Source organism: Amphiura filiformis, chromosome 9 (genome assembly GCF_039555335.1).
Source record: "Amphiura filiformis chromosome 9, Afil_fr2py, whole genome shotgun sequence".
NCBI classification, from domain to species: domain Eukaryota; kingdom Metazoa; phylum Echinodermata; class Ophiuroidea; order Amphilepidida; family Amphiuridae; genus Amphiura; species Amphiura filiformis.
This window is the reverse complement of record NC_092636.1, coordinates 55,768,644-55,875,362: the sequence shown is the minus strand read 5'-3', so window position 1 is coordinate 55,875,362 and position 106,719 is coordinate 55,768,644. Positions and strand designations below refer to the sequence as shown.

At 35.9% G+C, this 106,719-nt stretch overlaps 1 protein-coding gene across 1 annotated transcript; it reads right to left on the bottom strand.

Annotated features, from left to right (window-relative positions):
* Positions 1–640: 640 nt before the first annotated feature.
* On the bottom strand, positions 641–87,220 carry LOC140161195 (prokineticin receptor 2-like). The gene is given in 3 exon segments (XM_072184644.1): positions 641–1,537; positions 86,239–86,290; positions 86,293–87,220. Coding segments are annotated over 3 exon segments (1,161 nt in total). The 5' UTR covers positions 86,645–87,220; the 3' UTR covers positions 641–780.
* Between the last annotated feature and the right edge of the window lie 19,499 nt (positions 87,221–106,719).

Sequence of the window (106,719 nt, the reverse complement as noted above, 5' to 3'; positions counted from 1 at the left end):
TTTTTCTTCTAAAATGATAATATGCAATCATTATGAAAGTTCCCAATACATTTGGACGCGAAAAACATTGGGAATTTGCAAAGAAACAACATCATAAACTTCACCTCTATCACTCGAAACATATCGCACTATTTGGATCAGGACAGTGAGTGCGGCCTCAGAGTTAGTCTCCTACGCGGCCAGTTTGGTTACGCTCCCTCCACCTGTGGAGGGCGCGTAACCAAGCTAGTTTTGTACGAGACTACGGTTTGCGATCGTGGCCGACATAAAGTCATAATCTAAAAAATTATGACTTTATGTCGGACCAACAGAATCGTCCTGTTTTACTACAAATAGGACGAATTTGACAGTTTGCTCATAGATTTAAGTTATAACATGTGTAAGTATTACAAATATGCCAAAAAATCGGTTTTGAAAAAAATAAAGGTAAATTCTGAAAAAAGATCGTACATTATGACTTTAATATTGAATCACAGTAAAGAGCGCCGTCAAATGTGCAAACTGATGATACGTCATCAGAGTTATGATGGAATAAATAAAGGCTTTCGGGATTTTCTAAAAAAGTGAACTCTCGATAATGAAAGACAGAGATAAAAAGACTAAAGATTGACAGACAACGTCAGACGCGATTTAGTCTTTTTATCTCTGTCTTTCGTTATACAACTCCACAGTTCACATAGCCGGATAGGTTTATCATAACTATGATAAGGCCTTCTTGATCGTAATTTCATGCATGCACGTAGCAAATCATAAAGTCACTGCTGGCTATCAATAATTTGCTCAAAGTCTTGCCTCCGCGGTCACGTTACTTTTTGGCATCACGTGCATAGCGCCATTTCTCGTATGCGTATGGGACATATTACTTCCGGTACGAGTTGTCTGACTCCGACCTTTCTTGAACCCTGACCTTTGTGTTTGACATGGAAGTAATAATTTATGGTACAAACTCGTAAGTTCTTCTCTAAATACTGGACTCATGAAGAAGTAGATAACTGTGCTAATTACAGAATTCAGCATTGCAATACTTTCTACAATGTAATATAATTGAAGCTGGTTCATTTCCCATTCCCATTCCTCTGGTATCAGATGCATAGCTAGATAGTAGCCATAATATGGTGACCAGCATACAACGAAGGATATTACTAAAACAACTAACATAGGAATGATCTTTTGCTTTCGGACCAGAGTTATTTCACGGTGTCGGGCTGTTTCATTTCCTGGCGGTCGACGGTGAAACCAAAGCTGCTGTGCAATTCTCACGTAAATAAACGCCATCACAATGGAAGGCAGAAGAAACTCAAAAATGGTTATAAACGAGATGTATGCCTTACTTGCGGTGAGATTGTGCCAGTGTTCATAGCACATTATGACTAAACGATATCTAGAATTGCCCACGCATTCAAGAGCGGCAGTTGCTCTGGTAAATAGTGGTGTCGGTAAGGCTACAAGAATGGACACAACCCATATCGTGGACACGATGAGGCATAGGGTGCCTTTCCGCATTCGTGGTCGTAATGGATCGAATATACCGACAAATCTGTAGAAAAGGAGAAAAAAAGAAGAAAAAATATATTGGTGAAAGTTCTCGTGATCATTTTATTATTTTTTATAACAATACATATCATTTTCAATACTATACCTGCACATTACGAGCAGGTTGCACACTGAATTAAAATCTTTCTTTTGTGATCATTTTTATTCTGTAAATTTGTTTGCAAATTGAAGGAGTCATTTGTATATATTTAGATAAACAATATGAGTTATTCCTTTCATTTCATGACAAAAAAAGTTGCTTGAAAACTTCCATGATATTTGCTATTCATTTTCCTGAAGTTTTAATGCCAATAGCCAAGTGTAGTTAGGTTTCTATCCCTTGTAAGTATACAAATAAGATTTAAGATAAATAGCGCCACCAGTGTTCACATTAAGTTACTAATAACTATAGTTATACATGCATCAAACAACCGTGAGAAGAAAGCCTAGCTTGGAAACGTCATCGGTGATTTGTTTGTTATTCCGCCATCAACGGTTTACATATCTACTTCCTTGCAAGTAACTTCCAACGTGCAAACACTGACTGCACCAGCACCACTTGATTTTATGTTGCTAATATTATACCCGCATGCGAAGCATGAACGGGTTATATTTATACCCGCATGCGAAGCATGGACGGGTATATTGCCATCCTTGGGTTTCATCTCCATCTCCTTCTCCTCCTTCTCCTTCTTCTATCAAACACATCATTCTGTCAAGGCTAGCGCCAAAACTACAAGGGCCCCAGGGCACATATGTAGTACACTTATGGGCCCTACCCCGCAGATGTGCCTTTTGCCCATCTCGGCCCCAGAGGTCAAAGGTCACGGGCCCCAGGGGCCCAAATGTAAAAACACAAACCATGCCGTTTCTCATCAGATGAAGCAGCCTCAGGGCCCTGAGTTGGTACACTGATAGCCCCAGGGTACTCTATATATACAAGTTTACATGAACCGCATATGTCATATATTATGGGCCCCAGGGCCCCAAATGTTAAAATAAGGGCAACAGATTGACAAGGCTAGCTCTAAAACTATAAGGGCACTAGGGCTCATATGTGGTACATGTATGAGCCCTAAGTTTTCAATGTGCCTTTTGCCCATTTTGGGCCCAGATGTTAAAGGTTAGGGGCCCCAGAGGCCCAAATGTTAAAACAAAGGGCCGGCCATTTCTCAGCAAATAAAATAGTTACAGGGTTCAGATTTGGTACACTAATAGGTCTTAAGCATTATACTACTATATGTATATATGAGCCCCATGTGTCACATAATATGGGCCTCAGGGCCCCAAACGCTAAAACATAGGGCCGGCCGTTACTCTGTAAATAAAGCAGCTACAATACCCAGCTTGAGTCTACTGATAGAACTAGAGAATCATACTTCAACATATGTACATGAGTTTCATAAGTCAAATATTATGGGCCCCAGGGCCCCAAATGTTAAAACAAAGGGCCGACCGTTTCTCATCAAATATAGCAGCTTTAGGGCTCAGTGTTTGTACACAGATTGCACCTGAAAATTATATTGTTATATGTACATGTGAGCCCCATATATCACATTATATGGGCCCCAGGGCCCCAAACGCTAAATCATAGGGCCGGCCGTTACTCAGTAAATAAAGCAGCTACAGGGTTCATATTTGATACACTAAACGGTCTTCAGCATTATATTGTTGTTATATGTGTATATGAGCCCCATGTGTAACACAATATGGGCCTCAGGGCCCCAAACCCTAAAACATAGGGCCGGCCGTTACTCAGTAAATAAAGAAGCTACAATGCCCAGCTTTAGCCTACTGATAGAACTATAGAATTATACTTCCACATATGTACATGAGCCTCATAAGTCAAATACAATGGGAATGGGCCCCAGGGCCCCAAATGTTAAAACAAAGGGCCAGCCGTTTCTCATCATATAAAGCAGCTTTAGGGCTCAGAGTTTGTACACAGATTCCACCTGAAAATTACATTGATATATGTACATCTGAGCCCCATATATCACATAATATGGGCCCCAAGGCCCCAAGCGCTAAAACACAGGGCCGGCCATTACTCGGTAAATAAAGCAGCTACAGTGCCCAGCTTGAGTCGCTTGATAGCACTAGAGAATTATACTTCAACATATGTACATGGACCTCATAACTCAAATATAATGAGCCCTAGGGCCTCAAATGTTAAAACAAAGGGCCAGCCGTTTCTCATCATATAAAGCAGCTTCCGGGCTCAGAATTTGTACACAGATAGCACCTGAGAATTATATATATTGTTACTAACACCCACACCCCACCCCACACACATAGGACTAAACAGACATATCCGTATTATAATATAATAATTGGAAATACCAGCGTGAAGCGTTAAGGCTGTTCCAGTTACATTACATATCCATTGGCTGTTCCATTCAATTTACATACTCCCTCTGAAATGGCCCCAAAATAGGCTGTTCCGTTTAATTTACATACTCCCTCTGGAATGGCTGTTCCATTTAATTTACATACTCCCTCTGGAATAGTTTTCCCTAATCATATTGCATAGCCTCACTGTGAATAAGAGAGACTGACAACAGCAACATATGGAGAGTAAGAGAGACGCCTCCCCTGGGAGGGGACTTTTTACAATTTCTTTATTTTAAGTGCTACGACAGTGCAAACTACATTCAATTAAAGCTTGTGACTTGGACTTTCACTGTTTACACATTTTCTACCCAATTGGGCGACTTTTTTACAATTTCTTTATTTTAAGTCCTCAGCAAATAAGGACTGTAAGTTTGGGTACACCGATAACATGCGGGTATAGCCGTATTTGTGTACAGATATATAGCCTTCTAGTGCCATTCTGTGGTTTCATCTCCTCCTCCTCCTCCTCCTCCTCCTCCTCCTCCTTCTCCTATCAAACACATCATTCTGTCAAGGCTAGCGCTAAAACTACAAGGGCCTCAGGGCCCATATGTGGTACACTTATGGACCCTACCCTGTGGAAGTACCTTTTGCCCATCTTGGCCCCAGAGGTCAAAGGTCACGGGCCCCAGGGGCCCAAATGTGAAAATACAAAGCGCGCCGTTTCTCATCAAATGAAGCAGCCTCAGGGCCCTGAGTTGGTCCAGTGATAGCCCTAGGGGTACTCTATATTTATAAATATCCAAGAGCCCCATATGTTATATATTATGGGCCCCAGGGGCCCAAATGTGAAAATATGGTGCAACAGATTGACAAGCCTAGCTCTACAAGTTCAAGATCACTGGGGCTCATATATGGCATATGTATGGGCCCTAAGTTGTAGATGTGCCTTTTGCTCATTTTGGCCCCAGATTTACAAGGCTAGGGGCCACAGGGGCCCAAATGTTAAAACAAAGGGCCGGCCGTTTCTCAGCAAATATAGTAGCTACAGGGTTCAGATTTGGTACACAGATAGGTCTTAATTATTATATTGTCATATGTATATATAACCTCCATATGTCACATAATATGGGCCCCAGGGCCCCAAACGCTAAAACATAGGGCCGGCCGTTACTCAGTGAATAAAGCAGCTACGATGCCCAGCTTGAGTTTACTGATAGCACTTGAAAATTATACTTCAACATATGTACATGAGCCCCATAAGTCAAATATTATGGGCCTCAGGGCCCCAAATGTTAAAACAAAGGGCCGGCCGTTTCTCATCAAATAAAGCAGCTTCAGGGCTCAGAGTTTGTACACAGATTGCACCTGAGAATTATATTGTTATATGTACATATGAGCCCCATGTGTCACATAATATGGGCCCCAGGGCCCCAAACGCTAAAATATAGGGCCGGCCATTACTCAGTAAATAAACCAGCTACAGTGCCCAGCTTGAGTCTACTGAGAGCACCTGAGAATTATACTTCAATATATGTTCATGAGCCTCATAAATCAAATATTATGGGCCCCACCAGGGCCCCAAATGTTAAAACAAAGGGCCGGTTGTTTCTCATCAAATAAAGCAGGGCTCAGAGTTTGTAGACAGATTGCACCTGAGAATTATATTGTTACCACCCACCCCATACACGTAGGACTATAAACAGATCCACAGAGAATAGTGTAATTATAATATAGATGACATCAACGTTAAGGCTGTTCCAGTTAAATTACATACCCATTGGCTGTTCCATTTAATTTACATACTCCCTCTGAAATGGCCACAAAATAGGCTGTTCCATTTAATTTACATACTCCCTCTGAAATGGTTGTTCCATTTAATTTACATACTCCCTCTGGAATAGTTTCCCCTAATCATATTGCATAGCCTCACTGTGAGTAAGAGATACTGACAACAGCAACCTATGGAGAGTAAGAGAGACGACTCTGAGAGGGGACTTTTGCAATTTCTTTATTTTAAGTGCTACGACAGTGCAACCTACTTTCAATTAAAGCTTGTGACTTGGACTTTCACTTTTTACACATTTTCTGCCCAATTGGGCGACTTTTTACAATTTCTTTATTTTAAGTCCTCAGCAAATAAGGACTGTAAGTTTGGGTACACCGATAACATGCGGGTATAGCCGTATTTGTGTACAAATATATAGCCTTCTAGTTGTGTATTATACTCAGCGCCTTATTCAAATATAAGGAAAGAGTAGTCCTTCTACTGTAATTTTGACTAAGAAGTTTGGTAACAATAGCAATCATGCTACGAGTATATAGAAATAAAGATGATGGTACTCGATAAAGCTCTTTGGTTTTATAAGTACACGTTAATTTGTAGGTGTACATGGTGTCCCTGATTGTCAGAACTTGATTTTTTGGATATTGTAAATGCACGAACCAAACTAAATTAAATAACTGAATATGGTTGAGGGCAAAACAGCTATTACATACTGACCGCTCCGTTCTTGAAATAATAAGAATTGACTATAATGCCTCATTTTAACATTGGGTGTAGAAGACGTTATAGCTTTAGTTAAAATAATTGGTTTACCATTAGCATACCGTCCACTAGCACATTAAAAAAAAATTACACTCGTAACACTACATAAGCAAGTACACCAACACACAAGCAAATATGTTTGATATAAGAAGTCGGTTGTAATTATTGTGCTGGAGATTCTTCCCACATAATATGTAGTGTATAATGTTAAAGCTTAAAGTAATCTTTGAAATAAAGTTAGTAATTATGTGCTTTATAACAAGTGATGAAATATTGTTATATCCAATTGTAACACTGATGGGCGCCAATAATTTTGGGCCAGTCCGTATTACGCCATGTGCGTTTCTTTCTGTAATTAACCTGCTGCGGACAGATAGCTGCTGTGTTTATTATGTAATGGATACGACAAGACAACAATGAATTATAATTATGTGCTCTTCCTACAGAGTGGAAAGTTTATTGCCAATGAAAGAGTCAGCCCATTACAAATTGGTTAGAATATTGACTGGCTCTGTTAAAAGCGAACATTGTATGTCCTCGTCTACGGAATTCTCTTCCAATCATCAGGCAGGCCAAAACATTGGACATCTTCAAAACCAATTTAAAAACTCACTTGTTTGTTTGTTTGTTGAATTCTTTGCTTTTCTGGAAATTGTTTTGTTTATTGTGTAGAATGCCAATGTATATTATATTATTATTATTATGTTCTTTTTGGAAAGCGCTGTGGTTCTTGGAGGGCGCTATATAAATGATTGGTTGTATTGTATTGTATTGTATTGTATTGTATTGTATTGTATTGTATTGTATTGTATTGTATTGTATGTGCTGATTTAAACCACCTTGGCTATTTTTGCAAAAGCATTTAATAATATATAGACTGTACAGTATACAATATTGTAAAGCTTTATTGATTTATCCGGTTGTATGTGAATGTATATTTTTTTCATTATGTTTATAGTTACATTTCAACTTTGTAAATTTACAACATATTTTGAAGATCATGTGATTAGTCATGAAAGGTCAGAGATTCACGTTTGTTCCCTAATTACTACTACGTGGTTTCTTAAAGGTTACGGGTTACATTGTGCCTGTTAGTCCAACTAATCACTTATGAATTGCATTTTGGAACAAAGTTGAAAATCTGTTGACTAATTTGCGTACTAAATTCGTTGTCACTTTCTCAGTGACTGTAAAATCTATGAGTAGGAATCTCGTGGATTTGTATAAAACATTCAAGCGTTGTCAGCGTTATTAAAGTATGAAGTTAGTAGCCTATACTTGTAGATACTGAAAATGTATTACGGCTAATTCAACACTGTTGTGTGTGTATCAATAGGTCGTGTTTAGTTTGATACTTAAAAAAATTAAAACCTAAAAAAGTAAATTTCTAAGTACGCTATACTGGAGTACAGTAAACATGAACATTATAAATCTTGAAATTGAATATACCCTAGCACAACACAGATGGAATACAATGACTCCGTATATTGTTTAACTTGGTCTGAAATCCATCAGCGAAAAGGCAATCGATATGGAACATGCCTTCGAGCTCACCTCAGACTAGAAGCCTGGGGATCGAAAGCAGTCCCACTGGCAGCTCAAACCAATGTAATTTAGTTGGACAAGTTTTTTAATGATATTTCGATTACAGTATTATCAGTACTTATTTTATATTTCGGTTCGTTAACGAATTATCCCACATCTCAGAAGTATTGTCATGGAAAGTGACTGTTACACTCATAGAAATGACTTGTTCGCCTTGTTGGCGCAATTCAAAAGGAGTAAGTTTGGACAACTCAAAAATAGTGTAAAAGTTGCCAAAACAAATTCATTTTAGTTATCCGAAAAATGCTGAAAAAGCTCAAACAGTCAGCCACCTGGACAACCGATTCTTTAGAAATGCTTAGTCGCGCTAAAAGTCGATCGATACATGTTAAAATCAGCACAATTCAGAGATACACCTTTTTGCTATGAAATTAATTTTCTCGGTCAAATATAAAGCAATATTTTTTTTCTTTTTTCAATAATGTCAGTTATTTTTATTGAGCGCCCCCAGACATGAACTTACTCCAAACGAAGAACCATACAAAAAGATGACCCATCATACTTAAAAGTGCTTTTGAGTTTGTTTACCTGTCTACCGTGCAGGTGATATAACAGTCCAGAAAGAATTTAGCGCAATGATCGAAGATCCTTTAATATTGTTCTTGGTGGGTTTTTTAGGTTAAATCTGTTCGAAATATTCTACATGTTCCATATGTTCATAGTTTCTTTCATTATATTATTATTATTATTATTATCATTATTGACATTTGTGTTAATTTGTGTTAAAGAATCTTTGTAGCATTTACTCACAAATTGCTCGGTCAAAATCTTTCGTACATGTAAATTTGTAACTCCTAGTGTTGAGTCACAAATTAATCATTGACATCCCTACTGCAAAAAATGTAATATTTGTAACTTCTTCAGGTATCCTGTAGAATCTAGATATCCTCTTGTACCATCCTTTGATTCTTGGTGTGTATTGTACCTCGTCTATTGAAGACACCCCTACCTACATTGTAACTCCTAAATGAGCCAGAATTTGATTGGCATGCCCCATTGCGGAAACTGGAATTAATAATCAACAATCTTTATTAGTTTATTCGCTGATAAAACATCTTAATCAGTGTATTTTGATTCACAGACCTCTCACTGACTTTCACATAGACTCATACACAGACACTTAACTGACTGATTTTGTAAGTTGCCACATTCACGCTGCGGTAAATTTCCGTCAGTAACTAACAAATTTTTGATCACAGTTCATCGACACATTGACGCGTCGTTTCACACTTTAAATGAACTCATTACAGCGTTTCACGCAAGCGTTATATTTTCATATCCTCGCATTGGTGTAAGATGAGCGTACGTGATGATTTAAGCCGACTGTGGCACTTTATTCCCAACGGACCAAGTGTCTAGATATCAATTTGTCAATACTTTATCAATCCACAATTTTAAATGAAGAATATGATTGATTGCGATCGCGTTCATCAAATACTTTTAAGGCTTTATGTGTATTTTACAGGAAGTAAACAATATTTCTGGAGTGATTTCTATCGGCCCTCGAAATAAGGCAGCAAGGGCAAATACGGTAGCCTGCAAAATATTTACAATTTACCCGGCATATAAGTTGATAAGCAAATGTTTTAGTCATCTGCCCCTTGGCTCATTCGCCTGGTAAATCCTCTTTTGTTCCATTTTTTCACAATGAGTGCCAACAATGCTATCAGCTGAAACAGTTCACAAATATTGCTATAGCCGATACAAACTTCGTATTCGGTAAGACTATATAACCTTAAATTTGACATTCGAACCAAAAACAAGCAATTGTGAGTGTCCCAAAAACATCAAGGCAAAGTACTTAAATTACCCAGAAATATCCGTGCTTATTTTCGAGGCCTACGATATCTCATCCAGGTTATTTAGTTGAATTGCTCTTGCCTTTCTAGTAACTACTTTGTTGTCTTTACAAGAGGCAAGTTCTGAGTAATTAAAATACATGCATCTTGAAATATTTATACCCATACAGAAGCAGGACGGAAACTGACCCTGTATCCATCAGAGTGGGGAAAAGCAATCAATACCATCACTTTCCTTGAGGAACACATGATATCTGCTTTATTAATGTCAGAAAGTATCATTAACTTTCCTCGTTGTGTTAATCAACTAAAGCCACGCTGACGAAAGCCGTAATGGTTCGTAGAAAAATCACCAGGGACGTAAGTTATTGAATTCAAGGGTAGAATTCAATTTTATTTTTGAAAAACTTAACTGTCGGTATCGATCATTTCTGACTAAAAGATCATTTTCAAGCATAAACCTAGTTTAGAGTAAATATCCCAACGAGAAAAATAAAACATTCCCTCCTTCAGGATTACCATACAGCAGCAGTAGCCTATGCCAAATCTCTCACATAAATCACCAAATAACTACAGCTGATTGTAGGACCATAACATTGGCTTATCATTAGAATTGATACTGCATAAATAGAGTGCGTTGTCGAATATTTAGCTATCTGCAGCAGGCTATCGACATGTAGGTATACGGGAAATATACTTAGTAATATTTGGAAAAAGCATGTGCTGCTGCTTTTGCGATCTTTATATAGTATGGGGCGCTATGGGGGTGTTTTTTGAGTTACCATCTAACTTTCCTTCATTAGTGGAACCAATTTTTTGGCCATCCTTTATACACATCAAAGAATAAAACTAGTTTCCATTTTTCTATGCCCTTTATGCTTTCCACGAGGGGTCGAAAGTCATAAAGGGCCAAAATTTAATATGTTTTATGTTGTAATATACCGCACAATCGTTCCTCTCACTCCAAGTCAATTGTCATAGTGCACTAGGGTGCTTAGTTCAGGAGTAATAAGGTCACGTGTCAAATACCTCATGCATAGAAGCCAAATTTTCAAAATGCACCGATTCAATCAAAATTTGTCGTAAATTACTCCTCATGGTAAACCAAATAATTTAAATAAGAAATGTATAACCTCAGAATCGGATGAAATCATGGGTCAAATGTTATTGTTGTACAAATTTCTATTTGACTTTGGCTGTATGAGCTTTGAAAGGGGACATGAAAATACAAACATACACTAAATTTGTGAATTACGTATATATTGGCGATTTCCTATGTCAAGGGGAGTATAAGATGAGACCAGTTTCGACGAAATCGTGCCATTTTTTGATAATTGACTTTTTATTCCCTGTCATTAGAGACGTAGACGAGTGCGTGTAGAACAAACATATGTTACGCGGTTGTTGTAGTTAACAAACATTTGCAATACCTTTTGAACCAGCTACTCTGATTATTAATTCTGTTTAATCTTCTCTTCTTTTGGATTTAAATATGCATTATTAAAGCGATATCGTTAACGGAAAATCCAGATAACTAAGTCACTCTCTTCTGTAGCATTTCGTTTGTTTCTTTCAACTTGCCAATAACAATGTTCAGTGGTGATGGAAGCAAAAGCAGCAATTGAGATTTGACCAATGGGCTTGTGCGCTATGTGGTACTTTGGAAAGAACAATCCAGTTTATTCGGACAACAATAAGTAGATAGTTGGCAAAGATCTACATTCATCTGCACTTAGCTATATTGCTTGTCGCCTTAAGATTTGTAGTGATGTCTCTGCGCTATTTAGGTTTTGTAGTGTTAAAACGCGGGCGCCGTTCTCGGAATCATGACATAATAATTATGCTCGCATATAAATAGGCTATTCAAATTAAGAAAAATAAGGGGTTAAGCCACCACTAATTGCAACAGAATCCATTTAATCACCATTCATTTCAGAAAAGCTTAATAAATAACACATCAAAAGTCCCCGAAAATCCAAGTTGTTGAACAGTGCCTAATTCGCATAAATCTAAAATGGCCCCTTATACAGGGGTGGAATTTCAAAATTGGTCCTGTTAAAATGTTAGAAATCATATCATTGTATTGCTCTCATCATAAGGATTCAGAAAAAAGTATAGTTTGACTGTCTCCGACATACAGTTCTTGGTCAAAGGTCAAATTTTGGGTTCCACATGTGTCCACTTGGACAAAATAAATTCAAATGAGAACAGTTACATTGTTTTTGAGTTAACATCACAAAATAGGTCAAGGTTAGCAGGGCTCAATGGATTTTGATCTTTTGACCATGTTACCAAGGTAATAAACCACCTGAGATATGGTAAACTATTCTTTTTTTAATGTTTCTGCAAGCGGAGCAATCTGAGACCATTTCATGAAACTCAGACATTTTTTCAGTTTTTGTCCCCTGTGGAATCCAAATTTGGACATTTGACATTTTCCATTTAGTGGTGGGTGATTTCATAATTTGACTGGCTAGAAGGTGGCACAATATGAACGCTCTCTCTCTCTCTCTCTCACATACAGACACGCAGTTTGACGTCACTACCAATCTCGAGGTGACACGCAGTATAGTATGAGACGCATGGCGGGCATGGGAGTTTTTTCAAATGATTTAGCGATCCATTTTATGGTATTGCAGTAATCGTGTCACGCTTAGGTGAAAAGATAACAGGAGCATTGTGTGCAATATTTCAATTGTTTAATGGACCAAAGTGGTTTTCAAAAATGAAGCGAAACTTTAGGTAATTCAAGAACAATATAAGTGAACAAGAACAGCATAAGTGCGAATACCTAGCCTTGATCAAGGCTTCCTCCTTACTTTTTCTCTATTCATGCTCCTCATAGGACCCATGTATAATCAGTGGTAGAAGTAGGCCTATCATATACTGGACTGGATTTTTAGTCAGGTCATATTTTTTGTGTAGGATGCTGGCTACATGAGCTAGGGAGGAAGTGTGCCTTGTGGGGTGGGTGTGGTGTCATTTTGCTCAAACACTACCCCTGCAGTGCACAGTGTGTCTGGAGTAAAAAGTAAGATAAGAAAGTCCACTATCTGGCCTCAACAATTCAAATATATATTAAATGTCAAATCAATGTTTACAAAGTTATGATGCCAAATAATTATTTCAAAAGAATAACTTTTGAAACAGAAATTTTTGGAAAATGTGGCAAAGCTTCCATGAATTTTACATTCATTAACTATGGACGCCAAAGGACTTGAAACAAGTCTAGCGAATACCTTGCATGTAACACAAATGTCATTATTGCTTTCAAAACCAGAGAGAAAAGCTTCACTAATTATCCAGAATATATGATGAGCAAAAAACCAAATTAATGCTTCTATTGATATTACGTCTTTAGATTTCTTATGTTTTTTTCAACATTTAGCCATCTACCTTAGCATTTCAAAGACGAATCTTCATGTTTAGGATACTCAAAAAGAAAGCAACTACAGTGATTGCAGCCTATTCTCATATAAGCTCAGTTTAAAGAAAATTAACATCATCATTTACCAAAATATAAATAAAAACATGCGAATATTTCTGTGCGCTTTCCGCGCCGTCATTTGACAAATATAGGGAACGTCTTGGCCTGACATGTATATCCTGCTCCCATTGAATCCTTATGGTTTTTAACAAGATTTTACCCATTTCCACTACCTGCGGATTTATGCAAATTAGGCACTATTCCACAACATAGATTTTCCAGAACTTTTGACAGGTTTTTGTGTGAGTTTTTGGGAGATGGCCGCATGTAAAATGGAATCTGTGGCAATTAGTGATTTTATAATTTCATTGGGCTAATTAGCGTGATTGTGTATCACATCTGCGTTCACGCTCGACGAATGGCTCATAACGCCGATGAATTAGGAAATTTAGTATTATATAGTCAGCTTGAATGCCCTACATACGCACATCGGGAGAAAACACTTTAAATATGGAGAAGTAGTTGTTCATTTTAAATTTCCATTCCCTGTCATGATAATGGCTTAATATGGAATGAAGGATACGTACTCGTATTTGAGAATATTTTAATGAATATTTAGCAAAGATCACGAAAACGTAAATGATGTTAATTCAAGACACAAATAAGGATTGCATTGATCAGTAATTCGTGTATAACAAATGATTTCTTCCTTAAAACTGCGCTGATTGTCACTTTGCATAAATGCTATATTGAAGGAGAAATCATTCTCTCAATATCAGAGTTGTTATGTATGTATTTTTTCAAATGTTCATGTCACGCTCTGTTTGTATGAAAGATTCTCCAATCGGCTAGGGATGGATTGCGAATATATCAGACCACAGATATGGGTCAGTTACGACAATTGATCAAATTGAAATTCACAAACTTAATGTTAGCAACTATTTTTAACTCTTGCGATTTGGTAGTTCACAGCATCTTGCGAATGGTAGTGAGCTTTGGCAAAAATTGCATAGATCATTCCCCCGTGATCATTTCATAGCGAGTGTGTAGAAGAATTCAAATATCACAGATATATTTTTGTAGGTCATGTGGTTCTTGAGTAATGTTGTAAAGAGGGCTGAAACAACAACACTTTTGTAAAACAAACATAATCATTAACAACAATAAATCAAGCAAGTTTTCAAAGTATATGATTTGTAGAATGAACTTTTGCAAAACATCAAAGTGTTATTTTTAAATAATCATGATAATATATTGATTTAGGTAATGAAAATCAATTTTTCGGCTGCTTCGACCAACAATACCGCGTCTACCCTTAAACGTAACATTTTGTTTAACAATGTGGAAAGTAGGTGACTAAAACCAGTTGACACCTTGTCAGAAATCCTTGTCGCGATGTACTCTTACTCTGTAAAGATTATCATATTCATCCACTAAACACCTCATTTGGGTGTCTGCCTTACAAAACCCAAATCTGAAGCTCAAATTTAGTTGAACTTTTTGTACCCCATTTCTTGTTGATTATATGAACAGAATTTCACGCGTAACTTATACTGTAAAAGATTGCCAAATATCTCCGGGATGTACATGATGTAAGTGAACAAAGCTGGGCATAATACGCATTTAGTGATCCTGTAAAATGAATACCTCAAATCAATCAATTTTAACAGAACTTTCCTTGACAAGAGTATCATCACACACATGTGTTGGTGAAAATCAAGGATTTCCACGCATTAAGGCTAGACGAGGTATTGTTGGTCGAAGCAACCTAACCATCGATTTTCATTATCTAGATCAATATATTATTCAAAAATAACACCTTGATGTTTTGCAAAAGTTCATTCTACAAATCGTATACTTTGCAAACTTGCATAATTTATTGTTGTTAAATGAGTTATGTACGTTTTACAAAAGTGTTGTTGTTTCAGCCCTCTTTACAACGTAACTCAAGAACCGCATTACCTATAAAAGTATATATTTTGATTGTTCTACACGCTCGCTATGAATTGAGCAATGCAGGTTTTTCCATAGCTCACTACCATTCGCACGATGCTGTGAACTACCAAATCACAACATTTTAAAATAGTTAATAACCTTAAACAGAGAAGAATAAAAGCTCCGAAGATTTTGAAAATACAGCACGCAAAATCAGTCTTTTTGAATAAAATAAACACACTATCTGTGGTCATCTTGTGACTCCCCACATTTTGGTCATCAAATATTTTATGACCCCCCTATTTTTCCCCATATATTTATGACCCCCCCAGTATATTCAGGACCCCCTCCTTCCGAAGAAAATGCCCCCCCCCCCTTAGATCCACTTGAATTCTTTGTAAGGAACTTGCGACTTGTTTAGCCTTAGCTGTCTGAATTACACAGCCCCGGCACAGCCTCTGTTAATTCTATGCTTGTTCCATCGGTTGCCTGTATGAGAACTTGGAGAGCTGATCATAGCTGCGATGGTTTATTGGGGAAGGTGTAGGCCTACGCTTCTTTAAACTACTAGTCTCTCATTGGTTTGTCTTGAGCCACAGTGGTCAACGCATTCCTGTAAATTGCGCTGAGGCTTGTATAGGTTTATATAATAGCGCACTATCACTGCGTGTTTTAAGACCAAACTTTATATGGGACCAGTACACCACACGCATCTTTTGGCAGTTTACAATGCTCATTTATGCAATAGTCTCAACTTTACAACCTGCCTCGCAAACCTTAGTCTTCTGAAATGATCTCACTGTACCTTTGTCATCAGCTTATCGCGTTATGTGTGTAAACGACGATAGTCAGTAAAATGGGTCATAATTGTACGGGACAAACTCCAATTTTTCCTATTTATGCCCATCAATACCATAATGGGCTTGTAATATGGATAAAGGTTGTGGCTAATTCAATAGACATGATCTGATGGGCAGTCCGTGAGCAGGTAAAGTTAAATCCATGATTAATTGTTACGAGAAAAAAAGAAAATGGGAAATTATAATTAAGAAATAAAGGGTAATGCATTATCCTTTACACCCAAAAATGTGTCCGAGGCAGTAAAAACGTAAATAATGGGTGAGGCGCAACCGAACCCGTTATTTAAACGTTTTTACTGCCGAGGACACATTATTTGTGTGTAAAGGATAATGCTGCGCCCTTTATTTCTATTCTATTACCAGAAAATATTGCGATTTAAAGAGAAAATATCATTTTTTTTGGCACAAATATTTTAAGTTGTTTACTTCAAGGTGGAGCGCGTACACGTAAGTGACAGCGAGTATCGCGGAAATATTGCACGCGTAAGCAAGCGTAATGCTGTGCGTAGATGTGTTACGGCACTTGACTCATTATTGCAGAATAATGGGCTCTCACGTGACGCGTTTTAACAAATCATAGTGCGCGATTTTGAATAATGGGTCGTAAGAGTAATAGAATGCCAAATGAAGGATTGACATGGTGTTTAAGCTACACGTAAAATAATACAATAGGCAATATATAACCTATTCATCATTGTTTTGTCTTATATTTAAATAATTAAACATGAAATTGTATTCGGTCATCATCGGTCAAAATGCTGCAGCTCAATTGTTAATCCATATTAAAGACATTTATATACATACAAAGCTACATACTACCGTATAAGTTTGCAAAGTTTCTATTTCACTTCATGAAATAATTACATGTTGAGCACTAATTGTATACAACAAGAGCCGAATTTAAATTGTTGATATTGTATACAACCATTGCGCATGACATTGGTCTGGCTTAATCAAGAATAGCTTTTAGAAATGAACGTCACTTGCTGGATATTTTAAACTTTTGAATTATATATAAAAACTGACCCCCATTTTCATTGCTGATAACAAACTCCGTTACAATTTCCACATGTTCCAGGTGTCTTTCTTCTCTTGAACCATCTGTCTTCTGGTATCGTTTAAAAACAACCACATCACATAGATAGCGAATGACGTCCGGTAGTGTTTTGCGAAACGTACCGAATTTAATGAGCAATCTAATGTATAATGTTGAATTTAAGTGTCATCTTTGACAGAGATATCCTTTTACTACAGACTTGTCAATAAGTATGTATTACTTCTTCACGAAGTGTCAAGACTAGTCTGAAAGGGGGTTGCATAAACCGCACGGGCTAAATATTAATTGGGATGTGTCGGTAGACGGTGTAAAACTATCGTTTGATAGAAAATATGCCTACCATGAGTTTACATTATGGTGTTCATAATGTAGTGAATTTGCCTAAAATGGCGGATTTAAGGAGACTAAAGTTTTAAAGGTTGGAGGAGCTTTTTTAAAAAATGGCTCATAAAAGTGGTACGAAATCAGAAAGCTTGAATGACCCTCTTGGGCCAAAATAATGTTATAAACTGACTCTACACAAAGAAACGGCGTCAGTTCATTGGACAACCAGGAATCCGCGAAGTTGTTTTTGTACTGTAAGTCTATAACCTTTGACCACATGGGGTGACTCAAACTTTCTGAGTACGTACCACTTTGAAGAGCTATATTTTAAGATCCTCCCATTTCCAAACAAATGGTACATTGCAAGTGCATTTCAGCTCTAAAGAATGCCAAGTTTAGGAAATATCACCTAAAACCCCAATAAAGTTGATAATAACAGAACAATGTTGCATAAAGTCCGAAATTGTGTCCCCCCACAAAGCTCAAACTCAACCTTCTTTTATCTCTACATTATGAGCGCCATAATGTAAATTCATGGAAAGCACATTTCAATCAAACAATTATTTTACACCACCTCCCGACGCACCTCAATCAATATTTAGCTCGTGCGGTTTATGCAAACCCCTTCCAGACTAGTCTTGATAATTCGTGAAGAAATATTCCATACTTAATGTCTAGTCTGTATTATTATTGACCAAACTTTGCAATATTTCAACTTGGAACAAATAGATTGGTACAATCATTTTGGAACAATTTTGACAAAATAATGTGATTTTTGTGCCTGCTAGTGCAACTAATCACTTACGAATTACACTTTGGCATAAAACTGTAATCGAATAGTCCTATAAACTCATGCAAGCATACTTCCATACCATAATATTTTGCTCTAGAGCGATGAATTATTCTGAATTTAGAAATGATTTGAAACAAATAGGAGCTGTTTTCATTTGACATCCTTCATTTTAATCGCCAACATTGAACTACGTAAATCTATGCGTGTGTGTGGGTGGTTTTTTTTTTGGGGGGTTTGTGGGGTTTTTTGGTTACATTTTTTGTCTGTATGATCTATCTTTTGTAGGAAAATCGCGTATTCCCTGAAATCCGAAGGTGTCTTTAAATATAGTACAGTTAGCCTTTCTCAACGTTGTTAACGTTTTAGGCGGGTAGGAGGGGAGCATGACCTAGCGGTGTTTGCACTCAATTATTGAGACAAATAAAGCTGACTCATTAAAATGGCTGAAACTGAAAGCTCCTGTTATCCCACTACTGGAAATTGAATGCTGCTTTTCAACGCTGCTGTGGGTATACCAAGATAAAGGTCGTGTTAAGTATAATACTTAAGAAATGAAACCTAATATTGAGAAAAGTAAATTTTTTTTTCACGCTACTGAATTACTGAAAACACGAACATTACAAATGCAGACATTGAAGAAACACTTATGGTACAGTGACTCGGTATACTGTCTAACTTCATTTGAGAACCATCAGTGAAAAGGCGATCGATATTGTACACGCCTTCAAGCTCACCTCAGACTAGAACCCTGGGAATCGAAAACAGTCCAAATGGCTTAAACAAATGCCAGTATACATTTGAATTCAATTGGATAATATTGGAATGGATAATTTTGTTACACTATTATCCGTACTGTACTGTAAGTATTATTATGGAAAGTGATTGTTATCATTTTACCAAGGAAATCACTATCCCAAGGATATTTAACATTGCGATTGCATTTTCATTTCAAACGATTATGTATGTATGTTCCCGAATTTATTTATTAGTCTTTCTTTATTTCACCGAAACTCCGAAACCAATTATAGATATCTAATCCTAGCAATGGCAATTACATTAAGCTCTTTCATCATTTAACAAAGCCATTATTCCTTCAAACTCCAGCTGCACTCTGCTGATATATTTGTTCACATGTGTTGTAAATCCTCTTAAGTAATTAAAGTTTAGATTATTGTAAAAGTTTACCAGTTTCAGTGACGCCGTTATGTATTGTTGATTTAAATTTTGTTTGGATTAAATACATTTTTGTGCTATCCTCTTTCAAGATTTATCAGTAGCCTATTGATACGTATATCTAACTTAAACCGAGTATTATAAATACGTTGTTTCAGAAATGGTAAGCGTGAAATAGCACAGACGACGGAGGTGACGTTATGGATGTAGACAAGACACGAAATCAAAGTAGGTTTTTCACTTCCAGCGACATCGTTTAGATATATATCTTGGATATGTGTTGGACTCAGCGTCTATATGCTGCTCAGGAGTTTCACCCTAAAATGATTAGCCCCAGATGTTTTCTGCACCCAATAGTATCATGTAACAAAATATCCCATGATAAAAGGATTATTCTGTCTTCTGGAGTATCTATATCATCTCGTGTTAACAATGGTATTTATTCCGTCCGCCGAGAATAAAGGAATATACTGTCTCATGATTCTAAACTTATCACATGATACCGTAACACAGAAATCACATAATGATTGGCGTATTCTATTACCTAGACTGACTTTTCCTTATAGCCGCGTGTAACAGATTATAGCAAACTAAATTGTACTCAATGTACCCTAATTCAAGCGCTGCGCTCTATAGTACTCTTTTCAAGTCCATGGCAATTACTCTTTTGACATGTATGTTATTAATGTTAGGCTATTATAGTGATAGTTGATCAAACTTGGGAGCCAAGAGATGTTCCGGCAACGCTGTTTAGTTGCGAATCGTCATTAAGCAACAACATTTGTCATATGTTAATGTAGCCAGTGTTTGCTTTTAACTAGAAATCCGGATGCATACTACCTCTAGGCAACCAGCACTTAAGTAGTTACCAATATTTGGGTTTCACGTGAACCATGTAATGTGACGGCCATTTCAAATATCAAGCAAGTACTATAGAAAGGGCAAAGTGTATATGTCTGAAATTGTTTACATTTGTCGCATTATATAACATACACCTTTTCAGTTCAAGTTAACCGGATTCCTCTTATGTATATGGCAAAATATATATTATAGTTGAATTCCTGTCATCTTATCATCAGAATCATCTTAGTTCCTCAAGAAAGGAAGTAAAGGCAATAATTCAAACCGAAGTCAAGGAAGTAGCGACAAAATGTATAAATTGCGTACAAAATAGAATAATGTTGGCCCATGTTTGCTTTATTTTTGTCCTTATTTTCCATATTGCTGCATGTATGTGATTCTGACATACGCTCTATACTCATTGGAATTAACCATACAGTTTTCAGCAAATAAACACTCATGTTATGTGCAACATGATGCATATCAAACAAATTTCAATTTTTATTCCCAGTTTTCTTTTGAAATAATACACGGATAAGCTTAACTGTGAGTAGTTTGATATTGGCTAACAACCTGAAGTAACATTCATAATTTTCATTTTAATATATAATTGTCATGATAGTAGCAGCGATCGCATGCAATTCCTTATTTTGCATGCACGAATCCGGGATGTTGGTGATCAAATAAAGACCCATACGAAAAGATGTCCCATCCTTTAAAAGTGCTATCGATTTTGACCAGACATTAGTTTATCTGTCTACCATGCAGGTGATGTAATGGTCTAGTTTGAATTTAGCACAAAGGTTGCAAAGAGTAAAAATGGATGTTCGACTTCTAAAATATTGTTCTTTTTAAAGGTTGCTTAATATGTTCTGTGCAAGGTATTTAATTAGCTCATCAATTAGCTCTTCACGCTGAACCTGAGTTTGACAATAAAGACAATAACGGGAAAATAATAATAGACCCTTTAAATACATGTTGATTTAACTAGTTAATACCCTCGATTCAACATAATAAACCTGATTTTATTATTTCAGGTTGAATGTGATTGTTGGACCTATTGTGGAGTACATTACATACATGATTATTTAATGAGATGACTTACAAACATCTCAGCCTGGCCAATGTATTTTGATTCAAAGTCCTTTCAGAAAGACTCATACAGACTCTAAATGGTTTTCTAAAAGGGCATCGGAGAAATTTTAACTGATATGTTTGCAAGTTGCCAGTTTCGCGCCACGGTACATTTCCTACTTACGGAGCAGCTCTACGGTAACTGCCAAAGGGTATCATCACAGTTCATCAACACTTCGACGCGTACTTTCGCACTTTGAATGAACTAAGAGTAGGCTACCTAGACACGCCATGCACGCAAGCGTTGTATTTTCATGGCGTTGGTATAATGAGCGATGTGAGCAGACTATGATACCTCAATCCCTACCCACCAACTGCCTGTTATCACTTTCATGTGTTGTGAATACTCTCGTGTGTTATTCAATTTGTCAACATATTGTCAATCTGTCATTTGAAATCAAGAATATGATTGCAATCACGTTTAAATTATTTTTGCTATAGTAGGTTGTGTCTCATAGTGCAGTTATACCGCACAGAAAACATGATTCGACCTTTGCAGAACTTAAACCTGGTTAACAGGAAACTATTCCAGCAAAATCAACCGATAAAGTCTAGTCTATCTTCCACATTGAATGGTGCACTGCACTTATGCCCAAATATGGCACTTGCTAAGCAATAATCACCCACTTGAAATCCCCTGGCTCGCTGCACTGACCAAAGTTATAGACAGATATGGGAGCTGTTTTTGCTGTTAACTATCATTTACATATCAGGGAGGTACGAACATTTGCAGATGCCCCACATACTCAGTTTGTAGCCTACTTGTAATGTATACATTATTCTTGATTAACATCAAGTGCAAAAATTATCCGTCAAGTGGTTTAGCTTTAATGCCCTTCGGAAGAGAGCGATCTATAAGTGAGTGATAGTCACTGAAAGTTACATTCGATTTACACAGGGAATTTTGCAGGCCATGCCATGCCCTACTTGCTAAAACACCAAAGTGCGAATATTTCCAAATATCTAAATTAGCTAAAAATTTAGGACATGTTACAAAACTATATTTCCTAGAATTTCAGAGAGTACATTAAATATTGGCCGGTTATTTTTCGCACAGTGACGTTAACTAAGAAATGCCCTATACCTCTAACATACACTGTTTGTAGAGGTCACACCTCAATGGTGAGAGCACTGTGAATTGTGTGAAAACGAACAGTAACTGCAGTATGTTTTACAGGAAACAAACAACATTGCTGCTCTCGAAATATCATAGCATACCCTCGGGTAATTAAATAGCATGCCAAAACAATAAATACAATTTACAGGTAAAATGTCCGGTTCCTACAAACAAATGTTTTTAGTTATCTGCCCATCGGATAATTTGCCGTTTACAAATACTACAGTATTTCGGTGTTAGATATCGCATAAATCGGCACTAATCTGATACAAGCATTGGTAAGACTGTATGGTAAGTATGGACCGCCAAAAATGTCTACGTTACTTATTACTTTTCTCTACGTTTCTTCCTTATGAACCCGTGGATCTTCTCTCGAAGAACTAGAAAATACCGATAAGTGTGTGATGATGTAAGTAGTGGTGCATCATTGCTGACGGAAAATTATAATGGCTATCACTTTCATGTCATTCAATTAGTCATAATTTGTCAATCTAGCCTTTGAAGTAAAAAAAAATTATCACAATCCAGTTCCAAACATTCAATAAGGGTCTAGTCAATAAACTAATCAAATTTTGGTAGAGTAAATTCTATCGGCACTGAAAATAAGGCAGCATGCACTTAGGGTTAATTAAATAACCCGCAAATATAATTTACAATTTACAGGTGAAATTTCCGGGGCTGTAAACAAATTTTTAGTTATCGGCTCATTGGCTCATTCGCCTGAAATTCATTTTGTGTTCCACTTTAAACTCGCAAATGAGTGCCTGATCTCCTTTCAGCTGAAACCGTTCACAAATACTGCTATGTGCAATAAATCAGTGTTCGGTATCACATAAATCAGCACCAATGAGCTCCAATGTAATACTTGTAAGTGAGAAACTTATTACTTATGGTACCCACAACTTTCAGGTCAGGTGCTTGCTTAAATTGGTCGGGGAAGTTCTCATTTTGAAGCCTCAGTATTATTTGAATGACTCAAGACTTTTCTATTAACTACCTTGATCATCAAAGACCGAATATTACATTACTTCCAATGTTAACTTTTTCTCTAATACAAGTACCAAGGTATTTTGAGTAACTAAGCACATTGTAATAATTACACAGGCTTACACAGAAGCAGGACGGCAACTGACCCGGTATCCATCAGAGTTTTGGAAATCAATCAATACAATCATTTCTTTTGAGGAACGCATAATATGATCTGCTTTATTAATGTTAGAAAAATATCATTAACATTCCTTGTTGCACTAATCAACTAAACCCACGCTGACGAATGCCGTAACGGTTCGTAGAAAGATCAACAGGGACGTAAGTTTTTACACGTGTTGAATTCAATTCATACTTAAATGCATCACGAACACGCGTTTACCGATTGTTTTCGCAGAACAGGATGGATCGCATTGACTATTTTAATCGCTCGTCACTGGCGACTTAATTACAGGAGAAGATTTCGTGTAGTATGAAATAAGTCATCGAAAGGTGAAATCAGAGAAGAACGACTAATTTCACATTATCACGCAAAGGTAAATGCTGAAAGGAACAGAACAACAAAACGCTCTTGTGTGTAAAGCAATTGCAATCGTTTTTCCTTCAGTGTTTTTTTGTAAACTACATGTCTAGATTTGGATGTATCAGTTACCATTTCATTTGGCTCCATCATTTTATTTTAAATTAAATGTTGGGTTTCGATCATTTCTGATTTTAAAGATTATAATTTCCATGCATAAATTATTTTAGAATAAACGCCGCAGTTAGAAAAAAGTAACGTTCCCCTCCTTCGGGATTACCATGCAGCTTTGATTTGATTTGTTCGGGTTTTGACAACCCTGGATAACCCAAGAAAGCCTCTATTGAAGCTTATTTCCATTGGGGTCCATTTGAACACCGGGACGGGTTGGGAACAGTCAGGGGTTAACACCCTACTCTTTTCGAAACTGGCTGCGAGATACATGTACAGGTATGGCTCTCTGTACACGGGACCGACGGCTTAACGTCCCCTCCGAAGGATGGAGTACTTTCATGATTCATTTACCCAATTCTAAATGAACCATGGGGAGAGCGGAAGTCTGAATTTAATCTACAGAAGTTGCCAATTAATTTCAGACTTTTTTTTTCCAAGTCAATATCCCAGCTGCAGTATGCCAAAGTCCTCACATAAATCACCAAATAACTACAGCTAATTGTAGGACCATAACATTGGCTTTATCTTTTAATAGAATTGATACAATGGGTCCGCATAGAGCGCGTTATCAAATCTCTTGCTTTCTGCAGGCTGCAGCAGTTAGTCGACATAATTGTTGTGCACGGAGCCCCCAATACGAGAAATGTCCGAAGAAATTCTGGCTATGTCTCTTACTTAATGTTTTTTGTACTTGTGAGTTTATTCAAATACTAATAATTCATTTACTGAGACTAAAACTTGGATAGGACATTGTTTTCTGATCTTTGTATAAAATCTTTGTAACTGGGTCATATTAAAGATATTTACTTGCTCCCTTGGAGGAAAAGACGCCCACATTTTAATTTCCTCAAAATTACCTTATGACATTTCTTTTTCCGTTGATACTACCCCTAATTTTCTCAGTCATAAATGAGTGCGTGCAGAACAAAAAATACATTACGCGGTTGCTGTGGATTACACACCCTTGTTAAAAGTAAAGTGCTGCTCTAATTATTAGTTTATTTTTAAATGGCACAGTTGAACGCCAATATTTCTCCCCTCCAATCCAGCAATATCCAACAGTACGAAGCGACTGCCAGCCACCCGAGAAGTACCCGCTAATAGAGGTTATCCATGTTCTATAAGCTGCATATCCTATCAACGACTGCTATACCTTGTTTAGGACATTCTAAAGAAGTACCTGCATGTGCAACCATGACTGTTTCAAAATAGCCCGCCAAAGTCATGCAGGTAATTCCGAGGTCGTGAATTGAATTAGTTTGAATAAGGAATACTACGGGAACCAGTGCCTTTTGTTAGAAGTCACACATGAGTGAAGTGGATAACCTCTATTACTGACGTGACCAAAACAGATCTCACATGAGTAATTACAAAAAGTGGTCTATTCACTTTTCTCACTGGTTTCCCCAAGATATAACAGGTCACCCTACATTATTAATGGTTTAATGCTCCATACCGTATCACTTTAGTAGATTTCAGAAATATTTAGGAAACTTCCTGCCAAAGCTATTATTGCTTAGATGTTTTCAAGCGTATATGGCTGAAATTGCGTGAAAAGCTGAAATTAAACCAAAGCAGCAATTCAGATTTGACAAATGTGCTCGTTAGGGACCGATCGTTATTTACGGCAGGGGGGAATGGGTCTTTTGGCAAAAATATCGACAAAAAATTCGCGTTCCCCCTCGCGTCCGCTCAAAATTTTCGCGTTCCCCCTTGTTTTCCCAGTTTTCTCCATTTAAAATTTAACGATCCCCCCTCTTGGTACAACTAAAAATTTCAGGTTCCCCCCACAAGACCAAAAAAAAATTTCGTGTTCCCCCCTAAATTTACCCATTCCCCCTGCCATAAATAACGATCGCTCCTTTAGCTCTAATCTATTTCCGAAAGAACGATGCAGTTTATTGGTCAATAATCAGTCGCTACTCGTCAACGATCTGAGTATGAATTTAGAGCTTGATTTACCTCTATAATAATGCTGTTACCTAGCATGAAACATGTGGCGGGCAGACGAGCTTTTTGCAATTGATTTAGCGATCCATTATATGGTATTGCAGTAATCGTGTCACGCTTGGGGCAAAACATAAAGGTGAAAGGATAACGGGGATACAGATTGTGCAATATTTCTACGATCGTTCAAAAGTGTTTAATGAACCAAAGTGGTTTACAAAAAGGAAGGATAATGACAAATGTAGATAGTTCAAAAGCAATTATGGTTTAAAGACACGTGTGAATACCTTGCACATGTTGCAATACACACAAATAGCATTAATTGCTCTCAAAGCCAGTGAGAAAAAACAGCTCCACTGATTATTCAGTATTGGAAGCTTGGTCCGATCCGATGACCTAAAAACTAAATTAATACTTCCAATGATAATACGTCTTTAGTTTTCTCATGTTAAGCCTTTAAGAAACGAAGTAGGTACTTCAGGTAGGGTACTTCAGGTTTAGAATATTGACACTAAACATGCTAAATCAACCTCAATGTTTTTGTGAACTCGTTTATACGTGGTAAGCCCAGTGTATAAAGTAAATTCATCATTGATCAAATTAGAAGATAACATGTCTATATTTTGGCCGATATCCACATCGACATTTTTACAAATATTTAGGGAAAGTCTTGGCTGACGTCTGTACAATTCTGCTCCCATTGGAAGGAGAGTCGAGTACACCTCTGGGTATCATTCAGTTTACCAAATTAAAATCTTACAGTTTTTTCTAAATACACCCTCACACATTACACTCCAGGCATATGTATGTATCTGATAGCATTTTATGTCCATTTAAAACTCTGGCTGTGAACATTTAACATTCTGAACTTAATGAAATTGTGATTTCATTCAAAATTTACCTGGAGTGGGTTACTTTTTTTGCTTTTACACTTAACCTATGGGGATTGACGTTGCTTTTACTGCAAAGTTGATTACTATGTATATAACGTATATCAAAAGCAATTCAAAAAGTGTTCACAGGTACTGTTTTGTCTCTTGATGATCTTTTACAAGCGATTCATTTCTCTGTAGATTTGTTCAACCTCTTTTGAGGTTTGTTCTCAATTCGTTGCCATGCTTTCCTATCACCTTAGGGTAGAAGGTATCACATATATACTCCAATTCCAGTGATGGCATTGCAAACACATATTAAAACGCAATTTTGTCTAGAACAGCTATACATCAAGACTATGTCAAAGCTAGGTATATCACAAAGGAAGGACTATCAATAGAACCTTGTCAGCTATAGGATTTCTATTTCCCAGCACTTGTTTTAATAACCGATTTTCAATTATTAGGTTATCATGTGTCTTCTCATTGCAGAATTCAAATATCTAATATTTCGATTTAAAGGCCCATTCAGTGATTTGCTCATCCGGACCATCGTAAAAATCATCAAAATTCAGATTTTGGTACCTTTGTCATTGTCATAAATATGTAAACATAGCCTGCTAGTGGTTTAGCCGAAAGCCGTGTATTTGAGACAAAAATAAGGAGTTTACATATATTCGAACATGTCGAATGGAGCTTCAACTTCGTTAATACTGATGTTTTCTTTGTTTTTTGCCAAATTTTTTTATTTCAAAAATACAAAATGACAATTTGAATGACTTATCCTTCACTTTTAAGCAATTTATAAACAATTTTAATTTTTTGAATGGGTCTTTGTATGATACCATCGTCTCTTTTTAAATCATGCCTTGAACCACTAGGATAATGATAATGACGAATGGAGATAAATATGGTTAGCGCAAAACGCGCTAAACACTCACATCGGGGGAGAGAGAACTTCAAATATTGACAAGAAGTTATTTATTTTCCATTTATTTTGCCTGTCATATTAAATGGCTTGATAGGGAAATGGACGATGACATATTCGTATTCAAGACTCATGCAGAACATAAAGATTAAGGGTAGACGAGGTATTGTTGGTCGAATCAACCTAAAATCGATTTTCATTATCTAGATCAATATATTATTGAAAAATAACACCTTGATGTTTTGCAAAAGTTCATTCTACAAATCGTATACTTTGCAAACTTGCTTAATTTATTGTTGTTAATGAGTTATGTACGTTTTACAAAAGTTGTTTCAGCCCTCTTTACAACGTAACTCAAGAACCGCAGCACCTATAAAAGTATATCTGTGATATTTTAATTCTTCTACACACTCGCTATGAATTGAGCAATGCAGTTTTTGCCAAAGCTCACTACCATTCGTAAGATGCTGTGAACTACCAAATCACAACAGTTTAAAATAATTAATAACCTTAAGTATTAAATGATGTTTAATTCAAGACACCAAATGCAAGAGTAATTATTGATTGTATATCTGTTGGAGTTCTTGCTTAACATGCTTAAAGTACAATGATCTTCTTCGCATTTTGCATAATGATGATAACTTTGTAGGAAAATCTTTGAAGTTCTTTCAACTTTAAAGGTTGTTGCTATGTCGGTGATTTATCATTTTATGTACTCGTACTTGAACGCTGTTTATATGAAAGATTGTTTAATCATCATCGTATTTATATCAGAGTATATAAATGTTGGAGAAACGGATTTGATAACAATATTGCAGTACAGACCAGTTTATACGCTTTTTGTGCATCTTGAAAAAGAAACTGGGAAATCGCAGCAGCAAAATATGAATCCCAATGGGATGGACTTTGTACTCATTAGGCATGAGTGAGTTATACCACAATACAAGCCCAATCTATGGGACAGGTAATATTTTTTTCAAAAGTTAATGTTTTATCCAAAAACCTGGCGAAAGAATTTAGATATTAAGCTTATTTACCATCTCTGAAAGTTTGGTGACAGTTAGCGTCTTGTGGGCTGCTAAAATCAAAAACTGACAAAATTGAGGGAATTGTCAAAAAATAAAGATAAGACTAAGACTATAAGACTCTTAAAATAGGTGGGGGAAAACACTTTTCTTTGTTATATCTATCTATTGATTTGACACAGGAGTTATTTTCCTGCAAGGGTGTTGTATCCGAGGCAGCTACCTTAAATCTGTTATTGTTCTAAACGACCACTGCTCGTGACAATAGTCTGGCTTAATCGAGAATAGTTTTTTAAATTAAAATGTCACATGCGAATAAGTTCCAATAAATCAGGTGCGTCGATGTGGAACACCTTCCGGACTTTAAAGGCCGCTACATACTCCAAGTATTCGACGTAGAATATTTGAAGTAAAATATCTACGTTATTAATCTATTCTTAATCTATTCTTATTTCATCCAAAATGCCACATTCACAAGCTCCTTCAAACATCATTTTAAGAGCAATTTGCTTTCTAAACCGGTTTACCAGAAATTATTCTTTGACTCTTGTTCACATCTTATTTTATTGTAATGTCTTGTATTTTCCTGCTTGTATTTGAATTTTCGTTTTGTACTGTTTGCCGGCAACCCGCACCCACGAGCTTGCTCCCCGCGTGTTGCCCCACAACTTTTTTTCAGGTTTTTCATTGATGCCCCCCTTAATCTTGTCTCAGGCCCACTGCTGTTCAGTCTCTTGCCTTTCAATAGGTTGCTTGTGTTAATGTGATCGCATTTGTCTGTCATCAGTGGGCTTTTGATCGGATACACTACTTTGTTTTGTATTTTATTGGTTTGCAAATTATGGCATTTGTCATTATATCATGTATTTTGAAGTTGTGAAATAAATTTTGCACGTTTATGAAGAACTGTTTATGTTTATCTGTAAGTCTTATCAATCCTTTCTTTTGTATTTGTTTGAGAAATATAAAGCCCACATTCACAGGAAAATGGTATGGGTTCAAATATGTGCATGATTTTTATGGGAGAGGGGAAATAGAAAAAACACATTTGGCATATTACATAAGAAACAAGAAACTTATTCTATGGGCCACATTGCACAGTTTTAAAGTTCAGTGGTTTAGAGAAAGTATCAAATGATCAATCATAGCCAGCGTCACTCAGCACAGTGTTGCTCACTACGCACCCTTTCCGCCCAGTGTCAGAACTACCCCAGCGTGATCTGCTATATTTAAAGAGGATGGTCTAACTCCCAACCCTGTCTTATAGATGCAATGGAGATGAGTTGAAATCAATAAGCCTTTTTGAAATATAGTGGGCACAAAAGGAGAGGGCGTACTTTGACGTGAGTAATCTTTTGTATGCTTCTCAGCTGACAACAAATTACTCGCTTCAAAGTACGCTCTCTCCTTTTGTGCCCTCCATATTTCAAAAAGGCTTATTAAAGGACGAGCTTTTCTGTTCATATTTATAAGTATTTCAAACATTTTGATTTACACCAAAAAGCTTTGTGGCAGTATCTCAAAGCGGAAACCATTTTTATACTGTGTAAATGATTGATAAAAACACAGTAAAGTAAGCTATTGCTAAGTCAACATCCTAAGTGGCTAAGATATCATATCATACAAAAGAATGCAATTTTGCTACTATTTGCATTATTTTCGGTCCTGAATTTCCTTATCCATATTTATATAATTCTGAAATGTGCAAATATTTTTATACTCGTTGAATTTACCATACTGTTTTCGGCAAATAAATATCTATCTCTAATAGGTGAAATAAAATACACATCAAATAAACTTCAATTTTTCTTACTATTTTGCTACTTATATTTTGCATTCGTTGAGTTGTTACATAAGTGTAACAGTGGCTCGATAGTGGCTAAGGGGCGCACCATTAGATTTCCAGGGGGGGCATGGGAGTTTTTGAAAAAAAAAAACTTTGCCCACTAGTGAGAAAAAACAATTCTGCCTGACCCAAACTCCCATGCCCCCCCTGAGAATCTAATGGTGCGTCCCTAACAACCTGAAGTAACATTTATAATTTTTATTTCATTACATAAGGTGGCATAATAGCAGAGACCGGGAGCAGCAATTGCTGAAATGTATTACTTCTCATGTTTGGGTACTGGTACTCTAAGAGCCACACATGTGACACGAATAAGACGACCCATCGTCCAATAAAAGCGCTATCGATTTTGACCAGACATTGGTTTATCTGTCTGCCATGCAGGTGATGTAACAGTCTAGAAAGAATTTAGGACAAAGGTTGCAAAGAGTAAAATGGATGTGTGTCTTTTTAAATAATGTTTATTTTTGCAGATTTGTTAATATGTGCGAAGTAAATAATTTAATTCGAATAATATTAACATTATTATTATTTAATTTGTGTTAAAGAATCATTGTTTACTTGAAAATTGATAAACTGGCCCATTGATGACAGACCGATTGTAGAAACTTGAATAAATAATTACCTTAAATTATTACAATGAATTACAAATCTAATGAGCTAACTTAAAAATGGTAGAAAGAACAGACGAGAAGGTTGAACTTCGAATTGTTCTTGTATGTTGCCTGGTTCACGCTACGGTACATTTCCTACAGTTCATCAACACGTTGATGTGTAGTTTGACACTTTGAATGAACTCATTAAATGGTATTCTACCTACATAGTCAGGCTGCAAACTATTGTTTTATCAGGTTAGATGGTTTTGCCAGTTAAAGTGTTTTTCTTCGCTGATTATTATGCGATAGGTGGCACAAAATAAGATTATAGGGGTGTAAAATTATCACACATGGGCAATTTCAGATTGCCAAGGACAAAGTTTATACAGGGGTCAAAATTTAAACTGCTAATTTGGATAAAACTCATACCAAACTATTCCTATGATCATAAGGATTCAGAAAATATATAGTTTGCCCAACCACCGACTTATCGTTCCAGAGTTACAAGCCAAAATGTCAAATGTTAAATTTGAAGATCCACGGGGGTTAAAATAGATAAAATGCTCCGATGAAAATGATCTCAAATTGTTGGTACTGTTACCGCAATACGAATAGAGCATAGCTATAACTACATGTAACGACTCGTTTACCTAGGTAACCGTTCATGGAAATACCGGTAGGACTCAATAGGCAATGACCTATTTTGCTGTGTCACCTAGGTAAGGCGTCATTTTCCGTGGTCCAAACTATTCTTTATTAGAGTTGTTCACAAAAAGACCATTTTGAAACAATTTTCATCAATATTGGAGCAATCTGGAATTGCCCAGAATCTTGTTTTGTACCACCCATGGAACAATAATCAAGAACGAAAAAAACACTTTAACTGGCAAAACCAACCTACCTTGCTCTGCCACCGGACTAACACGCTATCCACGCAAACATTACATTTTCATGCTCTCACATTGGTATAACGTGTATTTCATTCCCAAAAAACAAATGTCTAGATATTATTCAAATGTTATTCAATTTGTTAATATTTTGTCTATCTGTCATTTGAACATGTTGAAAATAAAGAATATGATTGCAACCGCGTTGACAATAATTTTCGCTGGCGTGTCTTACACAGGAACCAAACAATATTGCTATAGTGTTTTTATTGGTACTCGAAATAAATCAACATGCCCTTTGGTTATTTAAATAGCCCCAAAACAATGTACAATTTATGGGTAAAGTGTCCGGACAAACAATTTAAGTCATCGGCCCTTTGGCACATTCGCCTGATATATTCTTTTCTTGTTTTTGTTCCATTTCTAAGCTCAAACATCGCAAATGAGTACCTAAAATCTTGCAGTAATCGGTGTCCAATACAATATAAACCGGTGCTAATCCGAATGGGGGCGCATAGATTGCGATATGCGAGAATTAAAGCATCTAAAAACTCCGTGGTTCCCACAATTCCAAGGCCAAGTGCTTTAATTGATAAGGGGAGTTCTTGCTCATTACGAGGCCTGCTAATTCCTACGTTACTTATATGAAAAATAAGACTTCAGACTCTTTTATTAATTAAATCAATCCTTAAAGACCAAATATTATTTAATTGAATTAGCAACCTTTATCTATACAAGTACCAGGGTATTCTGAATCGGTAAAATACAAGCATATTGTAATAATTAGGCCTACACAGAAGCAGGACGGCAACTAACCCGGTACTCATCAGAGTTGTGAGAATCAATCAATCCCATCACCTCCCTTGAGGAACTCATTATGATCTGCTTTATTAATGTCAGAAAAATATCATTAACATTCCTTGTTGCGTTAATCAACTAAACCCACGCTGACGAAAGCCGTAATGGTTCGTAGAAAAATCAACAGGGACGTAAGCTATTACACGTGTTGAATTCGATTCATACTCATACATCGCGAACACGCGTTTACCGTTGATTTTTGCCAAACAGGCTGGATCGTATTGACCATTTTTAATCGCTCTTCGCTAGTGACTTAATTAAAGCGGAATCCGGGAGCGGAATATTTCGTGTAGCGTGTAAGTGTGATGAGTCGTTCACACGTGTAATGCGAATAAGTCAACGAAAGGTGATATCATAGAAGACCCTCTAATTGTACATATCCCCAGCGTTAAATGTTAAAAAGAACAGGCAAACGCTTTTGAATCTGCATCAAAAAATTTCAATCGGATTTTTCTCCAGTCATTTTACTTCCATGCCAAGTTTGAATATACCGATGTATGAATCTCAGTCCCATAATGACTCTAACGGGATGGAATATGGAAACCCCCGGTAAGTAATAAAGCATGGTTGAATAATTCGGTTGCCTTCATGAAAAGTACGTCTGCAGCAGATTACAAAACAAGTTCAAGAAAAGAAAGGATTACAAAAGCAGCACCTCCTTTAAAAATATACTGAGATAAAACAATAGGGCTTGGTGCTATTGTGCTATTGATTGTTTAAAACAGGTGAAAGATTAGAATGACGAATATGTGACTGGACATCACGAATCAGCCGTAAAGTCGGCCCGGTCAATTTTGTTTTATTTCGGGTTTAGAAAATATATATCATAAGCTTTAAAATGGTATATCATATCCAAAAGCGGGGTTATGTTCTATTGAACTCTGTTCCTTCAACAAAATTGTACCTTTTTCGGTTCTACAATCTACATGTGTCTCTTTTTCCACATTTCTGGTAATATATATCAAACAGTCATAATTGGTGGTCATTTCAAATCATCCCCAAGTCAACGAGGTTCAGGAATGTCCTCTCATTGTTAATTATACATACCTAGACAAAATACAATGCTTTGTTATCCACCACTTGAACAGGATTTAGCCAAAGCAAACAAAGACAAGAACTATTTAAGGAATTAGATATAAGCTTGTTATCCTCTTCAGCAATAGGATTATTGATTGGTTTAAACAGTGTTTGATGAGATACTTGTCGCACCGAATTGAGATACCTATGAATACGACCTTCACGCACATTTTACACTGTAACTCAGAATACCATTTGCCGAGTTTATGGCTCATTTGTAGTGTCCAGTCACATATAACCTATGATTTTCTGCTTCGATTTTTAAGGCACTGGCTACGTAATGAAATTTTAATTTTAAAGTTTGCAGAACAGAAAATTAATCTACATAAACTCCTTTTGATGCATAGACGCCATTATTTGTAATTCCTCAAAATTTCCTTATGACCTTTCTTTTTCCGTCGATAAAGACGCTAATTTTCCCAGTTATAAACGAGTATGTGTTGAACAAACATTATATAGCGTGGTTACCATGGTTATGATGGAAGCAAAAACAAATCATCGTCGTGGTCTATTCTCTTTTCCAATTGCTTTTCCAAAACTTTTTAACAGGTTACCCGTTACTCATACTACTTGCCGTATCGCCTTGGTTTATATCATAAATAATTAAACATAATCGTTATTATGATTTTAAGAATAGATATGCTGAAAGTATACCTATAGCAGCAATTGAAATTTGACCAATGGGCATCCTCGTTTTGTGTTATTTCGGAAAGACGATTCATTTTTTGGTAAATAATCAATCGCTATTCGCCAACGATAGGAGTAATAATTGAAACGTAGACTTATATCTAGAATATGCTATTACCTAGTATGAAACATGTGGCGGGCAGACGAGCTTTTTGCAATTGATTTAGCGATCCATTATATGGCATTGCAGCAATCGTGTCACGCCTTGGGCATAACATAAACTTGAAAGGATAACGGGAGTATAAATTGTGCAATATTTCGACAATCTTATAAAAATTGTTTAATGGACCAAAGTGGTTTTGAAAAAATAAGCGTAATGAAAAATGTAGATAATTCAAGAGCAAATAGTTTAAGGCTCCACTGATTATTCAGAATTCTAAACTTGTCCGATAAGCTAAAAATTAAATAATAAGTTCTATTGCTCCCAATGATATTACATCTTTGTATAGTTTTCTTATGTTTCTTCAATATTTAGCCATCAACCTTAGCGTTTCAAACACAAGATATCATCGAGGTAGCATCTTTAGGTTTAAAGGCCCTTTCAGTGATCTCAGCGAAAGTGCACAAAAATTGTTTATAAATTGCCTAAGAGTGAAGGATAAGTCATTCAAATTGTCATTTGGTATTTTTAAATAAGGGAGGCAGCAGTATTGACAAAGTTGAGACCCCATTTAAATACATGGAGCTAATTTATTCAGATTCATGTAAATGTTAGCACATCTATGACAATGACAAAAGTACCAAAATCTGAATGTTGATGATTTTTACAATCGTCGGGATGAGCAAATGAACGGGCCTTTAAATTCAACCACAATGTGCACCATCATTAGTACAAATATTTATGGAACGTCTTGGCCTGACGTACAATTTTGTTCATATGAAAGAAGGACAAGTACACCACTGGCTATCCATCAATTTGCCAAATTAAAACTCTCACTGACACCTATATGTTTATGAAATACCTCCACAAATATACTCAAGGTATATTTGTATGTATATGATAGCAGATTTCTTTGGGAGTGAACATTCAACATTCTGAACTTAATGAAATTTTTTAAACTACTTTTTACCTTTGGGGAAGTAATGAACGACATTGCTTGTACTGGAAAGTTATATACTAAACTGACCTCAAAAAGAAACCTAAAATTTTTCACAAGGTCATATCTTAAAATCATGTCCATAAAAATGAACAAAAATTACACACAGGATTACTTCAATACTCTACCACGCAGTTGTCCAACAGATACCACAGCAAAATGCACTTACACGGAACAGCTTCCTGGACTACAGTCACAGGTGAATATAGTAACTGGCACCCAGCAAAATAAATATACAAAATGTACAAGATCCTTACACAGTTTCTTGTTGAGGCCAGTTTCTAATGTAAAAAGCGTATATCAAAAACGAAGATTGTTTAGAGGTACTGTTTTAAAAGCAATTCATTTCACTATAGATTTGTTTGTTCAACCTCTTTTGGGTTTGTTTAAAACCATTATCATGTTTTCAGATCACTATAAAGAAAAGCTCTGAAAGAAAAGGGTATCATAAAGTGCATCTGTGTTGGGCATCATAAAGTGCATCTGTTATGGCATATAAACATAAAAACAGCATTTTGTCTAAAACAGCTAGGCTTTTATCAAGGCTATAACAATGCTGGCATATCAAATAAAAATATCAGTAGATCTTGTTGTCTATTATATTATACCTCTTCTGAAAAAACTGTGCACACAGGTTACCGGTCACAAAACGTATTAAATTTAAGATATGTCTTCATGTGTACCAATATCTCAATGACTGTGGTCCTGAATATCTTGCCAACTTACTTGCTCACATAAATCGTCCTTGAACGGCTCCCGTACGTTACACGGTCTGCAACAGACAAGACTTTTCTTACAATACCATTTAGTAAGAAATGTATAGGCGAAGAAGCTTTCTCTGTTGCAGGCCCATCATTTTGGAACTCACTTCTGCAGCATGTAAGAAATGCCGGCTCAACTGCAGTTTTCAAAAAACTCCTGAAAACTCATTTGAATTTGTATTTTTGCTTTGTATTATATTTCATGTTATTGTTTGTTGTATTTTGTATAGCGCCTTCATCAAACTGGATATTGCGCCTTACAGGAAATTGGTTTATGATATATGTATGTAAAAACCAATTATTTTCAATTATTAGATGTCTTCTCATTGCAGAATTCAAACATTTAATATTTCAAATGAAAGTATGACCCTACCGCTTGTTTTTATCTCCTGCTTGCAATGAGCTGGTTACCACTTTTTTTCAACCAAAACAACCAATGATAATGACGAATGGAGTAAGTAATTGAGAATAAATATGGTTAGCGTAAAACGCCCTAAAACACGCGCATCGGGAGAGAACACTTCAAATATTGACAAGTAGTTCTTCATTTGCCATTCCAATTTTCCTGTCATGATAATGGCTTGATATGATGGACGATGATATACTCGTATTCACGGAGATTTAACAAAGAATATGAAGAAGGAGTAAATGATGTTTAATTCAAGACTCAAATGAGGATTATATACAAGAGTAAATCATGTATAACAAATGAGTTCTTGCTTAAAACTGCACGGATCATTTTAGCATTTTCATGAATATGCATAACCAAATGATAACCTTTTAAGTTTTTAAGTTGTTGATATGCAGGTGATTTATCAAATCTTTATGTACTGGCACTGAACGATGTGTTTATGAGCAATTCTCCAATTAGTATCCTATGGATTGCGAATAAGTCACACCACATATATGAGTCCTTTCAATTCAAGTTGAAATTTGCGAATATATCACAATGGTTGCAAAATATATCAAATCATATATATTGGTCTTTTCAATTCAGGTTGAAATTTGGTACATAACCTTTTTCATGTTCGCGTTTAATGAAAACAAGACTCTAAAGCATTTTGTTTAATGACGAGGAAAGTAGGAGAATAATAATAGTCGACAACTTGTTACAAATCCCTGACACGATGTACTCTTCTCTGTTAGGAGAATAAACTGTCCACAACACACCCGGGCAACACATCTCATTAGTGTTTTTGGCCAACATAATGCAAATCCGCTACTCAAATTTAGTTGAACTTTTGCACTCCTTGTCTTGTTGATAATATAAACACAGTTCCACGGCTGACTTGTACTTTAATAGATTGCCAAATATCTCTGAGATGTGTGGACAAGGAAAGGCACAATACGTGATTACATTTAGTACGTTTAGTTATCCTGTAAAAATATAAAACGCATTACTGACACTATCTCAATCAAATTTCTTTTCTTGGCAAGGGTTTTTAATGTTGGATAAATGGAAGGATTTCCACGCTTCATTATGGATATATTTTTCAACAGATAGACTTGTATATAAGCCAGTATATAGTTGGACGTTTTGTGTGCTTTTTACCTCAGCGATAAAATCTGAGAAGACCTAAAGTCATAAAAAAATGGATAATTTGAAAGAAAATTCGCAGTGCAGCGGTGAGCATAATCGCAGAGAACTGAAAAGACAACACACGCCAAAACATCAGACTATTATGATGATTAACCCGGTCTTTAATTTGTGTTAACAACCCTTTGTCTCATCAAGCTCATTAGGTATTTTTTAAGCATTTTCCTTGGTGATCTCATTAAAAAGCATAACAATGCACAAACCAAATAGCATTCAGTTGCCTTTGCCAGTGCTTTGGCTGTTCCATGTACTACAGTGCCCCAATCGAATGAATGTACATGAAATTGTCTCTTTCTTGAATTTGATAGAGTTTAATTTTCTTTTTCCTTCGTAATTCTTTTAAACATCCCTAAATCTACTTCATGTCGAGTTTCTGGCGATATGATGATAATGGAGAACACCACTTAATTAGCAAAACATTCCATTGATTTCACATGCGTAAGTTCCAAGTTCTGTAGCACCCTGCCACCGTCTAAACTTTATTCAACATGTTCAAATGCGATAAAATTTTGCATGTGGGATTATTTCACGAAAATGAATCAATGAGAGGGTGTATAGTTAAAAAATATATATCAAAACTTCGATTGTTTAAGAATTACTCTAATGAACACAAAATTCTTTCTAGGTCTGTGGTATGACAAACTCAATACTTTTAAGTATTAAAATGCCTAATGGGTAAAGGTTTTAGCCAAGACAATGTACATGATGTATCCGGCAGTCAGTGAGCAACAGGAGTATATATATAACTATTGAACTTTCATCATAATCGTATATTGTTTTGACTTAAAATGTTTTAAATAATTAAACTAGCTCTTGCAAAAGTTTTCACGATAGCTCAACATGCTCAAAATGCTGCAGCTCAAAGATTGATCCTTTTTAAGTGGTAAAGCTCTGGACCGGTAATCCAGCGACCGGGGTTCAATCCCCGCTGAGTCCTGATTTTTTCTCTCAATATTTTCATATGCCAGTTTGCTCGAGCCCCAATCACGTCATTTAAAGACACTCTCATATTATATATTTACATATTGACTTCAGATGACTGACTATCACACATTATTCCGCATGCGTGTGCAAAAACGTGCTCACGCTCTCATCGTTGGTCCAAGATTAAACCAAATTAGCCAGAACCAGAACAAGTTTCGCTATTTAATTTTAATTATCTACGTGATTTATATGTTGAGCACTGGTTTTAAACAACAAAAGCCTGTGATCACCATTTAAATTATTGTCATTGTACACAATCACTGCTCAAACCATTACTCTTTAGAATCAAAAACGTCACTTGTGGGTAAGCCCCAATAAATCAGGTGCTCGGAAGTGGAATACCTTCCGGGTGTTTACCAATAGAGAATTAAATGTTATTTAATGGCGCATTACACTAAATCATTACACGGAAGATGCGTTGTTGATGAGCATATAATTTAGTTCAAACGTAGTTGTCAGAGTTTAGTATTATCTGAGGTTGTCAAATACAGTTAAAGAAATACAATGTTGGGACTTATTTTGCTCATTTGTGGCCGGATGAGGAACTGAAATGTACTATTATACGTTCCGGCTACAGTGACACCTCGTGACGTCACACCGGATAAATTCCATTCACTGTCAGAGGAGTGTGTGAATGCAATGGGGCAAATAAATCTGCAATTAATGCAGCATTAATTTGCTAAGAATTGAATAAGGTACCTGTCGCAGCATATAGCTCTAATAACTCTTCGAAAGTGACAGAGATTTCATCGACGCTGGAACAGATAATAATTATACGGACAGACAAAACGAGCGTAAGGACAGACAAATCGCTACACGTGTGGGGATTAGGTTAGCGTGCGCGATTTGAATATGTCACTACGAAATCCAACATGACTTACTCTCCACTTGAGACGGGACAGATATACATGTGTCAGATTTAGCAAGAGCTATGATGTAGCACAGGAGGATATGTCAATCTTTACTGGTTCGGAAACACTCAAATTTAACCAAAATATGCAATAATAAAGCTCCCAAACTGTATAAATGAACAAGTGCATGACGATAAATTGGTTCTTTTAGTCTGTCACACATTACTTGCAGAAGGGCTAATGCCAACATATGAAATCAGCCTCTAGTTTTTCCCACTACAACGACAGCGTTACAGGATGTCAACTTAAGTGGTCAGTGACAATTTAATTGAGTAAAATACATAATTTGACACCTACAATGGTGAGATGGTGTATAATACAAGACAGTTATTACCTTCCTGTGTTACTCCACTAACCGTCAGCATGTAACCAACAGGTGTATGCAATGATACTCTAACAGAAAAGACGCTGTTCTCGTGGTAATGGCTTATGGTGAGATTTGTATTAGATCTTACTCGAGCCTTCATCATTTTACGACCTAAAGACAAAGTTTACGTGTTAAAATGGAATCGGTTATGCTTGATAAATAAAATTAACTTTTCATTCTTGAACATATTTAGTTGTTATCTGTGCGTATTTTACCATACAAAAGTTTGTTATATTTTCCCTCCAAATTCTACGGACACCTTAAACAAATCAGTTCTATTTACAACGTCTTAGCTGGAAAGGCTGTCTCACTGAAAGCCACACATTGGGAATAATTTTTTCACAGGAAAATATTCAGAGAGTAACATGAGTAGGTGTAAATTTCACTTTAAGCACAGTGGTGGTCTTTTATAGGATCTGATTTCCCGTAGGCCACCCGATACGCCCTACATAGTAGGACTACAACTGGTCAGATATATTCACATGTTGCCAGCAGTCAAGATTTGACAACCAATTGTTTAAGGCGAAGGTCACTTTCTGGAAAGCTGGACTGAACACGATCATCTGATGTAACTGATTTCCTATCATGACACCTGTTACCAGCTGTCAACATTTGATGACCAATTGCCTCAGGTGAATGTCACATTCTGGAAAGCAGGACAGAGCACGATCATCTGATGTAACTGATTGCCTATCATGACACCTGTTACCAACTGTCAACATTTGATGACAAATTGTTTAAGGCGAAGGTCACTTTCTGGAAAGCTGGACTGAACACGATCATCTGATGTAACTGATTTCCTATCATGACACCTGTTACCAGCTGTCAACATTTGATGACCAATTGCCTCAGGTGAAGGTCACATTCTGGAAAGCAGGACAGAGCACGATCATCTGATGTAACTGATTGCCTATTATGACACCTGTTACCAACTGTCAACATTGAAAAGCAATTTCCCAGGCGAAGGTCACATTCTGGAAAGCAGGATAGAACACGATCATCATGTAACTAATTGCCTATCATGACACCTGTTACCAACTGTCAAAATTTGATGACCAATTGCCTCAGGTGAAGGGTACTTTGCGGAAAGCAGAACATGGTCATCTGATATAACTGATTCTCCATATAGGTCATACTACCCTTGACTATATAGCTATGTATAACTAAGTGATCAGGGACAGGAAGAAATATTTGTTTTGGAACTAATAAAGCTGTCAAGACAAAAAGCCGAGAACCTGTAGTATAATGTCACGATGTCGAAGTTTGTGTCAACCTAAGCCTCTTGTTAACTGGCCTTGATTTAAGAATCGCAAGAGATATACTTTAAGTGCAGGATCTTGGACTTGTTTAAGATGGTGTTTTTACAAAGATTTTTACTATCAAAAATTATGTCAAGAAGCTACGTGGCAAACTGCAAAAAGTAAGCTTAATCTTCGTTGATAGTCATCGGTCAAGTGTTTCTAAATCACATCGTCAAAGTGGTTAATAAATCAAAATGACTTGAGAATCAACTACACCATGAAGTACCTTATGATAGACGACATTACCTGTGCTGTTATATAATGATGAATATCATTGACAGGGATTAATAGAGGTTATCCACTTCACTCATGTGTGACTTCTAACAAAAGGACTGGTTCCCGTAGTATTCCTCATTCAAACTAATTCAATGCACGACCTCGGAGTTACCTGCATGACTTTGGCGGGCTATTTTGAAACAGTCATGGTTAAGGGTTGCACATGCAGGTACTTCTTTAGAATGTCCTAAACAAGGTATAGCAGTCGTTGATAGGATATGCAGCTTATAGAACATGGATAACCTCTATTAGGTTAGTCGTCAACTGAGCTTCCCATTATTGCTATAATAAGTTGCTTTATAAACCACAATGGGTCAAGCCAATCATTACGTGTTTCTCTACATCAGATATATCCTGGAGGCGTCATCAAAAGGTTTTCATATCAACTTAAGCGGAGATTACTACATGTCGATTTGAATACAAGATACAATCATATCTCTTTTCGCCAAATGTTAATATATCAATTCCATGACATATTCTTTTTAAAATTTTAATAATAAATAATAAAATTAATAACAACAAAAGAGGGAGACTACTAAGCAGTATCCAATTCATACGGGTCTGCTGCACACAAAATTTTGACATCTCCGCATAACGAATCGACTATATATGAAGGACGAGATTTTTCAGAAAAGTTTCCATATAGTCTCATTCTCAAACCCAGATCAATGAAAAATATCAAAACAGCAGAGATAACTTTGGAACAATAATGACTGATTTTCTTTACGGATGAGCAAATAAAGCTTAAAACACTGGGTAAAAATACAAGAAAAGAACCAGTATCAGTATCAAATAGGAGAACATAAAAGAACATAATGATATGATTACAAGGATAGAACGATGTATAATATTTATAAATAAATACATGTATATCAATTGCCCTATATATAACGCTTGGTGGTGCAATTAATCTAAATCAACTGCACTATTACACTGTTCAAACACTATGTAATATTTCCCAAACGTTGGATCAAATAACAACTGAACCATTTGTCAATTGTTGGGTAAAATATATGATGTTATTTCCAATGCAATATTTTTATCTAACAGTTGAGTTTTCATAGTTGAACAAAGTGAATTTGATGTTCTCGATTAAGGGATTTTATGTAGTTAAATTGCACTACCAATTATTATATAGGGCAATTTGATCATAGCATATCATGTTTTCATAAAACATCGCAAATAAATCGCCCTATAAGTGTCAATTCGTCGGCTGTATTCCATAGTGGCGTATAGTGTTTTTTGGTCATTTTTTTGAAAATTGGCACATATGTTTTTAATGATGTTCTCTTTCATTTTTTCTAAGTCTCATCAGTCATAATTAGCTAATTAATTAGTAATTAATTAATTAAATGTGGCGTATAGTTACATTTTTTGTATTCCATAGTGGCGTATCGACCATACGCCACTTTTTATACACATTTTATAATTATGAAATATCGGCAAAAATGAAAAACATCGTATGTCATAGTGGCGTACGCGTATCGGACCTATACGCCACTATGGAATACGAACGACGAAAAGTAACGCCATAGGCGACCGAGGTGGCGTACGGTTAACGTAAGGTTAGGGTATTGCGTTTTGTTCGTTTTCCATAGTGATGTATAGTTTTATTGTCAGTTTGCCAGCAATAGTATGTATTTATTTCTTTTGAAAAATATATAACAATAAAATCTATTTAGTTTACTACAGAAATTTCACATCATTTACAAAATATAATGAATGTCTGATTTACACAACTCGATTTTAAATCGGCATTTCTTCAAACCCGATTTTCTCGAAAAGTTGTTTATTCGCGGCGCCCCACTATACGCCACTATGGAATACAGACGACGAATTGCACAGACCACTACAGACCATGTATCAACAGTCAAAGTCCCCGTGCATTGTATGCTGTGAATTCTCGCATATTCATGAGGGCCGATTGTTCGATTGTGCCGTGTCTAACAATCACGTCAGCGTTGCGTGCCTTCGCGTATACGCGGTAGAGCTTTGCGTGCCTTCGCGATTACGCGATAGACAAAAAAAAAATAAGCGGGAAAGTGCGTAGCAGTTTTGCCTGTCGCATTTCATGGAACAATCGGCCCTCATTATCGGGTGATGCTGAGACTTTGACTGCTTGTACGCGGTCTGTTATCTTTTTTGTCCATAGTCAATTGCTACCCAGCGTCCACTGCAAGCGCACGTAGGTTAACAATGGTTTCCGAATTCGGCAGCCTTACTCAAGCGATAATAAAAGTGCAGACGTACATTTATATATCATACATTTATTGTGATGTCTTTATCGGATTGCTATCACGTTTACCATTGTTCGCTTCATTAGCTCATCTATGTTTGTTCCAAAATTGGTGAATTCAGCGGGGAATTCAGGGTATATTTTTGAATGTTTACCTATATTAGTTTTATTCAGAGGCACGTGTATGTAAATGATTAATAATGGATGTTTAAAGTATTCAAACATTATTTCAAGATGTGAGAGCACATCATATAAAGGAAGGAAGTACACATTTACCAGATTAACGAGAAAGAATTTAATTAAGATTCGGTGTATTATACATTAAATTCACCAATTCAATCGGTTAATTTGGTCCTATATGTAATCTGAATGTGCGATTGCCGATCTCGTTTAATATGAGGAATGGGTCTGGTAGTGAAAAATATTATCCCACATTTTAATTGGAACCTACCTTTTTCAGATCTTAAAACCATCTTTTAAAGTGATATCTTTTAAAACGAAATTGGTTGATTTTGCTCAAACCCGAATTTTTGGCATATTTGAAATGTTTACACATGTCTCAACTTCACTTAAAAGGGCATTTCGTGATCCACAGCCTCATCCACCCACTTTTCTCAAAAAAAGTTGAAAAATTTCTTGCAGATTAAAAATGTCGTCCAATTTGAATTTCGTTCTGGTATACCAGAACGAAATTACAACAGTGGCCTATGGAGCAGTGTATTCACATTATCATGCATAACTCGCAAACGCAAAATCGGAATCAACTGAAATTTTGGGAATAAGCTTTTTTCGTGGATAGCTACTGAAAAATGTTATAAAAAGAGGATGCTAGGATCACGAAATCCTACTTTTAATTGAATCAGGCAAAAATTGTTGTTTTTGTGGGACAGCAATTTTGAATTTATGTCGTTATTACGACACTGAATCACCATTGAGATCCAAATCCCCGAATTGGACAGAAACCTTTACTGACCGTTATTAAGCCTACCAAATGTGTACATCATACCTTTAATTGGAACAGATATTCGTTTATGTAGTGTGGTTTCATTATTAGCTTTGCGGTGTGCACATTCAGGGTGATGTAAATTACATTTCGATATACAGAGTTATTCAAGATTTTGTATTATTCATTTATTTTGCTATCTTTTTACATCCATCTCGGATTGAAATATGATACCTTGTAAACTGTTCTCAGCTTACAGTATTAACTAATACGACATATTTGGTATCTAATCCAGGATAATTCATAATTTTGAAATCTCCGTACCTTCATAAATTCAAACTTGTCACCGTGGATTCCCATTAAACCTAATAAAACAAGTTCAAGTGATGCTGTCATTCCTGAAGAGATCAAAATCTCAGACACGGTGCTTATTCATATATGCCTCAAGCACTTCAGCTCGATAACAACTTCATAAAGCTCATGAAACGCTCTTTACAATCTACCGCAGGTCTTCGGCCGACGGCAAAAAGTTTGAAAGGAAGAAAAATAATACTCAGGTAAAGAAGTTAAAGGCGAGCAAGTAAATAGTGTTACTACTCAAAAGAAATACAACTTTTGAGTCAGCAAATTAAGTACAAAAAGATCGGTTAAAGAAAAATAAACTACCCTCCATATTTAAACTATATGCTTTAACCATGGCAAGACATTCTGCTATAAAATCCAATATCCCATGATGTACCTGTTTACGCTATATAAGCACATGGTAATAAACACACGATGTTGCTTAATCTGTACTCTGAATTACGGCATCCCCCATTAACAATACTTTTTATTCTGCAGGGGATACTTTTGATAGAAAATTAGCAGTTTATTTCGCCGTCTAGTAAACTATCTATTCAAAACCACTATAACCATAACGCATGTATTGAGCAGTGGAAGTCGAGGTAAATTACTTTGGAAAGGCATTTCGCAAACTCTACACATGTTTGAACAGAATGCTGGTTATTCTGTTCAATTGTTTTGAATTTTCGAATTCAATTGTCGAATTGTATGGGTTTTTCTTTCATTCGCTACTTGCATGGTTCCGCCATTATGCACTATAATGCGGGAGAGCCTCGAACTGGCAGCATACATGAATGGGAATTGGACCAGTCCTATAACATTCTGTGTAAGGTAATGTAAGTCTTCCTTTCATGTATGCTGCCAGTTCGAGGGTCTCCCCACACGTAGTCCATAATGGCGAAACCATGCAAGTCATGAAGTAGCGAATTAACCCATGAGCTTTTTGGAGGGTCAACGTTTTTGCTTTTCTTGAAAAATTTAGTTTTGACCCAGAGGACCTAAAATCGTGTACAAAGACACTTTTTTGGGTAAGTCGACCACAAGGATTTCGAATCTGACATTACTTTGACATTACGACCTCATTTTTACCCAGATATCCAAGATGGCGGCCGCCGGCACCATCTTGAAAAAAATAAGTTTTGAACCAGATTACCTAAAATCGTGTACAAAGACTTTTTCGGGTAAGTCGACCCCAAGAAATCCGAATCTGACATTAACTTATTTTTTCAAGATGGCGCCGGCAGCCACCATCTTAGATTTCTGGGTAAAATTGAGGTCGTAATGTCAAAGTAGTGTCAAATTTGAAATCCTTACACGATTTTAGGTCCTCTGGTTCAAAACTAAATTTTTCAAGATGGTGCCGGCTACCATCTTGGATTTCTGGGTGAAAATGATGCCGTAATGTCAAACTAATGTCAGAATCGGAATCCTTGTACTCGACATATCCGAAAAAGTGTCTTTGTGCATGATTATAGGTGCTCTGGTTCAAAACTTTTTGGATTTTGGCCGATGTGCCCGATACACGATGTGCATTATAAAGGTGGGAAAAAGCTTTCGTTAGCAAACTATACTAGTTTGAAACACTAAAAAGTTAATTCCAAAAAAAGCTCACGGGCGAAGTTGAGGCATATAAAAATCAAAAGTCTTAGACTAAAAGACACAATTTCATGCCTAATTTTAACACTAGGATTTTTTTAAAGTATATCCAAGTGCCATGTTTTTTATCCGACATTACTGAAAAAACAATTATTGCTTTTTAATTAAATCTTGGATTTCTGGGCAAAAATTATGTTATAACGTCAAATTAATGTCAGATTCGGATTTCTTGGGGTCGACTTACCGGAAAAAGTGTCTTTGTACACGATTTTAGGTACTCTGGTTCAAAACTTATTTTTTCAAGATGGCGCCGGCAGCCACCATCTTAGATTTCTGGGTAAAATGAGGTCGTAATGTCAAAGTAGTGTCAAATTTGAAATCCTTACACGATTTTAGGTCCTCTGGTTCAAAACTAAATTTTTCAAGATGGTGCCGGCCACCATATTGGATTTCTGGGTGAAAATGATGCCGTAATGTCAAACTAATGTCAGAATCGGAATCCTTGTACTAAAAAAAAAAAAAAAAGTGTCTTTGTGCATGATTATAGGTGCTCTGGTTCAAAACTTTTTGGATTTTGGCCGATGTGCCCGATACACGATGTGCATTATAAAGGTGGGAAAAAAGCTTTCGTTAGCAAACTATACTAGTTTGAAACACTAAAAAATTAATTCTAAAAAAAGCTCACGGGCGAAGTTGAGGCATATAAAAATCAAAAGTCTTAGACTAAAAGACACAATTTCATGCCTAATTTTAACACTAGGATTTTTTTAAAGTATATCCAAGTGCCATGTTTTTTTATCCGACATTACTGAAAAAAAAAATTATTGCTTTTTAAAGGGGGTAACCCTATCGGTTTAGGATATGGATTCTCTTCAAACTTACATACCAATGTCAAATATTGTCCCCTTTATCCATCTATGTGAGAAACCGGGAACAATTTCAGCTTAAATGTGAATAATTAGCATATTAGCAAGCCAATACACTGGTACGCGTGAATTGCATTCTGGTCAGGCATCCCGAAACAACGGCCGAGTGCATGTCCCGGTGGAAACAGGAAGTGTTCGCCTTGGCACTGAAAACCGGCTCACCCCTGTACACTTTTATACCCTCTATTCATACTGATTAATCTTAAAAACATTACATATCACTGCGCTCATTATCATTCTTGACAAGATAGCCCATGCTGTATTTACTTCGCTTAATTATTTCTTTATTTTTAGCTATATCATGCACATTTTCACATATTTATGATTTTTCTTTGTTTTATTTTTTAACTAATTTTTTAATGTGGGGGGAGGTGCTCTCATAATTTTTTTCATATTCCTCGTATCATGCTTGACAATATCGGTCATGTTTCCTTATTTATTTCGCCTCTTATGTATTTCTTTATTTTTGTTTTTTGTTTTATATCATTATAGCGCCATCTATAGTTTGACATTAGGGGGCCTATTTGATGTATTTTTGCGGACGAATTGGTACTAGGGTGAAGTCTTCCGAATCTATTCCGATTTCATTCTATGACTACCCAAAACTCCCGTGTCGTGTAAGATGCGACCAACTGGTAGCCTGTAACAAGGTGGTTTTTTCAAGATTTCTTCGGAAATACATCGATTTGAAGCGTCATATTGCAGGATGGTAATGAGAAAAATACGATTCATTTGATGATATCAAAAACTCATCAACAATGAGAACAATCGGGGGGATGATGCTGTTGATCGGGTTACGGACCTTTAATTGACCAAGAAAATTGATTTCAAAGCAAAAGGGTGTATTTGTGAATTATGCTGATTTTAACATGTATCGATCGACATTTATATAGCACGACTATGCGTAACAATAGAAGATGGTCACTGGCGTACTGAGTGTTAAAATCAATGCTGATCATGTATGACGCCGTGGTCAATAAAGAAACAATGGTCACTTATGAATAATATTAATTTCAACTTACGATGTTTGTATAACACAAAAGGTGTAATTATCAATATCATAGTGTTGTAAAAATAGACTTTGTCTTGGAATTAATTTTAGTGAGGTAAAATGGTGCTAATCCAACCTCCATAGCCTCTTTTCTTCTATAATGGAACACACAGTGGTGTATTTTAACAGTGCTTGATGGTTAGATGTCCTGAAACTATAAAGATGGGGTACAAGTTGTACCATGTGTGGAATGCATATTGTCTTAAATGGCACCTGTCGCTGAAAGCGATTCAGAGTAACTAAACGCTCATTGAACAATTTACTCGGAAGGGGTAGAATACTGTTACATGTTGTACAATCGGGACATTAAATGAGTTTAATGGGCTTCTGAGATGTTGAGGCTTGGTAGGTTTGAAGTATTCATCTTGTTTTAAATCAGATGTTTCAATGTGTATTTTGTTTAGATAAATAATAAAAGTGCAATTTCAGTCTAGTTTAAGCTTAATTATTTGGAATAATAATGTGACTATTACTGTTCAAATCGAACATGAGATATTAACCTCATGTTCATATTTATTGGGATGATGTACTGTGTGGGACAGAATATCCAACATTTAATGTTCATTACCACGTGCTGCTCCTACATGTAGTTACCTTTAGTTTCTTTCTCTATTATTCTTTTTACGCCATGTACATATACAACAATCAATAATGTAATAATAATACTGAGCGTGCAATAACTGCACATATCCCGATTGCTGCTAAAGCATCTGTTACACCGTAGGCATGGTATAACAAAGTTAATTCCCAAAATCCTGCGGGAAAAGAAATGTGTCCGGAAACCATCTACATTGAAGATGACATTACACTGTCATCAAGAGCTAGGAAAGCAAGGGTACAAATTGGATTTATATAGCAACCATTAACCAATTGAGTACCTAACCAATTTCCTTAAAAATAATAATAAGTGCCAAGATGAATGCACTGGACATACTTGTATTCATTTTATAGAATAATGCGGTGGTTGTAAACACGTCAGTACTGTTATTTGTCGTATTGAGAGGAAGAAAAGAAAGGAAGGACAAGAAGAAGGAAAAGGAGAGGAAAAGAAAAAGCAAAGAAGAAGGAATATGAAAGTAATGATAATACTAACCTATCACCACCGTAAACAATGTTTTTGTTTGCTAAAACGTTATTGTATTTACACATTTTGTAGATATTATTGCTCGATGATTTAAAGGACTTGTAACCTAGTTATTTGGAGGATATACGAGCCTCAAATTATTAACCAATCCAAATGATACAATATAAATTTGATTATAAGTTTAATCAATTAGAGCAACCAAACACATTTTAACCCAATTTGCACAATGCCAATTTGATTTAAACAAAAATTTGAGAAATTCTTTTAATTCAAATTATTTAATTGACTTGCACAAACGCACACACCCCAACGCATACCGAAACAAACACACCCCCACCCACCCACCCACCAAACACCCCACTTCCCCATCCATCTCCAAAGCAACGGATCGAACCTTGAATTTTTTTGAAAGAGTTACAAATTATTGCAATATCAATACGCGAGCGGAGCATTTCTTGTCGCTAGCGATAAAAGATTGACGTCTGGGGCAGACCTTTTTCAGCTTTATAAAGAACGCTCAAATTCATTGGGCAACGACGCTCGCTCGGCCTAGCGATTGCGATATCATCATTCATCTTTGGATTTCATAAACAAAATACACGATTCCATTTCCCTTAAGCAATACAATTTTAAGTTCACCAGAGTTTACAAGCACCAATCCAGCTTTGATTACAGTTGTTGTTTAAAGTAGGCTATACATTCATCAGACGTCTTATTAAATCATTCACTTTTTCTTTTCAAAAATTAATTAGAAAGTGCAGTTGCGGTTTACATCTTCGTATCTCTGTTAAGTACACCTGCGCGTTTGTTTCATGTTGTGCATTAATTTTTGTTATCCTTCTAAAACATTTCTTTTTCAATTTTGCGCGTAATTTATTACATGTTCGTACCGTTATTAGTTTATTGATTTGTATTTAATTTGCACGTAATCTGTTACTTGTTCGTACCGTTATTAGTTTATTGATTGTATTCAAAAGCCTCGAATGCACCTCTATCAAAGACAAGAAAGTATCTTGTTTACCGTAAATCTATACGGGTTAAGCAAATACTTTACCATTGTAAAATGAGTATGTGTGTTGTATTCTCTGTTCATATCAGCAATCGATTTGCTATGTTCAAATTGTTGCCAAAAGACTTAAAATTGAGTAACGTAGAATACGTGTGCTCGTTTTGTGGAAATCTATGGGGACGATATATTTCCTTATTATGTTTTAATGAAGTGTGTGAAAATACTGGATCCGAAACATAATAATGATAAGATATTAAGGTTATTAATTATTTTAAACTGTTGTGATTTGGTAGTTCACAGCATCTTATGAATGGTAGTGAGCTTTGGCAAAAATTGCATTGCTCAATTCATAGCGAGCGCGTAGAAGAATTAAAATATCACAGATATACTTTTATAGATACTGCGGTTCTTGAGTTACGTTGTGAAGAGGGCTGAAACAACAACACTTTTGTAAAACGTACATAACTAATTAACAACAATAAATTAAGCAAGTTTGCAAAGTATACGATTTGTAAAATGAACTTTTGCAAAACATCAAGGTGTTAATTTTAATAATATATTGATCTAGATAATGAAAATTGATTTTTAGGTTGCTTCGACCAACAATACCTCGTCTACCCTTAAAGATGCTTTACTCCCAATATCTATTTGGCTTGCGTTGCGTTTTAACTTATTGAACTATGTCTCGTCCAATATTTTGAAACTTACAGCTCTACCAAAAAATTTGGGCTCAATCGATCGAATTTTATATCAAAATACTGCCGCAAACCCTGCAAAATGTTGCAAATATCAACACAGACTCGATATTATAAAATAGGTACTGTATACTGTCATAAATACTGTCGGGGTAAAAGGCGTTACGCAATTCGTGATCCAGGCCTCTCGATCTCCACTTATCTTTTGGACATACACTCAAGGAAAATGATGGAGCCGCACTCTAGCATACTAAATTTAAATCGCCAATCTTCTCTCCCAATTCAATGTTGATTAAATACACTTTTGACATTATGCTTTCCAGTCTCCCCAACATTGATCTAGGGGAATGGAAAAGGGAAGGAGAAAGAGGAAACTTTGTACTTCTCACCATACATAATTATATAGAGTAACATAGTTATACTAATTTATCTGAACAGCAGAGCGGCCGTGAAGAGCTCCAACATGTTGTGAAAGTGTGGCAACTATTGTACTTTTTGTCGTTATTGCTATATAGAGTAGAGTATGATCGTCCATCAAAATACAAGGCATATTAAAATTGGTGATGTAATATCACAAAGAAATATAATATCACATACACTCTCCGGGAAAATTCTTTTTGCTCCCGTTCGAGCACCTTGACGTTTTTCCAATCAATCTGGTGACCTTTAGATCTCACTACATGTTCTCTGACCGCTGATTTAGAGCTGCCAGCAGTAGACTTGTGTTCTCTAAGCCTTTTCTCAAGCTTCCTGGCAGACTCGCCGATATAACTCGCGTCACAATCAACACAGTCGATTTGATACACAATCCCAGATTGTTTAATGGGTTCTGTCTTGTCTTTAGGGGCTACAAGCGCACTCCTCAGTGTATTTTGAGGTTTGAAGATGGTTGAAACTCCCGCAGTCCTGAACGCTCTGCGTAGCTTCTCAGAAAGACCTTCTATGTAAGGTAGGGTGACAAATCCTTTGTTGGCTGTTTCTGTGTCTCGGTTCTGAGAAGAACTGTCTTTCTGAGAAGCTACGCAGACCGTTCAGGGCTGCGGGTGTTTCATCCACCTTCAAACCTCAAAATACACTGAGGAGTGCGCTTGTAGCCCCTAAAGACAAGACAGAACCAATTAAACAATCTGGGATTGTGTATCAAATCGACTGTGCTGATTGTGACGCGAGTTATATCGGCGAGTTTGCCAGGAAGATTGAGAAAAGGCTTAGTGAACACAAGTCTAATTTTTTGTTACATCCTGCTGCGTTACTTTGTCTACTACAGCTGATAACATGATTCGTGTGCTCTGTTATGAAATATCTTTTAAATAACAGTTGCAGCCCGTGTTCAACCTTGAGGTCACTCTTACTATGTTTTATTCGCACACAATTCATCGTTAATTACCATAGGTTAACCATGTTAACTGGGCCTTCGCATTACTTAAGAATTGCATTTTGTATTAACACAAGACATCAATACATTGGCTATACTAGTACACAATGTGAACATCTTGCATCCTTTCATACGACATTCAGGGTTCATAGGGTTCGGCAATGCATACAAATCATGAGACAATGCGTTTGCTTCTCTCACGAGTTTACCATTGTAAGAGACTCGAGGCCACTTCGCCATGTTCACAAAGACTTACGATCGACTTTAAGTTGCTTCAAAAAACTTGAGATCATTCCACAGGAAAAGGAAAGTTCCAAACATAATCACACTCAGTAGCATCATTTAGTGACAAATGTTTCATCTTAGGGCAAGAGACGAAACAATGGTTGGTAATTAAAAAAAAAAGAGAAACAGGATAAATTATGATAAATTCTTCAACAAATAATGCCCTTTGTAACATTACAAGATCACACTTAACTTGTTCTTGTTAACGTCACTCAAATTAGGCTGCACTAAAATCAGCTATAATGTATCAGACGTTCACCCACACGATAGTAATCTACTACATTTTCTATCAATTTATAAACGTGAAATTGTGCTTCTGGGGCTTATTATACACTTTTCCGGCACGTAAAAAAAATAAAGTGCAAAGGTACTTAGCAACAGATCATTTGAATCATTATCAATTGGAGAATGGAATTCGGAATGCTTTAATATAAGATTCCTTTCCTCAGAACAAAGGGCAACCATGGGATTCAAGTATCAAGGATAATCCGAAGATTTCATCAGTAATACAACTGGGTCAGGTCTGGGTTTGTGCTATCAAATCACAATATGTGTGCTACATTGAGTAGCAGACCATGATTAAGAATTGTAGCTTCGAATACGACCTTCATTGCAATTTATTGTGATTTACATCCCAAGAAGCCAAAAGTAGTGTTTGAGTGCAATGTTTAGTAGGCCTATAATGGAGACTAATGTCTTCCATGTCAACACCATAACAAACGCCTTCACCTAGACGAGAGAGGTCCGTAATCATTCAATAACCCGTAGCTTCTTGGGTAACACGCCAATTCAATTCACCAAGAAGGCAAAGAAAGTGGCGACACAAATGTAAAATTGTATTTCTGAGGCTTATACAATTTTCCGGCACTTAGAACTAAAGTACAAAACTATTCACCGATATATCATTTGGCATCAGTTTACGACATACGAACGTTTGAATCATCACCAATTTGATAATGATTTTCGTTACTCGTGGCAGGATTAAAATGCACACAGGGTTCCTTTCTTAAAGCTATGCTCAGGAATCAAGGCCAAGCATGGGCTGATATCAAGGGTAATCCGACGAAGTAAAAAGGTTGCTGCGCCAGATCTGAGGTTCAATGAAATCACAATTTTGCTACATACATTGAGCAGTAGATTAAGAGTCGTTGCTTCGAATATTATGCAAGTCCCAAACAGAAGTTGCGTATTGATTTACTTGAAGTCCCAAGACGTTTGCGTGCAATGTTTCGTATAATTGACCGCTGCTATCCGAACATGAACCTCAATTTTACTCAAATATACTGACTTAGAATCGACGAAGTAGAACGTGTTTCATTACGTGTTCAGATCCGAATATTTTGGAGTCGTGTTATCTAGCTTTGTGGTTTGATTACATCCTATCCCTGGTGTTAAAGGTACCTCGAACGGTGAATCCCTGAGGCTATAGCACATGGATAATCTCTCTTCGCAATACTCTCAGCAATTCTTTTTCACCCATTGGTCAAGAACATTTCACTGCGGTTTGCACATGAAATGCCATGGAACAAGTTTTAGTACAGAAGCCCCAAGATATTTATTGTATTAATGCTGAATCCTGTAATATAATATCAAATTAACATAGCTAGAAGTTTAACGTCTCTTGAGTGGGTGATATTCTGCGTTCAACACTTATTTGTTCCAGAAATATATTCAACCAAATGTATTGAAAACAGTGAAATTGACCTGTAAAACCTTTGGCAACAATTTGATATCTGAACAGTAACACCACAGTTACTGGCAGGCTAAAGACGGGAAGTATGTTAAAATGAAACTGTCAACCTTTAATATTATTGGGGCAGGAAAATCTTTTCACTGCTTTTTATATTACGAGCACATTCTATGCCATTGTCATTGCCTGACCTTAAGATTTTATACTTTCAGAACTTTGAGATGGTGTGGATTTATTGCAAATTTGTCACAATTTTCCTTATTTCCTCTCCTTGTCTCATTAATCAATAATTTGTTTTTAATTTGTTGTTGATTTGGATCTTTTTAATTCTATTTATTATATATAATTATTAAAAAGACGCCGTCATCGTCCAAAGATGTAATAACTTGTTACTGATCATATTCCATTGATTCTCAACAGAACCTGGAATAACTTAACATCAATCATCATGAAAAAGGGTAGGCGGAGAAGGACATCATCAAGACATGCAGTAAAAGTATGTATTATTGGTATGTTTTACTCGCACACAATTCATCATTTAGTATTAATTACCATACGTTAACAGGGCCTTCGCATCACTTAAGACAATTACGTTTGCTTTATCAGAAGACATCAATACATTAGCTATAATAGTGCACAATGTGAACATACTACATTCTTTCATACAACATTCAGGGTTCACAGGGTTTGGTACTGTTTACAAATCATGAAACAATGCGTTTGTTTCTGTCGTGAATTTGTCATTGTTGGGGAATTATAGAGGCCCATTTCACAAAGACTTACGATCGACAAATTGATTCAAGAAAACACCTTAAAATCGCTCCCAAAGGATAATAAGGTCCACGGAAAATCACACTGTCCCAACAGATGCTAAATCTTAGGGCAAGCGATAAACGAAACCATGGTTGGTAATCAAAAACGTGACATTACACTAGGAGTCAAATATAATATAATAAAATCACCCAAATCTATTGCATTTTATACCAATCAATAATATTGAAATTCTGCTTCTGAGGCTTATTATACACTTTTCCGGCACTGAAACTAAAGTGCAAAAGTATTCAGCTATAGATCACTTGGCGTTTGCATCAATACCAATCCGTTACTCGTTGCCAGAATCACAAAAATGCTTACAAGAATCAAGGACAACCATGGGAGCTAATATCAAGATTTTAGAAGTACAACTGTGCCAGATCTGAGGGTTAATGAAATCACAATTTTGTTAGCTATAGATAGAAGGGGAGACAATGATTAAGAGTCGTTGCTCTGAATATGCCCCAAACAGAACTTGTATATTGATTTACATGAAGTCCCAAGACGCCAAGAGTAGTGTTTGAGTGCAATGTTTTGTATAATTGACTGCTGCCATACGAACATTTTACTCAAATATACTGACTTAGAATCGTCGAAGTAGAACATGTTTCATTACGTGCTCAGATCCGAATATTTGGAGTCGTGTTATCTAGCCTTGTGGTTTGATTAAATTGCCCCGGTGTCAAAGGTACTTTGAGCGGTAAATCTCTGAGGATATGTCACGTCGATAATCTCTTTTGGCAAAACTGTCGCAAATTCTTTTTCACCAATTGGTCAAGAACATTTCACTACGGTCGCATTCTCCGATAAAGATTTCAAGTTTGGTCTCAGAAATGAAACAATAACAACTACGTAGAATTCATTAAAATCATTCAGAATGGTAAACCTTAATAGCTTCACGGAGCATTGCATAGGTGATTTTTAACAATACCTGATTTTTTAGCAAGATTACTTGTAACGTATCAGGTGTATCTGTTCAGCCTTTTCACGCCTTTTTCTTAATCGTGCAGTTTTTGATAGGTATACAAGCTAACTGACCTATATCTCATACCTGATCAGTCATCACCAACCGTACTGAAGTCTGTATGGTATTCGGCTTCATTTACCGCGGCATTGTTCCCCAATGCGACATGAGCGTAACACTAGCAATTTTTTTTCATCAATAGACCCGGGTATTTTTATTTTAAAACTATTGTTTTTTTATATACCACATATAAAATAAAACCCTGAAGTGTGCTTGATGTATCGAAAAAAAAGGGGGGCTAAATGGTAACGTATCTGTTTGTAATATTAGCAACATAATTATACTCTCAAAGACCTCTTCGAAATAGGGCTAATAATACAGCTAATGAAAAGTACGTATAATTTGTGATATGAGCGCATGTGCAACGAGCATGGACCAATTATACGGAACGCCCAGTGGCTGCCAACATAGGGAAACAAGAGATATGCATAATCATTAAAGCTTTAATGCTTTATACTTTCTGAGAATGTTACGACCCTGGGGTTACGACATCTAGTCCCACATATTACAGAAACATGACTACTAATTTCTACAAACGAAACAAGTCTGAATATGGCGCGAGACTACGAAAGCGACACGGAAATGGTATCTTGAACACTTTAGCAAAGAGCTGCGTAGAATGTGCCTGAGGTTTGCACACGAAACAAGGTTACTACATATATCCCCAATAAATGCATTGTATTAATACTCTAATTTTTGAATCCCGTAATGGTTATATAAATTTATCATGGCTAGAAGTTTTACAGCACTGTTTTGATTGAGTTGGTGTTACAGACATGGCTCCCGGACTAAAATTTGACATTGCAGGCTGGTAGATATTCTACGTTCAACGCCTATTATTCCAGAAACATATTCAACCAGAAATATCGAAAACAGTATGATTGACATGCAAAACGTTTGGCAACAATTTGATTCTGAAAGGTAATACCAGCGTTATTACTGACAGGCTGCAAGACGGGAAGTTTGTTCAAATGAAACTATCAACCTTTAATATTATGAGCAGAAAAAACTTTTCATAAATTTTTATTTTGATATTTACATGTATTGTATTTCATCGCCATTGACTGTAGGTCATATTCAGAACTTTGAGATTCTGTGGATTAATTACAAACATTTTCATTATTTCTATTCAATTCATCGGTAGTCTTTCATCATCAAACGTTATTCTAAAAGTATAACATATCGTATATCAATTATTGCAGCAGGATATACCATCATCACTCAAGTGTAAGATATTATCCTGTCACTGATTCTGTTCCATTGATCCCGAGTCAGAACCTGTAATCACTTTAAATCAATTGTATCGACTGCCTGCAATAAGGTAACCTTCAATGTATCCAATATAGCGTGGCTGTGCACCAAGTTTGTACTGTATTGGCGATGTTTCTATGTACAACATATTTTTCGATCAACACGCACAGTAATATTTGCAATGCACCAATTTTCTGATTTGCATTTTGCCATACCTTAATCTTGATGTCATGTACCCTTTAGGTATTTATTGTTAGATTTTGACAACTCAAATTTTGAAAGCATCACACACAAAAATCACACACACGTTCTCACCCACGTGATTTCCATAATATGTATAAGCGATATTATTTCTGTGGCTTTTCGATCTGTCAATGCCAATGTATCCAAAGAATAATAAAAAAGTGTGATGATTGGATTTTTATATCTATTTTCTTTAAATCCCATCATTGTTAGTCTAGACAAGCGGGCAACAAAATGTTCTCGACTTGTACACGTTTATTTTGATAAAATCTTATCATTTCTTGATGCTATCAGTTCTGCTTTCAATTTCAATATCATACTTTGTTCATGTTGTATGGCACTGATTACTATTTCTTTAACATTATTTTGTATTCTGTTTATCCACTCTTCTCCTGTTTTCATATTTTCTTTCTTTTGTCTCTTCCTCTCTGTCAATACTTCTTTTATTGTTACTCTTTTTTTAAAGCTTTTAATTTACCCTCTTCTTAAATCTTATTTGATTGATTTCTGCTTTAACGTTAACACCCTGCGTAGATACATCCATGGACAAAAGTTTGGAATATTTTTATTTTTGTATCAAATACAGTTTTTAATCATATTAGAACATATATATTGTTCTGGAGTAGTGCTTAGTTGAATTTAATTGAAAGGTACAAATATCCTTTGATGATGTTTACATCACACAGTTTGTCAATTAATCAAAATAATTTGGCGGTCTCATTGTATCACAAAATGAGATTAAAGACACTTAGCAAACTTTATTGTTTAAACAAAAACTTAAGCTCTCACTGTGACATGGTCAGATAAGTCTCCTGTTTGCGAAAACACAACTCAGTGTTTGGTGTGTCCACTCCTTGCCAGCTCAAGGTCACGTACGCGACGTGGCATTCTCTCGCCCAGGTTTACCACGGTTTACCAAGGTTTACGGCTGACGGGTCATTGATGGTAAGAAACCTGCACTTAAAAACATGGCTATGTAAAAAGATAAAAATATTCCAAACTTTTGTCCATGACTGTAATATAACAGATCTTCTGTGCTCAAAATATCAAATTCCCGGTTTTTTAAAATGGTCATAAACATACACGTTTAAACATGTTCTGTCAAATTTACAGATATTTACATTTAATAGCTCCTACATGGGGAGTTCTCTGAAAATTGGAAAAGATCTGGAAGACACACAGTGCTCTCAGTGCATTGAAAGTTAAAATCTTTAAGACAGCCTGCATAACAGTAGTACCTAGTACGGTTGAGAAACTTGGGTTACAGTCCCACCAAAGCCCTGAGAGACTATCGACAGCCTCCTTGCCAACTGTCCACACATGGCATTAAACGAATAGACATACAGTACCCAAAAGTGAGCTGTTCAGTAAAGACCACTAACCACGACCATCCCAGCGAGGGAAATGAGATGGATTGGCCATATATTTCGCCTCCCTCAGGATGAATCACTTAAAGCCATATTATAACATTTGCTGAGGAAGACGCCCTCACTGAATTTTTAAAATTCCTTTTTTTACACGATTAAATTGTACTTTATTAAACTAGACAATATACCCTGCAAAAATCAAGACTCTAGGTGCTGTAGTTTTGTCAAAATCCGAGATTTTGAATAAAACGCCGGAACCGGCGCTTTATTATTACGATGGAATTATTAGTCGAACGCATACACGATGTTCATAACACACAGTACGTACACGGCGTGCGGGACGGTGATATACACAACAAAGGGTCGTACCACAACATGACCGAAGGAGTGGTACGTATTGGCGACATATGTGCTGGTAGTAAATTCCAATTTTCTTTGCTTTGCCGTAGTAAAAAAAAAAAAAAATAAAAGGGGATATATCTGACAGTAAAAGCTAACATTTTATGGCAAAGAAAAGCTAATCTATTTTGTTTGAAAATGTTATAATATGGCTTTAAGATCTGTGCCTACCCAGGGCCAGCGCAAAAGAGGTCAGCAACGCCTGCTATACCCAGAGTATATAGCTCTAATATAGTGCTCACTGAAGAAACATTGCGTGCGACTGCCTCGCAGTTGCAGGTCCGATTTTAATATCGCAGGCCTGGTTTGCAGGGTACAAGACATCGTTACTGCGCAGTTCGATGGGCAGTAACGATGTGCGCATCGTTTAATACTGCGTAGTTCCGTGACCTTGACCTATTTTTTGATGTTACCTATGTAACAAAACTTCCAAAAACAATGCACCTTTTCTCGTTTTGATTTAGTTTTGCCAAAGGAACAATTTGAGACCACTTGGATTAAAAATTTGAACATATTTCCATTGTATGTGGAACCCAAAATTTGATCTTTGACCTTTTTGCCTATAACTCAAGAACTGGATGTCGGAGACTGGTCAAACTATACTTTTCTGAATCCTTATGACGAAATTTCACCCCTGCATGAGCGGCCATTTTGTATTTATGCAAATTAGGCACTGTTCCACTACTTGGACTTTTGTGGACTTTTGATATTTTCTTTAATGTACTTTTCTGAAAAGAATGGTGATTAAATGGTTTCTGTTGCAATTATTGGTGTGTTTAGCCCTGATTTTCCTTAATTTGATTGACCTATTTATAGGATAACATGATACGAAACAATGGACATCTAATCAGGACGTGCGGACGCTTCGGTCGTCTAATCTTTTTCGTCAGTGTCACTTATCTCTATTGTTACTTCCCGTGTTTGATTGACTAGTCCTATTGACTAGCTCGAGCGTGACTAACCCTTTTCCGTATTCGTTTCTGAAGGCAGATTATTTCTTCTGATTGGTTGGATGGGATGTCATGAAGTACAGAAACCAAACAGTTGAGATGCTCAGTAGGACCAAGGATGGTAGGATTTTAATGATACCAAAACGATACGAACACGACCCATTACACTGAGTACGTGATTGAATGATTGCTTGATTGATCGATTAATTGATTGATTGATTGATTGATTGAACGATCATTGGATCGAGTGAGTGAGTTGGAAGTTCAAATCGAAATAAGACACGAGGTATTTGGAAATTTAGATATCACAAAAAGGATAGAATAACGCACAGTGTCATCGCCCCGATATCTTCTTGGCAGAAATCGCCATGGTAGGTTGAATCCACAGCCACGCATGGCCATTTTGTTACGACCTTTGAGACGCATAATAAGCCGAGGGACATCCGACTAAGGCTACTGACAATAGCCTGGTAATTGACCTCTCTGTGTGTGAGTGCATGTATACGCCATGATGAGGTCAATGGTCATCTGCTTTTACACTGCTTCCACGAGTGAGTGCAGCTAGCCTACGCTGCGCTATAGTTCGGCACATATAAAATCAGAATTTTTGTCAGTTTTTGAGTTCAAGACGCACGGTTCTTTCTCAAGACGCAAGCTAACGACTATCATATCCGTTCAACACATATATTTTTTTTTCATTCATTCATTTATTTATTTCCACAATTCACATAGAAATACAAAATACGCATTAAAATACCATCAAAGAATCATGGAGGAGATGGCCGAAAGGCCAGTAAGGCCAGAGGTAGCCATCCCTTTAACAGAAAAGTTACCAAACAGAAAATTCAACAGCAAATAATAAAATTAAAAACAACAAACAAACAAACAAGAAACAAAAAAAAAACTACAATGCTCGTCAATTAATCATATATTCAAGTGCAAGTGCAAGGAACAAAATCTGGCTTCTTTAGACTAAATAAATTACGGGAGATATTCATAATTTTCTATCCCGGTATCCAAAGATTTATCGTCTGAATATCAAATCGTGAATAGCACATTCACGTGTATCGATCCCGGGTATTCATTTCAGTGTCTCTGCTGTATAATGTAATTATTAACCGGGCGATGTCGGTGTGTAACGCCTCGCATCAACGTTAGATCATCATGGTTTATTCACGATTACAACGTCATGATTCAACACAACAAACTGCAAACAACTCCGATTGAGTCCCTCTGGGTTATTTGAACAGCTTTAAAAGATTCTTATGCCCTATTTAAATAGAGAGTGTATAAAAAAAAAAAAACAGCCAAACCCTCAACGTTATTTTGATAACCCTTCTCGAAGCTAATCCGAAACCGTGGAAGACGTGTGTCTAATGCAATTAAACATAAAGTAGACAAATTAATGCCTATTGATTGATGCTACTATTCTTCTAGATACCTTGCGCATTGTGGTGTTTAGCCATACTATATAGATTGTCAAAATACTGAAAACAGGACATAAATTTCAATGCCTGTAGCACTTGGCTTTAAACGGCATTGTTGCTTCCTACACTAATAATAACATCAGTTTTAGATTACTTATTGTTAAGATTCTAAACAGATTATAGTAAGTAAAACACTTGTAGTAAATAAATAACCGTCTGAGCGTAATATAGGATAAAGTTACCACAAAACCGGTTTTTAGGTGCATGTGGGGAAGGAATTAAGGTACAGAAAATGTCAAAATAAAACAACTTCTAAATGTTGATGGTTGTGCTAAAAGGGTATACAAGAGGTACAGATTAAATGAAAATAAATGTACGTCGTTGTTCAATCTATCGGTCGGCTTCGGAGAGTCGGACGCAAGTTTACTTAAGGGAGCTCTACCTTAAGCCATCTCCGATCTCTTGAGGTGAAAGCGAGACATCCTCAAAGATAAGCTTTACTATATTGTACTCTGCGTGTACAATACGTTGCCGATCGCTGTTACGATAGCCCTGCGGGGTGGGTTGATATAAGGCATAGCTTAAGTGGTTTATTCTTAGGGAGACGTAGTATGTATGTGGCCAGTGCATCTTATTTGATTTTCTTGGATGGTCTTGGTCAGGGGCCTTTGCTAGATCTCACTGTCGGGTTTTGGTACTCTACGCGTTTAATGTTATTATGAGTAGGCAATTGGCAATTAAGCTGTCAAAGAAGTGAATCGGTAATTTGGTTTAGATAACCAATTGAGAGTCACATCCATACAGAATTATAGGCATGATGTAGGTATAACAGGGTCCTTCATAGAATTGCAATGTAGAATATAACAGTATCACTATGGAAACTCGCTGCTTGCTGGAATCACCGAAGCTCAACTCAAGAAAGTCCAACGCATACAAAATAAAGCAATAAAGGGGCGTCACTTCAGGTCTTTAAAAGGCATCTTTTAAGATGCCTTTTAAAGACCTTTCTTACATAAGGTGGATCACCTGGTGGATAGATAGGTATTTCGAAAATGCTCTAAGCGTATTTTAAACAGATTAATTGAGTAGGGCAGAGTACACTGATCAATATATGCTTTTTGTATGAAGCACACCGGACAATACGGTTTCGGTTTTCATAAGAAGTTAATTTTAAATATCAATTTTTAGCTAAAACTTAGCTTAAAAATGTATAAATGTTCTTAGCATTTTTATTTCACAGCATATCGTATTGGATTAAAGCTCTGTTAAGTGATCCTCATGATTTATGTTAGCCGCTCTATTTTGTGTACCTAATTAGCATTACCATTTATGTATATATAATAGCTCATTAATTATACAGATATGCAAATTAAATGACGCCGAGACAATTATTATGAAATTGAAACACATTAGAACACTTAAACACTGCGTAGCTACATGCGTTTAGCCAATCTACGTTGCCTGACAAATGGCACTGATGTAAGACCCAGGAGGATGAATTAAAAGCAATAACAAAAAGTTGTAAAAATGCGATATCAAGCATGTACAATGTAGGTTTACAGTTACATATCATAGAAGAAATACTCACAGATTGCAGTAAAAAGACAAATTTGTACAAGGAAGAAACTTCAGATCCATCAACATATTTTGTTACTTACTTAACGCTGAATACAGAAATATAATTGATAAGAATAACATTGAGAAATTTAATTTTCAAAATATCCATCTTACTCTATGTGACGCAGCTCAAGCATTTTAGAAAAATAAAGAAAGCACCTGCTACAATGTTATATTGCCGTTAAAGCTACGCTATAAAACCTTGAAGTAAAATTATTAAACAGACGGTCTCACAACATGAAATAGCTTGCAGAAAGGAACAAAAATATAATACGAAGGTGAAAACAATGACGCAATACTAAAAGCCGCAGATCCTAGCGGTTCAAGTGAAACAAGAGCTATTTCCTCATTGTTTCTCTTGACCAAGCCAACAGTAATAGGCCTCTTACCCGATTCTCCTTCGGGACAAGCATGTAAAATAAACAAAGAAATAAACAATTAAAACTAACCTTTTAATGCATTGAGTCTAAGTACAAAAAGAAAATAAAAGAAGTAATTCTGTACCTAAGTTCACCTGGATTGTTCTTGATACATAATTTGGAAGGCTCTTTATTCAGTAGTACAAGATGGAAACGTTACTCACGTTTACAGTGACGTTTCAATGGTAATCTATCAATTTCATCAGACTTGTAGCCCTTACCACAGCTCATTGGCCTTTGTAGTCTGTAGAGATTACTACGTATTCGCCGTAGAAACATCGATAGGTGAAAACAATTTTTGAATGTATTGCCCTGTACTACAAGTAGGCTGCATTCATCACCTGTCATATCTGTGTATGTGTGCAATCATAGATTGAATACAATACCGCTCTTTTCAAAGACACCTATCGTGCAGTTGCAAGTGAAACGTACATGGACTTATGCCTATTCTTTGATGATATGTAGAGTTACAGCATACGTCTAGTGCAGGGCAATACATTCAAATGTTGTTTTCACCTATCGCTATGGTAATTAATCCTGTTACATCACTACTGCTATAGCGAATTGGTCAAAGATGTTATATAATCAGTATAGTTTTATAAATACGCACGTGACCACCTCTGCGCTGCCATAACAGCTTATAGACAGTAAGTCTCGAAGTGACCTTCTACATAGCGAGTGGTCTTCCTATACATTTTATGCAAAGGCGGAACAACATGAGATTGCTGTGCAGCAAAATTGTCTATTTTGTTCAACTTTGTGATTATATTGTAAACGTTTCCGTCGTTGAATATTTTTTTCCGTCTTCAAATACTTTCAAAATGTTGTTTTACTCAAATTTGCGCCCTGACTTATCATTGAATGGGATAGTTATAGTAATATCGGACAAAACTACCCACCCTAGTGTGGGGCGGACATTTAAAATATGAATTTAGAAGAGCAGCAACGACACCACTTGCATTACATTCCAGATGTTAAATCTACATCATATGCACAATTTGAGGAAAAATGAATGGTGAGTTTTTATTTTAGGGCCGTTTTTTTTTTTTTTATAACTGGTCTTTACATCTAGCCTTATGGAGAGAGTGCCCGTTGAGGGCGCTATAACCCCCATTTTAGTAACAAAAATGTGATTTAAAAAAAGCGACCAATTCTAATTTTCTAAGATTATGTAGTATGAACATGTAGAAGTATAATCAAGTAGTTGCCCTACCTGCTATTCTCCGAGTCATATACCTCACCCAGTGGGCACAGGTTAGGATTTCGACGTTGTATCAACGTTGATACAACGTCAGAAACTGACCTGTGTGCCCACTGGGTCAATAATAATAAAACCTAGGTGTAGCAGCTATTAGATCTGGAGGAGTGGTGACAATATTCCCAATAAGGAATTACATAATTATACGCGGTATGAAATAGTGTTATGGGTTAACGGTAGCTCCAGTCTGATAATACTGTTAGATTATTAGAGAAACATCATTAAAAACACGTGTTAAATTATCTTTTACTACTGGATATGATATAACCATCCATAAAAAGCTCTAGATTCTGGAGTATTTATTCCCGGTGGTCTAGATTATTTTCAGCAAGACAGACGTCAATAAGCAAATAATTTATTTTAAATTATATGAAATACAGAAATCTACGTAACCACAACATTTTCCAAAATTCTTGGATTTTTTCCGTTGAATTACCCAGATTTAAAACAAAATTGCCTTGAAAAAGGATTTTAATGGTGATTTTCTATAAACAGATTACGTAAAAAACGAGTTTCGTGGTTATCTACAAAATACCGTTTAAAAAAAGCGCAGTGATTTATAGTGCGCTACGCACAGGCACAACGCCTAGACGTTGATCCACAAGCCTCAGCACACTTAACAAGTTTTGAACTTTTATGATTTATGACAGACAAACTTCTGTCAGATTTTTTGGTATCATGTATGCTATTAAGAACAACAGCTCATTCTCTCCTTTTTTACTCACTCTACATCTCTCTGTATAATGTGTTTCTAAGCCCTTGAGGTCAATTCCAAGTAATAGATGGAAGATATCACTGTTTTCATAATCAGCTATCAATAAATTTTCTTTCTGAAAGATCGATATCCGTGTAACGCGGGAGTTTTCATATTCAAATATGTCTGGAAGTTGGACATTGTAAGGATTGTAATCAAATGTGTTGTATAACGGTGTCTACATTTTCGACAGGACAATATTGAAACTAAATTGTCTCAACATATGAAGTGTGAAGGTTATGTTTGTTTGTCTCACTACGATAATCTCTTCTTAAATATAGATATTTTAAAGGCGAGATTCCGCGAGAACATACAATAATTATTAGCGTAGGTAATAATAAAGGATACGTCTATTTTCAGCAGGATACGTCGACAAAAATAGTAAACAAATGACGCTTATGCGTATTAGAAAGGTTTTGTATGGTTCGACTTTCGAAAATTGAGACTACTTTACAGTGCGCCACCAATCGACAAGAAAAACTTTCTACGTGACCAAGGGTCAATGTATATGTTTCAGGTCAAATTATGCAGGTAATGATGCACGATGTGAATTGAAAACTCCTTTTGATCTCGAGTCAGTCACGCATCACGCAGTTTGCGCTCAAAACTAAAATCACTTTTCTATGGACAAAAATCAAAATATAAATGAGGTGACAGATCTTAAGTCACAATATTTGTACTTAAAGCCATAATGTACGATCTTATAATATGAAATTGGTTAATTATTTTCAAACCTGACTTTTTTGCATATTTGTAATGTTTACACATGTACCAACTTGCACCTAAATGGAATCGGCCAAATTTGTTGTCTTTGTAAGTCAACAGAGCAAAGTTTGACATATTATCATAATTTAAAAATTATGATAATATGTCCTCCCATAAAACTGCATGTTAAATGGCCAAAATAACAAGTGGGGTTTCTTTTACTTTACCATGTTATTTCAACTTTAAATGGATAGCAACCCTTCCCGGTAGTTATTACTAATATTATTTCAAGATTTTGAATAGAGAATAACAAAATTAAAATTTGCCGGAAATCGTACATTAAGGCTTTAAGTAGAGATAATACAGTTTTACGTAAAATACCTTATTTGGTATTTATTTATTTATTTATACACGGTTGTCAGCCTAACCACTAACACTAGCAGCATACGTTAGCACATCTGTGCGGCAAACAAGGGTGCCAAAAAAGAGAGCAGAAATTTGATGATATTTACGATTTTCCGAATGAGCAGATCGCTGAATGGGTCGTCAAATATTGGTTCCACTAATTGTGTTAAATTTCATCGCGTGTTTCTTTATTGTCATAAGATTCAAAATGATTAAATTACGCGATTGAAGTTTTCTTACATTTAGGCACGTAGTTCTAAACGTTTTGATTGAGTATATTTTACCCGTAAAGAACACGAAATTGAGATGTGAGATGTGAAATATGCACATTTGATACGATCATTATAATTGCGCATATCTAAAATAATATTAGTACTGAAACTAATGAAATATCTCTCATTCATCAGGGTGCTAAATTTAAATTATACTGCGGGTCTATTTAACTGAGCAAGTAATACGACTTTTATGCTCGGGGTGATGACCGCGGTTGAAAGAGATTTTTTGAATTCAATACAGTTAGATGTCTATATTATTACCCGAATGGGGCAGTTCATTGGAATCACTGCAATAATAAGCTTATGACTGTATTTCTTCTCCCGATATGGTCTTAAGTAATGGGCGTGTGCGAACCATTCCCGTGCGAAATATTTGCATGAAGGACAATATCCTTGAGTATTCCAACTTCGCTTCAATTTTGCATCCAAGTAAAACGAACTTCATGACATCCCTTGATCCCTTTGATTCAGCTTAATAATACATGTTCAAGGTGGTCTTTGGATGAGCATCGGGAATTCCAAACAAGAAGCTGTTCTTAGTCGAATGTTGTTTCTTCAAGGTTTCCAAGTAACGCTAAGGGATGGGCGTGTGTGAACCATTCCTGTCATACCCGTGCGAGATAGTTGCATGAAGGACACTAACCTTGAGTATTCCAACTTCGCTTCAATTTTGCCTCCAAGTAAAACTAACTTCCTAACATCCCTTGATCCCTTTGCTTCTTCAAATATATGTTCAAGGAGGCCTTTGATGGGCATCAAAGAAGCTGTTCATAGTCGAATAATTTTGTCTTGAAGGTTTCCTAGTAGCGTTTCTCTAATTTTCAGTTTTGTCTGATTTGTTTTGGTAGCCACGCAGGTTTCGTGAGATTATTCAATCATCGGGTTTTTTTCGATCAATTAAGTGTTTTTATCGGCTCCTCGGTCTCTTGAAGACTATATTATTCGACTTTCAAGATTGGGTCCTTACAAATTGGTTTCGAATTCCTGATGTTCATCCAAAAGCTTCCCTTGCCTATGTGGCAAGATGCACAGGGATCAAGATATATTAGGAACTGTTTTAAGGACATTATTGCATTGGCACATTCAACTATTTTTATAGCGCTTTAACCTAATTGAATACAGCCCTCGTGCCATAAAATACCACTCCTTTGTTTTTCCTTGCTCTCACTAAACTTGCTATGACTTTTGAAATACAATTCAAAATTTGTAAAAATAGTGAGAGAAGCAAGTTGCATGAAGATAGAGGCAACCCTACACTACACTTAAAAGAAACGGTAAAATATACTCTATTTAATTTTCTACTGCCTAGGTAAACAAACATGACCAAGGACACCACCAACGGCAATGATTGATAGAGGATCATCCAGTCAATATCAAGTTAAATATCCAAATTATACGGAGAAGCCAGGTTTCTATAATATGTATATGAATATTATTAAAAAAACGTGAGACTATTTTCAACGTTACTGGATGTAGTATTCATTCCATACAGAAATATATTTGACTAATTGTAGTATTTTCTATTACACAAAGAAATTAACAATAGAAAAGTAGGACGTTTAACAAGAACTCAAGGCAACATATGTCCCCAAGAGACTCACAGAATGGCAACCAAGTATTGGAGGAAGCCTGGGAAGATAAGAAATAGATACGATGCTGAAAACAGATTGAAGTAAACGCACTTAGTCAAAAAAGCCTTCGCGATGGCCATGATGATTACCCGGATGATTATGCTAAAATACGTTGAAATTGAATTCAAATTGGCTTTTCATTTATTGTTACTCGACAAAATAGAACAATTGGCAGACAAATACGCTTTAATAAATAAATAATTAAAGCCATGGCTCTGAGTTGAGTAAACATACGATAGTGTGTACTCTTTATTTTATCACTACGTGTGATTATACACTCGTATTATGATACGATTGTGTGTTTCATAATAATTGTAATTTGGATTAAATCGAGCCAATTCGTCCATGCAATAACACAAGTCATCGTGTGAATGGTACTTAAGAAATACCAAAAATATACATATTTCAACTAGAAGCGTAAGTGATATCACTTCTGTGAATTCTATAGTCTTGCTTTAGTTTTACTTGTTACTTGTTATTGTAATATCCCAGGCATATTAGATTACTTTATTACCCGTTCCATTATATGTCTGTGTGTCAGAGCATCGTTACTAAATTGTTTTTGGCTTATATTCTATTTTTGATCTATTGTTATTGATCAATTTAACTAATTGCTAGTAGTAAACACATATGGGACTTTCCATAATCGGTTCCAGCTTCACTACATTAAGTTCTCAAACAATATCAAGTGGCCATCATATTTTTATAATTATCTGTAGCCTCAAAATGTCATCTATTCAAATATTGAATCTCAAAGTGCGTATTACATATTCCTAATAAGGTTTGAAAATAAGGAAATAATTCTTCTAAATTACGTCTCAATGGATAAGTTTAAAGCACCAAATCTAGCATTACTTCAGCATAGTAATGACAAAATAAAATACTTTCAACATAGTTTAAGCCTGCCTCAATATTTTTAGGAACACTTTGCGGTAATTAAGAATAGAATAGTAGTCGACATGCAAATTTTCTATCTTGTAAGTTTTTTTCCGTGGGAACATACGCTATTTTTACGTACAATATTTGATTGAAAGCAAATAAAAAGCTGTCTACTGGTGTTGTTATGAAAACGATAAAAAGAAAGAAAACAGATTTTTTATACTACAAAATTGTCATAGCTCTAAATCATATTTTCTATCGAAACAGCTCAATTTTCTTCATCACGTCAAAATATCATCATAGTTTTCAATTGGAATGCTTGGGGAATCAACCTATAGCGTAACCTTAAGTGATAATACGGATAATATCAACTCTCAATATAGAGATATTTAATTAAGTTTCACAATATGAGATAAAAGATTCATTTTTGAAAATTGTATAATATCTTGAGGCAATATCCGTAGTGCTTACACTTTTTATAACTCTATTGACTCGTTTGTTTATTAACTCTGTGCTTAGTTGTCTCAAAGCATGACTTTTATAATAGGATATCATATAACATCGAGTGTCATATGAACAACTAATTAAAATTAGTTGCTCATGTGCCCCATACCAGGCAATTTGATATTTTGATATGAAGTTACGTGAAAATTAAAATAATGATCCCGAGATGATTTGGTCTGCAAAAATAATGATGCAATGTATCTTGGCTTAGAACTTTTTCTCAGTCTTCTAAGATTAGCGCAATCTTGGGTGATCTCAACTTGAATTTCGTTTTTAAAGATGGTTATTAATATATCAATTTAGTACTTTTAAACAATTAAATCCAATACTCTTAAGGGGGTACTACACCCCTGGCCAATTTTGTGCCTATTTTTGCATTTTTCTCAGCGATTGTAGCACATTGGTGGTAAGTAAGATTTGTATATTATAGGGGCAAGGACTACAACTACTGCACTGAAAATTCAGCAACTTAAGGCAAGTAGTTATTGATTTATTGATCAAATATTGGTTTTCCCTCATTTTTGAATGTAACTCCACAACTGTTGTCTGTGCTGAAATAAAATTTCCAGTGCAGTAGTTGTAGTTCTTGCCCCTATACATATCTTACTTGTCACCAATGCGCTATAATTTTTGAGAAAAATGCAAAAATAGGCACAAAATTGGGCAGGGGTGTAGTACCCCCTTAAGTTTATACGCTAATGTGTTTCATAATAATAATAATTTGATTTAAATTGAACTAATTCTTCTATGCAAATAACGCACACATTGTATGATTGATGCTAAGAAATACCATTATGTCAAATTTACGTTCATCATATTCAGCTATGTAGAAGAGTAATTGATATCACTTCTGTGAACTCCATATTATTGCGTTCTCCACTTTAAATATTATTATAATATCCCAGGCATCTTAGATTACTTTATTATACTTTCCATGTCTATATGTCATAGCATCGTTACTGAATTGTTTTCCACTTTTATATACTATATCCCGTTTGATCAATTTACCTAATTGCGAGATTTAAAACAAAATTATTTTACAGAAAGTATGTTACTGTCGCAGGGCTTTTACTTCTTTTTTTTTTGAGACTTTATCTAGAAATACCGTTTTGAACTTTCATTATTTAAAATAGACAAGCTTCTGCCAGATTGTTTGTATATTAAGAAAAACAAAGGCATGATCTTTCTCTCATTCACTCACTCTCTATGTCAATCATTCTGTATTATATGTTTGAAACCGATGAGGTCAATTCCAAGTGATACTGGAATAAGATATTAATCAATTTTCTTTCTTAAAAATCGAAGTCTGTGTAACGCGGGAGTTTTCATCTTCAAGATTTGTCTGGAGATTGGACATAATATCTTTCAATTGTAAGGATTGTGATCAAATTTGTTGTAACGGTCGGTGTCTCTTTCATTTCCGACAGGAATTAAATAATCATAGCAACATTATTAAGGGCTCTGTCACCCACCTTTGCGCAGTATTTTTGCGGGACTTGAGAGCACATTAGACACACTAACTTACAGTATGATGTACTTAAGTAAGATATTACAGCTTCACGTCGTATTTTGTATTTATTTATACGCCGTTTCGGTTTAACCAATGATATTTACGATTTTCCGAATGAGCAAATCTCTGAATGGGCCTTTAAAGACCCATTCAGTGATCCCAGCGCAAGAGTAAAAAAATTAAAATTGTTTATAAATTGCTTAAAAGTGAAGGATAAGTCATTCAAATTGTCATTTGGTATTTTTGAAATGCCAAATTTGGCAAACAACGAAGAAAACAGCAGTACTGATGAAGTTGAAGCCCCATTCAAATACATGTAGCTAATTTAGATACTGTCAGTCTCTAAATTACAGATTCGTGTAAAATGTCTTATTTTGTCTTAAATACATGGCTTTCGGCTGAACCACTCGCAGGCTATGTTAGCACATCTATGACAATGACAAAGGTACCAAAATCTAAATTTTGATGATTTTTACGATCGCCCGGATGAGCAAATCACTGAATGGTCCTTTAAATATGAGTTCCACTAATTCTGTTGAATTTCATCACGTGTTTCTTTATTGATCATAAGATTCAAAATGATTAAATTACGCGGGGGAAGGTTTTTTTTACATTTAGCCACATAGTCATTTCTAAAACTGTTCATTGACTATGTTTCACCAGTAAAGAACTGGGAATTGAGATGTGAGATGTAGAATATGCACATTTAATATGATCATCATAATTGCGCATATCTAAAATAATATCTCTACTGAAACTATCAAATATCTTCCATTCAAAGGGTGCTAAATTTAAATTATACTGTGGGTCTATTTAACTGAGTTATGCTCGGGGTGATGACCGCGGTTGAAAGGGCTGTTTTTGAATTCAGTAGAGTTAGATGTCTATATTATTTTCCAAAAGGGGAAGTTCTTTGGAATCACTGCAATAATAAGCTTATGACTGTATTTTCTCTCCCGATATGGTCTTTTAAGAGTAATGGGCGTGTGCGAACCATACTTCCTGACATCCCTTCATCCTTTTTCTTCTTAATACATGTTCAAAGGAGGTCTTTAGATGGGCATCGGGAAACAAGAAGCTGTTCTTAGAATAATGTTTCTTCAAGGTTTCCTAGTAACGCTTAAGTGATGGGCGTGTGTGAACCATTCCCGTCATACCCGTGCGAGATAGTTGCATAAAGGACACTAACCTTGAGTATTCCAATTTCGCTTCAATTTTGCCTCCAAGTAAAACTAACTTCCTAACATCCCTTGATCCCTTTGGTCCGTGTGCACAAAAGATTTATCCCAGGCATATTAGAATACTTTCCCAGCAAACACAAAACGTTTTCGACATAATTCGTAAAAGGTTATAAAAGGTTGTCAGAAAACGTTTAAATGTCGGGTTATATAAAGGGTATATTAAGAGTATAAAACGTTTTCATAACCTTAAAAACATTTTTGATAATCTACTGCTCAGTAAACAAAAATGTTTTACAGAAATCGTTTAAATGTCGGGTTATATAAAGGGTATAAAAACGTTTTAATAACATTCCAAAAACATTCTTGAACAGTTGATACAAAACATTCTAAACAGAATGTTATTTTGAGGTTGAAAACATATTTTGCGAAAAATGTTTGCCCAAAATATTTGCAATAACGTTTTAAAAACGTTTTCATGACCTTTATACAACCTGACATTTAAATGTTATAAAAGGTTTTGTAAAAAACATTTTAAGAACATTTTGTGTTTGCTGGGTTCAAATATTTTAACATAATGTTATTTAAGTATTGACAAAATATTTGGCAAAAATGTTTGCAAAATAGTTTACAATAACATTTTTTGAAAACATTAAAAAATATTGTTGTAGTGTGTTTTCATACATAACGTTTTAAAACGTTATCATGACCTTTATATAACCCGACATTTTAATGTTATTAAAACGTTTTTACCTAAACCAAAAGCCAAAATATAACTTATTTAAAACGTTTTTAAAACGTTTTTGTGTTTGCTGGGTTATTAACCGTCTTTTATGTCTTTATGTCAGAGCATCGTTACTGAATTGTTTTTAGCTTATACTCTATTTTTGATCTATTGTTATTGATCAATTTAACTAATTGCCAGTATTAAACACATGTGATTTTCCATAATAGGTTCAAGCTTCACTTCACACATGTAGATGCACTAAGTTTTCAAACAATGTCAAATATGAATTAAAGTTTTAACTTCAACACTACACTATTTTTCGCTCACCTGGAACGGTTTCACTAGTCCGACTAGCGTCTTCAGCAGATGGTGATGCTGTGATAATATCTTGTCTACAATCGGATATTCCTCACTGATGACGTCATATGATTGACAGAATGACGTCATAGGATGTCAAATATGATATTGTCTCCGTTATATTTTTATCATTATCTGTAACCTCAAAATGTCATCTATTCAAACATTGAATCTCCAAGTGCGTATTACATATTACTAATAAGGTTTGCAAATAAGGAAACATATCTTCTAAATTACGTCTCTTTGACACATTTAACAACCAAAATGACAAAATAAAATCCTTTCAGCCTAGTTTAAGCCTACCTCAAAATCATTATCTGTAACCTCAAAATGTTACAAATATCCCGCTCAATATATTAAGAACACTTTGTGGTAATTAAGAATGGTCGTCGAAAGTCGACATACAAATCTTCTATTTTGTAACTTCTGATCTGTGGGTACTACAGCTACTTTTATATCAATATTTGATTGAAAGCAACTAAAAAGCTGTCTACCGGGTTTTTTAACATATCAGCAGATCAACAACAATGACGAAAACGATTTTAAAAAAAGAGAAAATTAAATCAGTAGTGCTTACACTTTTTATAACTCTATTGACTCGTTTGTTTATTAACTCTGTGTTTAGTTGTCTCAAAGCATGACTTTTATAATAGGATATCATATAACATCGAGTGTCATATGAACAACTAATTAAAATTAGTTGCTCATGTGCCCCATACCAGGCAATTTGATATTTTGATATGAAGTTACATGATCATTAAAATAATGATCCCGAGATGATTTGGTCTGCAAAAAATAATGATGCAATATATCTTGGCTCAGACCTTTTTCTCAATCATCTAAGATTAGCGCTTATTAATTAATACTTATACTAATTTAGTACTTAACAATTTCAATAAAACAATTAAATCTAATACTCTACGTATATTAAACATACGATAGTGTGTTTCATAATAATTATAATTGGATTTAAATCGAACTAATTCTTCTATGCAAATAACACATGACATTGTATGATTGATACTAAGAAATACCAAAGTGTCAAACTTGCGTTCATGTGATTCTATACATATTCAACTACTAAAATATATTGATATGCAATTGATATCACTTTTGTGAAATCCATATTACTGCGTTCTTTACATGTTATCATAATATCCCATCTTAGATTACTTTATTACACTTTCCATGTCCGTGTGTCAGAGCATCGTTACTGAATAGTTTTCCATCTTATATTATATCCCGTTTTTGATCAATTTACCTAATTGCTAGTAGTAAACACATTTGGGACTTAACATAATCTGCTCTAGCTTCACCTACGCATATGCATAACGTTTTCATTCGATAACAAATATTTTGTCCGGCTGTAATCATTTTATATTTATCTGATGTAACCTAAATATGTCATCTTTTCAAATCCTGAATATCCGAGGTGTCAGAGTGCGTATTGAATATTCCAAATACGGTTTGAAAATGAAGGAAAATATCCTCTAAATCTTTTGACAAATTTAAAGCACAGCTTCCACCATTAACATAATTAAATTAGCAAAATGCTGACAAAAAAGTTTTCAACCTATTTGAAGCATGCCTCAATATATATGTCGAAATACAAATCCCATAATTATCACTTTAAACACTTTGATGTTTTTCAAAAGATCATTCTACAAATCATATATATACCTCAAACACTTGGTTAATTTATTGTTTTGATAATGAGTTATGTGCGTTTTACAAAAGTGTTGTTGTTTCAGCCATCTTTTCAACATAACTCAAGAACCGTAGGACCTACAAAAGTATATCTGTGATATTTGAATTCTTCTACACACTCGCTATGAAATGATCAATGCAATTTTTGCCAAGCTCACTACCTTGCTAACCTTAAGACGGTTATTAGTAATAAAACTAGTTTCACCGGCTTTAACGTCGGACTATGGGCGGACTATACATTGGTTCGCTTCAAGTTCGGTAGCGACGTCAATGCTTTTTCGCGGTTGCGCCGCAAGTGTGCCGACAAATCGCCCTTGTATGGGTGCATGTACGCTCTGTGTTATTAACTTTACGCGCGTGATTCGATACTGCGGCCAGCGAAATTCGTACGTTCGTCACTACTGAACTTGAAGTGAACCAAATCATAGGTCGGTGAGAGTTGTAATGCGCAGTAGCGACAATGGGATGTGACGTTATCTTTATACTGATTTACAAAATGCTTGCACAAATGCTCTTTAAAAAGGCTCTAATAGGATCAGATTTGTGTTTCCTGAATTCATGTTTCTAGTCTAACCATAAGCATGTGGTTTCTTATGGGATTCGGTGTAAGCCATGAATATTAGGCTAGAACACTTGAAAAGAAACCGGCGTCGGATGCTTAAAGTAAAGAGTGTAACATGGAATTATGCATGATATTCAATAGCAAAACTACTCAGAACATGATCAAATCTTTGCAGATATTAAAAGACATTGTGCAATTAACGGCCGCGTATCTAAGACGTCTTCCTCAAATGAAATTCGATAACTATAATCATACAATAAACCTCTTCATACTTTCGTGCATAATCGTGTAATGTTTAGAGTCGTCAGAGCAAAGCGTAATTGAATACAAGATTTAATTACTTTCACGGCTCAATAATTATTATACCATTAATATTCTCTACTATGAAAAATTAATGTATTCATTAGATGAAAACATATAATACGTTATCTTGTTTTTATATCATTGAATATAAGTTAATAACTAGTCTAAGTTTCTCCTTACATAAGGGCCGCACCATTAGATTTCCAGGTGGTGGCATGGGAGTTTTTTGAAAAAAAGAAACTTCGCCCACTATAGTGAGCAAACAAAAAATTGCCCACTAGTGAGATGAAAAAAAATTGCCTCCCTGATTAGTAAAAGAAAACAATTGCCCCACCCAAATCTGTATAAAGGAATACATTAAAATTTTTTAAAAGATTCGCGAAAAAAAAACATTTCCTGCCAAAGATAGCAAAAAAAATAACAAATTCCGCCGAACGCGGCGAAAGAAAATCCACCTGACCCAAACTCCCATGCCCCCCGAATCGAATAGTGCGTCCCTAACATCGTGTTAAATACTCGTAAGTTGAATTTTTATAATTGGTTGCGGAGCGATGAGGATTGAATGTTGGCTAATAAGGTACAGCGTTTCTTGCTGTTTTAGCAATTGATTGGTCGAATATAATGCTTATCCTTTAGCGACTGAGTTTAACATCTTAGTTTAAACTCAGTTTTAGTAAATAATAGAAAGGATATAATGTAAAACCACAAAGAAAGGATCTCTTCCTATAAATAAGAAATGAACATTAAAGATCTTGAATTTTGTAAGAGACCTTTTATGTAATGATGTTTTATACACTGGTATGTATCTAGGGCAAATGTCAAGTTATAAGTAGTATCCTCATTAGATAGTACATCATGGTACATTAGATAGTACAACATGGTACCTTCATCAAATCATTCAAGTGATTAATTTATGCCGACTCGTAATCAAAGTCGAGAATGGAGTAGTTGGCATCGTAACATACAGCTATGCTTAAGTATTGATATTATAAACTTCTCAACAAAAGTTTGGAAAGTTTTATCAAGCATCTATATCTCAAGATTATTTGTGACATGTTCATATCGTGTTCCATATCAATGGACAGCTCATTTATTCCCCTTTACAATGCCATCAATTTTGAAACAATCACCTTTTTCACGGCTGAGTACACATCTTGTGAATGTAGTGGGGACTCAAACAGAATGTATCAAATTGACCATTATTCTGCGCAACAAGCTGCAATCCCATATCATCGCAATTTGGGACACAGAATAATGATCAATTTCTCACATTCTGTTTGAGACCCACTACATTCACAAAACGTGTATTCAGCCGCGAAAAAGGTAATTGTTTCAAATGTGGTGTCATTGTGAAGGGGAATAAATTAGCTGTCCATTAATATACAATACGACATGAACATGTTTCAAATAATCTGAGATATAGATGTTTGAAAAAACTTTCCAAACTTTTGCTAAGGAGTTTATAAGTCATAAAAACAATAGTCAGTCAATAGTCAAAGAATTTGGCACCACTAGACGGCTAATAGAGACCGTCAGCGTGACGTCATATGCCGCCATCTTGTGGGTACACGCTGCGATGGTCGTTCGATCTCCATGCGTGAACAGCAAAATCACCGCGTTGTTGCGTGATAACAGCTGCGTGCCAAGCTGCGCCCAGCGCGTAGAGTCCGACGCATGAACACACAGAACATTTGTACCCACAAGATGGCGAAAGGCTGACGGCCTCTATTCGCTACTTGCACGGTTCCGCCATTATGCACTATGTGCGGGAGAGCCTCGAACTGGCAGCATACATGAAAGGAAGAATTATGTAACCTTACACAGAACGTTATGACTAGTTCAATTCCCATTCATGTATGCTGCCAGTTCGAGGCTCTCCCCGCACATAGTGCATAATGGCGGAACCGTGCAAGTAGCGAATAGGACCTCATAACCAAGTACCATTAGCCTACGAGTCCATACAAATGGAAAATTAACAATTTAATAGTTCTTATTGTGTTTGTGGTAAAAGTAATTAAAGTATCATGCGATCATTATTATAATTGAATAAGCTCTATAAGAAGTTAATAACTTGTCTTCCCGGTTCTCCTTGGATAGCAACGCGTATATCATTATATTTTATTTATCTAACTAGTAACAGTCACAACATTTCAATTATTGCGTACATCATTATTCTTGAAATTGAATAGTAATGAGCCTTATTTCATTGAATTGTAAACGCTCTCATCCCAGCTGTTATGTGGGGTAGACAAGGAACAACATTAATGTCACAAATCATATTGACTATATAGCATTACATACCACTAAGAAATCATAATACACTTATTTTCTTATAAATATCTTGGAGGTAGTTTAGACACAACTAATTCACTAATACGTCAACGCTCGCACGTAATTTGTTCTGGTGCATGATGGCGGACAGTGGTGTAGATTTCTTTTTGACATGGCGGGGGGGGGGTGGGGTTGGAAACAAATTCTTGTAGTATAGTGAATCCAGCACCTTTTGGCGACCAAATAAGTTTATGGTACAAATGCGCGCGAAAATGTGTGCTATATTGAAGCTAAAATGATGAAATATGGTGCAGAAGTGGAATATATGCGCGCGAAGCGCGAACAGTTGGCACTTTGGGGGCTAAAATTGCCAAATATGATGTTAATTTGGTCAGTAACCCACATACAGGTGTCAACATTGAGGGGTTGATTGTATGGACCATCCCCTTGGCAAAATATTGGGGATCTACGCCTATGATATTGGCGGACAACGTTACTATGGTAAAATTCATATCTATTGCATAACATTGAATCTACAGGGTGTCCCAAAAAAGGAGGCCCCTCATTGCCCCCTCTTTTTATCCTATTTCAGAAAAGTTGATCAAGTATATGTTGGTATGTAAAGAAGCCTTTACCCGTTAGCTTTAATAAATCGCAACAATTATTTCAATCGGCTCATAACTTTTGAAGATATGCCCTTTTAATGAAATGTATCCGTTTTTCACTCTGTCCACGGAGGAGGTTTGGCTACTTCAAAGATTGAAAAGTGCATATACCATGCATGAATATAAAACATTCCTCGATGATAACTTTATAAAATAACAACTTTCTTTTAAGTTTTAGGAATGGGCTTTACCGGTGGGCTTATGGGTTATGGATTTTGTTAAGTGTCATTAATTTGGGCGAAATTGATGTGGGATGGGACTTCTTTTGCTATACTTGCAATTACTTATGTTTTTCTCGGTTATTTTATGCCTTTTTGTTTTATTATGTTTCTTACTTTCTTACTTTATTGTTTCTTGCTTTCTTTGTATTGACAACATAAGTCATTTGCCCTGAAAAGGGCTGTTTAGTTTGTCTTTGGTTCTTTTGAAGTGAGTTTACTGTGCTGCTCTGCCCTATACCTGGTTGCCTCCTTGACGAATACAGGTTTCAGCCCTAGTCCTCATTGCATCAATCGTACCAACCGTGTGCGCCGGATAGTTAGGCAAATATAGCAGTAATACGTTTGCAAAGATCTTGAATTTTGCCACAAATGAAGAAATCAAGTGGTGTGAGGTCTGGTGATCTTGCAGACTACTCCACAGCATTACCCATCCCAACCACTCTGTTTGCTATTCGTGGACAGAGTGAAAAACGGGTACTTGTCTTTAAAAGGGCATATCTTCAAAAGTTGTGAGCCGATTGAAATAATTGTTTTGGTTTATAAAGCTAACAATTAAAGGTTTCTTTACACACCAAAATATATTTGATCAACTTTTCAGAAATAGACCCTGTAATTAAGAAACCATACAATCAGTTAATTTCATCTGCTAATGATTTTCTTGGGATTCTGTCCTAGACATAGTATTCAAATCGTTCGAATCTGGCCTAGCTGTGGGCGTCCATTTAACTACTGTATTAATTTTTGAACAGGGTTCCGGGTCATAATTACTTATATTCTATTAATTGTCCCTTGTAATAGTGACCTATAGTCCAATACTAATAGATTCTATTAAGTGTCACATATTAATAGACTATATTCATTTTATAACTCGAAAGTGTTAGAATGTAGATAACCTGAGGTGATTTTTTTTAAAAGTTGGATGAGCATGTTCATATTTGCATACATACTATTACGATTTTCATTATTCATACACTCCTAGATAGTGAGAACCAATCAGAGCCTCCGTTAGTAAATTACTAGCCGTGCATAGATGTTGTACAATTGCACGGGCGCGCAGTGCTTTCGGACTCGTTCATTTTACTTTTTAGTGACAATTGTGTATGAAATTTATTTTATTTTATTGTTAATAAATGCGAATCACTTGTTTCTCGAGAAATTGTACAAAATAATGCACTTATACTGAGATGTTGATGCGTCTAATGCACTCCCCCTTCGGGGCTCGTGCATTAGACGCATCAACATCTCAGTACGCGTGCATTATTTTGTACAATTTCACTCCCAACAATTGATACGCATGTATTATCCTATAATTATCTAGCCGTCAAAACATTTGAACATTTGCTTTCATCATTATTCTTGAATATTGAATAGCAATGAGATTTGCTTCATTGAGACGTGAACGCTCTCACCGAATCTGTTATGTGTGCTAGACAAGAAACAACATTAATGTCACAAATCATATTGACTTTAATAGCATTACACGTCACTAAGAAATCACAATATATTTACTTTCAATGGCTTACAAATATCTATAGTTTACACCACCACCCGTTTATGCTTGAACGCAATTTGTTCTGGTGCCTCACGGCTAAGGGTCGTTATTCCAAAGGGTTTTTGTTCCTAGGGGTTGTTATTCCGAAGAATCGTTATTCCGAAAGGTCGTTATTATAAAAGAAAAATAAGGACCTTTATTCCGAAGGTTCATTATTCCGAAACAACCGTAAGGGTCTTCCAAATGACACAAATGTTGGGAATAACGATCTTTTAGAATAACGAGCCTTACGATATAGGATATTCGCGTGATCGGAATATCGACCTTTCAGAATAACGCCAATTCTGAATAACGAATGGGAATCGATGACCGTTTTACTGTCATCTATACACTAATAAAAATCATATATCTATTGAATAACATTGATGGACGTATTAAAATAAGTTAGTACGTCCATGCTTACACTTACTTCCATCAGCTAATGATTAGCTTGTGATTCTATCCTAGATACAGTAACCGTGATGTGCAATTTTAAAATCTGCTCTAGTGTCTAATGTCTGGTATAGCTAGCGCAATCAGACACACTGCTATATCAACTATAAAGATAACACAGCCTACAGTGTCACATCTTACGGTTCGTTGAAAAGTAAATAGACGCTCACATTTATAAATATGTTTAAAAGGTTACATCGACCTATAGATACATTTCTCTGAATTTCTGTCACATAGGCCTTAGTGTGAGTAGTTAATAATCATTCGCAGTTGGTTTGGATTCCCGATAAGGGTAGATTACCTTATGTAAATTGTAATTCGGAGTATAATAGAATTTCATTCCTTTATTCTAGTCTTCGTATGTTTGTGTTTTATAAATCATTTGTATTTTTGATTATTTCCATTATTTCCATTACAAGTATATATTAAAAGAAAATGGGTGCCGCGTACTGAATTTTAAAAGCAAGAAAAACATAGACGGTGGCAGGAATTCCCGGTAATGCAAAGACTGAAAAGAGCGCATTCGTTTCACGCTTAGCCATACATGACATGTAATGTGAGGAGAGAGCATACCTCATTAGAAAGAACACGACAGCATAACAATTAGATATTAAAGGCTTAATGTACGATTTCCTTCAAATTTTAAATTTGTCATTATATACTCAAAATGCTGAAATAATACTAGTAATAATGATCGGGAATGGTTTCTGTCCATTTTGAGCTGACATAACGAGGTAATGAAAGAAACACTGCAAGTTATTTTGGCCGTTTAACACGCAGTTCTATGGGCGGACATAAAGTCATAATTTCTTGAATTATGACTTTATGTCGAACTTTGCTCTGTTTACCTACAAACACAACAAATTTGGCTGATTCCATTTAGGTGCAAGTTGTGACATGTGTAAACATTACAAATATGCCAAAAAATCAGGTTTGAAAAAAATTAACCAAATTCATATTATAAGATCGTACATTATGACTTTAAATAAGTCACTAATCCTCCTGAACCTCTGCCGCTGGTCCCTGCCCATGAGAGAACTGAAAAGTAGCTTCCTTTCAAAGTGTGATCACTTCTTACAGCTCACATAACAGGAACTTAGGTGCCCCAAATCTATTAATATGTTTAACATACAAGTATTTGAAAGTAAAATTGACATTAAAGGTATCTATATAAACGTGTGTCCGTAGCATTTTTGCGCGTCATAAAATATTATTCATGATTCTAAGAATTCTACATGATCATTATAAATGGTAACAGAAATAGCGCGGCAAATTTAAATTTATATGATAAAATATAATAATTATATCAGTTATGTAGAAAGTGGCCCACATTAGTAAATCTGTTGCGTACTTTATGTTCAAGCGTATAATCGACCTATATGTTCCGTCGAATATAATAAGTGCTTAAGCAAAAAGGCATTTAGAGTTGGTTAACAATACCAGGTAGATTTATAGATTACCTCGTTTTATGAACGTGTACTGTGATCAAAAGTAAGTTAAGGTGCATTCACTTGATAAGCTTCGTAGCATTCTTTTCATAAAGTATCTGCATTGTGTCCATTTCCATTGAGCTAATCCCGTTGAAATCCATACATCCTCTATGGAATAACCTTAATCTTCCACACAGGGAGTGTAGATTTGAAATGAGGCTACATGAATGGGCCCGTGAATGAGTGACTCATTGTCAATATTAAAGAATAGTAGAAAATAGAGACAACTTTGTGAGTTTTAAAGGGTATCCTAAAAGCACAAACTAACACTGTCAAGAGTATTCATTATAGCCTAGCCGGTTTTTATGGAAATATTGCATTAGTGTCAGATATACGTGTATTGTTGTTTGGGGGTACTTGAAACTGACCTTTCGTTATTTTTGATTAACACACTACCAGGAACCTTTCTGGTATTATAAATGTACTTGGATACTTTTAAACTAATGTTATACGATTGCAATACTAGATTGTGTGATTGGTACAACTAGTAATGTTATTTTGAAAGAATATGGTATAGGGAAAACGTACAATGATTATTTTACGTCCAATGTAATTCTATCTGATTGCATTATCTGAACAGTAAGCTGGAGATAGAAGACTACGCAGTTATTATGATTCCACATTGCACAAATATCTCTTCGGAAGAATCATTGTCAATATAACCATTTTAATTTTATAATTGCATTAGTCAAAAATACTTCAATATCATTTATTTCGAACAGAGCCTATTGCACACGTCTTGGGGGGTGCACATTAAATCAGACTCAAAAACTATTGGACCAAGGATTAATTTTCCGTTGCAAACAAATAGAGCTGTTTCAGTTCCTGTTCTCTTGTAGAAACACAGTATAGGACTGAAAACACTGCATAGAATTTTCCAGTCTATACTCGCTACAGCAGGTTTTCTCCGGGTTCTCCGGTTTCATCCTGCTTCTAAAACTAGACTTTCTTCCATGATTGTTTCGGACCAATTTCCATAATGAATATAATTGACGCTACAATTATATACTGGAATAGAATAAGGCGCAAATAGCCTGTGTAGCTGAAACGCCAACAGATCCCGGAACAGATCCAAACAATATAAACAAAAACAAATCACAGGTTTTAAATCACCTTTCACTCGTTATATACAATCGATGTTATAACTTTTTCACTACCATCAGAATATAACCACTAAAGTTAATTATCATTCAGCATCTTATAGCTGTACTATATACACGCGCTCGTTTTTATGTTTTTAGTACGTCAGCCTCATAGAATGAATCTCAATTGAACTACGTGTTGATTTCGTTTTTGTACTCGGGTGCATCACATTTAAACAACCAACAAAAATTACCTCCAACGAACGAAAACGAGTCCGTCTAGGCTGGCCTGTCTCTTTTACAAAAGAAGGTTTCACACTTTTTAACAATGGGACAATTCAAATATGGGAAACAATAGGAAATCTGACAACGGAAACTGAACGTAATATTGTAGGTTTTAGACAAAATAAGTTAGCCTATTCGCTACTTGCACGGTTCCGCCATTATGCACTATGTGCGGGAGAGCCTCGAACTGGCAGCATACATGAATGGGAATTGAACTAGTCATAACGTTCTGTGTAAGGTTACATAATTCTTCCTTTCATGTATGCTGCCAGTTCGAGGCTCTCCCCGCACATAGTGCATAATGGCGGAACCGTGCAAGTAGCGAATAGTAGTGTAACTACCCTCTGGAATCTAGAAAAATAGCATAAGTTACCACAGTACCACAGTCCCTCCTATATACCAGTTAATGCAAAGATAATCTATCAAGTACCAAGATTCTGATAGAGGGCCTTCAGCTATAGCTTTGGTGAAAAAGGACAGTTTGAATCTTTGCTGTGTGTATATTTTTAACAAATATATGAAAGTTTCTTTTTTTTCGCAGAAGAACAAAAAGATAAACAACTCACCTATCCACCGCGATGACCAGCAGTGTGTTAACAGACACAAAGAGTGAAATATTTTGACGGAACCAACGAATGGACACATAATCTCTCCAAACACCCAGTTATTGTGTAGGTAATAATGAAGTGTAAAAGGAGCGCATAACATAGCCACCAGTGAGTCTGATACGGCTAAATTAGCGATAAGCAGATTAGTTACACTTCGCAGTCTTTTCTGTGTGAAGATGATGAAAGTCAATATACAGTTACCAAGTCCACAGAATATGATCATGAGGGTAAAGCAGATGGTAAGAAATACTTTGACGATAGGATGAACAGGGTCCAAGCTTTCGCATCCAGGTGGCATCGCAGATCCATTCCAAAAGTAGCTGCTCTGGTTAATATCATAATCATAATAAGGATATGAAGCCATCTTGAAGGTGTATCCCAAGACTGATAAAATACCAATGTGCTCAATTCGGTTGTCTTGGGATCAAACTTCTGATAATACCAGGCGATTATAATCCGATATTTGAATATTTGACAACAGTGTCATCTTACATAGTGCTCTTAAAATCGAGGTTGGTGATTCGCCGTATTTCGTCGAATTCGATGATGATACTCTGATGGAGAGTCTGATTTACTGCGTTTATAATCTCTTCTTAATGCTTTATTGGTATCAAGAACGACACCGTACTAGTCACTTAAGCCGACTGAGCCGGAGAAGTTTGTCTACAACGGTATTGCAATTACTGTTAGATTTATCACTATGATTACCAATGTATCGAAGATATTTCAGTAAACAGCCGTGGCAAAGCCCACGCGCCAACACTAAGCAATTATCTCACTCAGTGAATTGTATACAAACGTGTCTTTAGAGAGTTTCGAACACAAAAAACGTGAGCTAAGTCATCATCCAGGTTCAGTCTACTTGAACTGATACCTGAAAAACCTGCTCAGATTTTTATTATACACTTTCAAACGTGGCTGGCGTTACATCTCGCTGCTGTTTAGGATCCCACGGGCATGCCATTATATTGCGTGTAATCAATGAACTTATTGTGAAGAGTAAAATACTCGTCTGCGCGTGACAAGATAAGCCAACAGCACGCCCTCCGTTGTCGTCTAACATTCCTTACAGCAAAACTTCAGTGACAGATTGCATGTAGAATACACGGAATTAATGAGTGTCAATAGTGTCTGTGTGTTTCAATATTTAAATGTAATCAAAACAAATCCAACAATGTATGAATCTACCATCCATGCCAATATGAAAACATTCATCAAGGGCTTCACATTAAATGTCATTTTATTCAAAGGGTGGCTTTCATTATTTTTTATGAACACAATTATCTTATCTTTGCATACTAAACAAGAGAAGTGCGTACTTGGTCAGGGCACACTGGAGGCTGTAATTGCTATCTGATAGTGTAATTGAAGCTCAAAGACGTCTGCTAATTCAAATTCTACAACCTATTCTTTACGAGACAGTTTGTCTTAAGACACCAGGATTGCAAGTAAGCTCATATTCAAGGACACAGTTCTTTAACCCAATATGTTTGTGCATTCTTAGTCTGACCAGTGATTGAGTTGGATACACAAACTCGTACTCCACTACTTTGGTTACATTTAGAGATATGAATGTTAAATGGTCTTAATTAACTGTGCCATTAGAAACGAGGCTATTGTGGTTCAAAGTAATACCGCAATATGTCAGTACAAGATTGACAAGGATAACGATTGAATGGTTGCAAAAAATCTTGAAAGGAATCTTACGTGCAATTATCCAAAGACAGATAAATAAAGAAACGGGTTAGCCCAATTAAGTGTCAATAGTGTGTGTGTGTTTTAATATTTAAATGTTATCAAAACAAATCCAGCAATGTATATACACTATACATGCCAATAAGAACACATTCATCAAAGGATTCACTAAACATGCTAAATTAAATGTTCAGTCATTAAACATTCATCCATTAAAGATTCATGCATTAAACATTCATTCATTAAATATCCATTAAATGTCATTTTGTTCATGTAAGGATAGCTTTCATTATTTTTATGAACAATTATCTGATATTTACAGACTAAACTAAAGGGAGTTGTGCGTTCATGGACAGGGCACACTGAAAACTGTAATTAATGTCTGATAGTGTTATTGAAGCTCTAGTCTAAAGAATAAAGACGCATAATAATTCAATTCTAGAACCTATTCTTTACCAGACAGTTTGCCTTCAAGGACACAGTTCTTTCACCCAATTACATGTACATTCATGGACTGACCATTGATTGGTTGTGTACACGAACTCGTACTATGAAACTTAAAGTTACATACCGTATTGTGGGATAGGCTTTTACGTTTTTTGTACGAGTTCATACAAATAGTACGTTTGTAGAGGGTTCGGGCAAGTTTGGAAATGTCTTTTCTGTTTTTCTTAAATCTTTTTAAATGTTTGTCGTGTGTATAATAATCATGATAATGGGTATCACAGACTGTCATACGCATTGTTAATTTTGTTGTGGGATAGGCTTTTACGACGGTAGTCAATTCATAACAATAATTAGAAATTAAATCATAAATCGACAGCTGATTAGAACCAGTTCTACTGTTCTAAACAATAGAACGCGTTTCACCCGCCGATCAAGCAGTTTTTGTTTTTGATGATTTCATCCCTTAGTAACAGGGGCTATTTTAACGTGCCTCCTGGCACGTTCGTGCAGCGAGATTAAAAATCCGTGCAGTGACAATTAAAGATCCGTGCTTGAAATATGCAGATGAGATGCTTAGTAGAGCCTTTGCTATGATTACTTTCAGGCAGTAGCTTAGCAAAGAGGAGAGCACACGGTCTATTCTCAACATACGTTGTTTGCTCTTAGAATTCATCAAGTCTTTTTTCATCTTCTCTGGTCAAACTAATATCATAAATAGTGGCAAGACTCGTAAAGGGGGGAGAGAATTAAATATATTTTGTTTTTTATTTATCGGAATTAATTCCAGTTTACTGCACATCTAACAACACAGGTAAACTAAGAATCGAATATAAATTTTACTATTGTTACACTACAGATCATAAAAGCTTTTGTGAAAAGCAAGTACTACAAGAAACTTATGGAAATTAACTCCAGTTCAAAGAACATCTAACGATGCGATTAAAAAGTAGCTAAAAATAAATTAAATATCAATTTGACTATTGCTACACTACGGATAAAATTTTATTCCGTATTCCGTCTATATTAAAAGCAAGTACAAAAACCGTAAGTTTGACCTTACATTGTCTGAAATTCAGTTCAGTTCAGAGCACATCTTATGGCGCTATAAAAATAATTAAAATGAAGCTATTAGAGCTTGGTTCCTTCTTTAGTGAAAAAACTTGCTGAATTAAGTGATCGGATAGCAACGTTTGCACCGTATTTTTGTGGGACATGAGAACATATCAGACAGATCAAATTGCATTCTGAATATGAGGAATGTCCTGATGATATTAAATAATTCAGATGTTTTGAAATTTGCGATATAATACAAATTTCACGTATGTCAAATAATTAACAATTTACATTTTTGACATTTAAGAGTCCTCATAGTAAACTTAATAAATCAAATGATGTGTACGTAAAGTGTATGTAGCTGGGAGGAAAAGCCGTCTATCATTTGAAAATATTTAATTTTGACCTTTCGTATTGCAGATATATATACATTATTTTCTCAAAAAGTCAAAAAATGAAGGAGAAAAGTGCCCCTCTGACAAAAATGATAGAGAAAATCGAGAAAATAAAGAACAAGAAAATGTGCAAGGAACCTATTTCCCACCAAAATTTACACCGATCATGGGGCAAAATTGTGTCCTTTTTTAGAAGCTCAAACACTTAAAATGTACAGTTTCTAAAAAACCGCTAAAAGTACACCACAGATAATACCGGGTAAAATTGAACATTTTATTTTGCCCCATACAATCCACCAGCACGCACCACCACAACCATGAAAGTTGCCTACTACTTTGGCTACATTGTATGTTTGTGTTATGGATACAAAGATGTGTCAAATTTGGCTTCTGGTTTGGACACCGGTACACTATTAACTCTTTTGTTTAGAGCACAAATAGTTTAAAAATGATGCACCACAACATTTTTAAAATGATTTACACATTTGGTAATCCTTTGGTAGCACCCACCCTCCGACTGGGCTACATCTGCGTTTTGCTAACAACAGCTACAGATAGGAAACTTTCCATTTACCGGCGTGCAGTGACTTTTCCTCCCTAAAATAGCCTCTGCTTATTTTAGCGGATTCGCCATCGGAAAAGTTTGGAACTTTCAAGCTTTCGTCGGGAGTAGCTCTGACTAAGTAGCTAAGAATGAGACAGGTTCCGAACTTGTCCGACGGTGAATCTGCTAAAAACTTATTACATGTAATTGAGGTTACATTTTGAAATATGAGTGTTAAATGGTGTTAGTGAATTGCAACATTGGAACATATGTATAATTATCCTAAGCAGTGTGAAATACTCGTGAAGAATCAGATTCATACAATATCATTATGTCCCCCAATGAGTGTCAATAGTGTCTGTGTCTTTCAATATTTAAATGTAATCAAAACAAATTCAGCAATGAATTGATCTACCATCCATGCCAATATGAAAACATTCAACAAGGGCTTCACATCATTTTGTTCAGTTAGAGAGGCTTTTATAGCTTTTCATTATTTTTATGAACACAATGTTATCTTATCTTTACATACTGACTTACTAGCAAGGGGAGTGTTTGGTCAGGGCACACTGGGGGGCTATCTGATAGTGTAATTGGAGCTCTAAAGACGTAGCTAATTCAAATTCAAGAACCTATTCTTAACGAGACAGTTTGCCTTAAGACACCAGGATTGCAAGTAAGCTCATATTCAAGGACACAGTTCATTCACCCAATATGTTCGTGCATTCAAAGACTGACCATTGATTGTGTTGAGTATACAAACTCGGCCGGATTCCTCCCGAGGTTACATTTTGAGATATGAATGTTAAATGGTGTTAGTGAACTGTGCCATTCATTAGGCGGAGGCGTCGTGTTTGGCATTAGCTTTGGAAGTTTAATAGTTTTCTTTATTTGTCACTCGGGTAAGTCTGGTGGAAAATAAAGAAAATAATTAAATGTCCAAAGCTAACGCTAAATACGGCGCCTCCGCCGTATTTATAGAAACGGGGATATTGTAGCTCGGTTTCCTGCAAAACCTGCTGTGTTTGCTGTGTATATCATTAATGAATTTATAACGTATTCAGTGCTCAAAAATGTATGTGCTCTAGATTTATTAAACCCGCTGTGAAGAATAGTTCTCGCATCCTGGTATTAAAGGATATCTCTACCTCAAAGTAAATGCATTGACGATTAATGTTTTCCTCAAAATCTTGTTAAAATCTTAATCTAGGAACACACAAAAAGGATAATAAGTCTTTCAAAGTTTGGGTTCCCTTTAAACAATAAACATGAGATAATCTGTCATCTGTTAACAAGAAGTCGGAGATGAACGTTTTATATAAATGCAAAACTGCAATATTAATACTTGATTGTAATGAATGTATTATTCAGATTTTTTATGATACTCATGATTCGTTTTTATGCACATTAAAAAAGGTTCATTCACACTACACGAAAGGGAAACGTCTGCAAAATTCTCTGAACATGCTGAATAGAGGATTTTAAAATTGATATACGTTCTCACTTGAATGTTGCGGAAAGCACTCTTTTAAATAAACTGTTTATGGGACAAGCATAGCAAACGATTTCTCTAAAATGACTTGTAGCTAGAATCATTATGAGTGTTATAGTAATTTACGAATGACATAAATTGTACGTGTTACTAAGTGGGACAAAAAAGAGAGAAATACACTGCATTATATGCGAAACGAATTTTGGCGTGAGGTTTCTTGTGAAGTCAGGGAGGCAATCCAAATTAGAAAGAAAGACAAAGGTTACTCAACCGTGACGAGGGTGCATACTTTTAGATCATGTACTAGTATATCCTGTAAAGTGTGCTGAGGCTTGTGGATCAACGTCTACATCTGAGTGGGGAGGTGTGTGTGTATGTAAGTGAATGAGCGCTATATTGACGGCCAGTGGCGTAGACTTCTTTTTGACATGGGGGTGATGGGGTTGAAAAAAATACAGGGTGTATCAAAATGAAGTATACAGTTTCAAAAAATGCAACTAGATTAAAAAGTATGAGGTATTTGGTCAAAATAATTTGATTGATAGCTGAATCAACATCTTGTACTCCCACAACTGTAAAATCACAGGCGTGTGACCATTGATAAGGACTCAGTGGCTATTTTTGTGAGCCGCGTAAAAATGCAGTTGCGCGAAGTCAATTAAAATAACACTTTCTTTAAAGTAATTGACAAAACGCCTTGCAGAATTGTTTGGCAATCGTTACACCAAGAGGAATGGCCACTAAGATCTCCTGATCTTACACCTCTGGATTTTTTCTGAAATCAAAGGTTTTCACAAGTCCTCCTGTCCTGCAGACCTTGATGAACTCCAGAGACACATAATTGCACATAAGTTGACATCCCCAAGCAGGTTGTCCATTATAAGACGTGAATGCCATGTTGAGGAGAACTACTGTAAAGAAAGTGGTTACACATGTAATTTCCATGTTGCTTTGATTTTTTTAAATTGACTTCGCGCAACTACATATTTACTCGGCTCGCAAAAAAAAAGCCACTTATTCCTTATTAATGGTCACACGCCAGTGCTTACACAGTTATATTGATTTAGCTGTCAACTATAGAATTTTGACCAAATACCTCATAGCTTTTAATCTAGTGGTATTTTTCAAACTGTACACTTTATTTTGAAACACCCTGTGTAGCGAATCCATCACCTTTTGGCGACAGAATAAGTTCACGGTACAAATGCGCGCGAAGTGAAATATAGTGCAAACGTAAATAGATTTGCGCAAAGAGCGCAAAATTTCATTAGACACTTTTTAGGCTAAAATGACCAAATGAGGTTAAGTTGATTAGAAATCCGCATACAGGCGTCAACATGGGGAGGGATGATTTTATGGACCATCTCCCTTTTGAAAATATTGGGGGGATTTAACACCCCCCCTCCATCCCCAAGAGATCTGTTGATGGCACATTAATAAAACTGTTAACTATTATATTCGTCATAAATATTAAATACCAACCGAGAATTAGAAAGCAGAGTCACACTTCGAAGAAAATTTAGTCAATACAGACATTTCACGCTTCCGTGTCTCAAGGCCCGGTCTCAAGGTTGGGCAATACATGGGAAAGGTTATAAATTATGATGTTATGATCATCAAAATAAGTCGTTTATGTCGCACGATATATAGAGATAACGTGACGTAAATCACATGAAGAAGCTAACTGCCGGTAATCCTGGTAATTGGCCCTTTCTTTACTAGTTCTCACATCGACGTAACCATTAATATGTTAATTAGATGTGGTTATCTAAAATTGTCGGAGTTTAATATCTAAGAAAATAAACAACAACCTATACATCCACAAACAAAGCAAAGATTCAAAATACTTTGGGAATCAAATTACACTGTCAAAATTTGACAGACATTTTCAAATCACGGAAATGAGCTCTCAAATTGAGGATGTCTGATTTTGAACTATTTTCTGCATGATATTTCGCATTTGGACAATTTAAAAGTCAGAATTTCCAACAATCTGGAACAAAAGTCCGGAAATCCGACCTCATCTATAAGAGATGTGCATCTATTTTCTGCAATAGCCAATTACATTGTGTTTCCTATGTTTTCTTTTCATACAGTTAAAATGAAACCAAACACAGAAAACGTAGAATATGCTGAAGGTCAACTGTGCTGATGCATGACATTTTTTTCTTTTGGTGTGAATACACGGCACTATTCGCCAAGGAAGTGTTACATGTAAACACCATGTCAACTGAATCACGCTTTTGAGTTCTTCACCACGATCGAAATGATCGCAACGCAAAGTCTCATACTGCAGTTACTGTCCGTTTTCCTATACACAATACACAGTGCTCTCACCATTGACGCGCGACCTTTACAAATAGTGTATGTTAGAAGTATAGGCATTTGCCTAGTTAACATCACTGTGTGAAAAATAACCGGCCAATATTTAAAGTATTCTCCAAACTTCTAGCAAATATATTTCTCTAACATGACCTAAAATTACAGCTAGGTTAGATGTTCAGAAATAGTCGCACTTTGGTAAATTATGAGTGAGGGCAAGGCATAGCTAGCCAACTCCCCGTGTTAATTTAATGGAGATTTGACCGAAAATATTGGTAACGGACCGCTCACTTCTGAAGGATGCCACAAAAAATCAGTACAAGCTACATTTAAAGTATTCTCTGAAATTCTAGAATATATAGTTTGGTAACATGTCCTAAATTTTTAGCTAATTTAGGTGTTTGGAAGTATTCGCACTTTTGTGTTTTAGGAAGGATATGTAAACGACAGATAACACCAAAAATTTATTTCCAAACCGTGTTAAGTCAACAATCATTATGTTGCTCATTTTCAAGAATGCTGGTTAACAATAAGCAGAGTATTGTCTCATTTCGTGAACAAAGGCCCACATACCATTGTTACCTTTCGTTTCCTTTATAATCGGTTACCCAACTGAAACTATAATACCAGCTCATTGCGATACCGCACAGATAAAACAGAAACATGTGTACAACCAGAGAAGATCTGATTTAATCTGATTCAATGAGTGTTATCTTGGTTTAATAGCTTTTAATGGGTTTTAAGTCCTGCAAAGGTCGTGGTGAATTCTACTGTAGACATGACTGCATCATGTATGGCATACTATCAATTCCAAAAGGTGCATGATCCAGTTATCAGGGAGTTACGTAACCACTTACGTTATAGTGAAGCCTGCAACATACAGAGATATCTTATATCATATTGTGAACCTTAATATCGAGTTGAAACACTATTTAGCCGGTTGAAGGGTCTGAATACCCTGTTACATTGTAATTACTACAACTTTTTTGATCAGACTCACAGCGTCATTTGCAAAACCTTTTCCTATAATTACAGACATGTTGACAGTTTTGACCATCATTAATACAAATATAAGATAGATGGTAATCTAGATAAAAGCCGATCAACAGGGAAGTGTGACTCGTGTCGCGAATTTCCGCGAAAATGAATTCTTTCAAAATTAGCATATAATTGTTTATAATTAATAAAATGAAAATCAATAATGAATCAATAAAATCACCGAAAAATCACTTTTTACAAAGATACATATATCTCTTAAATTGATATACTCAAAATTCCGCGCAATTTTCGAAAACGTTTATGGTATTTCGCGTTTCGCAATCCTCCGCACAAAAAACAAAGCAAAAAAGTTCTGCACAATATCGCGCAATCCGAAACAGTTTCGATTATCAATCTGCAATTGTTTTTAATAGAACCATTTATCCTTGCTAATCACAAGTCAGTATTACAATATTTTTACTTCATGCATTCTTAGCCACAAAGGAGACTAAATGTATAGAAAGCAATCAGCCACAAATCGTTTCTAAGTGCAAAATAATAACTTGGCGATTCACTGTTTGCAGTTCTTGATTAGGGTGGGCTACTTTCCCTTAGAGGCCTCTCAATTTCAAATACATCTCTCTTGTCAAAATGATGTTAGATCTGCGAGCAACGCGAGTCTGTTAACTTCGGTTAATATTCCCCTATTTCTTTCTACAACATATGAGTGATTGCATTCAGTCCCGGGCATCCAGTGCGTCGCCCTACTTATGATAACCTCCACCAGCAAACTGACGTTTTACTTTAAGATGCCCTACTTTCCTGGGTTACAATCAACAATCCCAGAAATATTCCACTCTTATCAAAACTCAAAAAGATAACACATTAACTTGGACATTTTCGTACTGTTTTTGAATTTTAATTTGTTTATATAGTCTCTTCAATTCCTAATTAGTACATCTTCTGATTCTTATCGTAGTAAGAAAAATGGTCTCATGGAGCTTTTAAGCGTAAAACGGTTGATTGGATATACTGTTTTGCCTTATAAAGATTTTTAAATCTTTATAAGACAACTGTAAGTGAGATTTACAAATCTCACTTACAGTTGTCATACAAGCACACTCGCAAAGACAAGTTAAAATTAAAGTAGGCTTGTGTCACTCATCGCATTATTTCTCTACATTAATCAAGAAAACATCAAGATATACTTTCCCTTTTTTCAAGATACTATACTAGTCTCAGCCTTTAATATCACAACGCAGTGACAGATACCTAAACCAATGCATCTACATAATATTATACGTGGACATAAACAACCCCGTCACACACACTGAATACCCACCCACAAACCAAAGATACTGAGTATCTTTGCACAAACCCACAGAGATTCTACTTAAAATGTAAAATGGTTTAAACGGTCTAAATGATCGGTTTAGATCAGGAGAATGCAATGTCTTTGAAAACAGTAGAGTCAAGCAGAGAGATAAGAATAGAATATGTATCAAAGGACAGTGTAAATCGCAAAGCCATGTCAGTTATGACAGCAATAAAATAAACCAGACTACCATGACAGGTAAATATTCAGATTCGGGCACAAATGTGACGTGCCGTGTCAAACGAAGACAATTTTGGGCAGGATCGTAAATGGAGCCCGGGAAATGGAGCCCGGGAAATGGAGAAATAGTCAAAAATCTTTTTTCACAATTTGGGTTTGTTGCGAATTTGTGATGTCTAAAATATTGTCTGATAGTTTCATACCGGAATATAACTGGCATTTTGTATTTTTTTAGACATTTTCAAGGTTATTCCTATACTCTCAACATGTCAATAATATTTTTAAAGGCCGATATCTCAATTTCTAATTTTATAATACCATAACTTACGAACTAAATATCTTTGCTTAGGAATGTCCGATTACATGGGGAAAACGGAGCAAAATATCTCTATATTTAGATATGTAAAAACCTCAAAATTGAAAACGTGCTCAAAAGTATCTCCTTTTGACGTGACACGTCACAAATGTTTGAGCAAGAGGAAAATTGGCACATAAAACAAGAATGATAAAAAGGGGCCAAGATAGTTAGTACTAGTCTGCCATTGCTATTTCATTCGTTACTATACTTGTCTCACAGTTTCTCTTTGAACAATGATGACAGATTGGACTACCACTAATATTCTCTATCTGTCATTGGGTGCCAGTTCAGTAGTTTTATCAGTTTGTCATAAAGCCATGGGCAGACTATGACCCAGATGTGGAATGAGGTACATAATATGACCTTCTGTTGTCCAGCTTGCCAGAAAGCGACCTTCATCTGGGGCAATGAACAAAATGTTGACAATCACTTAGGGGCACAATATCAATGGCAAATAATTTTGAAAATTCTTTTTCTTTTTTTGTAAGTATAATGTCTTGATGTGGAAGCATTGAGCGTTGCGCAGCGCACTAATTACGAGGGACTTGACAAAAATAATACATGTAATTGTCATTTCAAATTTTCCGAGGCAGTCGAGGAGGATCAAGTGATATCAGGAATTGTTAATGATTTGCCAATATTATTGAATGCAGTTGCATTTTAAGGAAAAAACCAACCTCAGGTGGCTAGGGAAAATAACGAACTATTGTGGAGGCGTTTACTGTGTAATTCCTTTAAATGAAATGAAATGAATCATATCTCAGCTCTGCGGTAAACATAGTAATCATTTTAAAGCTCTATTGGCCACATCTGTTTGACGCCGGAACAAAACATCTGTTGAACCCGTTTCGCGTCAGTGTTGCCGATGCCTTATAAGCAGTGAAAAAAGCACAACGGCGTGGCGAATCAACAATTGACCTCTCAGCCCGGGCCAAATGTGCTTGAGTTTAAAAATATTACGTTTAGCCAACAGAGAAACGCTTCATTAATAACCCATCCAATACCTATTGCTGTATGTTGCAACATCAACTCGTAAGGAAAACATACTTTCAAACATTACCCAAAACCGGGATCTAAAGTTAAATAGTCAGCCGTGGTAAAACGTATTCTTCTGTTTTGCTTTTTGAGATTAGAACTTATTTTTGGGCAAAATAGGCTGAAAACCGTTTTCTTTCGAGTATTGAAATGCCTTGTAAATCGACAGTTTTACCGAGGTTTGTTGTAATTTTTCGTTTCCAATTCCATGAAAGTGGTACCAGAAAAAGGACAGACAAAATATCAATTTTTTGGCCAGCAAATTTAAATATACTTCAGGCTATGTTGTAGCTTCGATAGTTTACCCATCGCTGTTAAACACCTCTACGTCAATTTGTTATGAATGGACTTAAAGGTCCATGTTACATTGTCTGCATGGTTCATGGCTATAAGGATACAAAAGTAAATCTTTAAGCTTGGATTGTGTAACTCGCAAATCAATTTCAAGTTAAAGCTGGATTTGCTCGCGACGATTTCTTTTAAATAATTAAAGTAATCACAATTCGAATTGTTCAACACGTAAAATTCAAAAGTTTGCGAATTTTGATTTCAGAGAAACTTCAGAAATTTCGATGCAATTTTTTTTTTTTTTGCTTTCACAAGAGAGACAAAGGCAAGAAAGAAAATATTTCATTACGGAATTTGATATCATTGCCAAAAACTTTCAGTCTCTCTCAGGATTTTTTACGGCATGATTTTACCCAAAGGTGTTTTCTATTAGCAACCAAAATGTGACAAAAGAAGAATAGTTCAGTTGCAAGGAGGGCCTAGCCTAGAACTACTTTATTAACCTTGCTTTGACGACACACACCCAATTTTATTTCATACTCACGTTTTATCCAATGGTGACGTCAGAAATGCCAATATCGCACCAGCCCACCGCTATGTGTGTCATTATCAACTAAATTAGAACAATGATGGCGCTATTTATTTTAAGCCTAATTTGCATATTTACGGGTGGTAAAGACTTAAATAAAATAGTATTTTACTTTCAAATTAAATAATGGCACAACCAAGTAGCGGTAAGTAGCCTCCTGCAAATGGCTGATGTATCAACACCATATGCGTATAGCTTGTACTACTGCTGTGTATTGAATAACTTGAAAGTACATTTCACTTATTTCACTTATTTTAGTTCTGTGCGGGATTTTTTCGCACAATCAAACAATCAATGTCGTTTGGCCGAATATTCTACATGTACACCACCCATCTAAATACACCGATCGAAATAAGCATCTCCCTCATCAGTCTACCCACGGGACAGAAATACACATGTCAATTTTTGTTTAAATCAAAGAGTGGAATCGAATCATGATCATTAAAGGGACATGAGATCCATCTATCCCAAACTGCAATATTCCCTATACATGTACTTTTTTTCAATTTTGTATATTTACAAACTAACCCATGCAGTAAATAAACAGTGCGCAGCCAGTGGTTGCTTTTGCTAGTCCAATTTTTGACCTTCAGGGTCTTCAGGGACCTTCACGCGAGTGTGATAAATAATAATGTGGGAAACAGCTCCACGAAGGATTCCATGTGATAGAAAATTTTGCTGAGCATTCATTGACATCGTTGACATTTAAACACACAATGGTTACGCGAGCTTTGGATATCGACATTTTCCCATTATGTACTGCGTATTTTGAACTCTCCCCCAGCAAACGCTGGAGGCGCATCGTATTACATGCATCGATATTTTGATGATTACGTGTTAATCCAATGGCGACGTCAAAAATGGCGATATCACATCCGCCGCCACCTGCGACCGAATAGGGGATACGATGTCACAGATTGACTTAAACTTAATGACTGGCTAAAGTGATCAGCAAAAATAGTGTAAAATTATAAAACGTTATTGGCTTGACCCAGTCTAATTCTCCACGTGCTCTCTCTATTACTGTTCAATTGTGGGGCAGATGAAGTGACAAAGACAAGTATCTCGCAGTCAGTTCCGATCTGGGTAACGACTGGCTGTTTGTACACCCAATCGCTTTCTGGGCATCATGAGAGGGCAGTGTTTCTACCCAGGTTAAATATGACGTTAACAATCATTTCAGTTTTAGCGACTTTAGAAAATCTTACAGATTTTGTTGGCCCTCCAAGAAATCTGAAAGTCCTATAATATAAATATCACATCAAGCAAATTGCCATTATTGTGTGAAAAAATAGACGCCCTAACCATCAATTGTAGTCTGAAAGCCATGCAGCCATGCCTTGTGTAAACGGATTGCAGAATTCAGTGGCGTAGCTTGGGTCCCGTTCCCGTGCGTGAGTCATCCATTTTAGTGTCACCGGGGACCGATTGAGGGGGCTCCGGTAGTTTTTTGTAAACTTTCTTACGTCCCCGCCCCGGGCCCCATACTCATATGACGATACGCCACACTATGATGAAGATGGTGGGCGATGTCGTAGTATATTGTTAGAAACCGGAGGTTGTAAATTTAAAGACGGGATTTATACATTTTCCGTAGCCCTAAGTTCTAGCACATTCCTTTGCAAATCTGTGTTAAATAGAACTTGTGTCTTTTCCCTTTTCAGAATTATTTGTTTATGTATTATAACATGTCACTCGGGGGACAGCATGTTTATTTTAAACATTATGTGTTGACATTTGTCTGGAATTTACACATTATCTCATTTTTACATCGAGATCAATACACACCCAACAGCCAAATGAAAATACAGAAAAACAACTTTTCGGCGAGTTAAAGCATAGTGTTCATATTGTCACGATCGTAGCGCCTTATAATTTCACACTTGTCGCTGATCATGTTAGCTAAAATAAATGTTACACATTGAGGGTACAAATCTAATTGATACGCTAATCTAATCAACGATGCAGTCTTTATCAGGAACATCACAGTGACTTGAAATAGGTTCTCACAATAGGTTCTACAATAGGAATCAGATTCTATAAAAGGTTCTAACTATACACGCTATAGGTAAAAGCACAGTTTCAGGATCTGTGGTAACGTTTAGATGGTTTGAACAAAAACGTAATGGTTTGTGGTTACCACGCCGAAAGTGCGTGTACTATCCTGTGGGGCATTATTATTCCTTTTTTTGGATTCTCATACCAAACAGATGGAGCTCAAATTTGGAATTTGGAAACATTGTTGTAATGGTTATAGGCCTTAATCTAAGATAGAAAACAGAACATAGTCGGACCACGCCTCTTTAATCTACAGATCTTGCCAATACAAATGTTGTACAAGTCAAAATGCACAGCAAGTGCCACCGCTGGCAATTGAACCCGAGACCACAGGCACAAACAGTGAGAACTCTAGCCACTACGACACTGTCATGCTCTCCGCTAACTTCCCCATCATTTGATTGGGATATCCCTGATACGATATATTTCGGTAGCTTGACAATGAGGTCATAAGCAACGTGACAAATCTTGAACTTGACATCATTGCCAATCTGACGTTAACTTGAACTTGAACAACATGAAATCGCTATTGATGAAATTGGACCATGGCATTTTCAAAATGATGCTTGAAAATCATGACAATCTCGCATTTTTGTAATCAATCGTTTTGACTTATAGTTTGATACTCTTCATAGTACATCAACATCCATCATTTGTCACACTCTCTATATATCATATTAATATCATCTTCACACTAAATACAAAATGTCAGTGTGCAATCTAAGTCAATAAATGAGGGTAAATGATGCATAATGCATGCGGAATATAAGCTGAAATGACAAGAAGATCATGAGGAATATGTTGACATTATTTACAACATCTTTATGAGTAGGTGTGATATATGGATAACCTATTTTACAAAACATGTTATTTTTTAAAGTTTGTAAAACGATCGCGCAACACCGTGGTAACATTAACTGTCATCAAATCCCTACTGAGCGTAACAATAAATGTTCGCTCATAAACCTTTTTATCTTACCTAATGTGACAACAAGTAGTCCGATATTAATTTTTCAATGGGGCATATATACAGTACATTTGTATTTGTCATTTTTACATCATTGGTAAGTGTCAGGTTCAATGGAAATCATCACACATTCACCCATCAGCTTTAATGGTTCTTGAGCTATTTGGTCCCAATCTGATTTTTTGTGTGTAACAAACGAATATCACAAGACCTGCCTGAAAGTACTTTTCTAAGTTCTCTTGTATTCCAAGGTAGGTTTTTTTAATTGAACTAACAAAATTCCTCCATGGGGAATGGTCCGATTTCATCACTTGCAATTTCCATCTTAATTGGTTGAATGACCTTGAACCTACTCCCCACCTGTGGAATTTCATGCACTGGATTTCAATCTCTTTTAATAATAAATTGGTTATCCCACTTTAGACACATTTTGGCTTCAGCCCCAATATTTCACATGATCAATGCAATGAAAAACATACGGTACCAAAACCCAATTGTGTAAATGTGGCTGTTGATCGTAACATCATCCTTTACTCTTTAAGTGTAACAAACCTAAACCCTGGCATTTTGGACTCTTTTGTCTACCACATGCAGGATATAATATTTTATATATCGACAATTTGAAAAACAAAGAAACTGAAAAGGTTTTTGTACGTTTGTCTCATTGAAGAGATAATATGTGATTTGCTCCACAGCGGCGCCCTCAATTTGTTTCGAATTTCTACTTTTTGCCTGATTGTAATGCCCAATGGTGTACTAAAACGCCATGTGAAAGACTAAGCCTGAAGTGCTTTAATTAAAGTAGTCTTTTTCAACAACTAAATATCATAGTCAGGAAATTGATGAAGCATCTGGTTGCTTAGATCATAACTTTCAAATACTGAGTTGAATCGTCGATGTTTTTGATCAAAATACATGCACTCGGTGTATTTTGAAACTCGAGGTCATTATTCTTCTCAAATTAGCCCCAAATCATAATGTATTATATACGCGTGTAGAAACCCCCAATGGGAATAATTGGATGTTGTTTGCAGAGGCTAAATTTGATTTGATTTGATTTCACAATATTTCTACAGTGATAATTTTGACCTGTCAATACGTGATTTTTGAAGTCGTTCGGATTCATAAATATGTGATATTTTGAACACATATACGCTTATCATTCTACAAACACTTTCAGGGTTTCCGGTACCATTGCGCATCTGCTGACAGCCAGAATTTTTGGCTGAAAACAGTTCCTTGTACTTCCTTCCTATCATTTATGAACAAAGAATGTCTCAAAATTACGTCCGGTATGCGTATCGGCACAGCAAGGGATTTACGAGGACGTATCTAATTGTGAGTTATTATTGTACGGTATATCTTCCCGTAACCATGGTAAGTGACCGGATATGTCAAGCAGGTGCATACATAAGCGCGGTGTATTCAAATGGTATTTTCTGGATCATTGAGTATCTTTCTCGCGAGTATACATTGTAATTCATGTCAAAACCCGGGGATCGACCTACGCACATACTTGTATACTATACAAGTATGTGCGAAGGTTGCTCCCCACACCACTCCACGCCATACATAAATTCTGCCAGTCACATTTCCCCAATATGAAATTTTTTAAAATTAAAATTTCAATTTTAATTTTACTTCATTAAAGTTTGGCGGAGGCGGGGTTCGAACTCACGGCGGCGGCGGACTGCTTTGGATACACTATGAACCCAGCGCCTTAGACCACTCGGCCATTTGTCTTCTTGGAATTCATTTGAAACTTATTTGAAGGTATAATCGCAACTTCAACATAGGCCTACCACGTGACAAGCAAAGGCAGAAAACGTACCATATTTTGGAATTTTATTTGCCTAAAAACATTTATGTGTATTATTAGCGCTCAATTAAGTTAACTGCGTGTTTTATACAAAAAAAATCCAATAAACAGTGATAACTGGGCGTCTGTATGGACAATGACATTATATCGATTTTGACACGTGCTTGTGTCTCAGTACATTTCCATGGTCAGTAAAATACTATAGAGGAAAACCTACCATTTTCTTGTATACACGTTCGATGTTTTTATCAATTACATAAAAATTCCATTTTAGACCCCAAATGTTTTTTCAGGAAATAAAAGATTAGATTACCATAAAAACGAAACAGTAATCTTTTGCCGGGTCTAATGTAATATTCACATAGGATTTTCAACGTTTTTTCTATTCTTATTTTTGCTCAATTAAAAAAATATTTTGGCGTATATAAAATTGAAATAAAATTCTCTGCTTCTTAAACGACATCAAATGTGCCACAATTGGGTATCACGAATCGTTATATATGATGTGCAGTTAATATTCATATTTTCTTTTATGCAGAGGATGCTTCAGTTTTGACAGGAAAAATATTTTCTTGAAAACCCTCTCACTCGGTTATTTTAAAAGGTAACCACGCTTCCCTAGAATGTGCAATAAATTAGCATTAAAATTTTTCTTATTCTAACAGCAAGCGTTTCTAGAATGTATTTTGGCGAAATGTGGTGTGGTTGCTCCCCGGGTTTTGACAAAAATTACAATGACGTCGTGAATGACCCAGGGTTTTTATTTTATTATTAGAAAATTAATCGCCGCTTATTTACGAGCATACCAGTTTATTTCATCAAAATCAATTTATATTAAAAGAAAAACAAACAAAATCTGATTTTTACTACACTAGAAACGCGTTGGTATGTATATCTTTGAAAATCGTCAGAATTTAACCACAGTCACCGTGGCACAGTAGGCATCGTCGCCTGTCACTCTTTAGCATTCATAGTGCCTTGTCAGTGGTTCGAAACCTGTTGTAAAGTGTGTGTGTTTTTAAATTCTTTTTACTACTGCGCTGTGCCGTTTTTCAAACACGCCCTTGAATGAAATTGATGGCCAAGTACCCTTAATTAAGAAATCTAGAAGCTCCGTTTTTAAACATGTGACGAATCGGATATAACTTAGCAATGAACGAGTCTTATTGATGTGATTGCCTGTTTTCGTGAGGATCATGTGAAAAACATGTTTACTATAAGTCACATAGAAACCTTGCCCCCGATTGATCACAACACGCTTTACTTTAAAGCAATAATGTGTGATTTGCATAAAGAATAGATGATTCATATTAGCTCCTATTTGAATTTCAGTTTTCACTCATAGCTAGCTACTGATCACATTGTCCCCTTTTAATTTCGAGCCAAGCAAATGAGGCTGAGGCAAAACAAAGAAAATTGCCATTCCAGCGCCTACAATGCGTGTATCAGCTCGCTGGTCGTATTATTGTCATGAATATTGGCGTAGTTTTACACAGTTAGGACCGAACAAACAAGACGTAAATACCGATATGCACACAGATTATACGTGAACACGAACAGCTATTACAATGCGTGTATAATCGCGCTGATCGTATCAATATCATGGTTACTGGCAGAGCTACACGCAGCTGATGTGATGCACAAACAAGATGGAAGACGAATAGCGATTAGTTCGGTACGTCCTTGATTCAATGTACACACGCATGCGATGTGTTTATCCAGCGATCAGAATAAAACCAGAGATCTCAGGTTTTATTATAAATAGGTATGTCACAGTGGCTGCACAATAATTCTGCTACACTGTGCATGCAAGCATAACAGTGAATTGAAAAGGGCGCGCTTCAAATTTGGCCAATTTTAGAAAACATCCATGTCGATAAATGAATTTCCTCATATGCTTCATTTATCCAAATTGTTTAAAATTTTAATATATGGTGTGTGAAGCCTTTCCGAGGCTAACATCGGGTCCTCAAAAAAAAGTTTTGTTTAAGTGCTACTGCCTGTTTTTATGGATTTTTGAAGATCGCTCATAAATCAGTAAATATAGGCCTATTGAAGTAAAGGGACCTATCGCCATTTAGCTGAAATACTAATCTTTCTTAGCATGTAAATTATTTCCGTCGACAACAAAATGAAGCACTTCCCTAAAACTAGTTGAAGCAAAACAATAATCAATGATATTTTTAGGGAGTAATTTTCCAAACCACAATAGCTCTAAGCCATTGTGTGTGTCCAAGGCCATACTATTTTTGTATACGCGGTATCAGTAGAATAGCTGTTCATTTTACCGATTGTCCTCCCATGTTAATCCAGATGACAAAATGTTAATTTAAAGTCTCATTGCAACTGAATTTTTATTTTTACTTTTCGGACTTGGCTTTGAGTAATGGTGACACATACCATGTTTACAGTAAAAATAAAAATTATATTCCAGACACCGTCAAAATGTCAAACTTTTTATTTTTTTGTATTGTTTTTAAATAATTAACTGCAGTTCATTTATTCAACCTCATAACAGGATCATACTTAAAAAATTACGATGAATGAACAGACGTTCATTAAATATTGAAAAAAAAACCAAAATTACTCATGCCTAATTTGCATAATAATATGTGACGTGTCATGTCAAAAGGAGACACTTTTGGGCAGGCTATCAATTCTGAGGTTTTTACATATCTTAAATAAAGAGACATTTTGCTTCACAACGCCGTTTTCCCAAATGAAATCTGACATTCCTAAGCGAAGATATTGAGTTCGTAAGTTATGGTATTATAAAATTGGAAATTGAGATATCGGTCTTTAAAAATATTATTGACAATGATGAGAGTAGGAATTACCTTGAAA